Source organism: Herpailurus yagouaroundi, unplaced genomic scaffold, assembly GCF_014898765.1.
Source record: "Herpailurus yagouaroundi ecotype Mexico unplaced genomic scaffold, PumYag 251, whole genome shotgun sequence".
Taxonomy (NCBI): Eukaryota; Metazoa; Chordata; class Mammalia; order Carnivora; family Felidae; genus Herpailurus; species Herpailurus yagouaroundi.
In genome coordinates, this window is record NW_024412468.1 from 406,379 (window position 1) to 550,557 (window position 144,179).

At 40.8% G+C, this 144,179-nt stretch overlaps 1 protein-coding gene and 1 long non-coding RNA gene across 2 annotated transcripts in view; one reads left to right on the forward strand and one right to left on the reverse strand.

The window, feature by feature from the left end:
- Positions 1-71,672: 71,672 nt before the first annotated feature.
- LOC121020765 (uncharacterized) lies at positions 71,673-114,314 on the forward strand. The gene is made up of 3 exons (XR_005786272.1): positions 71,673-71,782; positions 98,656-98,829; positions 112,333-114,314. It is a non-coding gene; the product is annotated as an uncharacterized LOC121020765 (long non-coding RNA).
- Positions 114,315-137,721: 23,407 nt separating this feature from the next.
- ANGPTL5 (angiopoietin like 5) overlaps positions 137,722-144,179 on the reverse strand; it is a 15,761-nt gene continuing 9,303 nt past the window's right edge. The window contains exons 6-8 of the mRNA XM_040460770.1: positions 143,646-143,766; positions 141,358-141,543; positions 137,722-138,292 (exon numbers count right to left, since the gene is read on the reverse strand). Of these exons, the coding sequence (XP_040316704.1) occupies positions 137,973-138,292; positions 141,358-141,543; positions 143,646-143,766 (627 nt within the window). The 3' untranslated portion in view covers positions 137,722-137,972. The remainder of the gene's footprint in view (positions 138,293-141,357; positions 141,544-143,645; positions 143,767-144,179) is intronic.

Here is a 144,179-nt window from a genome sequence, read left to right on the forward strand (position 1 = left end):
TCAGAGAGAGAGGGAGACACAGAATCGGAAACAGGCTCCAGGCTCTGAGCCATCAGCCCAGAGCCTGACGCGGGGCTCGAACTCACGGACCGCGAGATCGTGACCTGGCTGAAGTCGGACGCTTAACCGACTGCGCCACCCAGGCGCCCCTGATAAAGTTCTTTTGAATAAGTGAACTATATTATAGGAATCTGAAGGGTATAGTCTGTGTCATGTAAGCCTTTGATTTCTTCAATGCTGACAACATAGATTATATAGAATCTGAAAATCAAAATTAAAAATGTTTAAATAAAAAACTGGAATAAAGTTTGAGCTGATGGTTTTGGCTCTCCAGAGATATTCAGGAAAATAGGAAACAGTCCTGGACTGAGAAGAGACGGGAGTCTGAGGCAGAGTCAAAGAACAGAGCGCACCCCTAAGTCAAAGTCAAGACTCACAAGGCTCGTGAAGCTGAAACTCCACCTCTCATTACCCACCTGCTGTGGTTTGTCACCTTGATCAATCCTGACAATGGCAGAAGAGCAGTGAAGGCAGAGACCTTCCCATCAAGGTCTTCACCAAGACACACGACACAAGAGACTCTGTGCCCAAGTGTGGTGCCTAAGCACGACACACAGTCTCCTGACCCCTGGACAGCGTTACCCAGCGTTCCTGACACTGCCTCAAGTCTCAGTACTCCACCTGCCTGAAACAAAGATTTTATCCAGACACAAGGACACAATTCACCTTGCTGCCTGATCAACAGATTAAATAGTGACAGACACAAGGAAGACTGTGATTCTCTTATAACCTACAAGTCACGATTGTTTAGGATATCCTTCATGTAGTCTTGGTGGTTTGGGCTAAATTTAAGAGGGCTGTTGTGAAAGCACGTTGGACTACTCACAATGAGGACAAAACAAGGGATGAAGAATGAAGCTGTGATGTCATGGTCATCGGCCCAGGAAGGGACTTCCCATCTTAGCAAAATCAGGGGAGTAGTTCATGTCACGCCACAGGTACAGAGAACTGGGGTGGACGCCCGGAGCTCTTGCCTCTTGGGCCACTGAGCAAACACTAATCAGAAGTTTGATTTTTTAAAAGTATTGTAGTAGCTAATAATTTTTAAATTTATGACCTAGTTTTTCTACTCAGTGTGGAAATCATACTGGTTTAAAATGAACATACCCAAATGACTCAAAAGATAAATTAGTCTCAGAAAGATGCACTGCCTAAAATGGACAAATGCTGAAAATGTTTACGTTTTATGCCTGTGTGATCCATTAGGTGTGCTGCACAGAGCAGCATTTTCCTTTTTCGTAGGACATAAAAGCAAAACATCTTGAAAACAAAGCAATGATAAATAGTTATTTGGCAAGACGATATTGAAAAAATAAATAACCAAGTCAGTGATTCAGATGTTTTTTGGACAAACCTAACTGCTCCCTTCCGTGATTCCAAGTTACTACTTGAAATATTTATATATTTATCAACTTGGATTTAGAGTTGAATCTAAGTTGGTAAATATAGTTTTAAGCCTCTATTTGCATACCAATATATGAAAGATGTAAATGTTTAAACAAAGAAGTATTACTTCCCTAAAATGGACTTCCCCCATAGATGTAAGGTGTCAGCAATATTATTAAATATAATTAATCAGAGTCTCTCATTTTAAGAGGAAATAGGACCATTCAAGTCATTAGTTTCTTTTTCACTTGAAATACAATAACCATTCTACATGTTGTAACTTATTTTGAAGAGAAGAGAATATACTATTTTTTGGGAAAAGACCATTTTGCTTTAGTTTCTTGGTTTGACAGCAATGGTGACCATCACCAAACATATTTCAACAAATTACACTGATGGGAATTCAAGAAAATGGAAAATAAGGCAAATTTATACATAAGTAGATTTAAATTATCAATATTTTTACTAAAGAATAATAGGAAAACTCAACTAAGAATACATAGCCCATTCTCTATTTTTTAATTATTTGGAATAGTAATATTAAAGAGGTTTTACTGTATACAGTATTTTATGAATAAAGATCAGATAGTTGAATGGGAATGCAAGCTGGTGCAGCCACTCTGGAAAACAGCATGGAGTTTCCTCAAAAAATTAAAAATAGAACTAGCCTATGACCCAGCAATTGCACTACTAGGTATTTATCCAAGGGATACATGTGTGCTGTTTCAAAGGGACACATGCACCCCAATGTTTATAGCAGCACTATCAACAGTCGCCAAAGTACGGAAAGAGCCCAAATGTCCTTTGATGGATGAGTAGATAAAGAAGATGTGGTACACACACACACACACACACACACACACACACACACACAATGGAGTATTACTCGGCAATCAAAAAGAACGAAATCTTGTCATTTGCAACTACACGGATGGAACTGGAGGGTATTATGCTAAATGAAATTAGTCAGAGAAAGACAAATATCATATGACTTCACTCATATGAGGACTTTAAGAGACAAAACAGATGAACAGAAAGGAAGGGAAATAAAAATAATATAAAAACAGGGAGGGGGAGAAAGCATAAGAGACTCATAAATATGGAGAACAAACAGGGGTTTACTGGAGGAAGTGTGGGAGGGGAGATTGGCTAAATGGGTAAGGGACATTAAGGAATCTACTCCTAAAATCATTGTTGCACTATATGTTAACTAATTTGGATGTAAATTTAAAAAAATAAAATTAAGTATTATGTTGAAAAAAAAGATCAGATGGTTGAAGACAACTCTTATGAATATCTTTGTTTGAAATAAACTCCTTATATAAGAAAAAGAGCAAAATATGAGATTTTATTTGATTTTTTCTTAAAAGAAGTTATTCTTTTGATAAATTTTCTATCCATTTTAATTAAAGCAGGTAGTTCTAAATTACTTTATATGATACTTGGCTAGATATTATCAGGCATTCATTAAAAATGAATTTGACATATCATTGATATCAAGATAAATATCTAGAAGGGAAAGGAGATTAACACAAGAAACTACAAGCAAAATGCTTAAATCCATAATGTAGATTCAATAATTAACATGGAAAACAAGAGAGAGATACTAGTGTGGCTGGTTTGATCACAAATAGCTTTCGTACAGATTAGTACCCAAATCACTAAGTTATTCTACCTCTGATCTGTTCTTTTTATAGATATGAATAATCTATTAAACCTACTTTAAGTTAAATTTCTCTTTCAAAGCTGACGGTATTCTGCATAGATCAAAGAGCCTCCTAACAACTCATGCCTCTGTATGGGAACCACCTAGTTAATCACCTGCTTAGTATGCGGAGCCGCTCTGGAGGTCCTAGACCACAGACGCCTCTCCAGCTGTTATTTGTCTCATTTGTTAATTTAAGCCTCAGTAGGACAAAGGAAATTCTGTACTTAATCATCCATTTTAATTTCCTGTATTCCCTTACTTTTGACTTGCTGATGGGAAGAACAATAAAGGACAACCTCTCTGGGTACCACACTGGCCTCCTCAGGCTCCTTATTCAGCTCCTCCCTGCACCTTCTGCTATTCTTACTTTCACACATTCCTTCTTTCCTCCCTCTCTTCCTTCCCTCCTTAATTCCTTTTTTTCTCCCAAATCAAATACACAGCTGAGCACTTTCAGAAATGTGAGTTTGGGAACTGGAAAGGCAACAAAAAAGTCTTGGGAAAAGGTCCAGGTTTGAAAATCACAAACAGTTACCATTGAGATTCTACTATTTACTACCTGTTCTACTCTGGCCTGGTCTTCTCTTTCATCTATAAAATGAAAATAATAATAAAAGTTTTTTATACACTTGATGTAAATATTAAATGATAAGACATATCTGAAAACACTCTTGAAACTTCAAAATCTTATACTGTTACGGAACCAGGCTGCAACGCTGGCAGAAAAACCAAGCGGCACTCAGAGATCTTGGTGGATCAGAGATTTACTTAACACCAGTGGGCTCAGAGGAGACCATTTCTCCAACGATCTGAGCCCAGAATGCAAGTGGGAAGGGTAATTTATAGCATCATCTTCTGCATTCGTGGAGGCTTTCGTGCCCGTGCAGCAAACAGAGCAGGAAGAACCCGGAAGAGGAGTCTGTAAGCTAGGAACTAGAGCTTGTTTTAGTCCCGTCAGCCATCTTACAGTGCAAAACTTTAATTTGTAATGTTGGGAAAATACGTAAAGAACTATTGTAAGTTGCATATGCCCTCAAAGTAGGTATTAATTGGCCCTCGATGCCTAGGATGTTTTTTAGGGTGCCCCATTTGCCTAAAAATGCCTGGAGTTGTCACTCTTGAAGTTTACTTTTAAGTGAAAGCTGGAAGGGAAAACACCTTTTAAGATTCATAAGTAAACTTAAAAATTTTCAACAGTGTTGTCAATGAAAAGGCAACCTATCTGCTTACTAACATATTAGGAGTGGTTTTTTTATCAATTCAGAATAAAGAGCAGACTCTGAAAACATAAAATGGAATTAGGTATTGATGTAAGAGCGAGAAGGGTGGCAGGTGGGAGAGATTAAACTTAGAAGAGAAGTTCAAAGACCACGAGAAGACTCAAGATTTAAACAAACCTGGGAAGGAAAGGGGGGGGGTGTCCCAAAGACTCGGGCTTTGATTACAAACCATCTCCCACAATATAGTGTAACTGCCTGTTCACATGTGTGTCTCCCTAAATGAAATGTAAGCACCCTGCCAGCAAGAATTACATTTCCTGACCTCGTGCTTCTGTATATAACTGGCAAGGAAAAACTGAGTAAGTTGGAAAAAAGTCTGTTTCTGTCTTCTGAGACCTGCCCTTCCATCCACCGGCCCACCGTCTCATCTTTCTTCCCTTGTCACCTTCCGAGCTCCCAAGCACGTTTGGAGTGAACAGCAGGAGGAGACAGTGCATGGAGTGCTGTCACCTAAGGGGAAGGGACGCAGGTCCTGTATAAATGGAAATTCACACAACTGAGCACCTAAATTCCACTGAAATTACTGATGTGGAGTACACTGAGGACTTGTTGCCCCTCGTGCAAAACTGAACTTGGGGCACAAAATAATCTGCTCCAACAAGATTTCAATCTATGAACGATTGTAGATGAGGATTAAAAATGGTCCGAGAGACCGTTCTTTTCCAGTGACTAGTTTCAGGAATGTCCGTCCCAGAGAGCTCAGGCTCAGACTGCTTCCCCAGGCCAGGGAGGTGGGTGTGTCACAGTTCGTTTCCTGGGTCAGAGGGGAGGGAGTTGGTATGTTTGCTGTCTAGTACCGTTGTGTGCATGGTTATTTGTTAAGTGTAATTAGCAGCGCTCCACAGTGAAACTCATTTCCAGCCACTGTGATATATGGGGAAAATGCCTGCAGCTTGGACAGATGCCATCCATGTGTCTTTCCTGAGGACAGCGATGAATGACTCTGGCTTTGAGCCAGGGTCACTGTCACTGGCATGCCTGGGAAAATGCTAGAACAAGTCATGATAAAGTCAACTTGTAAATGCATCTAGAAGAATGTGGCTCTGTGAAGAACACAGGTTGTAAAATTAATCTTGTATGCTGAAGTCCAGAGTGACAGGAGTTGGGTAGTTTAAGAAGATCTGTTGTAGTTAAGTCTGTAAGGCTTTGACCCTTCCTGCATGAAACCACCAACCCACTGGAAAACTAATGGAGATGAGCCAGGGAAACAGGAGTGTCCTCCTCTGCAGGGATCCAGTGAAATCATGCTGCAGACTCCACTTGCACTGTATGCGGGACATCTGGTCACAGAGGGAGATGGTACCAGTCAACCCTGCTCTCTGGTGCTACACAGGTACCTCCACACTGTCATAAGCAACATCTTAAGTTTAAAAACCCTCCTGTGACCACACTTCCTCCTCTGGCTCCATTTTTCTGATCATATGTATGAAAATTTCATTGAAAGCATTGTCCATAATCATTGTCTCCAATTCTTCTGTTGCAGAACAAGCCACATAATTAGCTGAGGCTGGTGTAAAATAAAAGTGTAGACCTTTTATTCAAATTTATTAAGAATTTCAAGACAGTGATAGCAGGGCATTAAGCCATGGGTAAAACTCTTCTGAAGAGTTTTCAGCATTCATTGTCTGGGGCACCTGGATATCTCAGTCAGTTGAGAGGATTCTCTCTCTCTCGCTCTCTCTCTCTCGCTCTCTCTCGTTCTTCCTCAAGGGAGAAAAAAAAGGTGGGACATTGTGTGACTGTATGGGTCGTCCATCCATGAAGCCGGCCTGCTCCATTGTCCTCTGAGCCTGCTCTAATCAGGCTTTCATCTGCCACCAATTCCACTAACAGAGTCTTGTCAATGTCAGCAGTGGTTTCCACTCATTTAAACCTAATAGTCACTTCTCATCTTTACCTTCCTGGATCAATGAATTTAGCACAGCGATTACTCCCTTCTTCTTGAAGCACTGTCTCTACCTCGTTCTTTATTTTGGACTTCTGACTTCCTTAACTACAAGACATGTTGCTTCAAGCCACTAAATCTGTGGTAATTTGTTGCAGCAGTAAAAGTAGCACACGGTCCTCATCAACACAGTCTCCATATGTTGGTCTGCCCCAGGCTCACACCTAGGACATCCTGCTCCTCTCTCTATATCCATATCCAAGTAGCCTTAAAATACCAGCTATCAAAATGAAAATCAAAACTACAATGAGTTATCACCTCATGTGTGTGAGAATCGCTAGAATCAAAGACAAGAAACAACAGGTGTTGGCAAGGAAACAAAGGGGAACCCTCTTGCGCTGCTGGTAGGAATGCAAACTGGTGCAGCCACTCTGGAAAACAGTATGGAGGTTCCTCATAAATTTAAAAATAGAACTAACATGATCCAGCAATACCACTTCTGGCAACATACCCACAGGAAACGAAAGCACTTTCTCAGAGAAATATCTCACTGCAGCGTTATTTGCAACAGCCAACGCACAGAAACAACGTTAAGTGTCCACTGATGGATGAGTGGGTAAAGAAGATGTGTGTATGTGTGGTGTACATACACACGATGGAATATTATTCATTTATTAACAAGGAGGAAATCCTGTCATTTGTGATAACATGGATGGACCCCGAAGGTGTCACATTGAGTGAAGTGAGTCAGACAGATACTGTATGATCTCACTTACATGTAGAATCCAGAAAAAAAAGCAGAACTCTGCATCAAAGGCCAGATTTAGTGGTTGCCAAAGGTGGGGAGTGGGTTGAGGGATATGGGTGAAAGTTGTCAAAAGGCACACACTTCTGGTTATAATACAAATCAGTTCTGGGTGTGAGGGACAGCATGGAGACCATAGCTAACGTTACTATACTATATATTTTAAAGTTGCTAATAGAGTAGATCTTAAAAGTTCTCATCACAAGAAAAGAAATTGTAACTGTGAAGTGATAGCTGTTAACTTCTCATGGTAATTATTTTTCAATATCTGCATATATCAAATCATTATGTTGTATACCTTAAACTAATATAATGTTACACATCAATTATATCTCAATAAAGCTGGAAAAGAAATAATAAAATAAAATACCAGCTAAGCATTGATGACTCCCAAATTCATCTCTCTGGATCAGACTTCTTCCCTAAATTCCAGATTATTATAGCCAATGGATCACTCGACATTTTTACGTAAGTGTCTAAAAGACATCTCAAGGGGTGCCTGGGTGGCGCAGTCGGTTAAGCGTCCGACTTCAGCCAGGTCACGATCTCGCGGTCCGTGAGTTTGAGCCCCGCGTCAGGCTCTGGGCGGATGGCTCAGAGCCTGGAGCCTGTTTCCGATTCTGTGTCTCCCTCTCTCTCTGCCCCTCCCCCGTTCATGCTCTGTCTCTCTCTGTCCCAAAAATAAATAAATGTTGAAAAAATAAATTAAAAAAATAAATAAATAAAAGACATCTCAAATTGAACATGTCCCCAGAAACAGTAAATGATAGCTCCAGCTCACTTCCTCCAGTTTCGTGGGCTAAAAACCTCAGTTGTATCCTTGGCTCCTCTCTTTTTCTCTCCCTCCACCTGTTTGGAAATCCTGGGTCTCCAAAATAAATCCAAAATATAGGACTCCTTACCACCTCCCCTGCTTCCACTTCTGGATGGAGCCACCATCATGGTCAGTTGCAATATTACAACAGCCTCCTAACTGGCCTCCCAGCCTCTAACTGTCCCCCACAATCTAGGGTCAACCCCGCAACCAAAGCGGTTCTCTTACAATATTTGCAATGCAGCCTCACTTCTTTGAAAAGCTTTTTTAATGGTCTTTCATTGCACTCAACAGGCGTAATCCCTACAATGATCCAGGGGCTCTATGTGATTTGGGGCTTTGCTGCCTCTTTCACCTGCTCCCCTGCCCCCCAACACTCCGACTCAACCACTGTTGCTTCTGCAGCCTCATTGCTCTTCCTGGAACATTCTCAAGCAAGCTCTTGCCTCAGTGCAATGAAATGGAAATTCCTTCTACCTGAAATGGAAATGCACACATTCTGTCTTACTTTCTTCTTTCTTTCAGGTCCTCTGATCAGCTGCCATTTTATTCCTGTCACTATCCCTGAACACTTTCCCCATTCAACTCCTTGTCTTTTGTATCCCGTTTTGTCTCCATAGCTCTTTGGCCACGTAACACCCTGTACGCATACTTACTTGTTTCTGTAATGTTTGGTACCTGCTACAAGAACATGGGCTCTATCACAGCAAGAGCACTGACTTGGTCTCTAATATGTTCCCAGTGCTGGAACAGCTACTAGCTGATGGAAAACACTTGAAAACACTTGTTGAATTAAATGAATGAATAATGGCACAAAGCTAGTAGTACTGGATTCACCATTTGCCAATTTATTTATTTTTCCTATTTGGCAATTTCTAACTAACTTATCAGTGGAGATCCATGAATAAACCATAGCCCATCCCACATTTTGAAATGAAAACGAGAAGACTATTACTAAATTCTGAAATGTCCATTAATTTCAAGATAGCCTGTGACCACTGTGACCCAGAGGCTGGCTTGATGAGAAAACTAGCTAGCCTTCTCTCTCTCCCCTAAAGGCACATGTCATGGCAGAGCTATCTTATAAATCAGGAATTTTCAACTGGAGGTGATTTTGCCCCCTGAGGGGACATTTGGCAACATCTGGAGACATTTTTATTTGTCACAACTGGGGGAAGGTCCTACTAGCATTTAGTGGGTAAAGGCCTAGGATGCCACCAAATATCCTATAATTCACAATCCTACAAGACAACCCCACAGGTAAGAATGCCATCTAAAATGCTGTAGTGCCAAGGTTGAGAATGTATATTCTGCTATTGTTTGGTAGAGTGTTTCTAAAATGTCAGTGCAGTCACACTGATCATAGTGTTGTTCTAGGCTTCTCTGTGTCTACTGATTGTCCTTGGACTTGTACCGACAGTTCAGTCATGGGTGGGGGCTCTTCAACTATCATTGGAGATTGATTCCTCCTTTTAATTCTATCACTTGGCTTTATGTATTTTGAATCTCTGTTATCAATATACAAACATTGCTATGTCCCCTGGATGAAGCTACCCTCTTATCATTATTGGATCACCCTATTTATTGTTGGAAAGATTCCCAAATCTACTTTATAATAAACATAGCTGCTCCAGCTTTCCTTTGATTAGTGTTAGGAAGTCCTGTTCTGTCCTTTTACTTTCAATCTGCTGGTGTCTTTATATTTAAAATGAGTTTCTTATAGACAGTACATAGTTGATCCTGTTTCTTTGTCCAGTCAAACAACCTCTACCAGTTAATTGTGCTGTTTAGATCATTTAAATTTAATGTGATTTTTGATATGGTTTGGTTTAAGTCTACCATCTTGCTAGCTGTTTTATTTCACCAATCTATTCTGTGTTCACTTTTTCTTTTTCTGCCTTCTTTTGTTTTCCTTGAGTCTTCTTTATAATTCCATGTGATAGGCACAGTTCTGCCCAAGATTGTTACCCCTGATGTCCACACCCTGTATATTCCTCTACCCTTGAGTGTGGACAGGACTTGCAAATATGATGGAATTTTACTCCCATTATTAGGGTATACTATGATAAAGATGAAGAGATTTTGCTACAATTAAGGTTCCTGGTGATTTGATTTTGAATTAATCAAAAATGAAATTATCCTTGGTTGCCCTGACCTAATCAGGTGAGTCTTTTAAAAAAGTATCCAGTTCTTCCTTGAAGAGGGAGATTAGAAGTAAGAAAGATTCTCTTGCTGACCCCCATGACATAACGATGTAAGTTCCTATGACGTGAGCGGTACTGAAAACAGCACAGTAGGAATGTAAGGGCAGCCCTGGGAGTTGAGAGTGGTCCCTAACTGAACAGTGGCAGAGGAGGAGGGGTGCTTGCAATGAATTCTGCAACCTGAACGAGCTTGGTAACAGCTCTTCCCTCTTCAGATCTCCAGATGAGAATGAAGCTAAACCAACCTCTCAGTTTTGGCCACATCAGATCCCAAGCAAAGGGCTGAGATAAGCTGTGCCTGGTTTCCTGACCCACAGAAACTGTGAGATACTCAATATGGTTGTTTAAGCTGCTAAATGTGTGGTAAGTTTTACGCAGCAATAGAAAATTAATACATTACATTTTACTTCCTTTATTGGCTTATTAGATACACCTTTTTTTTTTTTTTTTTTTTTTTGCCATCATTGCTTTAGGGGTAATAGTGTACACCTTTAACTGATTCCACTTTTAAGTGGTTTTATACCACATTATCCATAATATAGGGACTTAGAGCAGGCTACTTCCATTTCATCAATCCTGATCCTTGTGCCATTGTTCTACATTTGACTTCTATGTGATAGAAACCTACAATACACTGTTACTATTTTGCCTCAAGCAGTCAATTATCTTTGAGTTATTTTTTAAATAAGAGAAGTTCTCCCTCCCTTATCTGCACCTATTTTTACCATTCCCTGTGCTCTTCAATTACCATCTGGCATCATTTTTAAGTTGTCTGAAGGACTAATGTTCACATTTCTTGTAGTGCAGGTGTTAAATTCTTGTATGTTTTGTATATGTGAAAAAGTCTTTATTTACCTTCATTTTTAATGATTCTTTTGCTGAGTACAGAATTCTAAGTCAGCAGAGGTTCTTTTTTCCCCTCTCAGACCTTGACAGATAAGTTCACTGTGTTCTTGCGGGCAGGGATTTTGGTAAGTCAGATGTCACTCTCAGCTCTTCCCTTGTGGCTGTTTTTAGTTTCCTTGTATTACCCACTTCAGCAGTTTATTACAGTGTGGCTTGGTGTAGTTTTCTTCACGCTTCCTGTGTTTGTGCTTTGTTGAGTTTTGAGGATTCATAGATCATTTATAGTCTCCAAGAATTTTGAAGAATTTCAGCCATTGTTTTTTTTTTTTTTTTCTGCCATTCCCCAAAGTCTCCTCTCATTACACATATCTTAGGCAGCTTCTTAATGTTCTGTTCATTTATTTTCAGTCCTTTACTTAATTTGAGGCCATTTCTATTATTATGTCTTCAGTTGCTAATTTTCTCATCTGAACTGTCTGACCTGTGATTAATACCTTCTCAGATATTGAGTGTATCATGTCTAGAAGTTTGATTTTGATCTTTCTGGAAGGGAGCATCTTCTATTAGTATTTTCATGCCTTCCTCTCCACTTTTTGATATAATATTTTGGTAATAGCTGTTTTAATGTCCTTATCTAACAATTCTATCATTTTCATCATTTCAGAGTCTATTTTTATTAATTTCAGTTTCGTTCTGATATAGATTTTCCTGCTTCTTTTCATAACTGGTAGTTTTCACTGAATGGCAGACCTTGTAAATTTACATTATTAGGTGTGAAATTCTTTTTATTTCTTGAAGTACTATTTTAGCTTTTTTTCCTGGAATTCCAGGAAGAATTCCAGATGCCTTGTTCTCCCTGAATTCTCTGCTCTGTCTTCACAACTCGGGGAGATCATACACTCTGTTTCGATTACTCCTCTCTGCACTGTGACTTTGGAAATTCCCTCCAGACAGTAAACTGAGGCAATCATAGACTTCATTTCTCCATTTCCCTTCTCTCAGGGATCACTGTTCTATGCTGCCTGTGTCTAATGTGTAAAATCCATCATTTCATATAATTTCATTGTTTAAGGCAGGAGAGAACAACCAATCCCAATTACTCTGTCATGACTAGAAGCAGAAATCTGTATCTAAGTCAATTTTGTAGAACAGAATGGGCAACTGGCTTCACCATATATCAAGTTTTCTTATAAAAATATAGCAATGTAAAGAATATAATGTTAGTGGGGTGTCTGGGTGGCTCAGTCGATAAAGGGTCTGACTCTTGATTTCAGCTCAAGTCATGATCTCACAGTTTGTGAGTTTGACCTCCCATCAAGCTCTGCACTGATGGCACAGAGCCTGAGTGAGATTCTGTCTCCTCTTCTCTCTGCCCCACCCCCACTGGCACGCGTGCGCGCGCGCGCACACACACACACACACACACACACACACACACACATTCTCTCTCTCTCAAAACAAAAAATAACCTTAAAAATAATATATAAGCCTCTCTGTTCCTCAAAAACTTAAAACTAGAAGCACCCTATGATCCAGCAGCCCCAGTTCTAGGACTTCTTTCAGGAGAATTGAAATCGGGGTCATGAAGAGATATCTGCCCTCTCACGACAGCCGAGATATGGAAATAGTGTAAACACCCCTTGTGGATGACACATGAAGAAACTGGTGTACACGTGCATACAGTGGAGTGTTCATTCGGCCTTTCAAAAGAAGCGAATCCTGCAATATGCAGCAATACGGATGAACCCTGGGAACACAATGCTGAGTGAGATGAGTGGTTACAGAAGGACAGGGATGGTATGACTCCACTTCGAGTGGTCAGACAGGAGCAGAGTGTGGAGCGGTGGCTGCTGGGGGCGGGGGGACAGGAAGGTGGACTTGCTATTCAGCGAGTGTAAAGTTTCACTTACACAAGGGGATTAAATCCTGGAGATCCATGCACAACACTGTCTCTATAATTGTACTCTTACAAATTTGTCCAGAGGGTAGATCTCCTGTTCTGTTCTTACCATAACTGGTTTTAGGAAAGAGCTCCTCTCCTATTAAACCTTAACTCTATCAGAGTTTGATTGTGCCCCTTGTCTCAGACTTCTCTGATGTGCCTTCTGAAAGTCGGAGTCTAGAACAGCTCCCAGATCAGTATTCTTCAGAGCTGAATGGATATTGCCTTTATACAATCGTCAAGGCTTCTGTTATCTGTGTCACTGTCACGTGACAGAAATCCTGTGCTCCCCCTCTTTTTGCACTTGGTGCTTTAACTTTCAGGCTGAAGCCCAGATCCTCAAAAGGAGGAGCCACGTCTTTGTATCCACAGTGCTAGACACACCGTAGATGCTCACAAATGTGTGTCAAACGACTGGATCCGTGACTTTAAAAATCAGTTCTTTAGGAGTCAGCTCTGCTGCTCTCCACTGCCAATCTATTCTAGCTTAGGACAGCATCACCTTTATCTCCAGTACTGGGGGTGACTGTTCTCACGGACAACACAAAGGAGTTCTTTATGACACAGGTACATGGAAGACTCTTAACTTAAAGTATCCAGGCTCCAGATCATGAGTTGCTGATTCATTAGCAAAATATAACACACATTTGAACAACTTTTTTCCTTCCAATCACTGTACATTCGTACCAAAGAATGCTGACACAGATAAAATCATAGCTGGTTCAAGTAAGGATACTTATACTCAGAATACGGTACAGTTTTAATACCCAGATTTTCAGGCATCCACCCCTATATTCCCTGATGATAACAGGGAATTGCTGAAGGCATTTAGGTAGGACTTTGTCCTTACTACACACTCTAGTTTCATATCACTTTTGAAGATTAAATGAGAAAATATCTCCAAGGTTCTATAGAGACTACTTGCAGGGGAAATCAGTTCATTAGCATTTTACAGCTGAGGCTGTCTAGGCTTCCAGAAGGGGCGTGACCTGTCCAAGATCACATAGAAAATGGCAGAATATGAACTGGAACCTAGACCCACCAGCATTCCCAAGGTTTGCTGCATTTTAGTTCTGTCCAGTCTCCCCACCAAGACAATAGCAACATTGGAGCTGGGGCTGGGGTGTAGGGCTGTCCCCAGGGGAGCCTGGTGGGGCACAGTGACAGGATGTCTTTTCACGGCTCTGTGCCATGGCCAAGGCAGCATCTGAGAGCTGGGGTCGAATCAATAGATCATCATTAAGAGGACCTGAGATAGAAAGCCAGAGAGACTATCCAGCCAAGCTTTGGTCTACAAAGGGCTCAGCAAAGAGAAGAAACAGAGCACAGGCTGGAGAGGTGAGAACAGGGTGGAAGCACAGGCTGCAAGTCCACACCTGGAGGTCACTCTCAGCGGGAGGACACAGGTCTGTGCTGGGGGCAGTGGGCAGGTGGGTACCACGGACCAGATAACCTACAGATAAGCTGCTCCCATCTGCTGTAGCTGTCCTGCACAGGACAGTTAGGGGGAATCTTCCTCTTTACCGCTTTGAGAGCTCACATTCCCCAAAGCAGACAGACTGGAAAGCCACACTTTTGTTCTGTGTTTGGTTGCCCCAAAGTGCAAGGTAAAGTGTGCAAGCCTAACAAAGGAGAGGAGCAATTCCCTCAAGGCATATTTTCTAGAAAATTTTAAGTGAACAGTTAGTGAGCTCACTGACACAAGCCTTAGTCTCAGGTAGGTTTCCTGCCCTCGATCTACCCTCATAGCTTATCACAGATTGCATCCTTCCACTGATGAACTTGAAAATCAAATACATTTGCAGTGGGACACTGGAATGGGATTTTATTGCATGGCTACCGCTCAATTGCAATTTGAGTATTATTGGCCTGAAACCAGCTTTAATTCAAAACATTGTTTGAAACTAGGTCAGATGACATGTCACAGTAGTGGGCTTGGTCTCTACTTGTCTGCTTCAGGTTCTGTGACAAGTTGGCACATGTTTTATGTCCAGTGTATCTGTGTCACCTTCTACATAATTTGCAGTTTCCTCAGTCAGAACAACATGGCACTGTCTTTGTTCTAGGTTATGTAACCATTAATAATTTATTTTATAAATAAAAATTTCGCTGACATTCCAACTCAGCAAATACTTCCATCCTCAGTGGGAAGGAAACGAAGTGGATGCTCTATAGTAGGGTTGGAAGAGCTATGATATTGTGTTTCTCAGGCAAAATCTTGCCCACAAAGCAGTGAATTAAATTTATAGACTTCGAAGTGATTTTGCCAGGGGTGCGGAACTGATAGGTTTAAGGAACTGAAGAGTAAAAACTAAACTGAGAAGTTAGTGAGGCCAGAATTCTATAAATCTTTTTTGTTTTATAACAAAACAAAATTCTTATTTAATAATTTTGGTTATTCTTATTTAATAATTTCAATAACCCTAAAATATAGTTATATTTATATCTACTTTAAAAATGGAAACAAAAAACAAACAAAAAATCCCCAAGCTTCCTGAAAGTTAAGTAATTTGGTCAAGTTACCTGAAAGGACCAAGTTTTATTCAGGGCTTGATCTAGACCTGCCTGACTTCGTATGTGTGACAAAGCAGTGCAAGGTGACATGCCAGGCAGCATGGGCCACCCACCAGCACTCATCAATTCCCCTTCCTTGATAAAGCCCAGTGATGGTAAGGTGTCCACCATCCCCACATCAGTGTGCAGGTCGGGGCATCCTTGTCTGTTACTCAAGGGCACCTGAATGGGCAGTCCTCACCACTCCTCTTGAAATGGCAGGGTAGAGCAGGAATGCATCGCAGGTGTGGTGGTGACACATTAGGGGAAGTCGGGGGGGGTGGGGGTGAAAGGGCGGGGGGTGGGAAATGCTTTGGGGAAAATGTTTCCTCTTTCTTTACAGAGAATAAACAAGACACAATGGTCTTCATCTTTGGGATATAGAGTTGCTGGAGTTGCTGTCAACACCTGACACCAGCCTGGGGGAAAAGCCACTGCTGAAGAGGGCAGATCAGAGGAACGAGAGAATCTTGGAGCTGATCTATTAAGTAACCCTACAGTGCACTACCCCCCTACAATTCCCTTCATGAGATAACACATGCCTGCATTCACCCTTGTTTAAATCCTGGTTTCTGTGTCTAGGAGCCGGAACACCCTAACTGGATCTGAGACCACATGCCCGGGCTCAACCAAGCTACCCCTTGTGGATTTCATGGCAAATGGAACAGAAGGTCCCAGACTAAAGCACATTCATCCAAACAGGGCAGGTAAAAGGATCACTGTGGCCAGGACTTGTCACTGGTACTTGTAAGGCAAAAGGTTTAGGAAATCAGGGGCCAGCTGGTAGAGAGGAAGGAACATTTGTTGGAATAAAACCTGCAGCTCATAGCAAAGCAACCTGGCTCGTTTCCTACACAGAAGCAGAGCATGTAATGGGCACTCAGGACAGGTATCCCCGCCCATCAAGCTGGGTCATCTACAAGGGAAGTAGAAAGGAATTGCCTGGCACGGGCTATGCTCATGTAATCCATCTTCCAAGAGTTTCTTCTGGGCAGCTATTTTTTTTTATCTAAAAGAAAATTTTCAAAACCAATTATTCCCATGACCACTCTGCATTCATTGGCTTAGAGATGTACTTTAATGTATTAAACAGTGAATTAGTAGCAGTTTTAATATGTCTAATATCTCGGTGAAAATTCTGAGTTTTTAGTTCTGGTTACAATATTCGTGCTGATTACAGAGGGGTGGTGAGAGAGAGAGGGATTGAGAGAAGAAAGAGAGAAAGCCTAACAAATTCTAAAGCTCAGTCAGTTCTTGTCACTAGTCACATCCCTTCTTTTCTCCCAGGATTCATAACAGAGAAACACACTTGCAGCATCTTATGATTCTATTTGTTAGAAACAAGAGAAATGCTCACCAAAAAACCCTGTGCAAAGGCACTGGAACAGCTCTCCTGGGGAAACTGGGTCACCATTAAAGTATAGACTTATACAAACGAATCAACATCAAATTACCATTATCTTCTTCCATGTTCCTATGTTTTTCCATTGGGGTTGACCATGAAAACAGGCCAGCTTCACAGCAGGCTCAAGAAAAATGAAGAGGATAGTGCACCCTGACTTAAAAAGGCATCTGGCCAGATATGATTCCCTGTAATTTTTTAAAGACATAAAAAGAAATACAAATAAATATTTTTAGGTAAACATTACATTTCCTCAGGTAATGGAAATGGTAGGCATAGTTCCCATCTAATAGTGAAGATAAGGCTACCCTACGACTCAGCAATCACACTAACAGGCACGTATGCAAAGAATACAAAAATACTGATTCAAAAAAAAGATGAAGATAAGGTAAGAAGTTTTACTTATGCTTTCTAGTAATCTCTGATGAAATCAGGAATTGAACTCCTAGTGAAAAGCAAAACAAAGGAAGAGAGAAGAAACTTTTCAAATAAATAAAAGAGTTGGGCGGGGGGGGGGGGTTGGGGGGGTGGACAGGAGCCCTAAAGATGAGATTATAATACAAATACACTAACCAGTGGGCGGGATATTGTTTTTAACCCACATATAACTGAAAATTGTAATTCCTCGTACTAAGACAATTTAACTCAGAGGTGATGGAAGCCACTGTGACCTTGTCAAGTGGATCCCCAGGAGGAAGGATTCAATACCACGGCATGTATGCATTTATGTTTCCCACAGTTTTTCCCCAAGGTTTCCATAGCCTGTAGCTGTACTTCAAGACTATAAGACACAGGGCTCAAGTGGAGACTGATACCTAGACACCCAAAGCATCATTACAGTCTCACTGTTAGATGGCAGCATCAGGAAACCAGAAAATACAACAGTCCTGGCCAGGCTTAAAGCGGGTCCTCTAGGTCTACGGATCCATATGGTAGTAACTTCCCTGATCACCAACTATATAACTAAAATAGTCATAAACCCCATGTCGGTTTCTTCACCTGTGGGGTGAGAGGCACCAATGGGAAGCTTCTGAAACTACTACCCTCCCCCAGCCAAGATGAAGGCATTTGGAGGTAAGCAAGGGCATCTTTAGTGCTCTTTAGAGACTTAAAAGATGCAGAGGAGCTAGTCCTTATTATGCTTCTTCCTGGCAGGCATGCTGCAAGCTTAGAAGAACCAGGGGAGATTTGATCCTTCACATTAACAGTCTCTTCTGTTCTAAAAGATACATTTAAGATATAAATTTCCTTCTAAGGTGAATCGAGAATTCAAACTTAGAACAGCTTGAACACCATAAAATAAAACATTTATCTCAAGGAACACTGATTTAAGTCACCTCTCTGCTAAAAGACAGTAATTATTGCATGACATCCCATTCTCAGGTTCCATTTCAATAAATGTTCATTGATCGCCCACCAATCAATGGTAGGTACTAGGTGTGCAACAATAAACTATGTAAATCTGATTGAACTTTCAGAGTAAAGAGAAGCATGGAGAAGTAGTAAGGAATAGAGACCAGACAGCATACACCTATAATACAACAGACTGCGCTGTGCTGAGGTCCCAGGGAACGCCTAAGCCCGCGTCAGTGGATACGAGTGCGTGGTGATGAACCTGAGGAGAGGACAGGGGTACATGTTCCAGGAAAGGTGAGGAAACTGTCTCTGGCAGAAACGCCAACATAGGTAAAGACACGGAGGAAAGAAGCAGTGTGGTAGATGCCAGGGACAGTGAGAGGCAGCTGTTGTGGCCTCAAACTGCCAAGAGTAGCTTTCTCCTAGAGAAGTACTGCCGTGCATTTTGGGTTTCGCGTGGAAGAGGAAGACTCCGGTGAGGAACTTGGAGAGAAGCAAGCGTGCAAAGCTCAGATCTTAGCACCTCACCCTCCCTCTTTTCCTCTTTCCCTTGCCCTCACTCCTTCTCTCTCCTTCTTTCTCCATATCTACCTCCTTTCGGGAAAGGGTGATTTCCTTACCTTTGTGTGAGAAACAGATTAGAGCCCAGGCCAGCTTTTTTTTTTTTTTTTTTTTAATGTTTATTTATCTGTGAGAGAAAGCGGGGGAGGGGCAGAGAGAGAGGGAGACACAGAATCCGAAGGAGGCTCCAGGTTCCAAGCCTAGAACCATGAGATCGTGACCTGAGCCGAGGTCGGACACTTAACTGACTGAGCCACGCAGGCATCCCGAGCCCCGGCCAGCTTTTTAGAGGCATGTCCAAAGGCGTGTCTGTCTCTGGAAAGCATTATCTGCTGTGCTGGCCTAGTGCCCCATCCGACTGGTGGTCCCCAAATCAAGGCTTGTGGAGAGAAGGTTTTAGGAAGGCTGGCAGGGGCTTTGAAGACACAATATCTAACCTGGTCGTTTCCTAAAAGTAAAACAAAGACTTTGATTTCTCACACCTTTGTGTATTTTCTCACCTGAGCCTCCCTGAGGGTAAAAGAGAGTTGAAATCTGATTAACCAGGATTCCTCTGAACCCCATCAGGTATTAGTACTGGTAGGATGTGAGCTCCTAAAGGGGGTTTTGAGAGAGATACCGCCAAGGTCAGGTAGAAACTCACCTTCATGGACACTAACAGCCATTGTCATTCACTGCACTGTGGGAGGATTGACTTCAATCACAGTCCCGGCCCCTCATATCCTACCTGCTTCACTGATATTTAAACTATAAACCTTAAATCCCAACTGACACCAACTACTCCACCCTCATCCCTCACAGGACTCACTTGTCAGCATCTCAAATCCTCCTTATTTTGAGAGGCAGATGGCAAAGCAAACAGCAGCAAAATCTGACCAAAATGGTGATGCAGGAGAGCCCCTCCTGCCCTCCACAGGGACAAGCAATTAGAAAGCTGCCTGGGAACAAAACCAGCACCAGGAGACTCTGAAGTCCACAGAAGAAACTTCAGCCACAACAACAGGAAACAAACGAACAGACAAACCTGAAAATAACCACACAAGAAGCAAAGGAGTTTAGCTTCCTTGTGCCTACAGGTGCCATGAAGCTGGCACCGCTGGGCAGCAGGAGGGAACTCCCCAGTTAGACTCCCTAACCAGGGAAGGAAGCCGGCAGGCAGTGCAGAACAGTCGGCCTCAGCTCACCCAGATGAGCTAAGACAAAGCACAGGGAGAGCCAGGAGCACCGGAGGGAAGCAGGGGCTCCCAAGAGCAGCCACCCAGTGGGAGCAGTCTGGGCCCACCCAGCAGAAAGCCCAGTAGCTTTCACAGCTGAAAAAAAAAAGCAGTGGACAGCACAGTGGCTGCAGACCCATGACAGTATTGAAAGTCCAGCTAGATCAATCAGCAAGAAAAAGGAAAGGCATCCAAATCAGAAAAGAAGTAGTAAAGTTGTCTTTGTAGATGATGTGATCTTACATATAGAAAATCCTAAAAACTGTTGGAGCTAATCAATGAATTCAGTAGCTTCGGGAATCAAAATCAACATACAAAAACCAGCCGTATTTCTAAACACTAACAATAAAATATCTGAAAGAGAAATAAAGAAAACTATCCCATTTTCAACAGTATGAAAAACAATAAAATATGTGGGAATAAATTTAACCGGTAGGGAACGATACCTACAATGAAAACTACAAGACTTTGACAAAAGAAACCGAAGAAGACACAAAAAAGGAAAGATGCTTCATGTTCACAGATCAGAAAAATTAATATTGTTAAAATTTCCAAACTACCCAAAACCATCTTATAGACTCAATGCAATCCCTATCAAAATTCCCAGGACATTTTTCACAAAAATAGAACAAACAATTCTAAAATTTGTATGGGAAAAAAAGACTCCAAATAGCAAAAGCAATTTTGAGGAAAAAAACAAAAAAACAAAGCTTAAAGCATCTGACTTCCTGATCTCAAACTATACTACAAAGCTGTAGTAATCAAAATAGTATATTGATAAAAACAGACCCAAAGACCAAAAGAACAAAAATCGAGAGCCCAGAAATAAATATTCGTGTATGGTGTCAACTAACATTCAACAAGAGGGTCAAGGATAATGCGGGGGGGGGGGGGGGGGGTGAGGAGATTATTTTTTAATCTGACACCAAAAGCACAAGCAATGAAAGCAAAAGTCAACAGATAGGACCACCTCAAATTAAAAAGCTTCTGCAAGAGAAACTATCCACAAAAAGGCAGCCTATGTAATGGAAGAAAACACTGCAAACCATGTATCTGATAAGGAATTATCCAATATATATAACAAACAACTCAATAACAACATCAACAACAAATCTAATTAAATAATAGGTAGAGGACCTGAATAGACATTTTCTAAGGAAGGCATGCAAGTGGCCAACAGGCATGTAAAAAGGTACTGGACAGCACTCTTCATTGGGGAAATGCAAATCAGAACCATAATGAGACCAACATACACCTGTGAGAATGGCCGTCATCAAGAGGACAAGAAATAACCAGTGTTGAGAAGGACATCAAGAAAGGGACTCTTTGGGGTGCCTGGGTGGCGCAGTCGGTTAAGCGTCCGACTTCAGCCAGGTCACGATCTCGCGGTCCGTGAGTTCGAGCCCCGCGTCAGGCTCTGGGCTGATGGCTCGGAGCCTGGAGCCTGTTTCCGATTCTGTGTCTCCCTCTCTCTCTGCCCCTCCCCCGTTCATGCTCTGTCTCTCTCTGTCCCAAAAATAAATAAACGTTGAAAAAAAAAAAAAAAGAAAAAAAAAGAAAGGGACTCTTTGTGGGGTTCCTGGGTGGCTCAGTCGGTTAAGCTTCTGACTTTGACTCAGGTCATGATCTCATGGTCCGTGGGTTCGAGCCCCACGTCGGGCTCTGCGCTGACAGCTCAGAGCCTGGAGCCTGCTTTGGATCCTGCGTCTCCTTCTTTCTCTGCTCCTCCTCCATTTGCACTCTCTCTCTCTCAAAAGTAAATAAACATTAAAAACAATTAAAAAGAAAAGGGACTCCTCGTGCACTGTTGGTGGGAATGTAATTTGGTGCAGCCACTGTGGACAACAGTATGGAAATTCCTCAAAAATTTTAAATAGAACTAATATATCATCCAGCAATCCTACTTCTTGGTATATTTGCAATGGAAATGAAACAGGATCTCAAAGAGATATGTTTTCATTGCAGCTTTATTCACAATAGCCAAGATACAGACACAACCTAAGTGTCCTTCAGCAAATGCATGGATAAAGAAGGTGTGGTGTTCCCATCTACAACAGAGCATCACCCAGCCATGAGAAAGAAGGACATCCTGCCATTTGCAACAGCATGGAAGGAACCTGAGGGCTTTGTGCTAAGTGAAGTAAGGCCAAGAAAGACAGTTACTGAATGATAGCAGTTGTATGTGGAATCTAGAAAAGCCAAGGCCCTAGAAACAAAGGAGAGAGTAGTGGTTACCAGGCACAAGGGGGCAAGGAGAATGGGGAGACGTTGGTCAAAGGGTACAAGCTTCCTTTATACAATGAATAAAATATAGGGAATTACCATACAGCATGGTGATATAGTTAACACTGCACTATATACTTCAAAGTCAGGAAAAGAGTTCTTAAATATTCTCACCACAAAAAAAGAAAGGGCAATTATGTGATGTGATGCGAGTGTTAGCTAACAGTCTGATGGGAATCGTTCTGCAAGATAGAAATGTATCAAATCAGCCGTGTGCGCATTAAACGTATACAGTGTTGGGGCGTCTGGGTGGCGCAGTCGGTTAAGCGTCCGACTTCAGCCAGGTCGCGATCTCGCGGTCCATGAGTTCGAGCCCCGCGTCAGGCTCTGGGCTGATGGCTCGGAGCCTGGAGCCTGTTTCCGATTCTGTGTCTCCCTCTCTCTCTGCCCCTCCCCCGTTCATGCTCTGTCTCTCTCTGTCCCAAAAATAAATAAACGTTGAAAAAAAAAATTTAAAAAAAAATAAAAATAAAAAATAAAAAAAAAAAAATAAACGTATACAGTGTTACATGCAGTTGTACCTCATCACAGCTGAAAAAATAAATAAACCAGCCAGTAGCTAGGCAGGAATATTTATTCCCATGGTCCGTTCAACCTGTTTGAGTTTCAAGAGCTATTTGTCTCTATTTTTAGTAACAGCATATGTATCAGAAATCTATGAGAAATGATCCCTTTAATTTATATGACATACAATGAAGCAATCTCACTTCCTGGGAAATTTAATGGGTAAAATATTTTAATTTTGTTTCATCAAGTCTCCATAACCGACAAATTTACTACAAATGGGTTTCGTCTGTCACCAGTTAAGTTACCTTTGGAGAATTATTTTACCTTACTGTGCTTTGGTTTCTTCACGGGTAACAGAATAATATTACTTTCCTTCAGTGTTTTGTGAGGATTAATAAAAATATATGCAGAAAGTCTAGCACTTTTCTGGCAGACAATAGTTCTCATTTGCTGAACACCATTATTACTAAGGTCTGGGGATGCTGGAGATGTTGGAGAAAACAAAACAGCCAGGAGAGAGTCCCAGTAGGATTTATTACCCAAATGAACATAGCCTGTGGGTTCCAGAAGATTCACATAACTTGCATGTGTCAGGTTGGGTCACTGCATGGATGGTGGGATAATTCTCCAGGTAGAAGTGAGCTAGGTTTTGAAGACCTTCAGTCTGAATATCCCTCAGTTATGAGAATGGATGTCACACAGATTCTGAGCTCAAGAGAGGGGTCTGAGCTGGAGATGAGGATCCAGGAGTTATCGTGTGTAGGTGACCAAGGAAGACGTGTGCGTGGAGGAGTTGGGGCTGAGGGCTGAAGAGGGAGGCTTGGGGAACATGACATTTAGAAGATAAAAGAAGAAAGACAGCTTTGGACTCTTGCCCTGGAAAGAGTGTTAGACAACAGTCTGCTGGCCCACATGTGTGGGAAGCCCTAAAAAACTATCTTAAAGAAAAGGGAGAGAGGATCTGAAAGAAGCTGCTCAGATAAAACCACTTATTTCTCTGACTTCCAAAAACATAAACAAAAATCTAAATTGAGTCAACAGAACATACCATGTTCGAGAGAAGTGAGACAAACACACAAGCAAGTGAAACAGAGCTAGAAAGCACCACACACAAACCCACTCCCTCTTGTGTGCTTGGTCCTTGTCCTCCAACTGGGCACTGCAAGCCGGCAGGTTTGAGGTTCACGCTAGAAAAGGACTTTGCAAAGGTAAGATGTTGTGACACGGAATGGGCTGCCTTTAAAGGTCCTGAGCTGCCAGTCCCTGGAGAAGCTAGAGACTGAGGATACTTTGTCAGGGAGGTGCGTGAAGGTACTGTGTGATGGTTCATTTTGTGTGTCCATTTGACTGGGCCAAGGATGTGAAGGTGGGGGCACCTGGGGGGCTCACTCGGTTGAGTGTCCAACTTTGGTTCAGGTCATGATCTCATGGTTCATGGGTATGAGCCCCACGTTGGGCTCTGTGCTGACAGCTCAGAGCCTGGAGCCCGCCTCAGATTCTCTGTCTCCCTCTCTGCCCCTCCCTTGCTCACACTCTGACTCTCTCTCTCTCTCTCAAAAATAAACAAACATTAAAAAAAAAAAAAAAGGTCATGAATGCCACCTTCTAAACAGGAAGTGCAGGTGGCTGCTCACACAGCATCCCCAGGTGTTTCTGTGTGGGTGCTTCCAGAAGAACTTAGCATCTGTCTCAACACACCTCATAAAGAAGATCCGCCATCGCCAGCGTGGGCCCCAGGCCGCATCCAATCTACTGAGGGCCCAAACAGAGCAAAAAGGCAGGGACGGGAAATATTTGCTCCTCTGCCTAAGCTGAGACACCCACCTTCTATTGTCCTGGATTCCAGCATTCCCATTCTGCAGGCCTTTGGACTCAGACTGCGACTCAGCCCTTGGCTGCCCTGGTCTTCAGGCCCATTTTCTTGGTTCTGGAACTTGCAGATGCTACATTGTAGGACTTCCCAGCCTCTGTGAGCCTGTGAGCCAATCCCTTGTGGTGATGTCACTGCAGCCCACTGATCCTCTGTGGGAACGATGCTGCCTGTCGGGGGGTGGGGGCAGATGATTATGTGTGAATATGTGTGAGTGGTTGTGGACACCACAAAGATTGGAGGGGCACTCTTGATTTTTAGTGATCAGGCACCACGGATGTGAGAAGTTCCACACTGGCTCAGTTGATTGCAGAGAAGGTAAACTATGTGACTCTGAGGAAGAACTAATCATACAGCCTCATGAGAGATTGCTAATGCAACGATAGGAAGATTTCAATGAAATATCTACTCCATGTAACATTTCGAGAAGAATCAATGATTTAGTAAAAGTTCCCAAAAGCAACTGGGAGTGTGTTGCAATTCACTGAATTTTCCTTGCAGCAGGATGAACATATTCTGTGTAATAATAAAGCTTTTTTAATCACACATATTAGCTTTTATAAAGGATTAAAGAGTTTGCACGGTAATGTTAATTTTCAAAATTACTTGAAATAGATAAAAAAGAATCATCAAAATTTAGGTGCTTAAAATCTTTATAAGTACTTCATAGAAAAAAATACTTAATGCCTTTACATTAGAAAAACCAACGGAGCACCAGCAATCTTTAGCAATGTGAATGTGTAGCAAACTTTTGAAAAGCAGCACTGAGCATTTCGGAGATTCATTGCCTTGTTCATTTACCACATTTAGTCACCAAGATTGTAAATGGGACGCTCCACAAATCAGGGAGTACTATTCAGTGCTATTAATACAACTAAGAGCAGTGTTTTAGACTCTGCAGTGACGTTGAAGAAGAGTTTGAATGTCTTAAACATGGAAATAAGGGGATTCTCTAAAGAAAACTGTCTAAAAGATTTTATTTACTATTTGACACTGTTGTTCATATTTTCACTCAAACAATGAAAAAATAAATATTAAAAATCGAAATAGTGTGACATGATATACTTCTTTGATGTGTATTTGAAAAGTTAATGAGATTCTTACTTAAACGCAGAGAACCAAATCAACCTCAGCAAAGCAATGAGAATCATTTGGGGATTTAACCACAGACCATTTATTTATTACTTTAGTCACAGAGGATTTTCAAGTTTCATCTTTGTAGCAGTTAAGATAAGAATGAGCTCAAAGAAAATAAGGGGACAAATCAGTAATACTGTTCAAATAACTAGATTAGCCAAAGAGGACAACAACAACAAAGAACACTACTGCATTGAGATGCTATCACATAATGACAGGTACAGTCTCTCCTGCAGGGTCCCAGCTAGGACAAGTGGGTGGATGACACACCTGAACTGAGTGACACAAGGAACACGCAATGAATGATTCTCAAAGACACTGTTAGGAAAAATCACAAGAGGTACTTACTGACACCAGTAAAACTAAGGCATCAGCTAGCTAGCTCCACAATCAAAGTAATCATACTTGTTGACTTAACGAGTGGGAAAAAACAGAAAATATGTGTGTGGGTCTTGCCCCCAGTTCCTGCCACAGAGCTCTGAAGCCCTTGACATTTCCTGAGTGATAGGATTGATTTTCTTCTAATAAGATGCCTCTCGTTGGGCTACCTGATGACTTCAGAATGAAGGCTGAGTACCAGAAAGACCAAGCCATGATTAAAAGCCAGGAACTTTTGCTCCGACTTCCATCCTCCGGGAAGGGGGAAGGAATAATGCAAATCCAATCAATACCCAAAGTGTTATGGTTGGAAAAACTATATATATATATATATATATATATATATATATATATATATGTGTGTGTGTGTGTGTTTTATACCTATATTATTGTACTTCATATTTATATGTATATATATTTGTCACTAGTACTTTTAGGCATTTACACTATGTGCCATGTTCTATAATTAGTGGGTTTGATTATAATGTCCATGTTTTTATTCATTCTGGCATTACTTCTTTAAAATTACTGAAGGAAGGGCTTAGAAATAATTAAACATACTATAATATGCAATCAGGTAGGAAATTTATTGAAATCCTATGAAATCATTATAAATGTACATCTTGAAAAATGGTTAACGTAGGAAATACCCATACTATAAATCAATGATTAAAAAATACAAATGAAATTATATGTCCAATATGATCCCAAGTCTATAAATAAAAATGTACATGACCACAAAAAGACTGGAGGGAACTACAATGAATTATTAATGATGATATAATCTCAGAATGGCAACATTACTTTTCTTGATATTTTTAAAAACATGACCTAACAAAAGCAGGGATAAGGGACATACCTCACCATCACAGAGGCCATATATGAAAGGCCCACAGTTAATATTATCCTCAATGAGGAAAAACTGAGAGCCTTCCCCTATAGTCAGTAATATGACCAGGATGTCCACTCTCACCATTACTATTTAACACAGTACCGGAAGTCTGTGCTTCAGCAATCAGACAACGAAAAGAAATAAAAGGCATGCAAATCAGCAAGGAAGAAGTTAAACTTTCACTATTTGCAGATGACATGATACTCTATGTAGACTTCAGCAAAAAATTGCCAGAACTAATACATGAATTCAGCAAAGTCGCGAGATATAAAATCAACCAGCTGAAATCTGTTGCATTTCTATACACCAAAAACATAGCAGCAGAAAAAGAAATCAAGGAATTGATCCCATTTGCAATTGCACCAAAAACAATAAAATACCTACGAATAAGCCTAATTAAAGAGGTAAAAGATCTGTATTCTGAAAAATATAGATGGCTTATGAGAGAAATTAAGAAAGACACAAAGAAATGGAAAAGCATTCCATGCTCATGGACTGAAATAATAACCATTGTTAAAATATCTATCCTACCCAAAGCAATCTACACATTTACTGAAATCTCTATCAAAGAGGTTCTGTATTCTTCACAGAACCACAAAAGACCCAAAATAGCCAAAGGAATCCTGAAAAAGAAAAACAAAACTGGAGGCATCACAATTTCAGACTTCAAGCTATTTACAAAGCTGTAATCATCAAGACAGTATGGTACTGGCACAAAAACAGACACTCAGATCAATGGAACAGAACAGAAAACCTAGAAATTGACCCACAAATATATGGTCAACTAATCTTTGACAAAGCAGAAAAGAATATCCAATGGGAAAAAAAAGTCTCTTCAAAAAATGGTGTTGGGAAAACAGGATGGAGACATGCAGAAGAATGAACCTGGACCACTTTTCTACACCATACACAAAAATTAATTCAAAATGGATGAAAGACCTAACTATGAGACAGGAAACCATCAAAATCCTAGAAGAGAACACAGGCAGCAACCTCTTTGACCTCGGCCAGAGAAACTTCTTACTAGACACAACGCTGAAGGCAAGGGAAACAAAAGCAAAAATGAACTGTTGGGACTTCATCAAGATAAAAAGCTTCTGCAGAGATAAGGAAACAACCAACAAAACTAAAAGGCAACCGATGAATGGGAGAAGATATTTGCAAATGACATATCTGATAAAAGGCTAGTATCAAAAATATATAAAGAACTTATCAAACTCAACACCCAAAAAACAAACAACCCAGTGAAAAAATGGGCAGAAGACATGAATAGACATTTCTCCAAAGAAGACATCCAGATGGCTGACACATGAAAAGATGTTCAACATCACTCATCATCAGGGAAATACAAATTAAACCACAATGAGATACCACCACATACCTGTCAGAATGGCTAAAATTAACAACTCAGGATGTTAACAACAGATATTGACAAGGACGCGGAGAAAGGGGAGCCCTCTTGCATTGTTGATGGGAATGCACACTGGTACAGCCACTCTGGAGAACAGTACGGAGGTTCCACAAAAAATCAAAAATATAATCATCCTACAATCTGGCAATTGCACTACTAGGTATTTTTACAAAGGATACAAAAATGCAGACACAAAGGGGCATGTGCACCCCCCCCCAACGTTTATAGCATCACTATCGACAATAGCCAAAGTATGGAAAGAGCTCCAGTGTCCATCAACTGATAAATGGATAAAGAAGATGTGGTATATATCTGATGGAATATTACCCAGACATCAAAAAGAATGAAATCCTGCCATTTACTAGATGTGGATGGAGCTAGAAGAATGTATTATACTAAGCAAAATAAGTCAATCAGAGAAAGACAAATATATCATTTCACTCGTATGTGGAATTTAAGAAACAAAACAGATGATATAGTAAGGGGGTGGAAAGGGAGAGGGAAACAAACCACTGGAGAACAAACTGAAGGTTGATGGAGGGAGGAAGGTGGGGGATGCACTTAGATGGGTGTTGGGCATTAAGGACGGTGCTTGTGATGAGCGCTGGGTGTTGCATGTGAATGATGAATCACTGAATTCTACTTCTGAAACCAATAGTGCACTGTATGTTAACTAGAATTTAAGAAAACGTGTTATGTTACCATCAGAGAAAAATAAGCTATTTTAGTCATTATATAGGCACTATAATTATAATGTTCAGTAAAAGCTCTCTTAATGGGAGTCTCCGTTCCCTTGCTCCATATTCCCCTGATTCTTTCACATACTGAGCACTCAGAGTCAGCATGAAGCTCTCCAGGATGCTCCAGCATTAATGGTCCCAACAGTTAAGTAATGTTTACAAGGGTTGAGCATTGTTTCCCAAGTTTGTGCATGCCAGCTGCACTTATTATTGCTATGCTGTAATTTAATTAACTAGTATATAAATAGTTGAAATGGGAGCAGGGAAACAAAGAGAGCTGCTGTTTTTAAGAACCAAACTGAAGGTTTTGAAAGGACTCCATCAAGTCTAGTCAGTCGAAGGAAGGAAGGAAGGGAGGGAGGGAGGAGGGAGGAAGGGAGGTAGGCAAAATTTGCCTTACTGTGTGGGGCTAACAATATAAAAGAATGGGGTGGGAGGAGGAGAAAAGTCTGGAAAGATTCAGCACTCAGATGACTTTGTGTGTTTAAGTTCTCCAACACCCTAAAGAAATGGATGCTGGAAGAGTAAATGCTGTCTTATTGGTATGACTTATTCAAGAAAAATTGTGAATAATCCAGTTAATGAGCTTGTACCAAGAGTCCCGTATCTGGCTCCCATATCAAAAGATTGGAGAAAAATGCACATTTAGGGTTTTAATTTAAAATAAAATGTTTAACATCTATGTGTGTTTTCGTTTATCAATGCCCAGCCCAGGTTTTTCACCAATACTGACAGAATTATAGGACAGCAGCCACGTTGTGCTGTGAACGTCTTACATTTAGCCTGGATTAAGCTAGGGTGTGAAGAAGGCAGGATGGGGTCTGTGACCTCGGTTATAATCCTCTGTCTCTCACCCACTAGCTATGGACTTCTGTGCATTGGGCACATCTCTTAACCTCTCAACCTTAATTTCCTTACTTGTAAATGAGAACTTTTGGGTGGAACATGAATTCAAGTCATTTGCACTGAAATAACAATTCTACTACTTGTTAATAAACATTTATAAAGTAACCACTAAGCTTACAACAATAGAAAAACAATATATTTCAATCATTTATGGTATATAGTATCCAATTAAAAGTAGCTTTGCAGGGAGAATATATGAAAGGGGTATAAATTTAGCCATATCACTTTTTTTGCAAAGGAGAGAAGCAGAAAATCACATTTATAAACTTGAATACATACAATAAATTCATATATCCAGTATTAAAAATCATTGTTAAGACTTTAGGAAATGCATCGCCTTCTCTAAGTTAAATCTGGTGTGAAGCTATTTTATTGTTAAATAATTTAACACAACTGAACTACGAATGCAGATCTCTTTCTGAATTGCTCTGGTACCTAGAAAAGTCTCTCAATCATAACTTGCAAAGAAAAAAATCTATTTTGTCATTTACTCCCTGCCCAACCCTACCCTAAGGTGTATGAATAATTGAAGAGTTTGTGTGAACATGTTCCATAAATTAACAATTATTATAAACTTGGCAAGGAAGCCAAGTGCCTGGAGTGACCTCCATTCTTAGGCCCACTGACTGCAAGGGCCCCACTGACCACCAGGAGCCCACTAGCCACCAGTGGGCCCACTGACCACAATGGCCCCACTGACCACAAGGGCCCACAGGGCTGCTGTTAGGGTCTCTGAATCCTGCCAAATTGCCTATTCCCAACAGAGAAAGAAAAACACCCACCCTAAAGTAGTCCAAATGTCCTGGGGGGAAAAAATGCCCCCAAATATCCCCTTCACCAATTCATGTTTTATAATAAAGAGCCAATCAAAAGGCAGTCATCAAGCAGCTGATCATTCTGTTGACAGCAAAGTTCAGACTTAAAACTGAAGTGGCAGAAAAGCACGTTCCAAGTAAAATCCGTTACAAACATTTTCACTCGGGTTCAGCTCATCCAAATGCTTCAAGTATGAACCAGTGTAGGTATTGCATGCAGGGGGGCCCAAAATGATGTGTATTCCACTGTAACATTTCAGTTTTTGACTCTCACATAACATGTCTGTGTAATCATCTTTCACGCTCTGCATTTCGAGAGGTGGCAGCGACAGTGAAAAGAACCTGGAACTTACAGGGAGGGTTTGAGCCAAGTTCCTTGTTTTTTTGTTGCATTACTTTGGAGAAGTCACTTGACTTGTTAGAATCCCAATTGTGTACGAAGAAAGCTGAGACTCTAGTATGTATGTTGCTTGCATTCTAGTGATTAGAGGAATCTAAGAATATAGCAAGTGCTGTGTAAACTCTAGATTCTACCCATCATTTTCCATACTTAAACATTAGTAAGTATTCAGCTATAAATAATGTGTGCCTATTGCTTATTTCCTTTACAAATTATAACCTCCACAACATTTTACACAACTTGCTATAGTTCAGAGAAGAAACTTAGTTTCTTTTTGTGTATATGTGCTTGCTTATTTATTGATTGGTGTAATGAACACCAGCAATACCACCTCTTCCCCGCTCAAGTTTAACACTTCCCCCAAATAGCTGATACTCATTCTTTGTCTTTATTCTTAATAACATTTTATCATGCATATATTTTTTAGGGGTATGTTGTTTAAGCTGCCTTTAATTTTTTTTTTTTAAGAGACAGAGACAGGGTGAGTACATATGGCAGAGGAGGAGCAGAGAGAGAGGGAGAGAGAGAGAATCTCAAGCAGGATCCACACTGTCAGCACTGGATGTGGAGCACTAACTCACGAACCCTAAGATCATGGCCTGAGCTGAAACCAAGAGTCAGACGTTTAACCAGCTGAGCCACCCAGGTGCCCCAAAGCTGCTTTTAATTTTTAGCGTGTATCCTGCTATATATATGCAATCTGCTGGAATTTGCTCAAAAAGCTACAGGACTCACTTTGAATGCTATAGTAGTTAAAACAGCACAGGGACAGAGAAATTGACCAACAGGATGGAATAGAGAGTTTTCATCAGATCTATATAAAACTAACATTTAGTTTCTTCATTTATAAGAATTTTTAACTACAAGATCTCTGAGCTTCCAACAGATGAAGTGATTGGCCCAAGGTTACAGAAATACTGAATAGTCCATTTATAGGATTCATACTTTACATTTGCAGTTTTTATTATAAAAATATATTTGCCTTGCAGTCTATTTTCTTGTGGTGGTAATGGTTGTTTCAACATCTTTATCGAGCAGCTTACATACCAATAAGTTTATCTGTTGCAATTGTAGAGGTCAGCAATTTTTAGTAAATTCACAAAGCTGCGCACCCACCAGTGATCTCAGAACATTTCCTCACTCCCTCTGGCCCCCTTCCACAGTGTTGCAAGGTGCCCATTCCCAATCATTACTCCCATTTGTAGGTAACCACTGATTCACTTTCTATTGCTTATAGATGTGACTTTTCTGGAAATATGACATAAATAGAATCACACAATAGATAGTCTTTTCTGTCTGGCTTTTTGAATTAGCAATAGTATTCTTGAGGTTTTGCCATGTGGTAGCAGGTATCAGTAATTTGTTCCTTTTTACTGCTAAGTAGTATGCCCTTTATGGCTACATCACATGCCATTCAGCAGCTGATGGATATGTGGGTGTTTCCAGTTTGGGACAATGGTAAACAGTACTGCTATAGATATTGGCAAATAACTATTTGGGGGGGAGCATGTATTTTTATTTGTTTTGTGCAGATACCTAGGATTAGAATTGCTAAATCATATAGTAAAATTATGTTAACTTTTTAAAGAAACTGCAGACTGTTTTCAAAAGCAGGTGTACCATTCCATTCCTCAGGATTGTATGAGGGCTCCAGCTGTGAGTTTGGTCAGCATGATTGTAACCATTCCAGTGGATGTGAAGCTGTACCTTGTTGTAGTCTTAATTTGCATTTTCCAATGGCTAATGATATTTAACATCTTTAAATGAGCTTATTAGTTTGTATGTCTTCTTTGTAAACTGGCTGCTCAAATATTTTGCCAATACAAATTTCTAATTGACTTAATTAGATTGTGTGTGTTGCTATTCAATTGCAAGCATTCTTTATGTATGATGAATATAAACCCTTTATCAACTATATTATTTGTAAACATATTCAACAAGTTTTTAGCTTGTCTTTTCATTTTCTTAATTGTGTCTCTTAAAGACCGTAAGGTTTTCACTTTGATAAGATCCAGTTTATCGGTTGTTTCCTTTTGTATCATGCTTTTGGTGTTATACCTAAGAAATCTCTGCTTATCTCAAGGTGTCCTTACTTCTCCTATGTTTTCTTCTAGAAGTTTTATTGTTCTCATTTTTACTTTTGGGCGATGATCAGTTTGGAGTTAATTTTTGTATATGGCATAAAGCAAGAATAGAAGCTAGTTTTTTTTTCCTTTTTAAACACAAGATACCCAATTTTTTGAGTCACATTCATTGAAAAGACTATCCTCTTTCCATTGAATTTTCTTGACAGCTTTGTTGAAAATCAACTAACCATAAATATAAGTGCTAGTTCTGGACTTTCTGTTCCATTCCATTGACATAAATGTCTATCCTGATACCAATACCATCAGTCTTGATGACTGATATCATCATACATTGTATAGTGTATGGTGAGCGTAAGTCCTCCAACTTTTTACTTTTCTATATTGTTCTGGCTAATATAAGTTCTTTGAATTTCCACATAACTTTTAGGATCACCTCCTAAATTTCTATTTAAAAAGTCCAATGTGATTAGATGTGCCCTAAGTTCTCTCAGCCATATTTTGTAGTTTTTAGTACATAGGTCATCCACTTCGTTTTTATCCTAAATAATTTTTATTTATCCTAAATAATTTCTTTCTGATGATACTGTGCATGAAAATGTTTTTGTAATTTCCTTTCTGTATGGTTCCTTGCTAGTATATAAGAAATGCAATTTATTTTTGTATATTTACTTTGTATCCCCAAAGCTGTTTTTTTAGTTTTTATTTAAATTCCATTTAATATACAGTGTAATATTAGTTCCAGGTGTACAATATAGTGATTCAACACTTCCATACATCACCCAGTGCTCATCACAAGTGCACTCCTTAATGCCCATCCCAAGTGCACCTCCCTGTGGTGACCATTAGTGTGTTCTCTGTACTCAAGAGTGTATTTCCTGGCTTGTCTCTCCCTCTCTTTTTTTATTCCCTTTGCTTGTTCGTTTTGTTTCTTAAATTCCACATATGAATGACATAATAGAGTATTTGTCTTTCTCTGTGTTATTTAGCTCAGCATAATACTTCCTAGCTCCATCCATGTCATTGCAAATGCCAAGATTTCATCTTTTTTGATGACTGGGTAATAGTCCATCATATATATACCACATCTCCTTTATCCATTCATCAGTAGGTGGACACTTAAGCTATTTCCATAATTTGGCTGTTATTGATAGCACTGCTATACACATTGGAGTGCATGTTCCCTTCAAATCTGTATTTTTGCATTGTCTGGGTAAATACCTAGTAGTATGATTGCTGGATTGTAGAGTAGCTCTACTTTAAACTTTTTGACAAAACTCCATACTATTTCCCACGATGGCTGCACTAGTTGGCATTCCCATCAACAGTGGATGAGGTTTTTTTCTCCACATCCTCACCAACACCTGTTGTTTCTTGTGTTGTTCATTTTTGCCATTCTGAAGGTGTGAGGTGATATCCCATTGTAGTTTTAATTTATATTTCCCTGATGATGAATGATGTTGAGGATCTTTTCATGTGTCTGTTAGTCATGTGGATGTCTTCTTTGGAAAAATATGTATTCATGCCTTCTGCACATTTTTTAATTGCATTATTTTGTTTTTGGGTGCTAAGTCTGATAAGTTCTTTATAGATTTTGGATACTTTCCCTTTATCAGATATGTCATTTGCAAATATCTTTTTCTATTCAGATTGTTTCCTTCGCTGTGCATAAGATTGTTTTTTGTAGTCCCAATAGCTTATTTTTGCCTGTATTTCCCTCACCTCAGGAGACATATCTAGATGCTACAGCTGAAGTCAAAGAGGTTTACTGCCTATGTTCTCTTCTAGGATTTTTATCATTTCAAGTCTTATGTTTAGGTTTTTAATCCATTTTGAATTTATTTTTGTGTACGTTGTAAGAAAGTGGTCCATTTCATTCTTTTGCCTATGGGTGTCCAGTTTCCCAACACTATTTGTTGAAAAGACTGTCTTTTTCCCACTGGAGATTCTTTCCTGCTTTGTTGAAGATTAATTGATCATATAATTGCGCTTTATTTCAGGTTTTCTATTCTGTTTCATTGATTTATGTGTCTATTTTTGTACCAGTGCCATACTGTCTTCATGACTACAGCTTTGTAATATAACTTGAAGTCCGGAATTGTGATGATACCTCCAGTTTTGTTTTTCTTTTTCAAGACTGCTTTGGCTATTTGGGGTCTTTGTAGTTCCCTACAAACTTTAGGATTGTTCTAGCTCTGTGAAAAATGCTGTTGGTATTTTGATAGGGATTACTTCAAATGTATAGATTGCTTTGGGTAGTACAGACATTTCAATAATGTTTGTTCTTCCAATCCATAAGCATGGAATATCTTTCCATTTCTTTGTGTCCTCTTCAGTTTCTTTCATCAGTGTTTTATAGTTTTCAGAGTACAGATCTTTCACCTCTTTGATTAGGTTTATTCCTAGGTATCTTATTGGTTTTGATGCAATTGTAAATGGGACTGATTTCTTAATTCATCTTTCTGCTGCTTCATTATTGGCATATAGATCCAAAGTTGATTTTAATACATTGCTTGGTTCTATTTAAATTAGTTAACTTCAAGTTTATCTCATTCATTTCCTATTTATTTTGCTACCATTAGTTTTTGCTTCATATTTTTTCATATACCTACATTTCATTTTATTAGAATTGATTAAATTAACTCCATGCAATTGTACAATATTTTGTGCAAATATTCTGAATAAATGTGTGATTCTTAATAGCTTTTTTCCCTGGGTGTTATCCAAGAAGTTCATTCATATCAATTTAATTTATACAAATTAAAATCATGTGGGTAAAGGCATCAAATACTATTCTTCAATATCATTACAAATATAAATATGTACTTATTTTATTGTCAAAATTAAACTCAGTAAAGTATGCATTTTTTGAGTATCTAATTATTTGTGCTTCGGTTGTGAGTTCAGTCTCATAATTATTTGTGCTTCCTCTAGTGTTAAAATAAACTTATGTACAATTTGATAACTTAGTTTAACTTAGAAGTTATATTCAGAGATGCTGTGGTCTGTTGACACATATATGAATTTGTCATCATGTACTGAATAATATTCTAATGCAGCATTTTCCCAAACTGTTTGATAAGAATGTTTTTGGTTATGAATAAAGAACACCTTAAGCAAGTAAGTTTGGAAAATTACAGGATAGCAAAGTTAAATAGCTCTTGTTTCTGAGGGACTTCTCAAAGCATTTGTTAATATAGACCACACCTCTCAAGAGGAAAATGCATCATGTTTTTTCTTGCCACATACAATTTCAAATTCAGCAAAGGTTTTTAGGCAAAAAAGCAGCTATGCCTTAGTGGCCCCTCAGTCTTCAACTTTGTTCTCCAGCCCCATAAATCTAAACTAAAATATTCACTGATTTCTCTGCACCTAGTGCCTTCCTCTTCCCAGGCAAAGTCTGGGTTCCGTGTCTTGCCCCATCCCACCAGTCAGCACAAACCCAGAGGATGAAGTGACTCAGGAAAGAACATCAGCTCAGTTCACTGACTCTCCCTTCACCTGGATTTTGTCCCTTACAGCCCTCATTGGGTCAGCAGCCATCTAGTATTGAAATTTGTGTTTTATTTAAAAAAAATTTTTTTTTCCAACGTTTATTTATTTTGGGAACAGAGAGAGACAGAGCATGAATGGGGGAGGGGCAGAGAGAGAGGGAGACACAGAATCGGAAACAGGCTCCAGGCTCTGAGCCATCAGCCTAGAGCCCGACGCAGGGCTCGAACTCACGGACTGCGAGATCGTGACCTGGCTGAAGTCGGACGCTTAACCGACTGCGCCACCCAGGCGCCCCTTGAAATTTGTGTTTTAATTCATCTTTCCAAATTGTTTTTATCACGAAGACTGGATTATCACAAGCTGTTGCACACTATTCAAAATCTTGTCTATCCGAAGCAAATATGCGAGGAAAGTAAAATAGCACCTATAAATATTGAAAAGTAGGAGAAAACCCTTAATTTCTGATGATATTATTTTGAAAACACTAATGATCAAACTAAAAACCAACTAGAAATAAGGTGGCCAGTGAGAAAAGATGCAGGCATCTCTGTCTCCCACATGTTGTCCCTGGCTGCTCAGAAACCATAAGGGACCATTATGGGACCATAAGGTCCCCATAAGGGACCATTAATAACAGCAAAACAACAAAACTTCAGCAAGACCCACATAGATTCTTGAAGGAGAAAATTAAACTGCTGCACTAAAAGGAATAGGAAATGACTAAGAGAAGTTAGTAAACATTTGAATAGAAGAAATAACAAAGGGCAAACGGTCAACATGTTAAGATGCATTTGAATATGTGATTTAAACAGATATTTCTATGCCATGTCTAATACTTAGCACATTTATTTATTAAAGCATAGCTAGGTATGTGAGTTAAAGATGTGGAAAAGATGGTAAAATTAGTAAACACAGATTCTCCATAAATGTAGTGGGGCCCCTCTGTTTAGAGTGTAATGCCTCAGAATCCAAATGGGTTGAGACATGAACAGATGTTTCACACAAGAGAAAAAATAAATTTATAAAAAAGTATAGAGTGAAATATTTTCATTAGTTATCAAAATTTATAAATTGAATAAATAGGAAGATACTACTTATCATTTATCACATCAATTTAGCAAAAATTGATTTAATACATATAATACTGTACATACATGAGTGTATGTGTGAAATGATAAGAATTTGAAGAAATTAAGCATTATTATACACAGTAACTGTGTAAATTTTACAAACTATTTGGAAGCAATTTATATATCAAGAGTCATATAAAAAATAGTTCCCTTACTAATTATCTTGGGCAAAAGTCCAGTTTTTTTAAGTTTTTTAAATTTATTTTGAGAGAGAGATAGCAGCAGACAGGGGTGGGGGAGAGAGAGGGAGAAGGAGAGGGAGAGGGAGAGAGAGAGAGAGAGAGAGAGAGAGAGAGAGAGAATCCCAAGCAGGCTCCACACTGTCAGCGCAGGGCTTGAACTCACAAACCGCGAGAACATGATCTGAACCAATACCAAGAGTCAGCCACCTAATCAAATGAGCCACCCAGGCGCCCCAGGCTTACTATTATGAATAGTGTATTCAGTGTTTTTTCTTCATATTTATCACATTTAGAAAACAATATCTAAAAACTTCTTTAAAGTTTCTGATGGTAACAAAATGCCAGTTCAGGGCTACATTCTCAGTACCTAGTGCACAGCAAATTATAAGGACTTAAAAAATATTTTTGAATGAATAGAGTACCTGATTCACATCTTCTCAATAAAACATTATATATTTAGGATAACTGAAAAGCCTAAGTAGCAATATAAATATATGTTGCAATAAGTAAATAGGATATAAACTTTTATGTATCTTCTATGTATACTGTCATTAAACTAAGTAAATAATATATATATACACATATACAAATAATGGAAGAAACAATATTAAGGTAAGTTCAACTATGAAAGGGTGATACCAAGTTATTCATCATGAAATACTGCAAAGTCATAACTGAAATGAATCTGTTTCCTGATCTGTTACACATGAATGAATTTATAGTTACAGAGGCACATAGGAAGAGGTGAGTCAGATAATATATATAAAAACCATTTTACAAATTACAAAGATCTTCACAAATGATAAGCAGTAATTTTCATGATTCACCATGAGTTATGATCTCCACTGATTACTAGTATTTGTATGTTGTGAATGAGTGACTATTTCATCTGTGGCTTAATGACTTCCCTAGAAAAATAGGAACCAACATTTGAAAGAAGTAGAAAAGGAAGGAGGAGGAGGAGGAGGTGGAGAAGGGAGAGGAGGAAAAATAACAGATAATTAGATTTATCATCTAGTTTGTCATCTATTTTGCTCTTTTAAGAAATTAATAATAAATTAGGCATGCTGTATATGTCAATGAGTTTCAAATTTTCAAATCTGGGTCAAAGATTTAGTGTGTGTGTGTGTGTGTGTGTGTGTGTGTGTGTGTGTGTGTATGGAAATATAGGGAACTGTTTTAAGGAAAACCCAACAACTACTGAAGTGAAGAATCTTGTGTCTCATAGTTTTCATGTCATTAGATTCTCATAATTCTCATTTGCAAGATTATTTTAGGAATAATGAGCATGCCTTGAGTATGGCTATGATGAAGATATTATTAGATAAATTAAACTCTATTAGATAGACATTTTGGTTATTAAGCAATATTTTCAGATGGTTTAATTTTTCCCATTAATTCTGGGCACTAGATATTGAATACCATTGTACAGGTTTAATATATTTTATATTTTTTATAGTTATTATTTTAAATGGTGATAGTGCATAGTAACCAGGCAGTTACTGCATGCTAGACACTTTCATAAACAGTAAAGATAAGGTGTGAGCCAAAAAATGTTTCTACTAATTAGGAATCGACATCTGAACACATTAATATTAGCAAATCTAGCTATTCAGAACAAGAAACTACAAAATGAAAGGAATCTCTGGAGCTTCTATTTATATTTATAATATTTATAAATACAGACAGAAATAAGTTGTTCAACAGATGAGTCTCTCTTCCCCAAATTATTACAGTTTTCACTTGGCATTTAATAGAATTCATTATTTATTACAATATAAATTCCACTCTCTGCTCCATAGGGATTGGTCCAGCTGCATCCCCTGCCATTAGCATCCATAATATCTGGTGCATAACATGGCACACTGGTATGTGCTCAATAACACTATATGTATATATGTATATATATATTTATATATATATGTATATATATATGTATATATATGTATATACACACACACACACACACACACCACACACATACACACACACGCATATATAGTGCTTAATAACATTATTTTGCAGAATAGGTTTGTTGTCATTTGTTTAGCCCTCTTAACTTTTACAAATGATGAGAATATGAAATTCAGTGACAAATTTCAAACAAAAGACCAATAATTCGATCAATTCAGTAACATAGACACAACACTTGAGGGAGTAATCTCTGTGTACAAGCAGAGTGCTAATGGTTTCTTACATAGAAGGTCTGTTTTCTGGTAATATTTACACCATGTCATTTTTTTTCTGAATCTAAACACTACAGTCAATTTAAAAATCTGGATTACAATTAGAACCCATTGGGAAATAATCTACCAAATGGATCATAGTACTTTTAGTTCAGATGAAAACTGGATTAATATACAGATTCTCTAGTCAAAAATGTCCAATATGCAGCAGGTATGTCCAGTTGCCTGATAAAGACATGACCATATGTGTGTGATTAACTATATAAGTACTTTTTTCTCAGAGCATATGTGGATATTCTTTTAGAAGTCAATTTCACTAAACTGATATTTCTTTTCCAATTCTCACAATATAACTATAGACTAGTTTGGGGTGCCTGGGTGTTTCAGTTGGTTAAGCGTCCAACTTCAGCTCAGGTCATGATCACAGTTTGTGGGTTCAAGCCCTGTGTCAGGTTCTGTGCTGACAGCTCAGAGCCTGGAGCCTACTTCTGGTTCTGTCTCTCCCTCTCTGTCCCTTCCCCACTTGCAGTCTGCCCCTCTCTCTCCCTCAAAAATAAACAGTAAAAAATTTTATAACTATAGACTAGTCCACAATCTTGAGAACAGTAAATTATGGGTGAGGGAAGCCCTAGAAATAACTAAGGAGACACATTCAGTTTATTGTGTATCAAGGTGCTATTCACATTAGCAGGAGTGGAAATACTGTTGTCATTTTATTGCAGAATAATGCTTCTCTGTTCTCAGGGGATTTAGATGATGAGTAGCTCTTGGGAATTGAAGAGTCTTCAGGACTGTTCTAATTATAACATTCCGTATTTTTGCAACCACCACAGAGTTTAGACTTTAAGTTTACAAAGACATCACTCAATGACCTTACCTAGTAAGTTTCCTTTGTAGACCATATACCACCATCAGGACACTCAGTTCAGATTAGTAAAATGTTGTCTTTTGTTTTGTTTTGTTTTTCTTCATAAGTGTATTCTTTAATCCCCATCACCTATTTCCCCCATCCCCCCATCCTCCCACCCCCTGGTGATCATCATAGTGTTCTCTGTAGTTATTTCTATTTCTGTAGTCTATTTTTTGGTTTGCCTCCCTGTTTTTCCTTTGCTCATTTGTTTTGTTCCTCAAATTCCACGTGTGAGTGAGATCATACAGTATTTGTCTTTCTCTGACTGACTTATTTCATTCGGCATTATATTATACTCTTTAGCTACATCCATGTCATCGCTAATGGCAAGATTTCATTCTTTTTATGGCTGAATAATATTCCATCCACTTCTTCTTTATCCATTCATCTATCAATACACACTTGGGCTATTTCCATAATTTGGCTATTGTAAACAATGCTGCAATAAACACTGGAGTGCATATATCCCTCTGAATCAGTGTTTTTACTTGTGAGGTAAATACCCAGTAATGTGATTCCTGGATCATAGGGTGGTTCTATTTTTAATTTTTTACAAAACCTCTATACAGTTTTCCACAGTGGCTGTACCAATTTGCATTTCCACCAACAATGCAAGAGGGCTCCCCTTTCTCCGCGTTCTTGACAACACCTGTTGTTTCCTGTGTTGTTAATTTTAGCCATTCTGACAGGTGTGAGGTGATATCTCATTGTGGTTTTGATTTGCATATCCCTGATGATGAGTGATATTGAGCATCTTTTCATGTGTTTGTTGGCCATCTGGATGTCTTCTTTGGAGAAATGTCTGCTCATGTCTTCTGCCCATTTTTAATTGGATTATCTGCTTTTTGGGTGTTGAGTTGTGTAAGATCTTTATATATTATGCATACTAACCCTTTTAGAATTTACCATTTGCAAATATCTTCTCTCATTCAGTACGTTGCCTTTTAGTTTGTTAATTGTTTCCTTCACTGTGCAGAAGATTTTTATTTTGATGTTAGTCCCAACAGTTTATTTTTACTTTTATTTCCATCACCTCAGGAGACATATATGGAAAAAAGCTGCTACAAGTGATGTCAGTGAGTTTACTGCCTATGCTCTCTGCTAGGAATTTTATGGCTTCAGGTCTCACATTTAGGTCTATAATTCGTTTTGAATTTATATTTGCAAACAGTGTAAGAAAGTTGTCCAGTAGGGGCGCATGGGTGGCTCAGTCGGTTGAGCGTCCCGATTTCAGCTCAGGTCATGATCTCACAGCTTGTGGGTTCAAGCCTCGCATCAGGCTCTGTGCTGACAGCTCAGAGCCTGGAGCCTGCTTCAGATTCTGTATCTCCTTCTCTCTCTCTCTCCCCCTCCCTGCTCATGCTCTGTCTCTCTTTGTCTTTCAAGAATAAATAAACATTAAAAAAAAATTGGGTTTTTTTGTTTGTTTGTTTTTGTTTTTTTTTAACGTTTATTTATTTTTGAGACAGAGAGAGACAGAACATGAACGGGGGAGGGGCAGAGAGAGAGGGAGACACAGAATCGGAAGCAGGCTCCAGGCTCTGAGCCATCAGCCCAGAGCCCGACGCGGGGCTCGAACTCACGGACTGCGAGATCGTGACCTGAGCTGAAGTCGGACGCTTAACCGACTGCGCCACCCAGGCGCCCCCAAAAAAATTGTTTTAAAGAAAGTTGTCCAGTTTCATTCTTCTGCATATTGCTGTCCAGGTTTCCCAGCACAATTTGTTGAAGAACCTGTCTTTTACCTTTGGGTATTCATTCCTCCTTTGTCAGAGACTAACTAGCCATTATACTTGTGGGTTCATTTCTGGGTTTTCCGTTCCACCATGGATCTATGTGTATTTTTATGCCACTACCATACGCTTTGAATAACGACTGCTTTGCAATATAACCTGAAATCTGGAATTATGATACCTCCAGTTTTATTTTCCTTTTTCAAGTTTGATTTGGCTATTCAGAGATCTCTTGTGGCTCCATACATATTTTAGGATTTTTGTTCTAGTTTGTGAAAAATGCCATTGGTATTTTGATAGAGATTGCATTAAATCTGTAAAATACTTTGGGTAGTATTGACAGTTTAACAATATTTGCTCTTTCAATCCATAAGCATGGAAAGTCTTTACATTTCTTTGCATCCTTTTCAATATCTTTCATAAGTGTTATGTAGTGTTCAGAGTACAGGTATTTCACTTCTTTGGTTAAGTTTACTCCTAGATATTTTATTGGTTTGGGTACAACTGTAAGAGAGATTATTTTCTTAATTGCCCTTTCTGCTGCTTCATTATTAGTGTATAGAAATGCAACAGATTTTTTAATGAAAGTTTTCTCTTTAACAATATATACGGTTTCTGGGACAAAGTTCAGAATAGAAAACAAGGTAAGAACTTTGAATTAGATTAAGTTTGAATTCTTAGTTTTGGTTTACCCAAGGATATAAGGTGATCACCTTCTTAAGGCATTTGGTATTATCTTGTAATGTTGAAAAATCACATACACTTCTTCCTAGTAATTCTCATTATAGGTATATGCCTGAAGGAAATTCTAGCACATATGCGAGAAGACTTGTCCAAGAACATTGATAGTATTCTTCTTACTAGCAAAATAGTGAAAAACCAAACCCCAAAAGTCTGTTGATAGGAGAAGAAATAAGTAAGTTGTGGTTTATTTGCACAATGGAATAGTAAACAATAGTAAGAGTGAATGAATTACAGCTGCATGTAACAACATAGGGGAATCTTAGAAGCATGATGTGGAGTGAAAAACACCACACTTCTCCAGGCTTCATATAGTATGATACCACATTTTATAAAGCTCAAAAACAAATAAAGCTAAACAGTACATTATTTAAGCACATATATGCATGTAATAAAAATATAAGGAATGAAAGTGATAGAATTATAAACCAAAATTTCAGAAGTCATTACCCACAATGGGGGAGAGAGGAGGCTGGATGAGGGAAGAACATGTAAGTACATAAGAGTTATTGGTAATGATACAGGACCTGATTTGGACTGTTGATTGTGATTAACTGTTAATCACATGCTTTATTCTTTGTATTTATTCTTTAATATGAATCAAATACTATATTAAAAGAAAAAATATATACAAATAATTTTAAAATATGATTAAAAATTGACTAAACACTATGGATTATCCAGTAAATATTATTCTCCTCTAGTAATTTTAAATAAATATGTAGTCTTTTCATTTACTTATTTATTTATTCTCCCCTTACTGTAAAAATACACTGAGTCAGGCACTATGCTAGCTAGGTACTAGGGATTCAAAGACAGTCACCATCCTTAAGTACCTTATGATCTGGTAAAAGAAGTTTAACAACACGATTTCAATTCTCCATGAATAGGAAGGATAAATAAAATGTTGCATAAAAATGATTAGAACATAGTAACTACTTGAAAATATTAACTATTAATAATATCAATATTAATAATATTAACTAAAATTATTATTGCTATTACTGTTGCTATTTGAGTGGGGTGGGAGGAGTAGCCTTGAGGACACAGAGGCTGAGCACTTATATTCTTCAAGTAGTACACTTTTTCTCTTGCTAACCCAAAGTGTATACAATAATGGATGTTTCTGTTTCATACGGCGCCTCTGAGTAAGCAAAATGTGAAAGGTAAGAGAACAAAGCAAACCAAAGACTATTTAATCTAAGCTCTACACCACACTGCCTGTTCTTTTAATATTTACTCTCTTTATAAATGTTTGCTCTTCACGTTGCTCTGATAATTCTAAGAATGCAATTTCCTCACAGAGCTCTACTTATCTTTAGAAAAGCAAAACTAGACATAGTTTATAGGCCAAATGGGAGAACAAAAAAACAATACATATAACTGAGAGATTTTCAACTCTGCCTCCTGAGTCACACAGCTCTAATCCAACAGCCACCTCTTAAAGTCCTGGGGGTAAACTAAGGCCCCTCGTCAGATGAAGGAATCCACACACATCAACTGATGGTGTTTTAGCCTGGGATTAAAATTGGGAGTATAAATACAGTCTGCTAAGTAAAGAATATTAAAGCAAAAAAGAAATTAAACTTTTTAGAGAAAGTTATACACTTTTGTACATTCTTACACAGAACAATTGCCACCACTGTATAAAGTAGCTCATGGCCAAAACTATTTTACTCAGGTCTCAGTGGACAACATTACCCAAGGCCTGAACCATAAAAAACCAAGAGTTTAGATGCTAGATGCCCACACGAATCACACAGGTTTAAAATCAAGTCTTCAACCCAGTAATGCTGATCACTGGAAATTTCAAAACTATCTCCGCCCAATGACTAATTTAAACAGAGAAGCAAACATAGCCCTCGACAGAGGTTCCCCCATGAGCAGCCCTGTGGACACCCGCTGCTCCCGGCCACCTGCTGCTCCCTGACTCAAGTTAAAGACTGAAACGAGTGGCTGATTCCACTACAGGGAGCAGCTCCTCATACAAAGCTCCCTCACAGAGTGAAGTTCTAGCCAAAGCACGAGTGCTCAGATCCTCTGTTTTACTGGAGTCAGGGGCAAGAAAGGGCTCTCATTTCATCTTTCTTCTCTTTTCTTACCTTTCTACAAATAGCCCAAAACAAAGGGGAAATAATCCCTCTAGTGGTAAAATATATCAACAGCAAAGCACAGGCTGAGGTGGCCCAGCTAGAGTTGCCTGACTTTGATTGCAAAAGGTAGACAACATTCAGAACTGTGAGGCAGGCAGGCAGGACATGCATGCCAGTGATTTTCATCATCAGATAAAATACAGATGTCCAGTCAAATTTGAAATAGTGAATATTTTTTGTATAAGTATGATCCATGCAATATTTGGGATATACTCATGAAAATATTTGTTGTTGCTTATCTGAAATTCAAATTTAATTGGCCATCCTATACTTTATCTGCGAAATCTGGAAACGATACTAATAATGGATTTCAACAATTACAGCGGCAGTGTCTGACTGAGCTCCAAACAGAAATCCTGTGATTACCATATACTCAGCAAAAATGGTTCGATACACGCCCATAATGCATATGGCCTCCCCGACACAGTCCAAATTCACAGAATACTAGAATTAATTCAGTTAGAAAATATGTTGCACCTTTGAAGCTTATAGCGTAAAGTTGCATGTTAAAATATCTCATCATTTCTGTTGCTAATATATTCAGATGGCTTTTCTTTTTTGCTTAAAATTTTTATTTTGCAAAATTAACAGACAACTGCATTACATTACTTTGAAAGCTAGGAAAGACAAGCTAGAAAACAAAGCCTTATAACTATTCCCACCAACCTAGAGAAATATTGATACCAGATGACTTTTCGATATACAGGTATAAGTTCACGCCTTATTTATTTATTTATTTATTTATTTATTTATTTTAAAGGCGGGGGGGGGGAGATTGTGAGTAGGTAAAAGGGGCAGAGAGGGAGAATCCCAAGCAGGCTCCACGTAGACCCCGACTTGGGGCTCAAACCCACCAACCATGAGATCGTGGCCTGAGCTGAAATTGAGTCGGACGCTCGACTGAGTCCCCCAAGAGCCCTGCGTGCCATTAATGACTGCTTTTTCATTAATGTATTCATTCTTAAACAGGACTTTACCCACATGGAACTTACCTTCCCGTGGAAGGAGATGAAGTTACAAATAAAAATATGATCCATGAGAGAACCCATGAGGCGAAGGAAAATGAAGCCAAGCAGGAGAGAGTGTGTTGGGAGCCGGGGTGAAGCGCGGTGTTTATGTCAGATGGTGACGGCCTATACCCGCCCCCTCAAATAGGGACACAAGAGGAGGCCGGGAGTCAGCGCTGGAAGCAGTCCTCGCAGTGACCGGTTTTACCTCAGGGAACACACAAGCTTCCGGAAAGTAAGTCCTGCGCGTGCGCAGCTGGACGCAGCCCGGCCGCAGGGAGGCCCCAAGCCTTCGGGCGGGCGATGCCAGCGGCCAAGCTCGGGGGTGACACGCTCCGCAGAGCCAGCGAACAAGCAGGGGAAGGGACACACGACCCCAGCCCTCAAGGGCCTTCCTGCGGCGACAACCGAAGCTTGGTATTTGTGCGGGAGATTATACCGTCCCACCCCCAGGGCGAAGCAGTGCGCATGCCTGCCGCCGCCAGTCTTCCCAGCAGGCTGTGCGGGCCGGCGCGTGACCCGCCTATGACCCGGAGAGCCGAGTAGGCGGGCACCGTGCGGCGCCAGGGGAGGACTTGGACCCGCATCCGGAGCCGGAGCCGGCGTGCAGCTGGGTTCTCACCCTGGGCAGCCACGTCCGCGCTGGCAGGCAAGTACTCCGAGGGCGACAGTGCGAGAGTATGTCCTTTAAGTGCGGGGGTCGGGCACCTGGGGGCAGCTGTTAACCCTCTGGTTCAGCTCAGGTCATGACCTCTCGGTTGGTGGGTTCAAGTCCCGAGTCAGATGAGCCCCGCTCGCCTCTCTCTCTCTCTCTCCCTCCCTTCCTCTGTTCCTGATGGGATTCTCTTTCTCTGTCCCTCACTTACTTACGCCCTTTCTGTCTGTCTGTCTCTCTCTCTCACAAAATAAAAATTAGAAAAAACTTAAAGTGCCGGGTTTGCTTCTCAGCCTTTGCGCAAAGATGGAGCGGAAGGGACTTGGAGAAGGCATCGTGTGGGGCGTTTCCGGGACAGAGCCGTCCAACGTGGCTGAAACTAGGGGGCAGAAGTGGTACCCACAGGGGGTCCCTGGGGGACTCAGTGGGTTAAGCGTGGGACTTTGGCTGAGGTCATGATCTCCCAGTTCATGAGTTCAAGTCCTGCGCCGTGCTTTGTGCTGACGGCTCAGAGCCTGGAGCCTGCTTCAGATTCCGTCTCCCTCTCTCTCTGCCCCTCCCCTGCTGGCGCTCTTTCTCTCTTTCTCAAAAGTAAATAAACAACAACAAAAAGAAGTGGTACCCACACTACTGAAAACTTGCCCCATGGTAACCAGTTTTGTCTGATGATGTCTTTTAGGCAGAAATGACGTATAAACCAGATTGGCAGAGACCAAGCACACTGCTTCTGCACACCGCGCCTCGAGACCTTCTTGTGGAAAAGGAGGACACTGCATGCTGATTTGCAGGCAAGTGCATGTCATCTGACAGCCGCCGCTCCCGTGGGAGACCACTTTCCACTCCTGACAGTCCTGACCCATGCTGGTGGTGCTCACGTGACAGAATTCGCCCCCTAGATCTCAGAGGTACCACAGAAGCCACGGCTGGGGAGGGGATGGGGGCAGAGCATGGAAATGCCACTGATTAGAAACAAATCTCTCTTCCAGCCCAAAATGGTCTTTTGTTATTTTAAAGTGCCTTTGAGGAAAATATTCAGCTAATTCGGAGTTCATTCTGTCAGGACTGCCATTCTTCTCCCAGAAGGCTTGTCTTCCTCCTTCACAGGATGGATTCTGCACACAAAGGGGAAGTCCCACGTGCCTGGGGGTTGGGGGGCAGGGGGTCCAGGCCATCTTGGGCGGAGGTCCAGATGGAGAGGATGTGGAGGACACATCCCCGCAGCTGAGTCCGCTGGCCTGTGTCCTCACCACCCAACTCCCGGAGTGCTCGGCTGACATCACTGTGGCCTGTGCTGTCCTCATGTCACTTGGTTCTGGCTGTCACCCCCACCCCCGTCTGGGTCTCCCTGCTCTCTGCGCCTGGCCTGGCCCCAGCCGGCCGCACTGTGGCCTCTGCCGTGTGGCCCACACAGACCTCAGCAGAGGGTTCTCGCTCTGCTACTGTCAAGTCCTACACGAGAGCACTGGGGAATCTGCGTCTCCCCTGTGCTGGAGAGAGAAGCAATCTCCAGCATCCTCTCTGTCCAAACATGCCAGCTCACCATCTCTCTTCTGTTGTGTTCACTCCCCATGAAGGGGCCTCCTTCCTGAGAACCTTAACCTACCTAAGATTTCTCTATTTCTTTGATATCCACCCCACACTTCCTTCTTTACACAGCTTTAGTGCCGTATGATTCACTTGCCATGAAACTGATCCCTCGTAATGCCCAGATCAGTGCATTTTCATAAATGCATAGGGTATACAGCCATCACTGTGGTGCAGGCTCAGTGCACCTGCACCTAAATGTTCCCTCACACTCATCTGTAGTGGGTCTCATTCTCACTGAGTGCTCTCTGTGCTGGGCGGAAGCACTCCCAATGCCAGGCTGTTGGACTGGGTACTTAACCAGCTTTTCCACTGAGGACAGCTGAAAATCAGCACTAGGTGTGTGAGGTGTGATGTTCAGATGAACAATAATTTGTATGAAAATTACCAGGCCAAAATGTAGGATCAGGTGAGAACCCACCCAAAAAAGGTACGAATGGTTCCCCAAACTATTTTGGCCCTGAAAACACTTGCCCAAAGGAACAGACAGCCGTGAGCAGAACTGGGGTTTGAGTGGCTTCTTAGAACACAGCACCTAAGGCAGCCGGGGCCCACCTGTCAGGAAGCCTGAGGAACTCCACTGTCCCCTCTTTCCATAGGGACCCTCAGAGGAAGAGCTAACGTTTCTCCAGATTTGCAGCCCAAGTATTACAAGGAAGCTGAACACTTATACTTGGGTAATTGGTCATACAAGACCACCAATATGCAAGGGAATAGGACATGAGACATGAGCGGGAGAAGCCAGAAACAATGGACAGACTCATAAATACTTCATGTAGAAATTATCATACATTCTGTGAATTTTTTTAATCTTTAAGATAACTGAAAGGAATCAGACACTGAAAAGTGAGGAGGCAGATCATAAAAAGCATTAACTAGCAAGTCTTGAGCAGAAGATACAGTAACTGAAACTTAAGTCCCTATAATGCATTTTATCCAGTGTTTTTTGGCAAACTTCCCCAATTCTCATCCTTCCTTTTATTCTTCCTATTATTCTATCCTCCAGCCTCACTAAACTCTGGAATCTGGAAACAAAAGGAGCAGGGGGTATTGGCAGCTCATCAATTAATGTGTCTGCACATAGCTTCTTATTTGATGGTTTGTTAGTGCCCTTCCTAGAAATTGACATCCAAACTCTTTATTGGAAAAAAATAAAATAATCTATCTCAAAACTGGGCAGGGATTCTGCATTTATTAGGTTGTTCTGTTGGATTTCACAAAAACCCATCTTGAGCTTAAAACATAAAAGGAAATCATTCTAACAACACCATATTTTCATGGCATCCAACTACAGAATTGCTACATGACCTCAGAATAAAAGTTGGAAAATGGACTCAAATATTATTCCTTCTCTCACTCCCTTCCATGCCCCATACTTGTTTCTCTTAGTTTCTCAGCCTCCCTGTCCTCTGGAGAAAGAAAATGACCTCATACTCCCTTATCTCAGATCCATCACCCTGGTCCTCTGGCCAGGGTCTGTACTATCTCCAGAGAGAGAAGGAGATGGGAAAACAAAATATTAACCATCCACTATCATGACAGCACTCATAAGTGTTAAACTTCTAAGGTTCATCTGTAGTTTCTGTAGGTCTGACAAACTGTATCAATAAAACTGTAATCAGTCCTACAGGAATACATAAAACTTCCAAAAAGGAGGGGAGAGGAACAAGAGGCTTTTTCTTCTGGTTCCAGCCAACAAGTTTATTTCAATTAACCATTCTACCTCAGACAAGTAAAAAAGCAGGAATAAATAGTTTTTAATAGTAAAAACATGTTCTGACCTGTGTAGATACAGGGTTTTCTTTTAATAGTAACTTGGTATGAATTTTTCTGTGTGTTATGGTTCACAATAAAAAGGGGTTTAAAATATCTGAATGAATGAATTCCCTAATATATAAAGAAGTTTCATAAATAACTTTATTTATTTATTTATTTATTTATTTATTTATTTATTTATTTAGAGAGATAGAGAGAGAGAATCCCAAGCAAGCTCTGCACTGTCAGCACAGAGCCTGACTCGGGGCTTGATCCCATGAACTGTGAGATCATGCCCTGAGCTGAAATCAAGTCAGACAACTGACTGAGCCACCCAGGCGCCCCATAAATAACTTTAAAAATATAAGGAATAATAACAGGAACATCACAAAAAAGAAATAGAGTCAATCATCAGACAAAAATGTGCTCGCTTTCACTAATAATCAAAATATGGAGGTTTTAAAGAGGTTTTTTTTTTCCATCATCCAACTGTTAAAAATTAAGAAGACTTTATAGCCAGGGTTGATAAGAATGTGGGGAATCTCACACTCTGATAAGAATGTGGGGAATCTGACACTGCAATGCTAGTCTGCAGCACTCCGAAACAATGAACTGTATCTACATACACCATCATAAAAAGATCACCAAATCACACTGTTAGCTGTAAAACATAAATTGCCAAACAATTGAAAACCCAAACTGTGTTAAGACAGGATGAGCAGAAAGAAGGGACCTGTGGAATGTAGGTCATAACCATCTGGCCATGGGGAAGATGGTGAGGCCCTGGGGCAGTTACAAGGACCACAAATAGCTCAGTGGGCCAGGGGCAAAAGTCTGGAAGCAAGGAGAACAAGACCATACTCAGGCCATCAGCAGTTTACCAGCATTAAAAATATGTTGAAGGTCTAGGAACCCAGATAATACAAATAAGTGCCTGGAATTCACAAAATGCAATGTAGCTGAAACTGCATCAGAGACAGAAACAGATATGCAAAGGTAAGTCTGGTACAGAAATCCGCAGAAGTTATTCTAACTATGGGAAGTATGATTGTGCTTGTGCTCTGCTCCTGGAGAAGACAAGAAAGGAGGTGACAGTTCATGGGCTGCTCACACAGGAAAAAAACAAGAACTTTTATGCCAAGTATATTCATGGCAAAACAATGTGACTCAATCCATGGGGAAAAAGATGCGGCATTGTGCTATCTCTGCGACCTCTGACTCGAGACTAAACTCAGCTTTTGGCTACCTCCTTGCTAACCGCAGTTGTACATCAGAACAAAAAGTTCTATCAAACAAACGTCTGACATTCTAAACTTTGAGAAAAGCGAGTACTCTCAAAACACACTGAATTCAGAGGACACATGTCAACAAAAAGTGACCTAACGATTTCCCTGAAGCAGAGAGAGAAGGGATGGAGTTGCTGGCCCCAAGAATACTTTCATTTCACCATTACACTCTCGCCTGCAGCTGATTTAGCATTTGCTGCCAGCTCCTCACTGCCCACAACTTAACCTGTAGAATGGAATCTTTTTTTTTTTTAACGTGTATTTATTTTTGAGACAGCGAGAGAGCATGAACGGCGGAGGGTCAGAGAGAGAGGGAGACACAGAATCTGAAACAGGCTCTAGGCTCTGAGCTATCAGCACAGAGCCTGACGTGGGGCTTGAACTCACAGACCGCGAGATCATGACCTGAGCCAAAGTCAGACGCTTAACTGACTAAGCCACCCAGGCGCCCCTAGAATGGAATCTTTTAGATTACAGGAATGTAAAATATATCAGGATAAAAAATAGAGCCCTCTTTATTTATTTTTTTTAACTTATTGTCAGGTTAGCTAACAAGCAGTGTATACAGTGTGGAATGAGCCCTCGTTAAACAGTCATTGTATTTTTTTCTCCATTGCATTTCATTGCAGAAGTACAGCAAAAATAAAAGGTTCTTTGCATTTTTATTCAAAAAATAAGTCGTTTCTATCTAGGTATAGGTGATGCAGTGAGCCATCACAGATCTCAACAATCCATTTAAGTGGGTCTTCAAATCCACGTGATGAGATATTTTTCTTCTAGTTTCTTTTTCACTAACATCTTCTGCCTCTGGAATGTGAGCAGGGCCCGATAGGAAAAGTTTCCTTTGCGTCCTCTCTCATCTGTTCCTGCTGCACCTCCCTTCTCCTCCCCCTTCTCTCTAAAGTTAAAATCTGCCCAGGGCAGTTGAGAAGCATTCCTCATAAAATTCTTATATTAGTTATATTATTACAAAAACATGTAAATATATAAGTGAATGTGTTAAGTGTAGCCTAACCAACATTATGTTATAGAAAAAAATATAGATAAAATAAGTTCATCCATCATCTCAATACCTGAAAGTATTACTAGTTATATTTTGTGGTGTTTCCCTAATCTTTTATATAAGCATATAAAATGGAAGTGTATTGCATATATTTTTTGAACTTTGTATTCGTTCAAAATATGCCATGAATATTTTAATCTATTAAATTAGTTAAATACATGGCATAATATTCCATCATATAGATATATCATGATTAATCTTATACCTTCTTGTTAGATTCCAGGTTACTTAAATGATGTTATATTATAAATAATGCTGAAGTAAATAGCATCTTAACTAAATCTTGTATATATTCCAATTTCTTAAACACGGTTTCCTAAAAACGGAATTACTTGGTGAAAGGTATGAATATTTTTAAGATGTCTGCAGCTTGCCCCATATTGCCCTGCAGAAAGCAGGTACTGATATACACTGACCCAGGCAGTTCACAGAGTACAAACCTTACTTTACCTTCACGGCACTGGGCATCATAATTTTTTAAGCTTTATGCCAAATCCAAAAATAAAAATTTGGTAACATTATTTTGAATATTATTGTTTTGATTTTTAGTGAATTAGAATATTCTTATAGTGAAGTACTCAAAGATATTTTTCTTTACCTGTAAGGATACATTATATATTTGCGTTAGTTTTTGCTATAATTTGTCCTTTTCCAAATTGGTAGCTCACATTTTGATTGCCCGTATCGGGTTTTGTATACAGAGATATTTAATTTTATGTAGTTGAAATATCTTTTTTTTTATGTTTTCCTATTATCTCAAGAGGCCTTCCCCATCCCACATCAAATTAAAATACACTCCTATGCTCCCTGGATTATTTTATGTATACATGTAGCTTTCATCTCAAAACCGTAAGGAATATCTTTAGGTTAAAGGATTCTGCTCCAACAACTACTACTTAGACAAAGCCTAAATGTTTTAAATATCTCACTTTAGGGGCGCCTGGGTGGCTCAGTCAGTTGAGCGTCCAACTTTGGCTCAGGTCATGATCTCACAGCTCGTGGGTTTGAGCCCCACATCAGGCTCTGTGTTGACAACTTTGGATTCTGTGTCTCCCTCTCTCCCTGCCCCACCACTGCTCACGCTCTCTCTCCCTCTCGCTCAAAAAATAAACATTAAAACAGTTTTTTTAATATCCCATTTTATTTTTTAAATAAAAGTTGTCATTTATTTTGAATAACACATTTTCTAAAATCCAAAAAAGTACCATTTAGAAGACACAGGCATATCGTATCTCAGAAATTACACCAAGCCTGAAAGCTTTAGAAAACTCCAATAATCTCCAATTTGGTGGCATGGAATTGCATTTGTTTTGTCCTTACCAACTGCAACTGCCACTCCGTAAGAAGAAAGTGGCACAATCAAGCTAATGTGCAGACTGTGTTGTTGTCTTATCCTGGATGTGGGCAATGTCAAGTAAGGTGTCGGGAATGTTCTAACTGAGCAGCACAGAGGAGCCCTGGGAAGGAAGGTGTTAGAAAATACTGAAGAGGAGGCTGAAGCACACTGCAGAAACAGGTATTTTCGTTTACTGGAAGCAGTGTACTATATATTCTTTTATTTTTTAAGTTTATTTTTTGAGAGAAAGAGAGTGAGTGGGGAGGGGCAGAGATGGAGAGAGAGAGAATCCCAAGCAGGTTCCGAGCTGTCAGCACAGAGCCCCACATGAGACTCAGTCCCATGAACTGTGAGATCATGACCTTAGCTGCAGCCAAGGGTCAGAGGCTTAGCCTACTGAGCCACGGTGTCTTTTGGGTGTGTCTGAACTGGTTGAACTCCTTGGCTAACTTTCTTTGTCATTAAACTTTTTCGTGTTGCTTACTTTGTACACGGTCAGTCATGTTTTACCTGAGAGTGTCGTCCAGCCGTCATGTGGGAGCACACACACAGATCTGTTCTGTTTACCACGTAAGCTAGTTGTGTTGTGAATAAAACCCCGTGTTAAACAGCTACTGAAGATCACAAAACCATGATAATACTTCACTGTGCTCACTTTGGAAAACCAAACAAGTATTTATTTAGCATCAAAAATGAAGTGGCATGGTCAAAAAAAAAAAAACATTCAGATGAAGACTGAAATATTCAAGCATTGAAATTATGTCTTTACAAAGTAAAACATCTGCCTAGCTGATGTTGATGTATAATTTTATTCTGAACATTGAGCACTGCATAGAAGTAGCCACATTTCATATTGATATTCACTTCATACTTTCTGTGAGAGAAAACCTGTAGCAGTCTGTGGTTCAGTTTGGATATGCTCTTTTCATCAACTCCACTTCACCCGCTCCGTGGACTAATCGCAAGCTTACTTTCTTGCTGTAAAGCTCACGGGTGCTCTCTGAGGCGGTTAGACATCCCTCCCATGTGCCTGCTCTGCAGCCCCCTCAAGTCCTGTGCCAAATGAGAATGACTTATTTCTTTCCAAACGCATTTATGCAGGTTGTACTTATTGTGTAATTAACATATAATTTCATTAAATATTAGGTAAACGGTGAACTATCAGCGTAAAAAGAAAATCGTTTCTCTGAACAACTCCGTGAGTACTTTAGAAAAACTCAATAAAAAAAATTTTGAGGTGAGTCCTGGTGGCTCAGCTGATTGAGCACCTGACTGGCTTTCAGCCCAGGACATGATCTCACAGTTCATAAGTTCGAGCCTCACATCGGGTTCTGTGCTGACAGCGCCAAGCCTGCTTGAGATTCTCTCTTCTCTCTCTACCCCTCCCCACTCACATGCGTGCTCTCTCTCAAAATAAGTAAACTTAAAAAGATTTTTGAAGGTAAAATTGCTGTTGATTTGTCACGGGGAAGATGACTTAATAGAGAACAAGATCATAAAAATCTTTATTGTGTTGCAGTGCTGAATTCTTACTTGACTTTCAAGAAAGTAGGAATAGGAGATGCGGGCACTGCATGGTGGGGGAGATTTACATGAGAATTTGGAGAGCTGGCCCAACCCACGTGCTCTCTTCCCAGGACCTGGAAGAGACTACAGCCTCCCCATTACCCCTCTATCAGGACCACTAAACAGAAAGTTGCTCCCCATCCTGCACGCCTGTTGCCTGATAGAAGCCAATGCTAAGCCATCTCCAAAGGCCCACTCTTATTCTCTGTCTGAAGAACACCATCACATGTAGGGAGGGAAGAAGGCACAAGAGCCCACAACTAGCCAACCTGCAAACTACTAACTGGTTCGCATCTCTGATCCCACTCAATCCTCATGTAGGGCCAGCATGAGAGTGTCGTCCTCATTCTAGTGATAAAAAAAAAGGGGGGGAGGGGCCAGGAGCAGGTACACACAGCCATGGACCCCTGGCTGAGATGTGGTAGGGTCTGGGCTTCTGACTCTAGAGGCTGGTTCTCTCTGCTTCCCCATTTCTTTAGCAATCAAATACCAACTCCTATTACAAAATACCAAGTTATAGGAAATTTGATTTCTCTCAACTTCAACCTTTGAGTCTGGTATAATGAACTTTAAATGAGTCCACTAGTCAATAAAAGATAAGAAAGTGTTTATTTTTTTATTTTTTACTGGAGAGAGAGCAAGAGTGCAAGCAGGGCAGCAGCGGAGGGAGAGAAAAAGAGAGAATTTTAAGCAGGCTCCACACTCAGCACAGAGCCCAATACGGGGTTCAATCCCACAATTCTAGGATCATGACCTAAGCCAAAACCAATAGTTGGACACTCAACTGACTGAGATACCCAGGTGCCCTAATAAAGTATTTATAAATCAATTGAAAGAAACATACCTTCAAAACAGCTATCCCATAAATTTTCAAAATTCACAAGGGTAATCTTATAAAAGAATGTATTTACTTCTAAAGTTTTAAAGTAAAAATGCTTTAAATAATATAGACAAAACAATGACTTTATGGCTAAGAATTTTCCCAATATCCCATTCCAATAAAAAGACAGTTTTTTAAAATTCTGTATGCTATATAATATTGAATGCGTAACCTCATTATATTATCTGAAACTTTGTCCTCAAAAATGGTATATACTTAAGTGGATCCTCAAACTCTCTCATGTTCCTCTACATGACCAAAGAAGCATCTGCTCTAGAACTTTTGTCTTACTTCTAGTTAAACTTGTCAGCATTGATTTTAATATCACCAAGACCTCCATTGCTTACTACTTCTGCTTTGACATGATTTTTCCTACTGTACTGACATAGACTGATTGACTAATTCATTCATTCATTCACACACTCATCAACTCATTAAAACATTCACTTAGCAAATATTTCCATTTCTTCTAACACTTATCACTCTTCTGGACATTGAGGATGCAGTGTTAAGGAAGTCTCTGTTTCCTTGGGCAGTGTACTGTCTGTATTTTCCAGCCCCTGAAAACTGCAAGACAGAGGACAGGAACAAACACCTGGATCTGGCCAATTAAATAAGGACAAAATAAATGCAAATTATTTTTGAGCCTGGCATCAGAATCCTCTCAATGATCCTTAACATGCACCTTCTTCCTCATCTCCTGGATGGATACAGGGATCCAGCAAAGGACTTTGAGTTCCTAGGCATGGTGAAGCCACCAGGCAGAAAGAATCTGGGTTCCTAAAACACATGGAAGATCATTTATCCATCAACCATTACATGAGTGAAAAACACATGTATCCTAACTGGTGCTGCCATTATGGAACCCGGCACAGGGTCTCCTTAAAAAATTAAAAATAGGCCCACCATATGATCTAACAGTTCCACTTCTGGATGTATCAGTCTGGAGGATAATAAGACAAACATGTTTTTCAATTTAGTCTGGTTCCTCTTGAGTCCCTGAACAAAGCTGATTTGTAGAGATGGAATATTCCAGGCATAGGCTTTTTAAATTGTCAACTTAGACTTTGACATATTTCAATTTATTACTTTTCAACCATAAAGTTGGCATATTTGCTTTAGAATAACAGTCCTCCTTTTAATCTGTTTATTTATGAAATACACCACTTTCCTCTGGGCAAAGCTGCAGCATGGGCTCTGAAATCTAAGCAGTGATTTGACATAATGTAATTACCTGTAGTCAGCTTTAAGAGGAGACTAGGTAGTGGAGACAGACTCTTGCACCTGTGGGCAAGACACATAAACTCCGGAGGTTAGCTTTTAAAGAAAATTTTAGAAAGTATAATATGACAAAGTCATATCAGCTTAACATACAGACCTCACACAAATTCACACACACACACACACACACACACACACACACACACACACACACACAATGCTGGTGAACAATAGGGGTTATAAAACTACCCAGAATCTTAGAATAAAGTTTAAAGGTGATAATATGGTACTCCGTGTCTTGTTGAAGGCAAAGAGGAAATCAAAATGCTTAGGATTGGGGAGGTTTTCTAGAAACTACCCCTTTTATATATTATTGTTTAGAGTTTAAACTGGATTAACTTTTTTTAATAAAAATTTATTTTTCTTTATCTTTTTTATTTTTTAAGTAATCTCTATACCCAATCAGTGCTTAAATTGAGTATTCTGAGATCAAGAGTCACACACTCCACTGACTGAGCCAGCCAGGTGCCCCTTGGATTAACTTTATAAAGGCATATTGGGGTCTCCTGGGTGGTTCAGTCGGTTAATCGTACAGCTTCAGCTCAGGTCATGATCTCACGGTTCATGAGTCCAAGCCCCACGTCAGGCTCTGCTGACAGCTCAGAGCCTGGAACCTGCTCCAGATTCTGTGTCTCCCTCTCTCTCTGTCCCTCCCCTCCCCCCTCATGCTCTGTCTCTCTCTCTCTCTCTCTCTCTCTCTCTCTCTCACACACACACACACACACAAATAAGCATTAAGAATTTTTTTTTAATTAAAAAAATTTAAAGGCATTTTGACAGTATTTTTTATTTTTTTTTTTTAAACATTTTTTTTTTCAACGTTTATTTTTATTTTTGGGACAGAGAGAGACAGAGCATGAACGGGGGAGGGGCAGAGAGAGAGGGAGACACAGAATCGGAAACAGGCTCCAGGCTCCGAGCCATCAGCCCAGAGCCCGACGCGGGGCTCGAACTCACGGACCGCGAGATCGTGACCTGGCTGAAGTCGGACGCTTAACCGACTGCGCCACCCAGGCGCCCCTTGACAGTATTTTTTAAAAAGTATATGCCCTTTGACACAAAAACTCCACATCCAGAAATATAACTTGTATAGACACGTGCAAAATGTACATTTTCAGAGATCTTAGAGCACTCTTACTGAAACTGATAGTTCCAGGCCTACATGGTCGATGCTTTCCTAGTGTGCTTAGAGTTCATCACCTGTGTGTAGGGCCTCTGGTAGACCTCTCTCAAAAATAAATGAACATTAAAAATTTTTTTATTCAAAACACTGTTCTAATGGAATTTTTATAAGCATTACATTATAAATTAATATACGAGTTGTCTTTTATAACATTTAGCATTTCCATTCAGGAATGTGGTATACAGCATAATTTAATCACTTCTACCTTTTAGGGCCCATGGTATATTTTTTCAAATCCATCTTGCTAATATAATATTAAAGAATAGAGTAGGGGCACCTGGATGGCTTAGTTAACTGTCTGACTCTTGATTTCGGCTCAGGTCATGATTTCACAGTTCGTGGGATCAAGTCCTGTGTCAGGCTCTGTGCTAACAGCCCAAAGCCTGTGTGGGATTCTCTCTCCCTCTCTCTCTGCCTTTCCCCCACTCGCATGCACACCTACGCGCTCTCTCTCTCTCTCTCTCTGAAAATAAACATAAAGTTTTTAAAAAAGAGTGAAGTATAGAAAGGTAATGTAGAAAAGCAAATAGGTTCATGTAAACAGACATACATACATTGCACAGTATATGCCCACCTAAGTAACAATAAAGATTTGCATTAGCACCTGAGATGTTTTCTGTACTGCTTGCTAGTCATTGCTGACATATTGGAAACCCACTGGCTCATGTATGTTTATTTATTACCAGCTTCATTAGTTGGGGTCATGGCAGAAAAGTAAATGACACACTCAAATGGATAATTGATAAGAATTTTAAGAAAAGTCTCTTGATGAAGGCATGAGCAGGATTAAGAATGTAACAAGAGGTGATAAGACGCCAGGGACTGGCAATGATGGGAATCCGTTACCTTAAGCAGCCTGCAGGAGCAGAAGAGTTATGTCTCCATATGTTATGTCTCCAGTGCCCGGTGAGAGGCGTAGCCATGGGCAAGACCACCTGAACAAACCCATGGCCTCCCAGGGAATAAACAGCAAATACCATGATCTCATTCTGCTTCTACACACTGCTCTCCAGCTGACGCTTCCTATTTGCTGAATCCAACCAGACGACAAAGAGCAGAGGTGGTGTGTTTTGAAGAACTCAGCCTCCCTACCGGGGAGAAAGGTGCAGAAAAGGACACCGCGCTCTCAAGACCTAGAGAGAGCAAGGGAATGAACAAAGCATGGCTTTTTATTAGAATTGAGACCCACGCATCTGTAAAAAGAGTGAAGAAGATTTACACATCTTGACAAGATAAATACTGAAAATAGTGAATAAAATCAGGTTAGAAAATACAAGTTCAGTAGGCTACAAATCATGTGTGTTTATTCTAATGACTTATGAAGACCTAGAAAGCAACAATATTAATTTCATGTACATGAACCTTATTAAAAATAATACCAAAAAGTAAAAACATGGAGGGGGAAAATATATACTAACTTCAGGGTTGCCTCTGGGACTGGAGAGCGTGAACAGCATGGGAATGAGAAGGCTTTCACTTCTGTATCATTTCATTACATAGACATGTGATACTTTCTAAAATCTACGTGGTGGTCATGAATTTCTGTTAAACTTTCTCTTGACTTTTTCGTATGATTTTAGTACTTCATAATTAACTATAAAATTAAATGTTGGTGCAGGAAGGAGAGAGCGAAAGAGTAGTCACCTTAGAAAAGGCAGCAGCGGGGCGCCTGGGTGGCGCAGTCGGTTAAGCGTCTGACTTCAGCCAGGTCATGATCTCACGGTCCGTGAGTTCGAGCCCCGCGTCAGGCTCTGGGCTGATGGCTCAGAGCCTGGAGCCTGTTTCTGATTCTGTGTCTCCCTCTCTCTCTGCCCCTCGCCCGTTCATGCTCTGTCTCTCTCTGTCGCAAAAATAGAAAAGGCAGCAGCGTATATTTCTGCAGGTACAGATCAAGGTCTGAGTCAGGACGCCCAACTGCAGAGCAGAGAATGTCTTCCTGTGTTCCTCCAGCACATCTGGCCCATCGGCCCAGCCTGTGTGTCCTTCTCGGGCTGCTGTCATCTCCCTCAAAGTCAGAGGACTTGCAACCACATTCTGGTCTTAAGTTTTCCTAAGCCTTAGTTTTAAATGGTGCTGACACTTTTTCTCCTTTCCTGTGACTTGGTTCTAAGAAGTCATAGGGGCGCTTGGCTGGCTCACTTGGGGGAAGTGTGCAACTCTTGATCTCAGGGTCATGGTTTCAAGCCCCACATTGGGTGTAGGGAATACTTAAAAACAAAATCTTAAAAAAAAAAAAAAAAAAAAAAAGAATCCAAGATAACCTGCATTGGCTGCTGGTAATGATGGTTGGCACTGTTTTAGACTGAAGCTCGTAAGAATGAATCAGTGTAAATGAATGAGTTTGTGTTAAGGTTCTGAAGGCATTGTAGTTTATCTGTGTTCTGTTCTCTTCCTTCATAGTCTATAAATTCCTGTGGGGCACAAAACACTTTTCACTTATATGATTTATCTTTGTGTCTCAGCACCTGGCACAGTGCCTGACATCAATCAGAGAAACACTTGTGTTCAAGCTATAGTGAAAATTTAGGAGTGTGGAGCATTGCACAGTAAGAGCAAAATCAAAAGAAGGGGACTATAGGAAAATAATTTGGGGAAAGGCTGTATCTTACAATGAAACACACTTAATACTAATTAGGACAACATTCATAATACATTTATCCTGTGTGTGCCTTGGTTATGAGGTACAAATGCTATTCTATAATGGGTGCAGGTGTGGACTTTAGCTGTTGCCTTTTCCTTGATTTTGTTTTAGTTTCTTTACTTTCCTAAATTTGAAACTAATGGAAACTTGATAAAAATAATACAACAAGCACTTGTGTATCCTTTACCTAGAGAAGGGTCCTTTATACCTGTTTTCCCCATGGATTCAGCCAGTGGATTATGCATTTGGTTTGATGGTCATGCCCCCTTAGTCTTCTTTAATCTAGATGGGACACCCCCCCCCCCAAAACACACTTTCTAAATTCTTCATGACATTGGCATTTCTGAGGAGTTCTGGTAATTTGCCTTGCAAACGTATCTCCATCAGGATTTGTTTGATGGTTTCCTCACTTTTAGATGCAAGTTAAATATTTTTGGCAAAAAATGTCGTTTAGATGATTTTGTGTGTCTCAAAAGATGTTTACATCACTGCAGGGAAAATATAATGTCAGTTTTGTTCCAATATTAATGATGCTAAATCTGATCACTTGATGAGGTTAGCATTACCACAACACTCCTGTGAAGATAATTGCTTTCTGTTTGTAATTAAAAAGTAATCTGTGGGGTGATGTTTGACACTGTGCTGTTATTGCAGTGAATCTAGTGTCCATTGAAAAATCTAGTTTGAATTAATTATTACATAGGTTTTGCAAAATAATGATTTTCTAATTCTATCACTCATTCTACATTTAGTAGCTGCAAGAGTTTTCCCTGAACACACAGCTTTACTGCTGTAGTCACAGATTCTGGTTCTGCCTTCAGTGTGGGATAATCCATTACAGTTAGGATTTTGTTGCTCAGATTGCCTCACGTCTCACCAGGAGGAACTCCTTGGCCTCTGGATCATTTTAACGCACCGCCCTAGATTCTTGAGCACTTCTTTGCTTTCTGACCCAACAGTGTATTACAGGCTGTCGTTTTATGTTCTCTTCTCCACACCTGGAGGCGGCCTTTGCTCCGGGGACCCTGGTGCCTGTGCTGTTAGTAGGGCCATGATTCAGATCTCAGGGCCGCTGCAATAGACATGCTCACAGCGACATAGCAGGAGGCCAAGTGGGCCCCACCACCACTGCCTCCATGCGTCTCCACTGCAGTAACTCCAGTGCATCTTCTGACAAGCAATTCAGCTTCCCCTCAACAAATTCATCACACTGCGGTCAGAGTGACCTTTCCAAAAATCACACCCGTTCCTGTCATACCCGGGACAGAAGCGTGTGCGTGGATGCACCCAGGCACCGCATGATACACTTAAATCCATTTGATGGCTGCCTTTTGGGGTAGGATAGACACCAGAATCATTAGCATCATCGGAAAGACCCCGCATGGCCTGTCCTTCCTGACACTCCAGTGGCTTTGGGCTACTTTACCCCAGTGCCACATCAGTATGATTCATATCTTTATAAGAGGAGGAAATTTAGGGGTGCCTGGGTGGCGCAGTCGGTTAAGCGTCCGACTTCAGCCAGGTCACGATCACACGGTCCGTGAGTTCGAGCCCCGCGTCAGGCTCTGGTCTGATGGCTTGGAGCCTGGAGCCTGTTTCCGATTCTGTGTCTCCCTCTCTCTCTGCCCCTCCCCCGTTCATGCTCTGTCTCTGTCTGTCCCATAAATAAATAAAAATGTGGAAAAAAAATTTAAAAAAAAAAAAAAAGAAAAGAAAAAGAGGAGGAAATTTAGACAGACATGAACAGAGGGAAGATGGTGTGGAAAATAATGGAGAAAATTACCACGTGCAAGCCAAGGAGAGGGGCCTGGAACAGACCCTGCCTTCAGGCCCCAGGAGCCCTGCAAACACCTCGATCTCAGATCTCCAGCCTCCAGACTGTGGGAAAGTAATTTCTATCGCTTCAGCCCCCAGTCCATGGTCCTCTGTCATGACAGCCTTAGCAGATGAATCACTGCCTTTCCACCTTGTTAGCTCACAGCATTTAGCACAGGGCATCTCACACCACAGACACTTGATAAATGTTTTTTCGTGTGACTTGAATTAATCACCACGTTATAGTGTATGGCTTCCCAATTACAGTGTAGACACTGTGGCCTTCAGATCTGACTTCAGGGGCACCTAGGTGGCTCTGTAGGTTAAGTGGCTGACTTCGGTCCAGGTCATGATCTCAAGGTTCGTGAGTCTGAGCCTCCCCATTGGGCTCTGTGCTGACAGTGTGGAGTCTGCTTGGGATTCTCGCTCCTTCTCTTTGCCTGTTCCCCACTCGTGCTGTCTGTCCCCCCCCCTCTCTCTCTCTCTCTTTCAAAATAAAGACATATAAAAAATTTTTTTAAAAAAGGAAGCACCATCTACTTCTTAGCAAGTTTTAAGTGTCCAGTATTGTTAACAGTGGCCATCATGCTGTGCGTTAGATCTTCATAACTTATTCATCTTGCATTACCGAAATTGGTACCCTTCGATCATCTCCTCATCCCCTACCTACCCCCTCTGCCTCTACGAGCTTGACTATTTTAGATTCCACACATAAGTGAGATCATCTCAACAAAGTTGTTTAAAAAAAGAAGAAAAAGTGGCACGATCTGATCTGCCACCTAGGTTTGAGAAAGCAGACATTGGTAACTGATGATTTCTCTCACTTTTTTTAATCCTTTAAGGATAGACTAGGATGCTTCTGTGTCCCTGTGAGTCCGTGTGGCCCTAACAGGCCAAATTTTCCTATAATTATTCAAGAAAATGTTCTAAAGTCCATTGGGATAACATCAGTTGGCTTGCTGCTCTCACAACTTGCCTGGACGGATCCACTCCACTTGAAATATCGCAAATCAACACTGTTCTTACTTTTGGGAGAATGGCGTCTCCTGCACTCAGGCTAGGCTCCTGCTCTGTAGTCAGAGGTAAAGAATGTACAGGGGCTCCCCAGGTAACACACCCCAGCACACCCAAATGCCCTTTCCTGCCCACGTCCATGAGCATGCCGTATTCCAGATTACTTCACTTTCAGAGTTGCTAGATCGTATTCCACCCCCAATTCACCCCCATGATTTTTATCCCCAGCTGGGACAACTTCCCACCCGCTCCCATGAACCATGAGACATTTACCCCCACAGGAGAACCATCACTTCTTCTTCCCTTATGTCCAGTCATTTGGGAGGTAAAAAAAAAAAAAAAAAAAAAAAAAAAAAAAAAAGGACAACAGAGATCTTTAGGGGAGTTTTCTACGGCAAATTAATTACTTTCTACTTTTTATATTCAGGGAGAAGTACTCCGTGATTAAAAATAAGTGGGAAAAAGGCTCACGTTCAAAAATAGACACAGCTTTCCATCTGCACCGATATGCCCTTTGATAAAGACGTGTGTTCATTTTCTTTCAATAATCCCATGTCCTGTGACTGATTTCTGAGAGAATGTGGCATTACAAACTCCAGGTGGGTCACAGCCCAGTAATGATATCAGAGTATAAACCATCATAATCCTTCCATTAAACTTTGAGCAATCACAATACCACCACCAATGATAGTGAAAGAAAAGCCTTTTTCTCGAGAAGCACAGACCATTTATGGGAATGTTTGAGCTGCCTTTCAGTAAACACAGACACGTGAGTCAGCCATGAGCTTGAGTCTGGGGACGGGGGAGAAGGTGGCTGACAGCAGCAGGCTTCATGTCCCACGGGTACATGGTGCGTACATGTGGTGGCTCTCACCATGAATATTTCGACCCGTTGAGGCTGTGATCTTTTCTCTGAAAATGAACGCTGGCTTCTAGATATCTCACGGCTCAGTTCATAATAGCTATATTTGTGCATTTAATTTATGGTGTTTCCTTCGATCATCCTTTAAAAACTCTTCACTAAATTGAAAACTCTACCCATCAGGTATAGCAGATGCCACTGTCCTGTGTCTCGTCCCCACAGCTGCAGCTGGGATGACCGGTCTGGGCCAGTTGCCAGCACCCCATCTAAGGCATCTCATCTCCACTTGTGCACACCAAGTCCTCTTCAGAGGCAAAGAGCTTGCTCAGCCCTGCACAGCACAGCCCAGGAGCATGGGGCAGTGATGGCCAGAGCCACGCTAACCAGCGGGGCATGGGACCAGGCAGAGAAGTGCCCTTTAGATGCACAGTCCCAGGCAGCATTCCCTATGTTTCTCAGACGTTTTTGCAAAACTGCGCCGGCCTCGACTTCAGGGACTCCTCATGATGTGGGTCTTCCTCTCTGCCTAGCTCATGGGCCCCCTCCCAGTCAGAGTACCTGCTCCCAGCTTCTGGTCTCAGGCTCTGCTTTCGGGAGAGGCCAAAGACAACAAATACCTTCAAGTCTAGTGTCATCTAGATGTGAAATTTAGATACGAATCAAAGGCAGTGAGAGCAACTTGGAAAAAGTGTCATCTAACCATTAAGCACTTTGTCAGTTTAGCGCTTACCAGCTTACCACTGCTGAGCGCTGTTGTAGGCACTGGGGACCTGCTCCAGGAAGTGGCTATTAGAAATAGCAATTCACTGAGTTAATATTTGTAAAGCACTTAGCACTGTGCCTAATATATATTAAGTAGTATGTGCCAATTAAACAAATAGAAAGTAGATAAATGGACTATGTCCTGAGTATCTACTGATTATATCTCCAAGTATAAAACCATCTCTCAGCTTTTCAACAAACTCCAACAGTCTTTTTAATTAAACTTTTGAGATAATTAGACATTCAATAAAGTCGTAAGAAATAATAACAGAATGACCACATGTGCCCTTTATCTGAATAGCATAATTTTAATTACAGTGCTAATCAAAATAATTCAATTTCCCTATTTTCTTTTCTCATTTTGCCTGAAACACAGGGTCCAGTGCTTTTTTTATTGAGGTGAAATTTTCATAACATAAAATCCATTTTGAAATGGCATTTAGTGCATTCATAACATTGTGTGACTACCCATTCCAAGTTCCAAAACATTTCATCAGCCAAAAAGAAAACCCCGAACCCAGTAAGCAAGCACTCCTTGTTCTTCCCTTCCTCCAGCCCCTGGCAACCATCAACCTATTTATTGTCTCTGTGGATTTACCTGTTCTGGATAGTTCATGTAAATGGAGCCATGCATTCTAAGACCTGGCTTCTTTCACTTAAGCACGATGGTTCTGAGATTCACCTACATTATAACATATACAGATACTTCATTCTTTTTTATTGCCAAATAATAACCCCTTGTATATACTTACCACGTTGGTTATCCATTCATCCACTAATGGACATTTGATTATTTCCACCTCTTGGCTATTGTGAAAAGTACTGCTGTGAAGATTCCTGTACAAGATTTTGTTTGAGTACCTCTTTTCAATTTTGGGGTGGCGAATATGCCTAAGGGTGGCATTGCTGGGTCATATGGTAATTCTATGTTTAACTTTTTCAGGAACCACTAAATGATTTTCCATAGTGGCCACACCATTTTACATTCCTACTAGCAGTGTGCACAGGTTCCAATTTCTCCACATCCTTGTCAACATTTGTTAATTTCATCTTTTGTAGTAGTAGTAGTAGTAGTAGTAGTAGTAGTAGTAGTATAGCCAACCCAGTGGGTGTGAAGTGATATTTCATTGTGGTTTTAATTTGCATTTACCTAATGACTAATGATGTTAAGCATCCTGTCATATACTTGTTGGCCATTCATGTATTTTCTTTAGATATATGTCTATTCGGCTTCTTTGCCCAAAGTAATCTTTTCACTTTCTTGATAATGTCCTTTCATGCACAAAAGTTTTTAATTTTCATGGCATTTAGTTTATTTGCTTTTTCTTTTGTTGTTTATGCTTTTAAATTATCTAAGAATTCATTGCCAAATCCATGGTCATGAAGCTTACCTCTTCTAAGAGTTTTATAACATTAGCTCCTACATTTAGGTTGTTTATCCCTTTTGAGTTATTTTATATAGTATGAGGTAGGAGTGCAACTTCATTCCTCAACACATGACTACCCGGTTGTCCCAGCGTCATCTGTTGAGGAAACTATCCGTTTCCTTTACAGTGGTCTTGGCACTGCTGTTGCAAGTCAGTTAACTGTATGTGTGAAGATTTATCTCTGGGCTTTTTATCCTGTTCCATAGATCTTCATGTCTATCTTTATGTCAGTGCCACACCATTTTGATTACAGTAGCTTTTTATTAAGTTTTGAAATCAGGTAGTGGGAGTCCTCCAACTTTGTTCTTTTTCAAAATTGTTTTGGCTCCTTTCAATACCATATGAATTTGAAATTTGGCTTTCCTATTTCTTGAGAGAAAAAAAAAGGCTATTGGAATTCTGATAGAGATTACATTGAATCTGTAGATCACATTTGGTAATACTGCTATTCTAATAATATTAAGTCTTCCAATCCATTAACGTAAGTTGTCTCCATTTATTTAGGTCTTTAACCTTGATTATATTTATTTATACCTATTTATTTTGGATGCTATTGTAAGTGAAAGTTTTCTTAATTTTGTCTTTGGATAATTCGTTGCTAGTGTATGGAAATAAAACTGATTTTTATGTACTGGTCTGCAGTTTTTTAGAATTTATTAGCTGTAATTGTATTTTGTAGAGTATTTAGGATTTTATATATATAAGATCATGTCATCTGTGGAGAAAGGTAGCCTTACTTCTTCCTCTCCGATTTGTATGTCTTTTTTTCTTTTGCTTGCCTAACTGCTCTGGCTAGAATGTCCAGTATAATGCCATGCTGAAGTGGCAAACATGGGCATTCTTGTCTTCTTCCTCATCTTATGAGGACTGCTTTCAGACTCTAACCATTCAGTATGTTAGCTGTGGATTTTCCATAAATTCTCTTTGTGAGATTGAGGAATTTTCCTTCCTCCAAGTTGGTCAAGCTATCTTTATCATGGAATGCTGCTGAATTTTGTAAAATGTTTTCTTACATGAATTGAGGTGACCATGTGGTGTTTTTTTTTCTTAATTGTATTAATGTGGTATATTATATTGATTTTCATATATTGAGCCTCACTTGAATTTTGAATACATCTCATTTGGTCACAGTGTATAATGATTGTAACATGCTGTTTGATTCAACTTTATTGAGGATTTTTACCCATATGTTCACAAGGAATGTTGGTCTCTAGTTTTCTTTTCTAATGATACCATCATCTGGCTTTGGTATTAATGCTGGATCTAAGGCAGGATAGGATATAGCTGGATAATATTTTTAACCCATTCTGCCAATCTTTGACTTTTAATTGGAGTTAGTCCATTTACATTTAAAGTGGTTACTACCAAGGAAGGACTTCTGACATTTTTGTTTGTTTTCTATATTTCATCTTTTGTTCCTTAGTTCCTTCATTATTGCCTTCTTTTGTGTTTAGTTGTTTTTTATAATGTATCATTTTGATTATTTTATGTATAATTTCTAGTTATTTTCTTACTGGTTATCCTCTGCTGCTATAACTCTGACCCTATACAGCTCTATCCCACCCCTTTATGGCATTGTCATCATGAATTAATCTTTGTATGTCATGTAACCATTAGCATAGATGATAATTTATGTCTTATGCATTTGTCTTTTAAGTCATACGGGGGGAAAGCAGAGTTACAAACCAAAAATACAATAAAACAGTTATGCTGTCTCTTGTATTTACCTATGTATTTGATTTTACCAGTGTTCCTTATTTCTTTGTATGGCTTCAAGTTCATTTTCATCTGAAGAACTCACTTTAGTATTCCGATAGGGCAGGTCTACTAGTGATGAACCACTTCAGCTTTTGTTTATCGAGAAATGTCCTAGTTTCTCCTTCATTTTTCAAGTATAGTTTTGCTGGATATACAATTTTTGGTTGGCAGGTTTTTTTTTTCTTTCAGCACTTTATATATGTCATTCCATGCCTTCAGATTCCATGGATTGTGCTGAGAAATCAGCTGTTAATCTTGAGAATCACTCATATGTAATGCCTTTCTTATCGCATGCTCTCAAGACTCTCTGCCTTTGACTTTCAGCAGTTTGATTTTAATGTGTCTCAGTATGGTTATCCTTGTGTTTGTTCTCCTCGGAGTTTGTTGAGCTTCTTGGATATGCAGATTTTTGTTCAAATTGGGGGAGTTAGGGACCATTATACTTCAGATATTCTTTCTGTCCCCTTCTCTATGTCCTGTCTCTTGGGACTCCTATGATGAGTTTGTTTGCATGCTTGATGATATCCAAAAGGCCTATCTTTTTCCATTCCTTCTTTCTTCTCCCCACCCTGCATAATTTTAGTTGATCTGTCTTCAAGTTTGTTGGTTCTTTCTTCTACCTACTCAAATATGCTATTGAAACCTACTATTGAATTCTTCAGGGATGAGCACTGGGTGTTGTATGGAAACCAATTTGACAATAAATTTCATATATTAAAAAAAAAAAAGAATTCTTCATTTATGTTTCTGTACTTTTTAGGTCCAGAATTTCTGTTGGGGTCCTTTTTATATTTTCTGTATCTTTATTGATATTCTCTATTTGTTGAGACATCATTTTACTGGTTTCCTCTATCTCTTTGCCCATGGTTTCCTTTAACTCTTTTAGCCTAATAAGTCAGTTGGTTTAAAATCTTTGCTTCATATGTCCACTGTCTGTGCTTCCTAAAGGACAGTCTCTGTTGATTTCCTCAATGAATAGGCTATACTTTTCTACTTTTCTCTGCATACCACATATTTTTGTGAAAAACTGGATATTTGAATATTATGATAACTAAAAATCAGATTCTTCCCCCTCCTCAGGTAATTTATTTTATTTTATTTTTGCTTGTTGTGGTTGTAGTGGTTTGTTTCTTTTATTATTTTTCTAAACTATTTTTGTAAAGTCTGTATTCTTTGTTGGGTGTAGTCTCTGAAGTCTCTCTGTTCTTTTGGCTTGTAGTCAGCTAGTGTTGTGGAGGTTGTCTCGAATACCTAAATGAGAGGAAGGAAAGGGAAAGGCTGAACGAGATAGGAAAGGAAATGAAAGAAAAAAGAACCTCTCCCAACGTTTGCAGATTAGTTGTCTAAGTTTAGTGTGTAGCCAGGCTATTTACAGCTCTGCATTAGCCTGCACTTTGTGAGAGGTGAAAGCTCCAGGTGTTCTCTGGTCTTTCTGGGCATGCATTCTGCCCTGGGCATGCACATGGCTTTCTAGATTCCCTGGTGTATGCAGACACTTTGCAATACCCTAATCTCCCAAAGAAACTCTCTCCCCAGTTTCTCTTTCTAGACTGTTGGAGTGTCAGGTGTTTTGTGTTGGTTGGTTGGTTTGTTTGTTTTGCCTCAAATTCAGTCTCTGCCCCAGAAGTAGCACATTTGTTCATTTGCGTTACAGTGTTTCCAAGGAATGCCCTCTTACATAGCCACTCTTTCACTGTGACAGAGCTCGAAGTCAGGTGGAACAGAAGCAACCACCCTACACCAGCCCTTCAGATAGTCTCCAGATGGGTCAAAACAGACAAAACACAGTTCTTTGAGGATATTATCTTTTCTGCTCCTTCCAGAACCAGAGACTGGGGTCTACCCTGGGAACTCAGGCTGCTATCTTCAAGATCATCACTAGGCCAGGAAGGGAAGTGAGGCAAGAGCAAGCAAAATTCCACAAAGTTTTCCTTATGTGTAAGTTGCACTCCCCACCACCACCTTTTTTGTACCACATTTGCTTGCTTTCTGTCAACCTTTGGCTGTTTTCCAGAGTTCTGACAGAATTGCTTTTGAGAGGTTTTGCTATATTTTTTGTTGTTTCCATGAGGGATGGGCTTTTGGAGTTACCCACTCCATCTTGTTTGCTGACATCACTTTCCCTGGTAGTTTTTAAAAATTTCATCCTTAATTTATAGAAACTTTCAGAGAGGTAAAAAACTGGTAAGAAGTATTATCACCAGCCACCAGATAATAACTTTCATCACAATGTCTTGACCATATCTATTTATACAAAATATATTTAAATATGTATTTAGAAATGTTTGTAATAGATGTCAGCATCATTTGTGAAAATGCACATACCCGAAGAGCAAAAGCAATTTCAATGGCATGGGCTTCCACCTCTTTAACACTATTCCATTTATATATAGGCTTATGTCAATTCCACACTCAAAATCCCACCACTTTCTTGGAACAAAAACCCACAGTCAGGGCTTGGGATGATGGCAGAAAAACACTCTGCCCACGTTAACATGACAGGACATCGACCAGCTGCCCATGGTCGGCAGCAATGGGTGAGAGAGGAGCAGTGAGTCAGCAGAGTCTGTTTTCAGCCTGTGTGCCCTGCCTCCCTCTCACCAATGCGTCTACTCATCCCTCTGGAATCTAGATCCAAGTGAAGATAAGCCACCGTAATGAAGTTTGAGAAACACTCTCATATGCACTGATCTCTCTTTCCTCAACTTCCAGAGAACTTAGTTCTAAAATTTATTTTTGTTTTTTATAAAATAATGTATGTACCTAAAACTCTCAAATGATAGTAGGGTAGTACTCTTTAAAGATTGAGTCATTGAAGGCAGAAAGAAAGGAAAAGAAAGGGAAGGGGAGGGGAGGGAAGGGAAGGAAAAAAAAAACCTATTATAACCCTATTATAACCTTTTACTTCTGTACCCTTCGTGAAGCTAGACAAGTGGGATGCATTCCCAAAGTACCCCGATATCATCTTCCTTGATAGGCCCACAGACCACCACCTTAGTCGTGAGTCTCCATATTCTTAATAGTTTTCCAGCTCCTGTTGTTTTCTAAAAATAACATAAATGACAAAATTATAAATGTGTCATCAAGGCAAAAAAGTCATCAATTTCTTAAAAAGGCAAGTTCATACTACATATCTATGCTTTTCCTCCATTCCAGCCAGTCCAAGCACCTTAGACTCACATACCTATATTTGAGAAAACAACATGTTTTCTAATTTTGCTTCAAATGGTTGAAGTATTTTCAAAATATATAATAAAACATATAGTTGGAAAAATGTATGTACCAAGAAAACGTTATTTAGGGAAAAGTATCAAGCATCACAAACATCTTTTGGTTTTTGTTTTGTTTCTGAGTCATGCACAATTAATAACCTGTCCAATTGTCTTTTTTCCATCTGAGAGAGATGTTGGGGTCATAGTGATATGGAGGTCAGAATACTCCCTAGTATGGCCAGGGGAATAAATCTGCACAGTGCATATGATAATAAAATATGGATTATGAAAAAATGAGTAAAATGCGCTCACTTATAAAAGTGTTCTTGGTCTTTTTTAAACAAGAAAAGGACAAGAAGCAATTAGTATATCTTCAAAGCAAGAGTCAAAGAGGTAATGAAATCCTGTAGTTGAGGTTCTTAGCTTGTTATCAAGGGTTTTTTTAACCCAAAGAGATGAAAACATGTTAATCAAATTAATAAATTAAAGTTTTCCACACTTTGAAGAGTGGAATCGAAAAACTCATCAGTCTGTGCCTTGTAACAAAATTCCTATGTGTTGATGCACTTTAAAAATTATACATTAGTGTTTTTTTTAATCTGACAGTTTGATTTGCCATGAAAAACATTATTCCTGGTTTCGTGTGATTTACATGATGAACAAAGGATCTGCGGAGCTCTCCTTCAGAACCACTATGTCCACAAAGTGGTTTTCTCCCTTGAGAACACATACAGAAACTTAAAATAATATCCAGAAAAATTGAGGCAATGGTAGGCATGAAATGGTTAACTAGTATTATGTATTATTTGCGGTGTTTTTGTTTTTTTTTCTGGCAAAGATTTGTAATGTATTCATCTTCTCTATAGTTTTTGTTTATGGTTCTTCAGTAGGCCGTTAGTCTCTTTGGATGTTCGTGCATTTTATGACTGAACAAAACAGTATGTGCGGAAGGTATATTTATTTTAATGAAGATAGGCTGCAGATTTAAGTGACTCTAAATGGAGCCTTACAGTCATCTTTTACATAAAATTGCTCTACCTAAGATCACTGAAGTCTTCCTACTTATCCAATAAAAGCATTTTCAGTAGCAGTCCTGGCAGTATTGACCAGCTGAAATTTTTTCCTTAGCTTCTCCAGTGACACTCTCTACCAGTTCTTTACCTGCTTCTGCTCTCTTAACCTCCCTGTTGTCTTCAGAGGCTCCCCTTCCTCCGCCTGTTCCTTACATATTATTGCCCACACTCCATATGGAGTTAAATATCAAAAAAAATCTTTCAATGTAGGGGGAAAGTACTAGAAGAAAATGCTAGAAGCTACTTAAAAATTTTTTAATGTTATTTATTTTTGAGAGAGAAAGAGACAGAGCATGAGTGGGGGAGGGGGAAGGGCACAGAGAGAGACACACACACACAGAATCTGAAGCAGGCTCAAGGCTCTGAGCTGTCAGCACAGAGACCGACATGGGGCTCAAACCCAGGAACTGCGAGATCATGACCTGAGCTAAAGTGAGACACTTAACCTACTGAGCCACCCAGGTGCCCCTATACAAAGCCACGTTAAAATGGTTGCGTTTGAAGTTGTAGATATATAGGTAATTTTTCCTACCTTCTGCTATTTTCCAAATTTTCTTCACTGAAAAAAAAATACGATTTTTTTTTAAGTTTAAAGAATAAAGGGGAATTCCCCAAGTTCCATTTCTTAATGTTTTTCTCTTCCTACTATATGTGTACTCCTCTGATAAATGCACTTTTCCTCTGTTTTCTGTCAAATTTGCAGCAACAAATTCTAAGTCTACATAAGTTGTCTCCTTTCCAAAAAGTGTGCCCAAAAACTTAATGTGTGAAAGGAAAGTAAAAGATATATGTACATTTAGGGAAATTTACACTTCCAAAGAGCTCAAATTTGCTAAGCAAAGTCAAGCCAGGTGTCTGTCCTACTCCTACATGGATCTACACATGGGTCATAGGGATCCGAGCAGGATATCTCCAGCTTAACATCCTTTGAGCACCTGAAAGAACCAAAAGTGAATACATCTTCATTTTGTCAGTCTTTTCAAAGAACAGTTTCCTGCTCTCATTGATATGTTGTATTTTTTTTAAGTTTCTGTTCCATTTATTTCTGCTCTAATTTTTTAATATTTCCCTCCTTCTGCTGGTTTTACATTTTGTTCTTTTTTCTAGCCTCTTTAGGTGTAAGGTTATGTTGTTTATTTGAGACTTTTCTTGCTTTTTCAGCTAGGTCCGTATTCCTATATGCTTCCCTCTTAGAACTACTTCTGCATCCCAAAGGTTTTAGATTATTGTATTTTCATTTTCATTTGTCTCCATGTAAGCTTCTATTTCTTCTTTGATTTCCTCGTTGAACCATTCACTGTTCAATAGTATGCTGTTTATAACCTCCATGTATTTGTGCTCTTTCCATATTTTTCTTGTGGTTGATTTCTAGTTTCACATCATCATGGTCAGAAAAGATGTATGGTATAACTTTGATCTTTTTCAATTTGTTGAGATTTGTTTTGAGGCCTAGTATGTGATCTTTCTAGAGAATGTTCCACGTGCACTTGAAAAGAATGTGTATTCTGCTGTCTTATGATGAAATGTTCTGAATATATCTGTTAAATCCATCTGGTCCAGAGTGTCTTTCGAATCTGTTGTTTCTTGGTTGATTTTCTGTTCAGATGATCTGTCCATTGATGTAAATGGGGTGGTAAATCCTCTACTGTAGTGGCATAACTATCAAGTATTTCATTTATGTTTGTTATTGACTGTGTATTTGGGTGCTTCTGTTAGGTGCATAAATATTTACATATATTAGATCTTCTTGTTGGATTGTCCCCTTCATTAAAATATAATGTCCTTCTTTGTCTCTTGTTACAGTCTTTGTTTTAATATCTAGCTTGCCCAATATAAGTGTTGCTACCCTGGCTTTCTTTTCGTTTCCATTTGCATGGTAGATGTTTTTTCCATCCCCTCACTTTCAATCTGCAGGCGTCTTTAGGTCTGAAGTGAATCTCTTGCAGGCAGCATATAGATGGGTGTTATTTTTTTTTTATCCACTCTGTCACCCTGTGTCTTTTGAGTGTTTAGCCCATTTACATTCAAAGTAATTGTTGACAGCTATATTTATTGCCGTTTTGTTATATATTCATGGTTGTTTTTGTAGTTTTTCTCTGACCCTGTCTTGTCTTGCTCTCTTTCATGGTTTGTTGGCTTCCTTTAGTGGTATACTTGGATTCCTTTTTCTTTATTCTTTGCATATCTATTACTGGTTTTTGGTTTGTGGTTACCATTAGATTTGTATATAACTTCTTCTACATATAGCAATCTGTATTTGATGGTCACTTAAGTTTAACCCACTTATTATTCCCCACCCCCACCCCACAATTTAGGTATATGGTGTCATATTTTACATCCTTTTATTTTATGGATCCTTTGATTTTTTTCAGGAATACTTATTTTTATACTTTTGCGTTTCTACTTTTCATACTCTCACTTATGGTCTTTCTTTTCCACTCAAAGAATCCCCTTTCATATTTCTTGTAGGGCTAGTTAGTGGTCATAAACTCCTCTAGTATTTGTTCGTCTGGGAAACTCTTTATCTCTCCTTCTATTCTGAATGATAGCCTTGCTGGACAGAGTACTCTTGGCTGTAGATTTTTCCCTTTCAGCACTTTGAATATATCCTGCCACTCCCTTCTGGCCTATGAAATTTCTACTGAAAAATCCACTGATAGCATGGTGGAGTTTCCCTTATATGTATCTGTCTTCTTGTCTCTTGCTGCTGTTAAATTCTTTTCTTTATCACTACTTTTTGCCATTTTAATTACTGTGTGTCTTGCTGTGGACTTCCTTGGGTTGATTTGGTTGGGGATATCTCTGTGCCTCCTGGATCTGGATGTCTGTTTCCTTCCCTAGATTACAGAAGTTTCCGGCTATTATTTCTTCAAATACATTTTCTGCCCCCTTTTCTCTCTCTTCTTTTCCTGGGATCCCTGTAATGTGGGTGTTATTGTGCTTGATGGAGTCGCTGAGTTCCCTGAAACTGTTCTCAGTTTGCATATTTTTTTCTTTCTCACCTGCTGAGCTTGAATACCTGCCATTACTGTCTCCTAGGTCATTAATACATTTCCTCTGCTTCTTCTAGCCTGCTATTTATTCCATCAAGTGTTTTTAATTTCATGTGTTGTGTTCTTCATCTCTGATTGGTTCTTTTTTAACTCTCTGTTAAGGGTCTCACTGATGTCCTCCCCTTTTTTCTCCAGTCCAGTGAGTATATTTATGATCATTATTTTAAATTCTATCAGGCACGTTACTTATATCTGTTACGCTTAGGTCTCTTGCTATGGTTTTGTCCTGTTCTTTCATTTGGGACATAGTCCTCTGTTTCCTCATTTTGTGTAACTTTCTGTATCTGTTTCTGTGTGTTAAGGTCAGCTACATTTCCTGCTCTTGAAAGTAATGGTCTTAGGAAAAGAAGGCCCGTAGTGCCCTGCAGTGCAGTGTCCCCTGTTCCCCAGAACCTGGAGCTTCAGGTAGTGTCTCCTATATGTGTTGCGTGTGTTCTGCGGTTGAGTCCTGGCCTCTTTTTTCCTTCAGGCTAGCTGTCTTTAGAGGCTTTCTTTGCCTTTTGTGGGCAGTGTTTGGTCCCCAGCTGGGCGCGATGTGTTTTAACAAGGTGTGTTCTGGTCTGCTTGTGCAATGAGACCTGCCACCACAGCTACTGCCAGAACCGAGGCCCTGCAAAAGGCACCAGTCGGGAGATGTGCTTTGGCCAGGTTTATGCAGGTCTTCTGGAGGATAGGACCTGCAGCCCTGGGACCGAGACAAGCCTGACTGAAAGGGCAGATGCACCGAAGCACAGAGGTTGGGGCTTGGTGTTACCAAGTTAGGTAGTGAGCGTTGGCGCTGCTGGTTCCTGCAGGTAGCTGCATGTTTATGATGGGAGGTGGGGGGGGGGTGGGGGGAATGGCACCTGCCAGCTCCTTTGCTCCCAGAGGGTCTCTCCTAGACATGCTCTCTCCCTCTCATCTGCCTCAGGCATTTTTCAAACTGATGCTTCTATGCTGTATCTCCAGAGACTGTTTGTTGTGCTGTCTCTAAGGATGGGGGATCAGCTTCCTAAGACCCTCTGGGTTCTCCCAGAGCCAAACCTACTGAGTTTTTTAAGTTCCAGATGTTAAGTCCTGCTGGTGTAAGAACTCACAAAATTCATCCCCCCTCACTTTCAAAACCAAACATTCTCTACCTTTAGTTGTAGAATTTGCTCTGCCAGGTCTTTGGTTATTGTCCAGGTTATTCACCCTGATGTGCGTGTCATCTGGTCATATCCATAGGACGAGGTGAACTTAGGGTCCTCCTACTGCACCCTCTTCCAAGTGTCTATTTTGTTTTAGGGTGATATTTCTATATTATAAATTTGATGAATAATTGGCTTTCACTAAGTATTTGCTGAGTGCTTGAATTTGAAATTGGTGAAAATCACTATCCCTGATCTCAAAATGCTTAAAATATACCTGGAGAAACAGAGACTGACAAACTAATCTAATTTTTCCACTTAAGCCATTGTACATTTATACTTTTTATTACTTTCTAAAGTGATCTTGTTGCATTAAGATACTTTGTATTGAAAATCATTTTAACTAAACTCCTTAATAAGTTGATATTTTAACAGGAAATAGTCATGGTGTGTCATAGTAATATATTTAATTTTTTTGTTTGTTTATTTTGAGAGAGAGAGTGTGTACATGCAAGTGGGCGTGGGGCAGAGAGAGAGAGGGAGAGAGAATCCCAAGTAGGCTCCACACGGTCAGTGAGGAGCCTGACGTGGGGCTCGAATTCACAAACCGTGAGATCATGACCTGAGCCGAAATCGGAAGTCAGACACATAACCAACTGAGCCACCCAGGTGCCCCATAGTAATTTATCTAATTATTAGGATCTAATGAGGGAAAAACCTTGGCACACTCAGTATGTTATTCATGAATAGGTACCAGTCATGTTACAGGGTATGGACAAGGGTTTTACTGTGATACAGTTGAAAGTCTTGGACTCAGTCTGCCACATGGCTTGTGGTAGTAGAGATTTCTGAACACAAATATACCTGCTCTATAGCACTGAGTGGCATAATCTCTTAAAGCAGCTGCTTGGGAAGATCCTGACTTGTTCTAAATAACTGATGGTTAAATATGCAGAAAAAATGTTCTGTAAATGGTTATTAATTTTTTTTAATTTTCTTCTTACTTACTTGGTTTTTATATGTATATAATATTCCGTTGATTGGCCCAACAGAATAATGTATCAGGAGCCAGAGCCTTGCTAAAAAGGATATTAATGTCACCGGCAATGGTGATAATAAAAGAATGGTCCGTTGAGGCTCAAAAAATGAATAAATACATATATACATAGAGAGATTCCAGCAAGTACATCTTTCTACTATTAAGCTTAAAGTAGCAATTTACTTTTACAATGACCACCTACTGCTTAAATTCCTCTCATTAATTTAACTTTTATAAAACTTGTAGTTTTGTTTTAATTTGTAAATTTGTGTTTGATAGTCCTAAAAAAGCTCAAGTAAGAAGGGATTATAATTTCATGTGTGTACATATTTAAGAAATACCATATTATTTAAATCAACAGTGGAAGTCATTGAAAAATATTTCCCTATAAATGAATTTCTATATTACTCAAGATTGAGAAACACAGTTAAAAATGATGGACAAACACTGAGTTTTAATTAGGAAAAAGTAAACGTGTTTGGCATGGCATAAATGATTACAGAATCTACTCCAACTTTATTTCTCCCATTTCCCCAAATTAGATAGACTCCTGCCCAGAGCTCCTTGTTGTCCTCTAAACGTGTCCATCCGCTCACTGGTCCAGCCTCCACGAAAGAATGGCAGTAACCTCCTAAGCCTCCCACACTGCTCAGTGCTCACCTATGCCTCTGACCTGTTGCAAACACCTGCTGGGAAGCACCCAGTCATTCTTACAGACTCAGGCAAGAAGTGACATACTCATTCACAGCCCCTGCCCCCAAGAGTGGCTACTCTCATGGGAGAAGGAAACGCTAATCAAGTGATGAAGGAAGGGTATTCTAGATTTAGGAAACACCATTTTGTAAAGAATGATGTTGACAGCAAAGACTGAAAGAATAGTGAGAGAAGCAAGGCAGGGAAGGGGCCAGTGTTCAGTAGGAGATGGACCTCTAAGTTTTGGTGATGGTTGGGTGAGCCTGGTGAAGGCTCCACAGGAGTTCCAAAGGACTAAGTGGACAGCAGGGTCTTTGAGTCAGGAGCAGGATGCCACCAGAGAAGGCCAAATTCTGTTTTGCCCCTGCTTCCTCATAACCTGAGCTTAATTTCTCTGCCTTGACATTCTCCTCAGTACAAGTGACAAGGAAAAGAGGAGGGGGTGAGGATAGGTCAGAGGCAGGAATGCAAAAGACATGCAGGTTTTACAGAATTATTACATCTTTTGCTTGGCTATTTGGTGACCAGATCTACCTACAGTAGTTAGCCTGGAGTATTAAAATACATTCTCATCAATGTTTTGAGTAACTCTGAAGCTGTGTCTGGCTGTGGGCACGCTGAAAACCTAGAATTACTGCCATTGTGGTTTGCATTTCTGTGTCACCTCCCGTGAGTATTTTTACACATGGAAGGTTTTTATCCCTACAATTTTCTGAAGATAACTCATGATGGCTTCTGGAGACTAAGGGATTTAGAAAGGGACCACAGTGACAGTCGGTGACAGGCCATTAGCTGCTCCTGGTAAGAACACCATGAGTGAAAACACTTAGCAATAAAAGATTTGGGGCTGACCCTCTAACAGAAACATTATCTTTACAAAGGTCACAATCACCAATTATTATTTTTATCTGAAAGAGTAGGGAAACCATTACCAGACCTATCATAGAAAGGTCATCCCTGATCCAGGCCACACTCCCTGACCTTGGGATTCAGATGGGAGCAAGAAAGGGGGAAAGAAAGTCATGCTGGACAGAAAATAGATAGTCTCACAAGATGGCATGTGGCCTTTAGAATGACCAACCCGTGAGGGCCTGGAGAGTCTGAGTTGGCTGACCCACAAACAAAGTACAGAATTTACATTTCAGCCTCAAGCCTTTGCCAGAAGCTTGAGAACCAGATGCCTTTTGACTCTTCACACTTACTTCTCTAAATAAAACATCATGAAACATGAAAAAAATAATGGCAGTACCAAGGAAAAAGTAGAAATGAATTGACATCCTGGAGTATAAGGATTACAGGAGGCTCCTCGGGTAGTTAAGTCTTGCCATGTTTCAGACCTGATGGGAGCACTGTGTCCTTGGCTTGGGAGCCAATTCTTAAATATCTATTTGCATTTATTGTAGCAAATAGGAGAAGCTGAGTATGATGGAGAATTATCAGTTTGCAGATTTCCTGAAAAGCCAACAGAAGAAAGTGAACAAATAGGAGTTCCCAGAGCTAAAAGGACAGACTCTGGAAAATAAGGTGAATGACCCAACCGGCAGGGACAGTTGGCATTTGTAGATGGAGAGGTGAGAGGGAACCATTTACAAGATAAGTGCTCTGCTATAAATAACTTCTAGACTTTAAGATAAGGATGTCAAGCACACAATGATTATCATATCGCTGAGACAGGAATCATTGTGTAATCTTTTTGTAGCCCCTACCACATGTAGCCTTCTTGTGAGTTTATATTAACTGAATTTAAAACATCATAATTCTCTTTGTCCCTTTTTTCCACATCCAGATTTGTGTTGCCTTCATCTATCCCAATTCAGTTGCATTACTAGTCTGCTTTTAAATAATTAGCAAACACCTAAAATAGCACACATCACTGGCCATATAGTCTATCTCCTCTGACACCTAGCAACAGGAAATATATTTTATATGGCACAAGTCAGGCAATCAGCAACCATTTTTTTTAAGGTCCTATTCATCCACTTTACGGAAAATCACCATTATTATCTATTCAAGAGCTTTGATGCATCTGAGTACATGAGGCTGTATACTGCAATTACTTTTAGTAAATATAAAAATAAAATATGTTGCCACTCATCCTTTATTCTGAGTTTGTAGTTTTTAATCACATAAATTTTTGTGAGAATCACACAGGCATTCAGTGACACTGGTTCCACCACTTTTCCTTCATCATCTTGTCACAGGGAACCCTCCCCCCACCCTCCATATATAAATTTAGGCTGAAAAAAAGCATCAGGGGGCGCCTGGGTGGCTCAGTCGGTTAAGCAGCCGACTTCGGCTCAGGTCATGATCTCGCGGTCCGTGAGTTCGAGCCCCGCGTCGGGCTCTGTGCTGACAGCTCAGAGCCTGGAGCCTCTTTCAGATTCTGTGTCTCCCTCTCTCTGACCCTCCCCCGTTCATGCTCTGTCTTTCTCTGTCTCAAAAATAAATAAGCGTTAAAAAAAAAATTTTTTTTAAAGAAAAAAAAAAAAAAAGCATCAGTAGTGGTACGTGATCAGTGTCCGGGCCACTTGTTCATCTAAGCCTACCTGTGTCTTGTGCACAGGCCCTAAGATGTACCACTGCCATCATACCACAGAAGGCTTCTCATTCCCCTGATCTTATGACTTGGTGTATCTGGCAGCATCCAAATCATGATGGGCACTGCTGGACTCATGGCCACTTAGGCCCCAGGTGCGATGCTCAGTTTGTTTTAGAGCCCAGGAGCCAGGAGCTGTTTGAATGGTGTGTGGTAGTTGTGAGCTATATAAGGCTTGTCCTTACTCCAGAACTGTATAGGTCTGCATGTGTTTCTCTATTTGGTCTTCCAGAAACTCCAAACACCATCTTTCTTTACCAGATACCTCTGGAAGTGTGGGATCTGCTGTGTCATGTAGCCCAAGTAGCAGAACTGCTCGTCCTGCAAACTAGACCAGCTACAGTGTCCTTTCTTGACCTTGACCTGAGTCCCTCTCAGGGAGAGAATCCTTTCATTTCACTAAATACATTGAGCATTAAAGTAACACCTAGTGGAGAATGTGTTGACTACAAAATCCAAAGAGCCCTACCAAACTTTGTGGGAGTAGGAAGTACAAGGTGACATAACTGTCCCATATTCTGGAAGGCACATGAAGGTAAACCTGGACCACTAGATCCCTAAAAACTCTACTAATGTGTCATGTCCCTGAATTTCTCTAGAAAAACATGTGTGGTTTTTCCTGCCTTCTGGAGCAGAAATATTTTTCCAGAGCTTTCAGAATACTTGCCAATTCTTGTTCATCTGATCCCATTAACATAACATTATTAATATAGGGAAGCAGTGGTCTTCTGCAGAATGTTCAGATAATCCATGTCTCTTTGGACTAAATTATGACTAATAGTAGAATTAATGTAGCCTTGGATAAGATATTGTATACTGCTAACCCTCTCTTGTGATGTCATCCGTTTCTAATCTTGCTTCTTGATGAATAAGCAACAGAATGCATTTACTGTATCAATGGCTCACACACCATGTAGGCAGAGCAGTGAATCTACTCTAGCAAAGATACCACGTTCAGCACAGCAGCTGCCTAAGGTTATCTTACTTGGTTAGGTTTCTGGTGGTCCATTGTCAATCATGTCACAGACGAGACTTTAGCTAATCTGACAGGTTGTTCTGAACCTAGAAGGGCTTTTCAGAACTGTCCTAAAATGAGACCAAGAGGTCAAACCTTTAAACACCACCACCCCCCACCAGCCAATCACTGGCAGAATATTGTTTCCTGGGCAGGATAGTACAACCCTGAATGATCCGTTCCCTGAAGTATCTGGTAGGGAATTAACAAATGTATGCTTAGATGTAAATGACTAGGAATGATAACATCACGAAAATATGCATTTATATATGATTATTAGGATGTAGGCACGACACTCTACTAAATGCTTTACATGCATTATTTACTTGATTCTCACAACAGATCAAACTATAAGGTAAATACCAAAAAAGACGTTGAAACCCAAGCAGGCTGACCTCAGAGTCCATGCTTTTCATCTGAAGCTATAACCAGTAAGTCCATAAAATGGAAGTAAACCATTCTGAATGACGAATTTTTAAAGGAAAACTCTTATTTTTTTTTAATTAACCTCAATTCTCTCGTTTTTCCCAAACATATTCAAGTTCTTAGAGTGATACTCTAGAGTCTATAGCATACATTTCCATCCTATAAATATTTTCATGCACTCTTCGATCTTTTGGCATCATTTCAAGGTACCACAATAAATACTAAATGCTGATGTCTAAAAGTACAAGGGAGGCCACTGCAGGTCAACATGATATGGCAGGAGGCCATGGGAAGAGAATGTTGCTAATGAGTCACCCAACTTTTTAGAGACTATTTTAGACGTCTTCTTAAAGCATGAGTATCGTTATTTACAGGTTTTCCAGCAACAACGCTTAGTTCTAGTCTGCCTTCTCTTTAAGAAAAGTTAGCTGCAGTATAAGCTTGAAAGTCATCCGTAATGTAAGAGAGAACTGCACCCAGATGTGGGATATTAATCAATGTAAATTGACGGGATCAAGCCATAACTTCCCTTTTAGGAAAATAAACGTTTATTTTTAGAGCTCCATGATCATCATTCCCCCGCTCCCCTCCGTTAGGATGTTTCACATCAGGATGGTGGAGAGACTTCTGGTTTCAGTCCCTAGGCGCTTCTGTAGAGCAGCTGCTCATGGGTCCTGGGGTGTACCTGCTACCACCAGTGAGTTGTCCACTGACACCAGCTCTGGGGAGAGTACCTTCCCCCAGCTACTTCTGAGAAGTTTTATTATCTGTGATAGGGATTTTCATCCTTCTCACCTTCACCTGAATCCCTCTGTCTAAATAGTGGCTGTCACGAAGTAGGCATTCAATCAACTGTTTTGAATAAGATAAATAAAGGAATAGATCTTAGCAACTGCTACCCCTCCCTTTGGCAGAAACCACTAATGACATCTGCTTCAACATCCACTTTACCACTTTACCGCTCTAAATTTTAGGTATTTCTTGCCTCTGGACAGCTCTTAGATTTCTGGCAGCTGGTATCTCAGAGGGAATTTCTAAGTGCTACTTCTGTTGAGCAATTCAGGAAAGAGTCCCTGCCGATTCCTCCAGCCTCAACAGCTCTTTCAAACAACAGCTCTCTTCGGCCGTGGACCCAAAGCTCTGTAGACTCGTAATCTGAGTACAAATCCAATAGCGATCACCAAGTCACAGGGCTAACTGTTAGTTTCCTATTCCTGTGTGCCAGGTCGGCACACCACTCCCTCCGCTCTCTAAGGGAACCCCTTCGGGTAATTGAGGTTAACAGTAATTCAGTTCAGCAAATGTGTCCTGAGCACATACTATGAGGCAGACATTCTTCCATACACTTAACGTACATACAGCTCATTAATTTCTCCTGAGGACTGCAAACTAAGTTAAATGTGAGAATTAGCTTTTAAAAACCCCAGATTCCCCTGCAAATATGGTTTGGTTTCTTACATTTAGCGCTTTGGAATTCACAAAACACCTTTACGTATATTTCATAACTTAGAGCCTCTCATCAGTTCTGTGAGATGGACGTATTCTCATTTTACAGATGAAAACACTTAGAATGAGCAGTTACCTAAAGTCACCACCTCATAGCCTCCTCAGTAGACAGAAGACAGCAGAGTTGGGTGTTTTACTCAACTCAGGAATGTTTTCCACTGGATCTCTGTCTACTTTTAGGGACTATGGATTTTGTTGTTGTTGTTACTCAAAGTAGATATTTATTGATTTATTTATATATTCTATTTTCTTAAGTACCCATTCAAGATACTAGAAATGCAATCTGTAAAGCACCTTTTCTCAAGGCTGTTTTACATTCTAATAGGAAAAATAAAACACATTTAGGTATCTATGAGCTAAAACAGGAAGTGAAACATGCCAAAAATAAAAGTATATGAGAGATATCACTTCCAGCTGGGGAAAGAACACTTAAGATTTTCTGCAAAAAAAGGACATTAGAAATATGTGACTAAAACCAAAAAAATTCTATTTCATGATCTTTGCAAAACATCCTACTATTTTAGTAAATTACAAGGTAAGGGGGAAAAAAAGCAGAAGAAAACCGTGACCCATTTAAAGTTCATGACATTCTTCCTGCATCAAAAAAATTGAACATGAAATACATATGCGTAAGTTTCTGCACAGGCAAGTTGTGGATGCTAAGTTAGAGGGTCTCCAGCCACCCCAAACTCATTTCTCATGGAAGAAGAGTGTAAATTGATACAAAATTCTTAGCTTCCCACTTTAGCTGATTGAAAACCCGTTAGAGATAAATCTTAGTGCTGGCAGAATCATCTTCCTCCTGGTTAAACTGCATGTGTTAAGTGGATTTCATATTCTTCCTTGTTCATTCACTTGATTATGCATAACACAAAAAAGTGGCAGTCATGTACAATCCAGATTTGAGCCAACCATAAGCACATCCTTAGAGCCAACGCAATTACAGTCGGCTTAGACACCAGGTGGGAACTCATCAGCCACTATTGTCCTCTTACAGCCAGTGTGCTCATCAAAAATGTTCTTGCATCAACAACTAGCCTGTCTTACTTTTCATGCCAATTTTTCTTCCAACTTTAAAGTATTCTGCTAGAACCGAGAAGGGACATAGTTTTGTTTTTGCTTAAAGAGGCGACACTTGCAGCTCCTGGCTGTTTTGTTGTTGTTACGTATGTCTCCAAGGACAGTTACTGTTTGTTTTGATATTCCTTTCAATGTGCCATTAAGATAGGAGGTAAAATCATTTTATCTGAAAAGTTTTGAAACTTGACATGAAAGACCCCAAAACCATTGGAATACAGTTGGGCAATCACAGACTTGAAACCGGGAGTGCAGATGGTGGGAGGACCTGAAGCCCGACAGCACATAAGCTCATTTTATGACAATAACCACAATTTACATCACTGAAACACTGAGGAAGATTGTAAATAAAGCAGTTTGACTACATTTCACATCTGCAGAGTGCTTCCTAAATGTGTACTCTACAAATTTTTGCCATTCATACTTTTGGATGTTTTTATATACATATTAAACTGTAAGCAGATATTTTCCTTTTTCAATTGTAGAAACTAAAGTTCAGAGGGCTAGGTTTTGAGCAAAGCCACATGATGAGCAGGTGGAGGAGTCAGGACATGAGTGAATCTCGGGCTTCTGGTTCCCAGCCCCGGGGCTGTCACCACCTGCACTCACGCTCACACTGAGTGGTTTCAAAATGTGAAAATGCAGAAAATGCTTCACTGGGCACAAGGGGTCCTGAGCAAGTGACGTACAGACTACCAGTAAAAAATGGGCTCACAGTACTTAAATCCTTTTTAAAAGGTTAATTGAAGCTACTCAAAGAGAAAAATTAAAATTAAAAACAAAAGGTTGGGAAGGCTTGGGGTCATCAGATGACAAGTAGAAAGTTAAAGTTGGTGTAGGGTCATTTTATGACAAAATTGAATAGTAAGATTTGTTATTAACAGACAATAATAATTGGAACTTATTACTTCCGAGCACTGGACTAAGTTCCTCAAGCACATACATCATTGAACCCTAACAGTTTTATGAAGGAAGTACTACTGTGGTCTCCATCTTACAAATGAGGAAATGAACAGAGAGCTCATGGAATTTTCCCAAAGTCACAAAGCTGGAAAGTACACAGACAGGATTTGAACATAGGAAGTCTGAGTCCAGAGTCTGAATCCCCACCACTCACATTACCTTTACCACAACTAGTCGCTGAATCCAAACTGTGTCAAAATGCTCTGCTGTGTACGTCCCACACAATCACTACTGGGGACCCTGGAATAAATGTAATCCTCATATTATACATTTTATGCATAGAAAAAGCAAATTTTAAAGACTAAATGGGAAATGAAGGGGTCTGAGGAGGGACTTCCACAGAGTCAGAAGAGCAACAGGAGAAAGTGGTCTCACAGAAGCCAAGGGAAGGAGGCTCTCAGGGGAGAGGAGGCCTGAGGATGAGAGAATGAGGCTCGAGGAAAACAGGATGCCAGGTGTCCATCTCACAGGTCATCGGTGACGGTGACAAGGCAAGAGTCCTTTCAGGGAAGCCATTTTGGGGAGGGGTGGAAGTCAGCACCAGGGTCTAGTGGAGGCAGCGAGGGAGGGCGTGTCAGGACAGCAAGACAGCCTCAGGGAGGGAGGGAGCAGGACATCACTATAAAGACATTTGAGCTCAAGTGGGGACAGCAAGAGTCTCTATGTGGGGAGATATTTGACATAAAAGAAGGGGACAAGACAAATCCCTGAAGGGGGGAAGCACCCGTGAGGGGTCGCCCTCAGTAGGGGGAGGGCTGGCCGGTTCAGGATGTCTCTATGTCAACAGGGGACTGAGGAATTGGAAGGAGATGCTAAAATCTTGGTTTATTTTGATGGGTGGAGAGGAGGAGAGACGGCTGGTGGAGAGCCATCTGAGCGCACAGGGTCATGGGAAGACTTTGTTCAAAGGATGAGAAAATCGCTATCAACAAAAAGCAGATCAAAGCCTAACGTTGAGAACACAAGGCCTGTGGGACAAGATTAGTAACAGTCTGTCACTGGGGACAGTACCGTACCCCACAGAACACTCATGTGTTTCGGGAAATGAATTTATTAATCTTCACCATGCTTATCTTAGGACAGGCGAAATCACTGTGAGTCACTGGTTATGTGAAACTGCTCCCACCATGGAATTTTGATAATTGTTTCCAAATTAATTCTTCCTCAAAGATGCCCTGCTGCCTTTGCCTGTGCAGCATGCCACCCAGAGCCTGCTGGCCCGCAGCCCACCCACCTGCCCCCCTGGCTGCCCCCAGAGGCTGCTGGCCCCCAGCCCTCCCTCAGCTGTCCCATGTTCCCCAGAGCCTGCCAGTACCCCCCCCCCCGCCCGGCTGCCCCAGAGGCTATGGCCCCCAGCCCTCTCCCCTCCTCCCCAGCTATCCCCTGTCCCCATGTGCTGTCTGCTCAGACCCTTCCTGCTGGGATTAGTGTCTCTCCTGGGCCTCACTACTGCAAGGGGGGTCTGCAGACCCGAAGCCTGGACAGCTGGGAAAGGCTCCAGCCTCCCAGACAGACTCATCAGGATCCATATTGTGCCCACACCCCCAGGCCAGCTGTGCACACAGTATAGTTTGAGAAACACTGGTGTGGACTTCGGTGCATAATCGTCTTACTTTTAATGAAGTCAGCTTGCTTCTGTCTCTTCCAGTTTCCAATTGAGATTTCCAAAAGAAAAGCGGTCATCTCTCATTCATATTCCCTACAGCTCATTTGCTTCTGGAATAAAGTTCCAAAGTCCCTCAGCTTAGTGTAGACCTCTCCTCCCTTCATCTTCACTCTCAGCTTAGTGTAGACGGCTCCTCCGTTCGTCTTCACACTCAGCTTCTACTGTTACAACCGCCCAACCCAAACTGCTTGGCTCTGCCCGCAGTCACACTCGGCCATGCCACCTCCTAGTTCCTCTTGATCGTACAGGTGCACTGTCACCTGTGCACAAGACCTCATGCACACACCCCACACACAGACGGGCTCTTCCGGCCACTATTATTTCTCTGCGTTAGAGTTCTGTTTTGTCAGTGTAAACCCTATAATACGTATTTCTTTATCTGCTTCACCACGTAAAATATTATGTTGATGATGGCAGGAACTGTATTTTATTCTTCTTACAAACCTAGCATGAATTCTAGCACCTGGTCAACACGGTTATAATGGAGCTATTGATACAGGTATGGATATGAGTGTAGAGATTGCTTTAGGTAGCTTACTATGATGTTATATATTTGGTTTATTTAGGGTATATTAGAGTTTATACATATAATACTATTTAATTAGTGTATATATTAGTGTATACTTAATTTGTATATATCCAGTTTATGTATGCAATTCATAAATATATTTGGTTATGTGTTTCTGTTTGCGTGTCTTTAGTATATGTGGATTAGCTGAGTTTCTCAGTAGAAAATATGAAGAGAAGATCGTGAGACTGTATTAAAGATGGGGGGGTGGAGAAGGCACTTTATTCTCACAATGACTAATACAACTGCATAAATACCATGAGCTTATGGCGTTAGTTTTTGGCCAAGGCTTCAGATGCTAAATAGTTCTGCGAATATCTAAACCATCTCAGTTGTCAGACTACACTTGGCAATCATTTTACATCAGGCCCTGCGTGACTTCAAGTTCTTCCAATTCCTAATGAACACTTGCAATGAAAAACTTGTTAAAACATATTTTCAATAATCAATAAATGAACAAGTGTTCATAGAAAACTTGTACAAAAGTGGAGTCGGAGAAGGAGTGGTACGTGCCCCCAGGGCAAAGGAAAGAGGGGTCTCTGCCCCCAGAGCAAAGAAAAGGAAAGAATTCTTGGAGCCCTACTGTATGCCAGACGTTACCCTGGACATATGACCTCACCCTCTCTCACTCTTTCCCTCATGACAGCCCCCAAAGGTAACAGCTGTGTTATCCTCCAGGAATATTTTTAAGTCTATGTATTCATAAATTATTAATTATTTCATAGAAAGGGTCACATATTGAAATCGCTAGAATAAAAATGATCATCTTAGCACTCATCTCTCAGGAGGAATAACAGTGCCCATCTTACTGTAGACGGTCTCACAACTTCAGTGCAATCTCTTAGGCAACTTCCTGCATCACAAGTAAACATTGACCTAATACTGCTTTAAGAGCTGAATGTGGTGAGAACCTTACTGGGAAGCTTTTTTGGTCAATAAATACTAGTTTCCTTTCCCTTTACCCCAGGTCTGCCAAGCCGCAGTAGATAATTACCAAATCAATCCTAGAGTTTTATATAACTATTACAGATTGCTATTCAGAGACAGTAATGTAAAAGAAGCTCAGTCTGCATATTTTCACACAAAAAATATGAAAAAAAAAATGTTTTTAATGTACCTGGGTGGCTCATTTGGTTGTGGCCAGGCTCATTTGGTTGATTTCGGCTCAGGTCATGATCCCAGGGTCATGGGATCGAGCCCCAAGTTGGGCTGTGCTCTGAGCATGGAGCCTGCTTGGGATTCTTTCTCTCTCTCTCTCTCTCTCTCTCTCTCTCTCTCTCTCTCTCAAATAAAAATAATTTTTAAAAAAAAAATATGAGTGAGTAGGGGCACCTGGGTGGCTCAGTTGGTTAAGTGTCGGTTAAGTGTTGGTTAAGTGTGGTCATTATCCCACAGTTTGTTGGTTCAAGACCCACATCAGGTTCTGTGCTGTCAACTCAGAGCCTGGAGCCTGCTTTGGATTCTGTGTCTCCCTCTCTCTCTGCCACTCCCCTGCTTGAGCTTTGTCTCTCTCTCTCTCAAAAATAAAACAAACAGGGGCGCCTGGGTGGCTCAGTCGGTTAAGTCGCCGACTTTGGCTCAGGTCATGATTTCACGGTCTGTGAGTTCGAGCCCTGCGTGGGGCTCTGTGCTGACAGCTCAGAGCCTGGAGCCTGTTTCGGATTCTGTGTCTCGCTCTCTCTGACCCTCCCCTGGTCATGCTCTGTCTCTCTCTGTCTCAGAAATAAATAAACGTTAAAAAAAATTTTTTTTAAGAAATAAATAAATAATAAAACAGACATTAAAACACTTTCTTTTAAATATGAGTGAGCAGTTCTTCAGCAAATAGAGACTCTTTAATACTAATGGGGAATTTCTAATTTGATACCACCCAGTAGGTCCCAGTATCAGTGTATCAAGACCTGTTTTAAATGGTGTCATTAATGTAGTCTCAGAATATGAGTTTCTCTCAACATTATTTTCAGCTGTGGTTTCCTATCCCTGTAAGTGTAATGCTTTATGTACCCCTGGCATCATATGATTTCTGTGAGATCATATCAATCATTTTACACAATGTATATTATGTTTACAATGAAATCAGTGTTGCCCACAAGCAAAGCACTGTTACCAGACCTGTGCTGTCTCTGCATACCCGCTGCCAGCGCCGGTGTCTTGTACCATTTGGGTTCAGTCCTTCCCTGACTGGTGAAATCGACTCCAAGTCTGAGAATCATAACTAAGGAAACAATAAATTCTTCTCTTTTTTCAGTAAAACAATAGGTATTGTAAATGGATTCTTAGTTTCAAATTCACTTCTTTCTCTCTGTACATCCATACTTGTTAAATTTTTGTTGAATGCATGACTTCACACTCTAATCTGATTACAAAAACCAGCCCTAATAATGGAATCCATGTTTGTCTATGATAAATAAAGTACAATACATAGGTGCACCTGGGTGGCTCAGTTGGTTAAGCGTCCAACTTTGGCTCAGGTCATGATCTCATAGTGTGCGGTTCAAGCCCCACGTCAGGCTCTGTGCTGACAGCTCAGAGCTTGGAGCCTGGTTCAGTTTCTGTGTCTCCCTCTCTGTCTGTCCCTCCCCTGCTTGAGCTCTGTCTCTCTGTCTCTCTCTCAAAAATAAATAAGTTTGTTCCTCTTATTTAAACCTCTTATTAAACCTTTTGTATAGTTTAATTCACCCTTTAGTAGACTTAGACCAATTTTAGGCTGATAGTGTGTGATCATGGGTAAATTTAGCTCGATAATGTGCACATTTATGAAGAGACAATATGCTCCCCCATGAGAAAAGTAAAATGATAGTGTGTTAAATGAAACAGCATGATTTTGTACTCTGTTTTATTTCATTCACCTTGAGTTGTTAATCTCATTTATAAACAACAGAGAAACAACATGTCGTGGGAAGGCATGAGCAGTAAACCATCTTTTCTGCGTCTCTCGCTTTTCTTCGCGTTTTCCCATTTCTGCCCCTCTGGCAACCACAGCCCCACTGCCCGGTGCTCAGGTCCAGGTGTAGGAAGAGCAGCTCTGACCACACAGCTGGAAAGAACGAGGTCAGCGTCAGAACACCCCCAATACCCAGAGACGTTCAGGCAACAAGCGGGGTCTGGGACCTGCCTCACATAACCGGCCTTCATGTTTCTGCTGCCCAAAGCCTATGCCTTCTATGTTTTCCTCTGTGATCACCAGAAGAGTCCTACTTAGGAAAATCGGCTGATAGAAAAGGCCTTGTTCTCTTGGGTAGTTGAGTTTTCCTGGGACCCTTTCTCCTGATTCAGGAGTAAAGAGCAGCATCCAAATACACCTTATGTCTCACACACATTGACTTTTGTTCCCTTACAGTCTGTGAGCTACACAGCACCTTATAAATGTTAGCAGCAACTTCACTTTTCCAAGAGGTATTTAACCTTGTTTTTTAACACAAGCAAAGATTCTCTCATAAATCAAAAACTCATTCCACTGACAACTGGATAGCACTTACGAGAAAACACTAACGGAGGAAGTTTCTCATGGTACTGTATGTTGTTGCAAGTGAAAAATTTGAATGAGTGAGGATGTCAGACTTGTACTCAGAGCAACCAGAAATCTGGTGGAGGGGATACATTGAGCCCCTGGGGAAAACGGAGAGAAGTAACAGAAAACATCCTCTCAGCAGCCCTCAGCTCAGTGAGGAGCACAACATCACAATGTTCCTAAGAAACATGACTTTTCCAGTAATTTTAGAAGTAGTAATGTTCCTATTATGTTCCAGGGAGAAAAGGTTGATCCCACACATATTTTAGTGAGCAGTGAGGCTTTGGGTATCACAACTAATTCAAATACGTGGAGAGATGAGGAAGAAGTCTTCCCTACTACTAAATTACATTCTTCCAAATTCATTCTGACTTCACTTCAGAGTATTGTATTTGCTAGGTGGCTCTCCCACGTCAGCCTGCATCATCAGGGTTATCTGGAGGGCTTGTTCCAACAGAGCAATGAACCCTAAGCCCAGAGTTTCTGATTCACTAGGAGTGGGATGGGGCCTGAGAATTTACATTCCTAGCAGGTGCCCAGGAGATGCTGCTGCTGATGGTCCAGGGACCTTGCTTTGGGAATTTCAGGAGGCTTAAATAAGACTACTGTATTTATGACATCACTCTCTAAAATTGATGATTTGTTTGTGATGAGAAGTTACCAGTTAAATGGAAAAGAAAAATGTCTCCTCTGATGGCCTGACGATGGTAAGAGAAATTTATATTAGGCGATTTAAAAATTCATTCTTTCAAAATACAAGATGCTGTCGGGAATCCTGTAATTGGTCAGCTGCTGGGACAGTGGTAAAATGCCTAGTGCTAACCCCAGGTACCAGGTCAGCTTACAGTGTCATGAGCTTCACATTGGAAAGACCCTGAGTGGGTAACCAGCCAGTGTCACTTGTGCCATTCCCAAAGCAGAGACTATCTGAATAGGAGCGACGAGGAGTATGAAGTGAAGAAGATGAACTGAAGGAGCCTGAACTGAAGAACTGAAGATGAGGGAGAAGCAGGGCTGTGAGAGAATCTTGGAAAAGCAACGTCTCACCTGTGGTCCACCAACACCACCCTCCACCCCCACCTGCTCCAGACCACGAGAGAAATCTTGGCTTACTTCTGAAAATAACCTTTCCACTCTTGGGTTTGTGGCGGTTGTCTTTCCTTTCCTAACAGTGGAAACTTCCTGCTGCTGTTTTTGACTAAACAACAACACCATCAGAGCCACATAAAAGTGATATGTTTCATCTGGTTTTATTTAAAGAGGATTCGTGTTATAACATTCCTGGAGGGGAGTTTGACCGTATAAGTCAAAAGCTTTCTAAAAAGCATATTCTTTTTGACCCAGAAAATCCATTCTTGGAATTTATTCTGAGGAAATCAACATGAATGTATCTTCAAACATGTAGCAACTTGGATATTTGTCAGAGAAGTGTTTACTTTTAAAACAATGGAGAAACCTAAGTGTCTAATGATTTAATCTTTAAAGATTGCTGGTACATTAATATTGGCATTTAAATATTGTAGAAGAATTTTTAATTAGAAAAATATTTAAGAGAGAGTGTTACATTTTAAAACACAAATTTAAATAGTATGCTCTAAATTATTAATTTTTTAAAAATGTGATAGGGACATGTGAAAGTCCATAAGCATCCAGTCTCTACTTAGACACTAAAAATTTTTTAACACTTTTTTTACTTGTCCACATTTTTAACACTTACTTGCATTAAGTTTTACGTGAAGAAAAACAAAAATTTTTTTTTGCAGTGCCAAATTTAAAAATTTATTATAAAGTCACAGACTCAAGAGTCTGTGGAATTTGCCTAAAGATAAATATGCAAATCAACAAAGCAGAATTCAGAATCTAGGAAAAATTGTTACCGGGTCATGATCTTATGGTTGGTGGGCTCGAGCCCTGCATTGGACTCTGTGCTGACAGCTCAGAGCCTGGAGCCTGCTTTGGATTCTGTGTCTCCCTCTCTCTCTGCCCCTCTCCCATTCATGCTCTGTCACTCTCTCTCTCAAAAATAAATAAACATTTAAAAAAACTTTAATAAATAAAGAAATAAAGAAAGAAATAAATAAAGTTAATTTTATTTTCACATATAAATTAATTATTTGGGCCAGGTTAATGTCAGGATGGTAACTCTGTTCACAAACAACAGGAAAAAAAAACCCAAATTGATCAGTGGAAATACTCAACAAGACAATTTAACTCCATTTAACAAACAAAAGCTTTTTTTTTTCCCCGTGAAAATATCCAGGGGTGAATAGGAGGTGACCAATCTTTAAAGAGAGTCACATCAGGGGCACCTGGGTGGCTCAGTTGGTTGAGCGTCTGACTCTTGGCTTCAGCTCAGTCATGATCTCGCAGTTCGGTTCGTGGGATCGAGCCCCTTGTGGGGCTCTGCGCCGACATTGCAGAGCCTGCTTGGGATACCCTCTCCCTCTCTCTGCCCCTCCCCTGCTCGTGCATGTGCGCTTTCTCTCTCTCTCTCTCTCAAAATAAATAAATAAATAATAAAACATTTAAAATAAAAAGATAAAGACAGTCACATCACTTTATTGAACGAAACTCTTGACTATTAGGATTCTGCCAGATACGTTTTCTTCTCACTAAAAATAAATGAACAAAATATGTGGGATTGTGTTTATTTGGTGTCCAGTGGACAATGCTTCTGCTCATAAGAAGGCAAATATTCCAATACCTACAAATTAAAGAATATAAACCTAATTTCCTTTCATTGCCGTGTCCTCAAACGTTGTACATGAAGGCCTGGCTGGCACCACCGTTTGCAGCATGGGAATAGAACCCGCCCAGGAGCATGGAGGCATGTCCCCTCTGGCTTGGAGCGTCAGGGCTGGCCCAAGGCTCTGACCAGGACACAGAGCTTAAACTACTGCAAATTCTTCGTGATTTAAGATGACCTCAGAACTGGATCCTACCATCTGAGTTCTGTTTACAGTTTCCGTAACTGCTCTGTGGTTGTGTGATTACTCAGACAGCCCAAGATTCTCAGACACCTCAACTATAATTGTTTCAGAGAGATGATTCGAAAAGTTTGAAAAAGGTGATCTCTAAAGCGAAAGATTACCTCTGGCTCTGCCATCTTTATTCTAGGCACTCCTTGGTGCTCGCTAAGTATTCTTCACTTTACAAAAACGCCACAGACATGAAATAATTACACAAATAATGCACATTATTCTAGTAGGCCTTTTTAAAAATATAAACTGGAAACAATTATAAAGCTATTTATAAAAACTCACTATTGGAAATGGAATTTTCTGTTTGTTCTGAACTAAGCATTGAAAGACAACTTCCTATTAAGAAATCAAAGACTAAGGAAATGCCTACAAGCATTAATGACAGTTTTCCATCTATTTTTAAATTAAGTTCATTAGTGACTTATTTTAAATATTTCATTGTAGACTATATTTAATTTTTATGTTTGTATGTAACTGAGTTTAATCCTCATTTTTGAGCACTCAAATGAATTCATATCCTTGATTTAGTTTTAAAAAAAAAGAGCATCACTTCTGAAGTTTCGGGGTCCTGTTTGCTTAACTATTACCTTGAGTACCACTCAAGTATTCATGAAGCTTTTACATTTCCACAATCCATTCACATAATTTATTCTTGTGAGCGTCAAATCACATAATTTTGCACAGGCAAAAAACATAATTATTTTTATTTTTTGAAGTCGAGGAATGTAAAAGAAAACTAATTATAGTTTACCACTTAGTCACTGAGTTGTTTTTTTAAGTAAAAGTTCTCATTTAAACCTCACTGATACTGGCATTCTCTAGATGAGGAACATTCTCTAGATGAGGAAACAGAAACCCAAGAATTCTGAAATAAACAATAATAATGGGTTTGGGGTAATAATTGGTTAAATATATAAAAACATCTATATTTTATGACTTCATTTATTTGGGTATTTCTAAATTTCAATTTAAAAGATATTATAACTCCTTTAGATATTTGAAAGTTTTCCACTTAATATTCTGAAAACAAATATCCTTATCTTCAAGGCAATTCAAGCATGTCTTTGTACCTTGCAATCTAAGGATTCTTAAATCATTTATTAAAATAGTCAACATGAGAAATTGCAGTATTCAAGGCACCACGTATTTGCAAACATCGATAAAATAAGGTTCTCCAAAAGTCAATTTTGTTAGGCAGATTAATTCTTCCTTCTCACCCTTCATTTCTCTTATTCATTTACCCATCCATCCATTCGCCCATCCATCTGTCCATCCCTCCCTCCCTCCCTCCCTCCCTATTATGGGCAGTGACTGCACCATGGGTTGAGATGACAGAGAACCCCCTGCCTCCCAGGAGCAGGGGAGAATCAGAGAAAAGTGACATAATTTGAAAAAAAAAAAAAATGACATTATAGAATGTGACCAAAGAGCTTAGGGCCTACAGAAAGAAGAGACTATAAATATTTATATTTTTAGTGTACCTTTGCCAGTCCTTTGTCATTTTTTAGTTTGACATTTGAATAATGTCTAAAATACCTGATAAAAGCATCAATAGTCCCATTGTGAATTTTAGCTGCACAAAGCAGCGGTTTTTAGTGTTTTCCACAAGTGAGTTCCATGTAATGTGAAACTGTTCGATATGAAGCCAGAAAAAGAAATGGAATTGGTATTTTACTTTTTTTAATGTTTATTTTTGAGAGAAAGAGTGTGAACTGGGGAGGGGCAGAGAGAGAGGGAGACCCAGAACCCGAAGCAGGCGGCAGGCTCCAGGCTCTAAGCTGTCAGCCCAGAGCCTGGCGCTGGGCTTGAACTCATGAACCATAAGATCATGACCTGAGCTGAAGTTGGACGCTCAACCCCCTGAGACACCCAGGTGCCCCTGGAATTGATATTTTTAAAGAACATATGCAAAATTTACCCAAATAGGAAACCCACAGTGATGGAAGTTTTCACAACCAATGATAGGACCAGGACACAAGAATGTAATGTTTGCCTCAAAAATTCAAAACCTGCGCTATCTTAATTTTTCTGTGGTGTATATAAAGAATAGGATACAGAGGGGCACCTGGGTGGCTCAGTCCGTGAAGCGTCCCACTCTTGATTTTGGCCGAGGTCATGATATCACGGTTTGTGAGTTCAAGCGCCACGCCAGGCTCTGTGCTGACAGGGTGGAGCCTGCTTGGGATTCTCTGTCTCCCTCTCTGCCCCTCCCCTGCTCATGTGCACGGTCTCTCTCTCTCAAAATAAATAAACTTAAAAAAAAGAATTTAAAAAAATAAAATAAAGACAATAAAGGACTTATTGTGGACCCTGTAATTTCCAGGTGTATATGCTTGTGGTGCTTCTGACCTGGAAGAGATCCCAATGACACGATCCTCCTGCACTAATTCCTGAACAAAACTGGGGCCTTGGGTGAAACAGAAGCGGCAGTTTTGAGACGTTAGTTGCTATGATCGGCCTGCAGAAAGAGCAGAGGCCAGCAGTCTTTGGAATTCAGGTAAGTCCTGGGGAACTGGACTCCAGGAGGAAGACGGTGCCACCCGTCAGTGCACCTACATCTCCGCCCGTGGGCGCGCCCTCCTTGCGGGACCCTCCCCACTCCTGGGACACCTGACTCTCCACCTTCGAGGGTCCGCTGGATCCACAGCCCCTGCTGCCCCCGCGTCAGCTGATCTGGAGGGTCAGGGTGGGGGTCGGGGTGATGGTGAAGAGCAGATCCTGCACCCACCCGCCTGCATCTGCGTCCACACCTGCCGCTCACTCGGGAGGTGCAGGAATTTAGGTGAGGAAACAGTCTGCCCTGATGAGAATTCCAAGGCACACACAGCATGACAGATCGGTTCCACACACGCTTCAACGGTTCATTTGGTTGTCTGAGCTGTGGATAGATTTCGTGTCCGGCAACCCTGTGGGGCAGAGGAGGGACGTTGTTAGAGACTACCGACAGCTCCATGTGTAAATTCAGATGCGGGTTTGGGGTGATGCTCCCATATGACGATGATGAGGCCCCCAGGGTGACTTGAAGGATCAGCTGATTCTGACTCATATTACTGCATTCTTTCTCTTATAACATATTGGTAAAGAAGGAGAGAAGTTATTTGGCTTTGGTTGTTTCGTGGGGGTTTTTTGAGTATAGTTGCCACAATGTCATGGCAGTTTCAGGTGCATGACGCAACGACCTGGCCAGTCCGTCCACCATGCTGTGCTTGCTACACATGTCCCCACCTGTGACCATCCCAACTCTTACCATATGAAATGTGTCCCCCGTGCTGTGCCTCTTATTCCTATGATCTACTTCCATAACTGGAAGCCTGTGTCCCCCACCCGAAACCCTTCACCATTTTGCCCACCCCGCACCCCCTCTGCTCCAGCAGCCACCAGTTTGTTCTCTGTATTTATAGTCTAAAAGTTATTTGAATGGTTTAAGGACAGCCCCCCCCATATGTCAATAAATTGCTTCTCAAAAGCCTTTCAAATACTATTTTAAAAAATCATGAATGTGTCAGATATTCTTAGAAGCAAAGGGAGAGATCTATGAATAAGTTCAGCTGTCCCTAAGGTGAGTAAAATAGACAGACTTGCACATACACTGTAAAAATGTGAACATATCGCCTGGAGAATAGAATCCAAAAGTATAAGGTATACAGCGTGACCCATAATCCTAAAAGCATAAGAGCCCCTGACACAAATGATCTATGGAGTCTCTTCTACTCAAAAATTCTGCTCTTCTATTATTAAATTTCCTAGTAGTAGATAGCTAGATCCTTGTGGCCAAGTGTTTCTTAATTAGCATGGATTGGACTGTAATTACATACTATTTTAAGCTTCAAAAAAAGAATGAAATTAACTTCTATTTTAAGACAATACTAAAATGTTTTTGTCCTTTCTGTCTTTGGATCACTGCATTTTGGAACTGAGAGGACACATGAACTTTATACTACAACAGAGGACTAGCCACAAATGCACTCGTATCGGGAAGGTCATGTTACCCCTTCATCACAGTAAAGCACTTCTCCAACCACAGATATCTGAAGCTGTGCACCAACATTTAGAGAAATGTTCTTCCTCCAGCTTCTCATTCCCATTTATATATGCATACATATATATTATATATTATCATATATGTATATGTACATGTATATGTACATATATGTATATGTACATGTATATGTACATATATGTATATATTATGCCTATATGTATATGTACATATACATATAGGCATCTGGGTGGCTCAGTCAGTTGAGTGTCCAGCTTCAGCTCAGGTCACGATCTCACAGTTTGTGGGTTTGAGCCCCATGTCAGGCTCTGTGCTGACAGCTCAGAGCCTGGAGCCCGCTTCGGATTCTGTGTCTCCCCCTCTCTCTGCCCCTCCCCCACTCACATTCTGTGTGTGTCTCTTTCTCTCACCAAAATAAATAAACATTAAAAAAATTTTTAAATATAGATATATATCAGTTAGAACCCAAACAGAATAAATTCAGTATAGGAACAAGACACAAAACAGGAGAAATCAGAAAGTATCTTCATCTTCTTTGAGCAAACTTCTTAACCTCCCCCAGGGCCTAGGTTTCCTTTGTTACAAAAATTAAAAGGTAGGGAATCCAATCTCCTCCCTTTCCCCCCATCTGCCAAAACCTCACTCAGCCTGGACGTGCCTCCCTCGAATTACTTCTGCCTGCTTGAAAAGACGGTGGAAGAAGACCTGGAAAGGGTGGAATGAGTCCTTTAGAACGCTGTGTTGACTCACGGAGCCACGATTCTCAGATCAGACACAACGATTTTGCCTGTATTCAGAAATGGGAGGTTGAAAGATGCCATGAACATGTGATTTGAAGACCCACAGCTGTTTGGGAGAAAATAGCAACAAGAGACCTTTAGGGATAGATTTAGTGAGATTATTCATTCGTACCCCGTTGTGTACAGAATCAGCATACGAGGTAAAAGGCGGGCTGTCCTGCTCCCCAGAGAGCGGGTGAGTGAAGCACCAGAGCTACAGGGAGAGATTTAAGGGAAATAGTTATGTTGCTGTTTACATAGTTTTTTCTATGTTGTGTGTCAATTAAAATTGTTCAAAGAGGAAAAATAAAACCAACATATTATAACTTAGATTTGAAGATTAATATTTAACTTTTTAATCAAATCTATGTGTTGCCTGCAGCCAGGCTCAACAAACTATAGTTTGTGAGCCAGTAGCTATTTTTGTAAAACGAGTATTTATTGGGGGTGTGGGGAGGGACGTGAGCATCACGCAACATCGACATCCTTCCTCGTCTGGCCTCATCCTGACAATTAAATGTTGTATCAGTAGCTTATGGAAAGGGAGTGTGTTCTACCCCAACCTTTGTACCATTTGACCTTCACCCATCTCGCCCACCCCAGCCCATCTCCAGCAACTCCCAGTCTGTTCTCTTTGTCTCTGAGTTAGAGGCCACACATAAGTAAGATCACGTGGTATTTGTCTTTCTCTATCTGACTTATTTCACTCAGTATGATGCCCTCAAGGTCCATCCAGGTTTTGCCAAATGACAAGATTTTCTTCTTTTTTATGGCTGAATACTATTCCATTGTGTGTATGTATCACATTTACCCAAGAGAAATGAAAACATCTGTCCACAAAAACACAAATCTCAAGTCTATTTATAACTGTTTTCTCCATAAGAGTCAAACAAAATAAAACAGAACAAAGCCAGGAAACAACTCACATATTGTACCAGATGTAGAGTTGGACAGATTTTAATGCATTCATTCCATGGAAAATGGCCCAGCAACAATAATGAACAAACTACGAAAACATAGATGTGTATGAACTTCAAAAACAGCCTATTGGGGCGCCTGTCTAGTTCAGTTGATTGAATGTCCAGCTCTTGGTTTCAGCTCAGGTCATGATCCCAGGGTCATGGGATTGAGCCCTTCCTCGGGCTCTGTGCTGAGTGTGGAGCCTGCTTGGGATTCTCTCTTTCTGTATGCCCTTCCCCTGCTCACATACACTCTCTCTCGCTCTCTCAATCTCTAAAATCACACACACACACACACACACACACACACACACACACACACACACACCCCCCGTATCCAACTAAAGACACAGTGCACAAGAGAGACAAGAGGGACCAGGAAGAGGAAAAGAGGGAATTTTATATTGGGTGATGACGTGTCCTCTGCCTTAATTGGAACAGTTTTATTACATGGTTGCTTACATATATCAAAGCACATTAAATTGCACGCTTACAGTTTACATACAATAAGACAACAGATTTTACTTTAAAAAAAAAAAAAAGGAGAAGAAGAGGCCCTCTACACACCAGGTGCTGCAGCCACAAAGAAAGCCCACCCAGCCTCCCTTCCAGAAAGGACTTGCTCCCCACCTGTGAGGAGTGGTCTGCAGACAGGCTCCCAGCTCTCCGCAGCCCAGGCAGGGCCTGAAAGACTGGCTTGCCCCAAGTCCTGTCCCTCCCGGGCATCCTGCAGCCCATGGCTGAGTGGGCCACACTGACAACGGTACTGGTTCCAGCAGTGCCCACGCCCCGCCAGCCTGGGCCTTGCACACGTGTGATGCAAGCCTCACTTCTCCCCAGGCCCAGCGTGGCCTTCTCTCTTGTTCCCTTTCAGGGCATGACCCCTGGCACGTGTCGTCCGCCCTAAACTCCAGCTCCATGCCCACTTCCAGAGAACCCACATGTGACGCCACAGCATCCCGTTCCCACCGAGCTTCCCCGAAGTTTCTTTGGCACATGCCTCAGAACCCTGCCACCAGGACATGCCACCTTAGCTCACTAACAGCCGGCACACTGGAATGTTCCGATCAGCAGGAAGTCATGTGCAGGCAGCAGAACATGGTCGGCATGCTGGAAGTAGGGACCTGGGGGGCAGGAGGCTGCTTGCAAAGGCCGCACAGGCTGCCGGGAGCTCAGTGAGGCCACTTTGGTACCCTGGGTCCCACGCTAACAGGAAGTCATAGGAAACCCCAATGGGGCCTGAAAATATGCCAAAGAGGTGGTAATTGGAACCAGAGACCACAGATTTGTGTGCAAAGGGCTGCTCAGAGAATTATGCCAAGAATTACCATGCTTTTTAATAATAGTTTATAATTATTACATAACTTCACTAAAATAATTAAAATAACGTCAATCAATTCTACACTAACACTTCTAAACAACTGTTCAGCTAGTAGATGTATACCAGTCATTTTATCCCTTCATTCGTTCAGCAAATATGTACTGAACACCTACCATCCAGGCACATACAGCCCACGATTTATAAGTACATTCAAGCTGCAGGTCAAGTTTCCACAGCGTGCTCTGCAGTTACTGGATATTTCTACCACCTGACACATCTGTGCGGAGAAAAACTCCAGGTGTGCATTATGGTGTGACAACCTGCTGGTGCCCGAGTCTGGACATCCATGACCGCTGAGCTGAGGGTTCCTGCCACCGGTCCCTGCTTTGTTTTCCCGGGCCTTTTTCAGTTTCTTTCTTTGTCTTCCTGAGGCACAGTCGGGTTATGTCACACGAGTTTCAGGCACACACAGCTCCACACGTTGTGCCCTGCTCACACGGCCTGTCACTGACATAAGGCTACTCGGACCACTACCACACAGCACTGGTGTCCTCCCCGTGAGGTCACGTTTCATCCCCGTGACTTGTTCTCCCATCACTGGCAGCCTGTGTCTCCCCCTTCCCTCCACCCATTCTGCCCATCCCCCTACCTCTCCCCTCTGGCTACCATCAGTTTGTTCTCTGTATTTATGGGTCTGTTTCTGTTTATTTGTTTGCTTGTTCATTTTCTGTTTTTTACATTCCACATGTAAGTGAAATAATATGATATTTGCCTTTCTCTGACTTGGCTCACTTAGCATAATACCTTCCAAGTCCATCCATGTTGTCACTAATGGCAAGACCTCATTCTTTTTTGTGGCTGAGTAGTGTTCCTGTGTGTGTGTGTGCCATATCTTCTTCATCCGTTCATCTATCAGTGGGCACTTAGGTTTCTTCCATGTCTTGGCTGTTGTAAATAATGCTGCAATGAACATAAGGGTGCATGCATCTTTTTGAATTAATGTTTTCATATTCTTTGGGTAAATGCACAGTGGTGGAATTACTGGATAATATGGTACTTCTCTTTTTAATTTTTTAAGGAAACTACATACTGTTTTCCACAGTGGCTCTGCCAGTTTACACTCCCACCAACAGTGCACAGGTTCCTTTTTCTCCACATCCTTGCCAGCACTCATTGTTTCTTGTCTTTTGGGCTGTAGCCTTTCTGACAGATATTCAGGTACTATCTCATTGTGATTTTGATTTGCATTTCCCTGATGATGAGTGATGTTGAGCATATTTTCATGTGTCTGTTGGCCATCTGTGTATTTTGTTTAGAAAAATGTCTATTCAGGTCCTCTGCCCAGTTTTTAATAAGATTGTCTGGGTTTTTTTGATGTTGAGTTGTAGAAGTTCTTTATATATTTTGGATATTAACCCCTTATTAGATATATCATTTGCAAATATTTTCTCCCATTCAATAGGTTGCTTTTTTGTTTTGTGGATGATTTCCTGCACTGTACAAAGGGTTTTTATATTCATGTCATCCCAATAGATTATTTTTGCTTTTGTTTCTCTTGCAGTAAGAGACATATTTAGGGGCGCCTGGGTGGCTCGGTCAGTTAAGCATCCGACTTCAGCTCAGGTCGTGATCTCACAGCTCATGGGTTCCAGTCCCACATCAGGCTCTGTACTGACAGCTCAGAGCCTGGAGCCTGCTTCAGATGCTGTGTCTCCCTCACACTCTGCCCTTCCCCCACTCGAGCTCTGTCTCTGTCTCTCTCTGTCAAAAATAAAATAAAACATTAAAAATTTTTAAAAAGGAGACATACCTAGAAATATGTTTCTTTGGCCAATGTCAAAGAAATTATTGCCTGTGTTCTTGTCTGGGATATTTATGGTCTCAGGTCTAACTTTAGGTCTTTAATCCATTTTGAGTTTATTTTTGTGTATGGTGTAAGAAGGTGGTCCAGTTTCGTTCTTTTGCATGCTGCTGTCCAGTTTTCCCACACATTTTGTTGAAGAGACTGTCTTTTCCCCATTAGATATTCTTGCCTTCTTTTTCATAGATTAATTGACCATCTAAGCATGGGTTTATTTCTGGGCTATCTATCTTGTTCCATTGATCTATATATCTGTGTTTGTGCCAGCACTGTACTATAGCTTTTCATAGCTTGAAATTTGGGACTGAGATACCTCCCAAGATTTTTCTCAAGATTACCTTGGCTATTCAAAGTCTTTTATGGTTCCTTACAAATTTTAGTATTATTTTTTCTAGCTCTGTGAAAAATGCTATTGGTATTTTGACAGGGATTGCATTGAATCTGTAGATTGCTTGGGGTAATATGGACATTTTGACAATATTAATTTTTCCACTCCATGGGCATGGCAATGGTATATGTCTCCATTTTTTTCATCTTTAATTTCTTTCATTAAAGTTTTATACTTTTCAGAATACAGACCATTTACCTTCTTGGTTAAATTTATTCCTAGGTATTTTATTCTTTTTGGTACAATTATGGGATTGTATTCTTAATTTCTCTTTCTGCTACTTTGTTATTATTATATTGAAACATGGGGCGCCTGGGTGGCGCAGTCGGTTAAGCGTCCGACTTCAGCCAGGTCACAATCTTGTACTCCGTGAGTTCGAGCCCCGCGTCAGGCTCTGGGCTGTTGGCTCAGAGCCTGGAGCCTGTTTCCGATTCTGTGTCTCCCTCTCTCTCTGCCCCTCCCCTGTTCATGCTCTGTCTCTCTCTGTCCCAAAAATAAATAAATGTTGAAAAAAAAATTAAAAAAAAAAAAGGAAAAAAAAAAAAAAGAAACTCAACATATTTCTGTATGTTAATTTTGTATCCTGCAAGTTTAGTGCATTATTCATTAGTTCTAATAGTTTTTTAGTGTGTTTTTTAGGTTTTCTATGTGTTTTATCATGTCATCTGCCAATAGTGACAGTTTAAATTCTTCCTAACCAATTTTGTTGCCTTTTATTTCTTTTGCTTGCCTGATTGCTGAGACTAGGACTTCAATACAGGTGGTGAGAGCAGACATCCTTGTCTTAATCGTGGTATCAGAGGAAAAGCTCTCAGCTTTTTCCCACTAAGTATGATGTTAGTTGTGGGTTTGTGATATATGGCCTTTATTATGTTGAGATCTGTTTCCTCTAAGCCCACTTTGTTGAGAACTTCTTTCATAAATGGATGTTGAATTTTGTCAAATGCTTTTCCTGGATCTATCAAAATGATCATATGGTTTTTATCCTTCATTTTGTTAATGTGATGTATCACGTTGATTGGTTTGCAAATATTGAACCATCTTGTACCCTGGAACAACTCCCTCTTGATTGAGATGACTGATTCTTTTAATGTATTGTTGGATTCAGTTTGCTAATATTTTGTTGAGGAGTTTCGCATTTATGCTCATCAGGGATATTGGCCTATAGTTTTCTTTTTTATGTAATGTCTATCTGATTTTGAAGTCAGGGTATTACTGGCCTTGTAGAATGAATTTGAAAGCTTTCCTCCCTCTTCTACTTTCTAGAAGAGTTTGAGAAGAATAGGTATTAACTTCTTTAAATGTTTAGTAAAATCTATCTGGTCCTAGACTTTTGTTTGTTGGAAGAGTTTTTTGATTACTGATTTCAGGGCACCTTTTGAAATAACTGCTTAGCACTGAGCCTGTGAAAAGGTAGTGTCCTCTGCCCAACCACCTTATAAGTAAGAGGTACTTGCTACCCTGCTTTCTACCATCTCCTGACCCATGGCCTGGAACAGAGGACTGCTGTCCCCCAGATCATTCCCGAAGTTCCCCTCCCCCATATCTAAGATCTATAAATAACAAATCTTGTGACTTTATTTCTTTGGTGTGGGAGTATTGCTTCTCAACAGATCTGTCTGTACTACCTATGCTATACATCATGGAATGGAGGCACATTTAACTAGTACAGATTATATCATTAGCCACTCCTTTGTGGAATTGTTATACTAAGACCTTATTCTTGACACACTAAAATATATCTTTGTGAATGATTTGTGTGAGCACTCAAGTACATTCAGGTGAGATGAGTACCACGTAATAAACTATTCAACACCAAGAAGCAAACAGCAGGGAAAAGAATTATTCAAACACATACTTTGAAAATTAAAGGTACATTCATTATTACAACAAAGGAGAGCAGAAATGCCTCTGCATCTGTTGGGTCCTCTAGGAAGCAGATGCCCAGAAGGAGGTGGAGGAGGAGGTGGTGGAGGCGTCTACGAAAAATAAATGGAAAAGGGAGCAGGAGCAGACTGTGATGCTAGCATTTGGACTCGTGAAAAGAAAGGGAGAAGCCAGGCGGATTGAGCAGAGAGGCCCTAGCCGGAGGTGCACCTATGCAAAACTCTCACTTGGCCCCCTTTGAGCTCTGGAGCAAAGATGGCTGGTAGAAGAGTCCCGTGTTGGGCAGAAAGGGTACTGTTATTCCCGCGGGGCTCAGCCAGTGCCTGAGCTGCCTGGGAAGAGGGGGTGGTTGCCATCCAGATGCTGTGATGCATCCAGAAGGTGCTGCCAGTGAAGACCGTCAGCTACCTGCACTCCTCACAGCTGGTCAGCAGGTTTCTTCTTAAAGGAATATCTAAGCCACGGAACTCCGTGGCTGCCACCATTTGCTCTATTCATGGGGCAACTGATAAATGGGAGTCACGCCATCCATCCCTGTCCCCATGACCACTCCACTCCAGTACAGAGGGACCAATGGCAAGGCGAGCTAATGTCGACTGATCAAAACATTTTATCTGTGTTGTTATTCAGTGTCTTTTCCACGGTGGGCACTTGTTTTCTGGGGGACATTACCCGTGATGTAAAACCCTTCACACTTCAGCTCTACTCCCACACGTCCCTTCACAAGCCTCTCACAAGCTTTCTTGTGTTCAGTCTTTCAGCTGTTTCCCTTTCTGGCTTCTGACCAACCAGCCAGACCACTCACCACTACCTGAGAGGATGTATGTGTTTTTATGCATGTGTGCATGCACACACATACACACACACACACTTGCACTCATACACACCCTCCTTTTCTCACCTCAGGCCCCTTATTCTACACAATAGCAACAATCAAGTCCAGTACTCAAAACTCCACGATTAGGAAAATTTTCCCTACCACGGTCTTGCAGATCCACACTTAAGTAAGGCTACAGTGTACCAGGTATTCATTTTTGGATCTCACTCATATACCAACCCAAGCAGTCCATAAACCAGCTCTTTTAGCTTGCGTATGTGACTCCCCTGGTGGCCATAGGTGCAAGCTGACGAATGATGCTAATACCAACCTTGAAAGTGGCAAGGGGGTCTGGGATACTGTTGGTTTGCAAACTGGCCCCCATGCTTGGAGGGCAAGGAGAGACCAAAGAAAGAGGCAGGCCACTCCAGATTGATAAGCGGCAGTTTTAACAACCAAGGGAGCTTGCATACAAGCCTTGTCTTGGGCAGCTGCAAAATGAGTAACTCTCCACACCTACACATCTTAATGGTTTGTATAGAGGTCTTGAATGAGTTCAGTCATGTATTCAGTCCCAGAAATCTCAACACATTGCTATCTCAAATCTGAGTCCTTGAAAATGGCTCCCACTGTGGAAACAGTGGGCAGGATGTACATTCCAAGGATAGGAGCAGGGGTGAGGATCCTCTGATTGCCAGGTTCAGCTTCCAGGTCAACCGGTGGTCATGTCCTCTCGGTGACCTCCAAAAACTACTTGCTCTTGCAACTGACTCATGTGCTCTGGTTCAGCTGAGGCTCAATCCCAGACGTGCCATTTCCATCTTAGGATGGAAATCAATCTTATGACTTGCTGCATCTAAGAGAATCAGATTATAATGGCTACTTCTGGAAGTATGGTCATTTGGTGAAAACAGGCAAGTGTTTCTACTTTGCCAAGGTCTAGTAACACAACACACCAGGATCTGTCTCTTGGAAGGCATAAACATCTCTGCTACAGAAGGCATGGTTCTGCCATGGAAACCCAGGGGCTTGCATTTAATTCTCCCACTGGGGTTTGCCATAAACTGCACACTACCTCTCTCCCCACAGCTGGCATCTCCACATCATCCCGTCAGCCAAATAGCCTGGAAGCGCGAATTGCACTACAGCCCAGTCCTTATGCAGAAACTCTTCCTGCCTGGGCGCTACTCAAATCTGTCAGCCTTCTGGACGATGCAGCATATGGTCTAGAATACAAGTCTTAGGTACAGAATGTGCTGCTTTCAAAGCCCAGAGAGACCTAAGAGATACTGTGCTTCTTTCTTTGTAGTAGAGGATGCAAGATGGAGCAAATTATCTTTCACTCGAGTAGCTGTCCCAGCCTGACTCTGACCACTGGACCTCTAAGAGATTTCCCTGCCTGGCAGGTTCCTGAGTCTTTGAAAGGTTTGTCTCCCATGCTCTGGAATGAAAGTGTCTTACCATGGTCTCCTGCTAGCCACGTCTTGTTTGTCTGACTTAATCAAGATGTCATCAATGTGATGTTCTGTGGGATGTTCAGATGGTTCAGATCTCTTCTGACTGTATTTTGACAGAGAGCCCTAGAGCAAAACTGTCATGTGCATTTCTGCCTGTTCCATGGGAATGCCAATAGTTTCTAATACTTTTTTTTTTTCTGCTTGGAGCAGCAAAGAAAGCATTAGCCAAGGGTCATCTGGGAGCTCAGTTGGTTGAGCGTCCGACTTCGGCTCAGGTCATGATCTCATGGTTCATGAGTTTGAGCCCCACGTTGGGCTCTGTGCTGACAGCTCAGAGCCTGAAGCCTGCTTCAGATTCTGTGTCTCTCTCTCTGCCACTTCCCTGTTCACACTCTGTCTCTCTCTGTCTCTCAAAAATAAATAAAAACATTAAAAAAAGAAAAAGAAAGGAAGAAAAGAAAGTATTTGCCAAATCACTGTGTGTATACCATGTGCCCGAGATCTTATTAACATGCTCTACCAATGAATCCATACCCAGCACAGCAGCCTCAATAGAGGCTAATACTTAGGAGAGCTTGTGTAATCTCTCTGCAGGACAGAGACAGGTGAAATAAACAGATGGGTGATGGGGACCACCACCCATGCTTCCTTATGATCCTTAAGGGTGGGGCTAATGTCTGTCCCATCTCTTGAGATGTGAGATATAACACTTTTTTTTAATTCATTACTATCTTGGCAGAACATAGAGGGTAGGAAGGAATGCATGCCCTTTTAGAGGCCTCCCCCACCACAGGCCGAGGCCTACTATGCTAGCTACTCCAACTGCTACGTATGTCAATCCCTTTCGTGTGTTCCTGAGCCAAAGAAATGATCACCAGTCCCCCAAGTCCTGGGCTCAGTAGACCCACTCTAAGCTGAAACCTGGCTACTACTTCACTCATTACCCAGTAGGAAGCCACAGAGAAACTTCTGGTCTATGAGTATAAACGTCAACTCTCAACTCCTATGTCGAATAGTCCTCAGAACATCCGTGCACCAGCACCCAAGTAAATAGACATAGGTCCCTTTGAGGAAAGATCAGAAGAATCATCATAGTGTAAATTCCTTATGGCATCAGGATCCTTTCTCCAGAACTAGGATTGCCATATTAAGTAATAAAAATATAAGGACCTAATTAAACTTGAGTTTTAGATAAACAATTAAAAAAAAAACTTAGCATAAGTATGTCCCAAGTATTGCCTGGGATATACTTACATTAAAACATCATTCGTTGTTTATCTGAAATTCGAACTTAACTGGGTATCCAGTATTTTAGCTGGCAATGGTTCACTGCCCACCTCGTCAGTGTACAGGTTCCAGGTGTGAGAACCGGATTGAGTCCAAATGCAGAGGAAGATACTGTTATTGGTGGTAGTGGGGTGGGGGCAGACCTCAGTCTCCTGCCCGTGTATTCTTGCCTTTCTCTGCATTTAGCATATGGGGCACAACTCTATGCCCCTGGGGACCACAGTTCCCTCAAGGCCAAGCCGTGTTGGTGATTGCCTTTGCAACCTTGCTGACCTCACAAGTAATCGTGGCCCCTGGCTTCTGGAAGTTCAACATCATCGACAGCTAGTGGTCATACGACCTCATCCCTGCTGCCATGAGCAGGCCCAGCTCTCCGGCCCTACTGTCAGTCCTGGCTTGGAGGGGGGCCACGTCAACACCCTGACTGGCCCACCACTGATGGCAAACCCATCCCTCAGGCCCTCCCAGTGAAACGATACAATTACCTATTGGCTCATCTGGCCTCACATAGCACACCCTTCAGCATGCCCCTTTTCCTGCATCTCTTAATACTTTCCTACAGTCTGACCACGAAAGACTGGACTTGATGTCCTCTCATAAAGTTGAGTGAGTGCATGCATATATTTGCACTCCAGAGTTAGAGCAGGTTACCAGCGGCTGGCACCGAGTGATGAGATTATAGGAGACTTTTTTCTTTATGCTTTTACATATTTTCTAAGCTCTTTTTTTCAGAATAACGAAAACAATTTTTAAAAATAAAAGTGATGACAAAATCAAGCACATTGGAAAGGATCCAGAATCTCCTGGAGCAGCAGTAACCATTTCCTTCCAATTTAGGTTTTGGGCTGTGCGGAGACTGGGGCACTGCCATGTCCGGGGCCGTTTGATGGGCCTAAGTAAGGTAGATGTCAAAAAAAACAACACAATCATTTGTGCCACTGTTGCATAGGAGCTTAAAAAACTAAAAGCCCACCGACTGAGGTAATATTTTTTAAATTAGAGCCAGATTATAGTTTTCAGAAAATTCAATCCACTTTCATTCGTATCTGGAATTATGTCATGCCTTCTCCCGCTGTGATAGAACTGAATGGATTTGGACCGTGTGGGTATTAAGTAGAGCTTTTTCAGTTTTTCGCATTCTGAACAAATTCTCTATTATTGATTGATCTTAAGAGCAGCTCTAATTTCATGATTTGAAAATGTACTGGTGGGCACAAGTATTTACTACGCTTTTCTTAAAACAGGGCATTTAATGGACTCACAAAACTGAGCCACAAAAGATGACATCTGCACCCACCTCCCACACCAAACATCAGCAGAAAGTCTTTTCCTGGCCACTCACCTTTATTTTATAATGTGCCCAAGCTACCAGAAAATTGCACTTCAAGAGCCAGAAGGAAAGGAGGGGATGTGGGCCAGAATTATAGGTAACCAGGGGATTCTGTGTGCTTCTCCTGAGACATTCCTCCTAAGAGTTTGCAACGAAGATGCTGAGTACGCAGACCATCACTTCAGCCTTCACCACATAATGACATGGCGTGATCAGGTGTATCATTAGGGCATGCTACAAAATGTTGTTTCTTCCTGCCTCATTCTGGTTTCCCCAAACCTGAATCAGTAATTCCAGTGGGTCAGTTCTCCCCAGAATAGAAGTATCTCCAGAACCTGCTGGAGATTACTGCGATTCCCGCCACATCACTGCGATTACTGCAGTAAGATTTTGGAGCGGGACCGTCTTGGGTTCAAGTCTTGGCTCCCATGTGTGACTTTTGACAAGAGGCTTAATGTCTTTGAGCCTAGATTTCATTATTTATAAAGTGAGAATATCTACCACATGGCACATTTATAAAGATAAAAGATCATGTATGTACTTCGCATTATAAGTAATACAAAGTAAATGCTCAACAAAATGATGATTAGCCTGTGTTTTATACCTTAATATCTGCTCCAACCTCGATTATATGACATCCTCCTGATGGGACTGTCTCCTCCCTTCCCTCTTCAGGCCAGCATCTCCTTGCTTTTGCCACAGCCCCTGTGTTAAAAATCTTCATCATCATCACACATTTTCCCTGCTGAAAAGTTGCATCACGATGCTTACTGAACAACTCTCAAATCCTTGTCTCGCCATGAAAGTTCTCTGTGCCTTGACTCTTGTTCCCTTTCACTTGTGTCTTTCACTGACAGCAACATATGGACACGTGCCGCGTGCCGGGTGTGGTGGACGTAGTGTGAGCAAGACCGCATCCCTGCATCCATGTGGCACATGTAACCAGCTGCAGTCACTACCCAGAGCTCACTGCCCCCCGGGAACACCTCACTCACTTACCTCATTAATGAAGGCATGAATACTCGTGCCTCGAGTAACAAATAAGGGCTGCAACGTAGGCAAAGGTGAGGACAGAGATCCATCTCATTGAAGGGAGCGTTCAGAGGAAAGGAAGACAAATACAAAAATGGGAAATCCAGTCTCTGGTTTTAGCTTTAACACTAATGGGAGTGTGGGGCGAGGTGCTACAGGAGCCAGTGCAGGTATTTACAGCCATGCAAGACTCCCAATCCAGTAGAGGTGGTTAGAGACGCTTCGCAAACAAATTGTCATGAGTGTAGGCCCTGAAAGATGGGTAGGATTTCTACAGCATTCCAACCAGTGGGAAAAGCATCAAACCAGGCCAGTCACCTTGGCAACCAGGTGTCACATTACCATCAGAGAAACTGTGCATGTAATGATCTTAGGATTGCTCAGCTGCAGGCATTCTGGTCATCGAAAAACAGCCGTTCTCAAATGTTGGTGTCCGTCGGCCTCATCTAGACAGCTAATGAATGGCCCAGACTTACTGAAGTAGACCAGTCTTTAGTAAACTTCAGTAAAAATGGGCCTGAGCCTGTTTTTACCAACTTTCCCAGGTGATTTTTGAAACACGTTACATTTGGAGAACCACCGCCTTAAAAACTAAGCCAGTGTTTTTCCAAGTCTGGTCCGTGACCAGCAGCAGCAGCAGCTGGGAGCTGCTTACAAATGCGGGAGCTCAGAATCCACCCCAGACCTACTGAATGAGTATGTGTGTATTAATATTATATCTGGGTGATTCATGTGGACACTTAACTGTGACAGCAACTGATTCAAACAAGTGGCTCTTAACCAGAGTTTCACACTGGAATCACACTGGAAGTTTTAAAATTTACTGATACCTGATGATACCCTCAGATTCTTACCATATTTGTATGGGCGTGGCCTGGACATGGGTGAGTCCAATGGGAAGCAGAGTCTATAACTCACAGCTCGAAGGAATTTCCAGGTGTTCATGATTCTTTGTAAATACACCAAAGTAATATGGGCTCCTTGATATTTTTTCCTTGATAGTTTTTGTTTTTTTGTGTGCATATGTGTATCCAAAAATTGGATTGTACTGCTCACTAATGGAATTTTTTTTCACTTACAATTATATCTGGTTAACTTACATGATGTAATAGTTCATTTATATCTCTGTAAACCTGAAGAAAAATCTGATTCGAGAGAATGATAAAGCAATTATGGTAAAAAATGGCAAGATTTGGAGAAGTTAGTGAAAGGTAAAAGGAAATTCCTTGTACTAATTTTTACACTTATCCCTTGAGTTTGAAACTATTTCAAAATAAAGAAAAAAATCACATATGTAGGACCTCTCTCCTCATTCTTTTTTCTAGCTGCATAGTATTCCTTTTACAGATTATACTGTATTTATTTCATTTAACCAGTATTCTATTGATAGACATTTGTTTTTTTTCCTGTCCCCTATATTACAAAAAATTCTCAAAGTTAACATCCTTTTATTTTTTTTTTTTTACAATATTATTCCATCTATTTAAACTGAAAAAAAAAAACTTTACCCATTTCTCCCAACACCCCTCCCCACCCCCCAGCCTCCTACAAGCACCAATCTGTTCTCTGTATCTATAAGTTTGGTATTTTTCTTTGTCGGTTGGTTTTAGAGTCCACATGTAAGAGAGATTATACAGTATGTCTTTCTCTCTCTGACTTACTTCATTTAGCATAATGCCTCAAGTTCCACTCATGTTATCACAGATGGCAAGATTTCATGTTTTATGGCTGAATAATATTCCACTGTGTCTGCATACCACATCTGTTTTATCTATTCATCCACCAGTGGACACTTAGGTTGTTTCTGTATCTTGGCTCTTGTAGGTAATGCTGCAGTGAACTTAGGGGTGTATATATCTTTTCAAATTAGTTTTTGTTTTCTTTGGACAAATAAATAAGCAAAGGTGGAATTGCTGGATCATATGGTATTTCTATTTTTAAATTTTTGAGGAAACTCCATCCTGTTTTCCACACGTCTGCCCCCAGCAACAATGCAAGAGGGTTCTCTTTTCTCCATATTCTCGCCAACACTTGTTATTTCTTGTCTTTTTGATGATAGCAGTTCTAGCAGGTGTGATGTGTTATTCATTGTTATCTCATGGTTTTTATTTGCATTTCCCTGATTATCAGTGATGTTGAGCATCTTCTCATGTACATATTGGCCATCTGTATATCTTTGGGAAAATGTCTATTCAGGACTTCTGCTTATTTTTTAAACAGATTGTTGGGGGGGGTTGTTTTGTTTGATATTGAGTGGAGTTCTACATATATTTTGGATATTGGCCCCATTGTCTCATACGTGATTTGCATTTATTTTCTCCCATACAGATTACCTTTTTACGATTTTTATTGTTGTTGTGCAGAAGCTTTTTAATTTGATATAGTCCCAAGTGCTTATTTTTGCTTTCATTGCTTTTGCTTTTAGTGTCAGATTCAAAAAACCATCACCAAGACTTAGGTCAGGGAGCTTACCTCCTATGTTTTCTTCTAGGAGTTTTATGGTTTCAGGTTTTACATTCAAATATTACAGGTATTTATCTTCATTCAGGTATTACATTATTTAATCCATTTTGAGTTAGTGTTTGTGTGTGGGGTAAGATTGTGGTCCAGTTTTATTGCTTTGCATGTGGCTGTCCAGTTTTTTAACACCAAATATTTAAGACACTGTCCTTTCTCCATTGTATATTCATGGCTCCTTTGTCATAAATTAATTGACCATGTATGTGTGGGTTTATTTCTAGGCTCTGTATTCTGTTCCACTGATCTGTGTGTCTGTTTTTATGCCAATACCTTACTGTTTTAATTGTTATAGCTGTGTAATGTAATTTGAAATCAGGGACTATGACGCCTCCAGCTTTTTTTTTTTTTTTTTTTTTTCCTGTCTCAAGATTGCATTGACTATTCTGGGTCTTTTGTGGTTCCATACAAATTATAGGATTGTGTGTTCTCCTTCTGTGAAAAATGCCATTGGAATTTTGATGGGGATTGCATTGAATCTGTATATGGCATTTAGTAGTATGGGCATTTTAACAATATTAATTCTTCCAATTCATGAGCATGGAGTATCTTTCCATTTATTTGTGTCATCTTCAATTTTTTTCATTAATGTCTTGGAACTTTCAATGTACAGAACTTTCACCTCCCTGATTAAATTTGTGCCTAGGTATTTTATTCTTTCCTATGCATCTTTAAATGGGACTATTTTCTCAATTTCTCTTTCTGATAGTTCATTATTAATGTAAATGCAACAGATTTTTGCATATGAGTTTGTATCTCCAACTTTGCTGAATTTGTTACTTTTAATGTCTTTAGGGTTTTCAATATATGGCAGTATGGAATCTGCAAGCAGTGACTGTTTTATTTCTTCCTTTCCAATTTGAATGCTTTTTCTTTCTTCTTGCCTAGTAATTCTGGGTGGGACTTCCAATTGTCCTATAAATTAAAAAGAAATCTAACTGAGGAAATTCAAGGTAAATTCCAGAATATTATAGTAAGCTAACTTTTGGCTAACTAACTACATTCTGTATTTATGTACACGTTTAGTTTATCATATGTTGTGGAAAAATGTGACAGACTCTGTGTGTCACATATGTAAGCACTTTAAGTTATAAAAGGGCCCAGAGCCAACAATTACAGCAGGCAAAAGTGTCTAAGAATTGTTTAATTGGTTGGGAAAAGCAGATGATTTTAAGATTCTCCTAACAAGTCAGGACCTGACATTTAAGAGAGTATTCTGTGGGGCATCTGGGTCGCTCAGTTGGTTAGGCGACTAACTTTGGCTCAGGTCATGATCTCACAGTTCAGGGGGCTGGTTCGTGGGTTTGAGCCCCACATCGGGCTCTGTGCTGACAGCTTGGAGCCTGGAGCCTGCTACGAATTCTGTCTCTTCCTCTCTCTCAAAGAAAATAAATAAAAATAAAAGAGAGTATTTTGAATCTTAGAAATCAATAATACTTGCATATAGACCATGTCAGAATTATCATAAATTCAGAACGAGCATATAATTTTGTTTTACAATTAAGGTTGCATTCTAATGATAATATATATTTTATAGTCATAAAATTAATGACTTTTTCAGTCAGAGAAGACAAATACTGTATGATTTTACTCATATTGGAATTTAAGAAAGAAAACAAACAAGGAAAGGGGAAAAAAAAGTGAGCGAGAAAACCACAGAACAGACTCTTAACTGCAGGCAGAGAGAGCACTGAGAGCTGCCAGAGGGGAGAGGAGTGTGGAGGGGAGGGGGGCGGTGGGGGAGGAGCTGGGGAATAAGAGCACACTTACCTTGATGAGCACCAAGTAATGATGTACGCAGTTGTCGAATCACCATATTGTACACCTAAAACTAACAACACTGCAACTTTACTGGAACTCTAAAACTTAACTTAAAAAAATTAATGACTTTTTGTGGCATTCAAATAGACATTTTAAAAAGAAAAAAATCTTGGTGCAGGAGAACCATGCATCTTTATTTTCATTAATTAATTAGTTAAATTTATTTATTTTAATAAATTAATCTCCTATTACCAGTAATATTTAAGATTATATTGCCATCTGCTGGTGGATATTTTAAGGTTAGTTTTAAACATTAATGATATAATGCTTATTTTGTTTTAAATTAAGGCTAACATGGGGCGCCTGGGTGGCGCAGTCGGTTAAGCGTCCGACTTCAGCCAGGTCACGATCTCGCGGTCCGATCTCGCGGTCCGTGAGTTCGAGCCCCGCGTCGGGCTCTGGGCTGATGGCTCAGAGCCTGGAGCCTGTTTCCGATTCTGTGTCTCCCTCTCTCTCTGCCCCTCCCCCGTTCATGCTCTGTCTCTCTCTGTCCCAAAAATAAAATACAAACGTTGAAAAAAAAAATTTAAAATAAATAAATAAATAAATTAAGGCTAACATTTTTGCTGTTGTTTTCAATGAATGTATATTTCCTATTAAAATTTTAAAACTCATAGGAGAACACCATTGAACCATCATATAAATCTGGAACATAGTTAAAGTATATTCTAAAATATGCTCTGGGAACAGAGGATTTATGAGAGTACTGATGTGCATGCAGGGGTGTGGCTCGTTGTCACTCTCAGTTCCAGACTAGAGGATACTTTGCTGTGTCACTACAGCTGAATTTGTCGGCAGCCGGGGTAGAGATGTATTCTCTGGCAAAGGCACGGACACTAAGAAAGCAGACAAGGGGCACCTGGGTGGCTCAGTCGGTTAAGCGTCCAACCTCGGCTCAGGTGATGATCTCACAGTTCGTCAGTTCAAGCCCCACATCGGGCTCTGTGCTGACAGCTCGGAGCCTGGAGCCTGCTTCGGATTCTGTGTCTCCCTCTCTCTCTGCCCCTCCCCCACTCACACTCTGTCTCTCTCTCTCAGAAATAAATTTTAAAACATTTTTTTTAAAAAGTAAAAAAAAAAGAAGAGGGGACACATGTCACTCTGCAGGAGGAATGTCTATGCTCTATTGTCTTTCCACACAAGGAACCACTAGCTGTTAACAGGAAGCATGGACCATTTCTGCACATTCAGGGAATGCTGAGGAGCCAAAATTTAGGGTCATCTACCCAGATATCCCCATCTTTGGTGCTAGGGGCCCAGATTCTCCCAACCAGGGCCCTAGATGTGACACAATGGATCTGTCTTGTTTGGGCATTTTAACCATTTTTGACATGCTGTCAACTCCAGCAGTTGGATGCTGGCCTTCATCATCTTTCTCTGCCTTCCTGGTGTCAGGAAATAAACATTTCTTTTTTTCTTTCTTTTTGTAGTTTCAAGTTTTTACTCAAATTCCAGTAGTTAACATACAGTGTAATATTAGTTTCAGGTGTACAACATAGTGACTTAGCACTTCCACACCTCACCCAGTGCCCATCACAGCAGGTGCAATCCTTAATCCCCAACACCTGTGTCCCCCATCCGCCTACCCACCTCCCCTCCAGCAACCCTCAGTTTGTTCTCTATCGCTAAGAGTCTCTTTTATGATTTGCCTTTCTTTTTCTCCCCTATGTTCATGTGTTTTGTTTCTTAAATTCCACATGTGAGTGAGATCATATGGCATATGGGATTTGTCTTTCTCTGATTTCACTTAGCATAATACTGTCTAGTTCCATCCATGTCACTGAAAATGGCAAGATTTCATTCTTCATGATGGCTGAGTAGTATTCCATTTGGGCTCTTTGCATAGTTTGGCTCTTGTTGATAGTGCTGCTATGAACATCAGGTTAACATTTCTTTATATACAATTAAATAGGCCTCTGGCTTTCATACCCAATTTCAGTTGCCTATTTATTACCTTTCTGAATCATGAAGATGTGTGGCAATAGCAATCCAATTCGTTCATGCCTATTGCTTCTACGTCCTCCATATCTCACTTGGAGGTAATGCTTGCACTTGCTGGTGCTTCCTTTCCCATGACAGACCACCACAGGGGGCCACCAAAGGAAAGATAGACCACCACAGGAGGCTACCAGGGAAAGTTTCTATGTGTTTCTCCTACCAGCAGTGATGGGGTTCTCATCACCAGTGCAGCAGGGAGTGTCCCAGCTCCAAAACCCCTTCTTATCACCTAATTTTGAGACTGCGTTTTTTAGGAATTAGCCCTTACAAAGGGAGCGAAAGGAAGCAGAACTGGGCAGAAGGAGAAGTGAAACTGCAGTGCAAGCCCAACAATTGCAGAGTGCACATCGCACACCACAGTTGTCCCACCTTGGGCTGCAACACCAAGCCCTTTTGCCTTGTGCTACTTATCAGTGGATGTGAGCTTCCCCAACCAGCAGTGACCTTGCTGAGCAAGGTGATTCTGAGCTCCCAAGGGAGCTGGCAACGGGAAGCTGTCTGCGCACTGCTGTCCCCACAATGGGGCTGAGTCCCCACTGGAAGAGGGATCTGGGCAGCACATCTGGACACCCATCATGTGGCAGCAGCAGAGGGAGACCCAGGCGGAGATGGGAAACATTTGCAGGATGCTGCTGCCTGGAGCTGGCAAACGGGGGGAGAAGGTATGGGACTGGACAGGGAATGTGGATGCCTGGAGCTGGCAAACGGAGCAGTTTCGGAACTAGACAGGGAATGTGGAGCTGCTGGGTCAAACAGGCACCAGACTCACCTTGGGCTTCTTCAGTGATGCAAATGTGATTCCAGATTAAGGATTCAACTGTCCAAACAGAAGCGGCCAGGAGTTGCTTTCTTGATTCTCAACTAATGGATAGAAATTTGAACTCAGAGGCGGCCCCAGGTAGGTTCTGACTTCCGTATTGTAATTTCTGTCACTTGAGGACTTCACAGCATAGAAATCCTGAGTGCATTTAGAACATGTGAATTGGACAATCACTGTCTACCCTCACTTGCATCCTGTCCGGGATGCAGAAGGCTCGCCCTGCATCGAGATGCAGGGCAGACACAGGCCAACATCTGCAAATTCCTGGAGGCGTGGTTCTCCACAGGGCAGATATGCTGGCCAGAGACACTGGGAACCAAATGGCTTCCCGCATTTCAGGGACACGAAATTCCACAAAATCAATAACAGCTCTTCATCAGAGAGCTCTACAGCTCAAGCCTTTTCTGACTCTGCTCATCGTTATTTGAACACGAGATCACTTAGATCAAGACAGGTGAGCAGGCCAGTAATGTTCAACTCTGTTTGTGTAACAGAAATTCTGAGTCTTGAAAACAAGGGTCTAATTAAGCCTCCAATGCAGACAGCCATGACCTTCACCCAATTCCTAGAACTGTGTTAGCTCACAGACCAATCCTTTGAATAGGATGGAGGCCGGCAGGAACAGCACGCATAGGTAGCCAAATTGTGCAGTGTGTAACTTTAGAAGACACCATTCACTACAAGGATTGTTTAGCAGCGTAAGACAGTAAGGTATGTTGAGGACCAGGTGCTGTTTTCCAATCTATCCAAAGTCAACACTGAAAGAGAGGTTTGCCTGGTGGTGAATCCTACCTTAACATCATGAGTAGGCATGGTGGTCCAGCCTCCTAGCTTTCTCTGGTGGGGGCGCTGAAAGTCTCAAAGAAGAAAGTATTGAAGAAAGTAAAATACCCAAACCTCTCAGGGATTGTTGGCTGTTAGTCTTGGTGGTTAATTCCTGGAAAAATAAAATGCTATGTGGTCTTCTTATCACTATGGAGACTTGCAGGGTCAATTGTAAGTGGATGTTTGACCCAAGGCTGCTCTACCATAAGCCCACCTGGTTATTTCCCCAGTTCCTCAGTATTTAATGGAGTAGATATCCTTAGCCACTGACAGAATCTGCACAATATATGGTAGAAAAATCCAAACCCAAGCCCCTTTGGCTCTCCAGTTCTATCACGAGTCAATCAAAAGCAACGCCTCAACCATGTAAGCATCTCTAAAGTCTTGGAGAAATTCAGGGTAAGGATTTATACTACACCTCCACTTAGTTTCCTGGTTTGGCCACGGATGAATGTAGATAAGTCTTAGAAAATAAGAGAAATATTTTAAGTTTAATCAGGTGGAGACTGCCTTTACCCTTCTTGTGTGTGAAACCCTGACAGTAACTAACAGTGTCTAACGGCATCTGCGACCCCACCCCAACTGGTGAATAGCTCTCCCTCAGAGAGTGAAGACATATTAAGCCTAGAAAAGTGTTAGAAACAACCCTACGATCTCACACTCTCTCTAAGGCTGTAAACTCAGGCTCCGTTGTATTGCCTAACCCAGTTCCTGGGGAAGCATGGGGACAAGGAAGGACATGAGACAAGCCGAGGCTGCAGGAGGAGAGGAAACAACTATCCTGCAGCCTGCCAAGCAATCCCAGGCCGGAGCACCTACGGACAGGAGCCACGGAACAGGCTCTGGAGAAACAGACGGTCAGGTCCGCTGCGGCCCCACTAGAGGGAGCAGGAGCCAAGCTGTGGCTGACGTCGAGAAGCGAAGTTTGTGCTAAGTGTGTTCTGACGTCCTGCCAGGGGAGGAAGAGGGAGTGGCCCTTGGAGAACAAAGGCGGCAGGCTTGCACAATGGGGCTGGTCCTTGGCAAGCCGGGAAGCAGCCTCAAACAGCAGGATGATTCCGTAAGATTTCCATTGACATTTCCAATCTGCTGTGACCCTTTCAGAAAAAATCCATGCAGAATTTGGGACCAAATGTTTCAGGCTTTACAGAGATTTAGGGCAATCCATTCTTCGTTTCTCAGCAAAGAGAATCAACCCTTAAATATAGTGGACAATATTTTTGGGACAGAGGGAGACAGAGCATGAACGGGGGAGGAGCAGAGAGAGAGGGAGACACAGAATCGGAAACAGGCTCCAGGCTCTGAGCCATCAGCCCAGAGCCCGACGCGGGGCTCGAACTCACGGACCGCGAGATCGTGACCTGGCTGAAGTCGGACGCTTAACCGACTGCGCCACCCAGGCGCCCCACCACATTTCTGACATTAACATCCCCTACCTGTAAATTCTGGAGACGTGGCCTCTAGGATGCAAACCTTCACTAGGGAGTTCTAAGCAAGGTTTGCAAATTTAGTTGCCTCCCTTACCTCCCAAGGTTCCCAGTTTCTACAGCTATGATTACTTGTCAGGATCCCTGTTGACAATCCCCCACATAAGTTGATCTTCCACCTGTGCCTACGATGTCACAAGAGGCTTAACTCACAGCTTCTCCCCGACTTCAAGGAAAAGGTCATTTGGAAGCCCTAGGATTTTATACCCCTCACCAATAGCACTCCACTACAGCTTATCCCTAAACAATTTAAATTCCTAAAGTTGTAAACACTGCATATTCAAAGAGGAATCATCCATCATTGCAGCAGCCAAATGAGGGGTGTGTGGAAGTCTAGAGAGAGCCCTTTCTCTAGCAAGAAATAAAATGGTTCTTTCCAGGGGCACCTGGGTGGCTCAGTCACTTAAGCATCTGACTGTGGATCTCAGCTCAGGTCTTGAATTCAAGGTCGTGAGTTCAAACCTTGTGTTGGGTCCTGTGCTGGGCATGAAGCCTACTTTTAAAAAAAGAAATGGTTCAGGGGCACCTGGGTGGCTCAGTTGGTTGACTCTTGGTTTCAGCTCAGATCATGATCTAATGGTTTCATGGGTTCAAACCCCACACCAAGCTCCATGCTGACCGTGTGGGGCCTGCTTGGGATTCTCTGTCTCCCTCTCTCTCTGCCCCTCTCCCTCTCATGCTATATCTGTCTCAAAATAAATAAGTAATTTTAAAAAATGGTTCTTTCCATTTAAAACAGAAACATTTTGCTAGTCACAAAAAAGTAACCATTTCTAAATTCAGGCAGATTAACATTCTTGTTTGGAATAAAAGCCCCAACTCCAAGCCTTCCCTGGATAGGACCCTGCACTCTATTAGCTACTGTGGACCCACTGGAACACCACCTATGCAAACTATGAACCATAGCCACCAGAAGACCCTTCTGCATTCCCCACCATACCCTGTCAAGAAGTCATAAAGGGAGCTCTGCCAGGTCTGGTACTATGAACCAGACAGGGAAGGGTTAAGACCACAAACACCCAGTTTGTGTAAGTTCCACTCAAGACTCCCTCAACTGCTTACACATGCCTCTCCCACAGCCAGGCACTCTCTTGCATGGGCAGAATCTCAGGTCTAGCATCATGCCTGGCAAACAGTATGGATAAATCCCTCTGAAAAAGATTCTCCAGATCCCACGTTGGAGTAAAAGGAAGTACATCGTCCCCTATCCCTGCTGGAGAAGCTGCCTGCCCGCAAAGTTTAAGTCCTGGAAAGGATTAGAACAACAGGGCATCTGGCAGCTCAGAAAAGCCTGACTGCTGACCCCACCCCCAGGATGAGCCCCTCCCTTAGAACGAGAGGCAGATGTCTCAGAAGGTCATGTAGGAAGTCTCCTCCCAGCCTGAAGGGAGCTGACGCCAACGTGTATTTAGCGTCCGGGAAAAGAGTGCATGTCCAGAGCCAATGTAATAGAATCCCAGAAAGAATAACAAAGACAGAAAGGAAGAGGAACTCAAGGAAGCCTGGAAAAACTAGGAATTAGAACTATTTCCTCCACATCCTACTAGAGTGGCTATTTCTTCAGCATAATGAGGCACAGGCTCCAGGGCTCACAACTGCTTAATGCCTTGTTTAGAAGATTGGATTGAGGAAATGAGACATGTGCCACCAATGATGGAGGACCAGGGATTTTGTCTGCAAGTCCCAGGAATGTTTAATCTCAAGAATCAATGGCTAAGAATGGCTATTATCAACAAGACAAAAAGTAACAGATACTGGTGAGGATGTAGAGAAAAGGGAACCTTCTTGCACTGTTGGTGGGAATGTAACTTGGTGAAGCCACGATAGAAAACAATATGGAGGTTCCTCAAAAAATTAAAAATAGAAATACCCTATGATCCAGGAATTCCACTTCTGAGTTCCTATCTGGAGGAAGTGAAATCATTGTCTTAAAGACACATCTGTACTCCTGTGCTCATTGCAGCAACTTAAGTGTCCATCAACAGATGAGTGGCTAAAAAAAATATGGTATATGCATACAAGGGAATATTATCCAGCCATTTAAAAAAAGAAGGAAATCCGGGGCACCTGGGTGGCTCCGTCGGTTGAGCATCTGACTTCAGCTCAGGTCATGATCTCACAGTTTGTGGGTTTGAGCCACATGTCAGGCTCTGTGCTGACAGCTCTGAGCCTGGGGCCTGTTTCTGATTCTGTGTCTCCCTCTCTCTCTGCCCCTCCCCTGCTTGCGCTCTGTCTCTCTCAAAAATAAGTAAAACGTTTTTAAAAATTAAATTAAAAAAAGAAGGAAATGCTGCCAATTTGCAGGAACAGGAGTAAATTTGGAGGGCTTTATGCTAACTGCAATAAGTCAGAGAAAGACAAACACTGTATGATCTCACTTATATATGGAATCTTCAAAAAAAAAACAAATTCATAGAAACAGATTGTAGATTAATGGTTTGCCAGGTGGGGGAAATGAGGAATTGGTCAAATGGTACGCACTTCCAGTTATAAGATGAATACATTCTGGGATCTAATACACAGCATGGTGACCATAGTTAACAATACTGTATTATATGCTTGAAAGTTGCTAAGAGACTAGATCTTAAATGTTCTCACCACCACCACAACAAAAAAGTGAGGTAAAGGATGTGTTAGTGTTATGGTGGTGATAATTTCACAATACATGTGTGTACCGGGGCGCCTGGGTGGCTCAGTCGGTTGAGTGTCCGACTTTAGCTCAGGTCATGATCTCGTGGTCTGTGAATTCGAACCCCACGTCAGGCTGTGTGCTGACAGCTCTGAGCCTGGAACCTGCTTCGGATTCTGTGTCTCCCTCTCTCTCTGCCCCTCCCCCACTCATGCTATGTCTCTCTCTCTCTCTCTCTCTGTCAAAAATCAATAAACATTAAAAAAAATTTACAACACATGTGTGTATCAAATCATCACACTGTACACCTTAAATTTATAGTGTTATATGTCAATTTTTTCTCAAAGGCGGAGGAGGAATCAATCACTACAGTGACATCAGAAAAATGGTTCAGTAATAAACCAAGAAAAAGAAGATGAAATTGAATTATTACAGAGGTTCAAGTAGTCCAAAAACAGGAAGGTAGAAAAATAAAGAACATATGAGACAAATAGAAACAAAGAGTAAGGTAGTTGACTTCAACTAAATCATATCAATAATTACATTAAAAGTTTATGGTTTAAAATCCCCAGTTTAAAGGCAGAAATTTTTAAGACTGGCTAAGAAAACAAAACTAAACTATATGCTGCCTACAGTTAAATACACATTTTTTTTCAATTAAATACACTTTAAACATAAAAACACAAATATATATTTTTAGGCATGGCATGTCTTTGTCCATTCCAACACTAGTCATGGAAAAGCTGGAATGACTACCTTAATCCAACAAAGTACCCTTCAGAGAAAAGAGTATTTTTGAAAATAAAGAGGGTCATTTCCTTTTAATAAAGTGGCTAATTTATTGAAATGAAAGCAGATGGAAGCAGAAATAGTTTAAGGAAAGTGTCCTGGAATCTTGGCAGTGGAAGCACATGGAAGTAAAGTAAAGATTTGTGAACCCCCTGGCTTATCGGAGTTCATGGAGAGTATAATTTCAGTTTTCATAGATTCTCTCTAATGGTCAAGGCATCATAAATAACCAAAAACTAGATGTACACAATTTTGCAGTTAGTCAGAATAGGAAGTCTATAAAACTTGATTAGGATTTTAACATGTAGGAAAAGTTGACCGTTACTTAAAGATTAAGCCCACTGAGATCTCACATCAGCATAACCTTTAGTATGAAGCATAGCATTTGTGTTTTCCCACAAGATTTTTAATCCAGAATTAAATGAGACGACCCTTGATTTATTCTCCAGTCCATGACAAGATTATGTATATAGGCACAGGACACTTTTAGTAAGAAAGTACTAGTATAATTTTGACTAGTTAATTTTGTAATGATTTTACTTTAATTTATAATGTAACCACTATATGGTTTAAAATTAATTTGATTTTTAACATAGTTTATGATACTACCAATATCAACAATAAAATGTAGCGGGAGATTTAGTGAAAGACATCTATAAGATATTCTTCTGTTTGAACCTGAGTCCTACAAATAATCTCCAAAATTAGTCCTCTCTATAATCCTCCAAGAATCTTTAAAAGCAATGAGAACGGGCGCCTGGGTGGCGCAGTCGGTTAAGCGTCCGACTTCAGCCAGGTCATGATCTCGCGGTCCGTGAGTTCGAGCCCCGCGTCGGGCTCTGGGCTGATGGCTGGGAGCCTGGAGCCTGTTTCTGATTCTGTGTCTCCCTGTCTCTCTGCCCCTCCCCCGTTCATGCTCTGTCTCTCTCTGTCCCAAAAATAAATAAAAAACGTTGAAAATAAAAATTAAAAAAAAAAAAGCAATGAGAACAATGGGGGGAAATGGTCAGAACCAATTGTTACAGAACCTTAGAAATTAACCAAAGGCTTGCAACAATCTAGGAGTAATTTATTCAAGACAAATGGCTCAATCTTGGTAAGAACAGTCAGATTTGTGGTTTTAAAATTTGATCTATTTCCATTCTTCTCCTCAGATCAGCCATAGTTTTGAAAAACAGTAATCTGTAATCACAGTAAAAATCAGCATCCTAAAATACACTGGACAGGGTAGAATGGGGTCAGAGCTCCTTCAAAGCACATTCACAGAGAATTATCATGATTTTATCTACCTGATGGTTCCCCAGAAGAAGCCACTCATAATACTGTCTTTATTTTACCTTACTTGGAACCCTTCCACTGCTAAGAAGTCTTTTCCCCAGGGGCCTTTGCTGCAAACAATTAGAGGCAATTACCTAACGTGGCAGCTGCCTAAAGCAATGGATAAGAGTTGGCCAAACAATAGACTAACCAAAAAACTTAAAAGGAAAAGCTGGCAAATAAAATGTCCATAGGGGCTCCAAAAAGTTGTATAACTTTTAGTATGAAGCTTAGGGATACTCCTGGGATTCTTCTAGATTAATGGAAATCTGGAAGGCTGTTTGCATATACAGAGCTGTTCTGCCCCCACAAGACTCTGCACATTCTCAGGAAAGACCTAAGAAGGCCCTAAACTCGCACCTCTGGCTCACTTTGAGGTTCCACACAAGGAGAAAGTGAAGGCTAAACCAGAGTTGTCAGCTTCCTGATGGAATCTTGAAGGCATGTCCCCAAAACACACACAGAGCCACATAACAGACTGGGAGGCATATTGGTTCTGGACATTTAAGGAAATCTCCACCAAATCATTAATTGACCACTAAGCTAACCAAGCAAACCCTTCAGTGGGGACACATGAAGAGGAATAAGGACTTTACAAAATCAATTTTGAATATTCACTAAACAAATAACAACAAAAGCAGCAAAAACAAAAAGCCCTAGGGAGTGAAAAAGAATCTGAATTCCAGAGTTGCCACATTAGATTATTTTAAATGTTCAATTCCCAACAAAATTTATAAGACACACAAAGAAAAGAAAACACAGCCAACATCCTGGACAAAAAACAAAAACAAAAACAAAAACAGTCAAAGGAAGCTGTCCCTGAGAAAGTCCAGATACTGGACTTCGTAGGCAAAGACTTTAAACCTGTTGTTTAAGTATATTCAAAGAACTAAAAGTGACCATATATATATGCTTACAGGAAAGTGTAAGAATGATATATCATCAAATAGAGAGTATCAACAAGGTATAAGAATGATACACCATCAAATAGAGAATGTCAACAAAGAAATAGAAATTCGTTTTTTAAAAAAGAACCCAATATAAACACGGAGACTGAGAAGTACAATAAGTGAAGTGAAGGAGCCCAGGAGCAGATCTGAGCAGGCAGAAGAAGCGATTGAAGAACTAAATACAGGTCCATTGAGATACCCAGTTTGAGGACAGAAAGGAAAAGGAATGAAGAAAAATGAATAGAGCCTCAGAGTCTCATAGGGCATCATCAACTCTACCAATGTATGCAAAATGGCAGTCCAGGGAGAGGGGAGAGAGAAAGAAGCTTCGACAACATGTGAATAAACAGTGGCTGAAAACTTACCAAATCTGATGGAAATCATTAATCTAGACATCCAAGAAGCTCAGGAAACTCCAAATAGAAGACACTCAAAGATAAGGTAAAAATACTCTAAAATCGTAGCGAGGGTCGACAACTCTGAATATACCAAAGGTCATTGAATTGTACTCTGTAAATAGAGAATGTTGGGTGTGTAAATTGTGTAGATGTGAAATTATGACTCGGAAAAAGAAGAGCATGAGGTGCTGACACCTGCTACAACAGGGATGAAACTTGAAAACATGACGCCACGTGAAAGAAGCCAGTCACAAAAAGTCACATAGTGTATGAGTGCATTCACATGAAATGTTCATGCTAGTTCCACAGAGACAGACCGTAAATCTGTAGTTGCTGGGGGAGGTGGGGAGCACGGGGAGGAGCCAAATGGGGTGGGTGATTGTTAATGGGTATGGGATTTCTTTTGGGGAGATACAGATTTTGTGCAATAACATAGTGGTAATATTTATAAAATCTCGTGAATATACTAAAAATCACCAAACTGTAGACTTTTAATTTTTTTTTTTCAACGTTTATTTATTTTTTGGGACAGAGAGAGACAGAGCATGAACGGGGGAGGGGCAGAGAGAGAGGGAGACACAGAATCGGAAGCAGGCTCCAGGCTCCAGGCTCTGAGCCATCAGCCCAGAGCCCGACGCCGGGCTCGAACTCACGGACCGCGAGATCATGACCTGGCTGAAGTCGGACGCTTAACCGACTGCGCCACCCAGGCGCCCCCAAACTGTAGACTTTTAAAGAGTGGCTTATGGTTTATAAATTATATCTCAGTTCTTCAAAAAGCAATCCCGTCTTCCCAAAATATTTTCAGTGCTGGAAGGAGGTAAAACTATTGTTAAACTTGTACACGATTATGGGCATTCTTGCGCTGGAAATTTGGTGAACTGAAATGTTCAAAACAATACCGACTTAGAACAATATTCATTGGGAGACAGTTCTTACTTTGGAAAATGGGTTTTTCCCTATTCTATAGATAGCCAAGGTTTGGGGGGAAAGAATAACACATAATATATAATTTGAAAGGCATGACTTCGTTCAGAGGTTTATCTCTGCAGGTGCTGGGATCCTGGCACCGACATTTATTAGAGATAAGGGCAGTGAGCTAATGATCTATGATGTGCCGTTTAAAGTTCGCAGTCTGCTGATGTGGGGCAGGACCAGTTTGTTTATTGATGGCTTATACCCGGTGTAACCAGTCGAACAGCCTGACTTGGCTATGTGACCGAGAGAGACATAAAAGACCCTGATGGAAACGTCTGAGTGCCTCTCCCAGAACAGAGATCCATCATCACACAGCTCTTGCCAGTTCAGTCTGGAGACATAGTACATCCTGGCACAAATAACAAGGGCACTGGGGAGCTACGTGGGGATGTTTCTTGGGCTCCTAATGCTTGCTTAGACTCTTTCTCCTTCCATGCTAACTATAACCTTTGCCCTCGCTGATCCTGCGCTGAGAGGCCTGCTAAGTCTTCTGGTTTCTGATCTAACACACTCGTACCAGCGATCATTCCAGGCTGCAGACTGTTCTTTTTATCAAAGGGAAAGGAGGAGCAGCGTCAGAAACTGTATTTCAGTGAGGCTCTCAAAATCCTGTTAACAACTGTGAGCAGAGAGTAGTCACCCCCCCCCCCCACCCCGCGCAAGGCAGAGCCAGCATACCCAGCAGGGGTGCCGGAGAAGAAATGCCCAAGGGAATGTTGCCTCAGGAGCACCTGGAAACTCAAGCCAGTTGCCCAATTCAAGCAACCACAACTGGTGCATTCTACACGCAAGGGTGCAGAAGTTGTATTGGTGAAGGAGAGGCTTTATGTGGCTCAAGAACTTTCTTGGTGCGTCTGGAAGTAAGGGCCAGGCCACCAGGCTCTGAATCTAAGTACCCAGCCCACATCATCTATCACCTAGACCATTGGTCTAAGTTGGAGAATCTCACAACCTTCCAAGACATTGCTGCAAAGTTATGAAAAACATCCTCCCATCACATCTGGGTAGAGAAAGCTTTGAGGCTCTGGTGTCAGTCCTGGTCCCCAGGAGGATGTCTGCACCTACCTGGGCGAATGGAAAAGCAGTGAGTTTAACGCACACACACGACACACACAATACACGTGTGCACGCATACAACACAAACAGTCATGCACACACAACACACACACAATACACATGCACACATGTGCATACATATGCGCATGCACACACAACACACACACAATAGACGTGCACGCATACAACACACGTGCACACAACACACGTGTGTGCACACAGCACACACACACACACACACAGAACACATACACAATACACATGCGCACACTAAACAGAGCTGACTTAATTCTTCCTCATACTTTTGTTTAGGACACAAATCGTTTTTCTGCCCAAACTTCTTCCGTTGTATGCTCAGGGACGGCTGTGTCAGGCCGGTGCACCTGCAGCTGAGCCCCTGGGAACTGCATGCAGCCCCAGCCATGGTGTCATCTGGCTGCTCGTCATCTGCAGCCGAGCCCAGAGCACCCGGGACACCCGGGGGGGGGGGGGCAGCACCGCCTGGCCGGGGTTCATAAGCCAACTGAGACAAGACGGTGGTTCATGTGCACGGCAGCTGCAGTACAAGGAAATATGTGTCTGTTTCAGAGCACAGGTTTAATTCACATGTTGTGTCCAGATGATAGAACACTGAATAAAGTAGTCGATTCTCAGATTATCAGCTGCTTTCACACTTTTGGTTTATGACAGTAAGTCTGTTTACTTCTTGAATATCTAGCAGGTTTTAAGAGTCTTAATCTAAGATATTTATGGAGTTTTATGTAACAAAACTTCCATCCAAGTGTGAAATTACAGTATTGTTAAAGATGTAAATTAAAGACGTTTCCAAATATGCTTCTCAGAAATTTGTCTAACTTACAAAAATCAAAGTTCTCATTACACCATTTCTTTTGGTTTCAGAAGACTAGCTTTGCTGAGGTACAAACTGCTTCAGGCAGTAATGGAAAACAAAATGCCTCAAGTTCTATTCCCAGCTGTTTAATGCATTAAATTCTGAAGTGCCACGTAGCAAGCATTTGGCTTCTTAATTTCTGCTTTTACAGCAAACAAAAAGAATGAACGTATTAAATGTATTAAACGTATTAAACGTATTAAATAATACTAGGAGCCATGAAATGAAAATAGCCTTTTATATGCTTCAGTGTTACCAATTTTTCTCATTTCTGGTTCTCAGAGCTTTTCTAGTTATGCTTGTTTATCTGACATGAAGGCGCAGGTCCTGTGAAAATCTGAAGTCCTTCAGACAGTGAGCAACCGTTATAAGCCCCATGGCAAACCTAGTTTGGGCAGATCTCAGTGGACTACAGAGCTTTGTTTTTGTTTTCTCTTTCCTACCTCCATATCTCCACTTACATCAGCATACGGCTCTCTAGGCTCATTCTTGACAATAGCATGATAACACGCTGGGTACAACAAGCGGACGGGGGCAGGGCCAGACATACGTCAGCCTCCACGGTATGCACCACCCCTGGCTGTTTTAGCACGGTGGACGGTACAGAAGATCCGTGTTCCAGTGCGATTCACCTACACATAAGGAGTATAGCTGTGGGTGTATGTTGGAGTCAGTTGTCTTTATCAGTAAGCCGAGAATAATACCAGGATTGTTCTGAAGACTAAACCAGATCAGTGAGTAAATACTCAATGTCCGCTATGACTGAATATTCCTAATTAATATGTGGATTTGTTACGTAAAACGGGATAAGCGGTTTCCTTCTGACCATTCATCAGCTCTGGACCAGTATTACCAAATTAGCCTTCAGCAAGCTTATGCCATTTTTACGTTACAACAAAGAGCACGGGGTAGCCCATTTCCCAGCCTCCATACAAACACTGAACTGTGTTACCTCATATAAACACTGACTCCACAGGTCCAGTATTAGGTCCTACATTTCATGATGATTCATGACATAATTTCATGTTTATTGACCATTTCTATTTTGTGAATTGCTTTTTACGGTATTTGTCTATTCTACAGGGATGTTCTCTTCTTCTGTTTTAGGATGCATCATGCGTGGGGAGGAGAATTTGCTAAAGTAGTTGTTTGTCAGGGCACCTGGGTGTCTCAGTCGGTTCAGCGTCCAACCTCGGCTCAGGTCATGCTCTCACGGTTCCTGTACTGCCAATGCAGAGCCTGCTTTGGATCCTCTGTCTCCCTGTCTCTCTGCCCCTCCCTGCTGGTTCTCGTTCCGTCTCTCTCAAAAGTAAAGAAACATTTAAAAACAATTTTCTAAGTGGTCATGTGTCAAAATACTTTTTCTAGTTTTTCACTTGTCGCTAATTTTACTTGTGGTGTTTGGGATACGTGGAAGCCTCGAATATTCAAGTAATCAAGTGAAATCTTTCTGCCTTTGAAATAAAAAAGATTTACTGGTATGTTTGCCTAATACCTAATGATTTTTGTTTTTTTATGTACATATTTAATCAACCTCAAATTCATTTTTATACAGTATGATGTTCCTTTTTATTTTCAAATTGTTACCCATTTCTCTCCATTATCATTTATCAATCTGTCTCTTCCCACACTGATAGGAAACTCTTCTTTTCCCATGCCCTTCATTATATATATTTTTAATAATCATAGAATTCCTATTCTGGTGACCTTTTGGTTTCCTTGTTGTACCTGTTTTACTTCTGTCACTTTATTGTGGAGGCAGAATTCAAAGACAGCCCTCGAGATTCCCCGCCTTTCTGACCTATACCTTCTCCCAAGTTTCAATTAAACACTCATTTATGGACCCCTTGGAGAAGATGAAGGCTCAAAATCAGTTAACCTTAAGATAGGTAGATTATTCAGGTGGGCCTGACCTAGTCACCTGAGCCCTTTAAAAGCAGAGAGTTTTCTCTGACTGGACTGGCTGACTGCACGGGAGGAGTTAGACAGATGTGTTCTGGTCGGCCTGGAAGGAAACAGGTGTGCATCCTGCAAGCTATCCTGGGGCCACATGGCGAGGAATAGCAGGCAGCCTCTGGAAGCTGACAGTGGTCCCAGCTCCCAGCTAGATGGACCGCGGGGACCCCAACCCTACAACCTAAGGAAATGAATTCTGCCAACAACCGATGAGCTTGGAGAAGGTCCCTGAACCCAGATGAGCCCTCAGCCTGGATGGTATCTTGATTTCTGCTCATGAGACCCTGAGTAGAAAACCAACCCACTTCTTGCCAGACATCTGATGCACAGAACTGAGAGCTAATCAGTGTCATTTAAAGCCACTAAGTTTGTGGTAATTTGTCACATGGTAATAAAGTAACTAATATATTTATTTTTTTTAAGTTTATTTTATTTATTTTAAGAGAGAGAGAGAGAATGGGGGAGGGGCAGAGAGAGAGAGGGAGACAGAATCCCAAGCAGGTTCCGTGCTGTCAGTGCAGAGCCTGATGCGGGGCTTGAACTCACAAACTGTGAGATCGTGACCTGAGCTGGAACAAGAGTCGGACCCTAACTGATGAGCCACCCAGGCATCTCAATAACTAATATATTTATAATGCCCTTTCACAATCAGTACATCAAAGCCCATCAAATTCTTTTTCAAACTTAGCTGTTCTCATTCATCATCTTCCCAGAAGCACTTCAGATTTTCTTTAAAACAAAACAAAACATGGAGCGCCTGGGTGGCGCAGTCGGTTGAGCGTCCGACTTCAGCCAGGTCACGATCTCGCGGTCCGTGAGTTCGAGCCCCGCGTCAGGCTCTGGGCTGATGGCTCAGAGCCTGGAGCCTGTTTCCGATTCTGTGTCTCCCTCTCTCTCTGCCCCTCCCCCGTTCATGCTCTGTCTCTCTCTGTCCCAAAAATAAATAAATAAAAACGTTGGAAAAAAAAAATTTTTTTTAATAAAAAATAAAAACAAAACAAAACAAATCCCATTGACCTCTCCTGGTGTCCTTCTTTCAAATGTATGGATTACTTGGGAGACAGATGTGAATGGCCCAGGGGCTCACCGCCTCCCTCCTTAGGCGGCCTGCCAAGGAGCAGGCGGCTCAGCAGAAGGAGCGGGTAGCTGGCACATGCACTGAGCTTCAGAGTCTCCCCTTTCCCAAAGGTCCCTTTCTCAACCATGAAGCTTGCACTGTTACGAGACTGCCCTCCCAGAGCACTGCTCACTGGGATCCACAGGCTCTCCTCCAGCCCGCACACTCTTCCCAGTAAATTCGCCTCCACCAGGAGGCAGCACGCATCAGTGACCCCCTGACCTACGAGCTCCACACCTACTGTTCCCGGCTGCTCTTGGTTCCCACACCCACCACCCCGTCCATACCCATTGCATTCAGTCTTCCAGTCAAAGACCAAGACTGTGTTCCTGTTTAGAGGCATTTATGTTCCTCAGGGATGATTTGTAATTATTTTTAAACAGATTATAATTTGTTTTTAGACTGCTTCTAAGTACTGTAGTTCTCAAAGTCATTATGACTGCCAAGCTTTTTCTATTTATAACTAATATATGCTGGGATAAAGAGAAGTGTGCAGGGTCTCTATATTTTTCTTTTGATTTTTAACCGGACACTGTTTCAGTGTTTACTAATAAGTAAGGTGTAAGTTGACAAAAAATAATGTATTTTTATTTTTATTCCTTTTTTTTAAGTATTTGTATTTTTACATGGGACCATTTATCTGGGCCAGTTGTCAGACCCAGGAAGAATGAATCTATAATGATGCCATCCAGACCCTGGGCACATGACTGCAACCTTTCCTGCCCACTTGCTCACACTTGTGCATGTGCTCTGGGGATAGTAGATAGCAAAAAAAGGAACGTTTATCTTTTTTTTTTTTAAGTTTATTTATTTTGAGAGAGAGAGAAAACGAGCAGGGGAAGGGAGGAGAGAGGGAGACACAGAATCCAAAACAGGTTTTGCAAGCACGGAGCCTGATGTGGGGCTCAAACCCACAAACTGTGAGATCACGACCTGAGCGGAAACCAAGAGTCAGATGCTCAACCTACTGAGCCACCAGGTGCCCCAAGAACAGTTGTCTTCATCGCTTAACTGCTCTCACAGGTCAGGTTGCTTCATTTCTGGGAACCTTAAACTCAGGATTATTAACCAAAGTATACCTTCTCCTTTGCAATGGCGTATGAGGCCTCTTGATAGAACGTCTCACAAGGCACCCTGGTGGCCACTGTCCCTCAGCTATTCAAAGTCAATTGTATCTCACTACTCTCCAATCCAAACAGATTAAAACTTCTTGCTGCTCTCTGGATCTCTTTCCCTCAACATCTCAACATTTATTTCCGTTCTGCTTTTACCAGCAATGTTCCCACTATCTCCATAGCCTTCACGGTGGGAAAAAAAATGTGCAGCCCTTAGACTTTGCTGTGCAGTAATGGAGACTGCCCCTCCATTGGCAAGAACTCCAAGGTCCAGAGTCCACACTAAAGACATGGCTTGCTAAGTAGCAAAATTAGTTCCTGAATTTGTAGATAAATTTGTTTCTGATGCTCATATCACTGCAGGTATAAAAAAACACAGTTCTGGGCTCCTCCACGTAGTAGACACCTGACTCCACTGCCAGGACACAGACTTAGCGGGGCCTCCATGAAATGTGTGAGAAGCCATGGGGACCAATGTCCACCCATCCGTGACTTTGTCCCGTGTGTATCTGGGCATGATTTATTCACAGCTTTGAGAGGAGATCAAAGTGAAAGCGATCTTGAGTGGTGATCACGTCATTTTTGCCGGTCCCTGAACTCAGCTCGGATTCTCTGTTCTGAACAAGCTTAGCCCCATTCTGGGCTGATATCTCACCTAGATAGCTAGATCCTCACATGTATTTTTACTCCAGTCCCCTTCCCAGCTCACCATGCCACCCTAACTCTTGACAAAGTACTTTTCTGTCCAATACTAATTCTTAATTGTTTCCCTCGTCTTTTTTGTCAATAACTGAACTTGGCCCAGATGTTCGCTGCTGTGTTTTCCCACGGAATACTTAGGCCTCCAACTCTTTCCAGCTTAGTGGAAAAAGCAGAGGGGACAAGCTTGTTCCAAGAGCTACCTCTAGACCACTGAGTCATGGCTCTTTTCTCTGCTGTCCTTCGCTTAATCAAGGTCCTACCATTCCTACTGGCTTAAGAAAGTTAAGATATAAATGTGTTTTAGAATGCAACTGATCAGGATATGAATGTACAGTAAATTTATTACAAACAAGAATAAAATTATTAACAATGATAAATTGTGGGGGGAAAAGGACTTTATTTGTGCAGGAAACTCTTATTACCTGTAAAATATTGTGGAACTACCCGGAAATAGTAAAGTTTTTAAACTATGTGTATAGTAATGTGCACAAAGTTATTCCTTGTCATTGTCTTTAATAGAAGTTATGTATAGATTACATAGTTAGCCATTTCCAATGAATATGGAAACAAGCATAATGCTCTCTTCAGTTTTCCTAACCATCTACTATAGTACGTATGCTTTAAAGAAAAGGACAATTCTTGGGTCCCTGGGTGGCTCAGTCTGTTGATCATCCGACTTCAGCTCAGGTCATGATCTCCTGGTTCATGAGTCAAGCCCCGCATTGGGCTCTGTGCTGACCGCTCAGAGCTGGGAGCCTGGAGCCTGCTTTGGATTCTGTCTCTTCCTCTCTCTGCCCCTCCCCAACTTGCACTCTGTCTCTCTCTCAAAAATAAACATAAAAAAAGAAGAAGAAGAAGAAAAGGACAGTTCTTGGAGAAGACAACAAATTCCAGGAAGACAAGGTGCAGTTCACTTAAACTTTATTACATATTGTTAATATAGTTAGTAGTAAGAGCATACACTAAGTCAGGTTTTCTTCTATAAAACTGTATAAAATTAAAGATTTCAAACTGAACTCTTAACACCTAGATGCCATCTATAGTTAAATTTTGGCTAAAATGTTTGAAACACTCAGTAAAAAGAGAAACTATAGAAAATCTTTTATATGTTACCAAAAAAAACCTGTGGACCACACATTACAATTTAGAAGGAGATTACTTAAAATATGGATTGTACGCTCTTCTAATTTTCATTGAAACAGATTTAATCCTGACAGGGGAATTGTTTCTGGTCCATGTGCCCCACTGAATCCCGGTCGAGACCAATTTTCCAGGGAAGCGATGAATGCCGTTTAGATTTGCCAGACCACACTGGCTGAACCACCAGCCAGTGTTGTTACTGAGGCGACTACAGCTTTTCACAGACTGACCACTGACCAGGCATGCAGGGTGACATCCGTCATTATCGACATCCGATGTGCTGAAAGGCATTGCATTTTGGTTATCTTCTTTTCTGAAGCCCCGGAATCCATCACCTGGGCAAAACAGGTTTTTTAAATGACCAAATTTAAAGGTACTTTTTGTCATTTTAACTGGCCTTTACCAGACTATCTTAACAAAGCATGGCATCTAGAACTAAGGTTTACATTATTTTCTACTAGCTATCATATTAAAGTCTCCCCTCCAGTTAGGCTGAGCACTGGGTGTTGTATGGAAGTGATGAATCACTAAATTCTACTCCTAAAGCCATTACCAGCTTGGATTTAAATAAAATTTTTAAAAAGTAAAAAATATGAAAACAAACAAAATCTCTCCCCCAGATTGCAATATACCAAAATCTGGTAATGAATTCCTCAACATGATAGGCATCTTTAAGTGGCTATTTGGTACCAAATCACAATCCACAATGGAAGTTTGGCTCTGTAGACGGAATCAGATAATTTAGGCCAAAAATGGTGCTGTACAAACCTGTCATACTTTGGGGAAGGGTAATGTGGTAATTGGTAATTTAGGGAAAAGAATAATTTCTACGTAATAATAATACATAGTAAGTTTTCATGCCACCTCCATCCTCCATCACTTTAAATAAAGAGGCATGGATGAAAGGGAATCTGCTACATTAAGAGGCTTACATTTGTAGCTGCACAAGTTGTTTGGTTTTATTTAGGGGTCCCCAGGTTTATATCACATACGCAGTTACCTCAAGCATATAATCAGCTACCTTCCTGAGGTGAGCCCAGAATGGCTCTCCACACGACACATGGAGAGTAGCTCAAGTACTACCATTCCTAAAAGGTCCACACTGGGTTCTGCGTGTATGGTTTCCCTGATACTCGCCAAAACCTGAAAGAGTAAGTATCTTGGTCAAGGCAGCCCATGTAAGTAAGTAGCAGGGGCAGAAGCCATGTTTTGTTTGAATCAAACTATATAAACAGAAGGTTCTAATTAGTCCCATGACACCTAGATTTCATTTGCAGTAAACTGTGCTCATCTTTTGGAAACACTAACTTAAAGTAGAGCTGTGCTAAATCTTTGAAGAATCCAAAGCCCACATTTGTTTCATCATGTTCCAAATGTTTGGCATCTCTTGAGATAGGTCTTTGAGGAGCCTGGAGAACTTGATACGTGGTAGTGGCCCATCCTGTTCGCCAGCTGTGCTGAATATTAAAGCCTCTTACTCCACACCTCACAGGAAACAAAATGCCCACATTGCAGGTATTTGCAGGAAGAGTGTGATTTTCAACACCCACACAGTGCAATGCCTCTCAGATTTCAGATGAGACAGCATTGAAGGAGCATTGCCTAAGTTGTACGGTCGCTCCACAGACACTTTCCCTGAACAAAGTCCACCCATCAGAAGGGAAATGTGATAGGAGCTCCCCACTGGATTATATTTATAAACAGTTTTTAAAATATAATGCATAGAGCTGTTTTTAAGAAATAGCCCATTAAAACTCAGTATCATGTTTTCTGTGAAAGTGTAGTTACAGAACATGCCCTTTGTTTTCTCTGGGAACCCAAATAAATCTTTGCCAGTTTTAGAATCAGGAATATTTGTCCTTCTCCTGGGAGAACTGTTTGCTCAAATGTTAGAATTTCATATTTATGGTTTTTCTTTGAGCTAAAAATCAAATTTGTAGCTCATCTCTACCATGCACCTGATCACACTTAACCCCTGGTTTCATCTGTGTTTCTATCTCCATGTCCCATTGGCATCTTTTTCTTTATTTTGATTGTATTGTGTGATCAACTGTTGAAAGTTAGTTTACAACCTCATTGGGAAAATTCAGAGTAGGGCATAGCAAAATTTGAGGATTCTGTAATGAAACACTTGTGTAATGACACACTGAGTCTTCTAACTAGATCTCAGTCCAATAGAGAAACCCCCCACACACTTTTACTAACACAGTAGCTTCCATATTTAGATAGTTCTTTACACTTTTAGAGAGGCAGCATTAAAAATTGCATATTGTAACTCTTGAAAGTTTTCCTTATCTATCAAGATTTGAATTTCAGACTTTTTACCTAACATCCCAAGGTGGACAACTGTACCAGACAACTCTTCACTCTCAGAAATTTTCCTCCCACTGTGCCTTGACTCAGCTGCTTTCTTTGCCAACATTCATTTGCCAAAAGCCTATCCCTTCCTGCAAGCACACATTAGTGGTTCTCAACTATAAGGTTGCCAATACGTCCATCTTTGAATACAAATACCTGGGCCCAAACTTACTGAATTGGATTCTGCAGTAGTTTGTACTTTTAAAAACCTTCCCACATTGGATCTAACATTAACTCCTTGTCGGAAACCACCCTTCCATAAAGATTTTCCAGATGCAATCAGTGGAGATCATTCTCTCCCTCTCCTAAATGTCCAAAGCTCTATCAGTATTCAGTATTCCACATTTCTGGGTTTATCTCCCTTCTATATTATAATCAGTTAAAGAAGTGGGAACATATCTCACTCACTTTTGGATTTCTAACACTAAATATACATAATTAACAAGTACCATGATGAGCAACAACAGGAGAGTTGAATTTAGTATTAACTCAAATTTAAAATTTCAGCATCAAATTATAAATTTAACATGAAGTATTTTGAAGTTCTTAAAAATTAAATTTATTTGGAAATGAGTAACGCACCAAGGTATAGTGGGGGGAAAAGCCCACCAAACTAGTGGCTCTATCAACCTGGCTTCTTGCCCTGGCTCAGGTGTGATGAGCTGGGGCAAGTCCCTAATGTTTCAGGTTCCTTACCTGTACACTGAAGGAGATCGGCTCTAACATTCTGTGATTCCTAAATGCCAGCCTCTCAGAACATGAAAACGTCAATAATTCCTTCCCAGCCTGCCCCACTGACTCTCCTTCTAAAGAATCAGCTGCCATGATACATGGAAAATAGTTTTAAAGAATATAAGCTCTTCAAAGACACAAGGTGGGTCGATGATCGTAGCAGGGTTTCAAAACTCAGTTTTCTCATCCCGAATCTACTCTGTTATCAGTTATCTGGCATAGACCAAGCGAAATAACATTACTTTTATCTTCACCTAATATCAAGTCAGCTATATTTATCCTGCATCACTGGGGGGGAGAAAAAACTTACCAGCATTTCCTGAATACCGTCCTAAGTGCATCTTAAAAAAACTTGTTTCATCTTCTAGCCAAAAGTTGTCATATGATGCGTAAGCAAATGTGTCGTCTTCAGATTCCAATGCAACATGCAGCATAAAACTGGTGTTTTTCTGATTTACTATATAAAAAATCTTTTTTAGTCCTAGCCAAAATTCACCTGTTTAAAAAGAAATGTTTTTTTAATATATTTTAATACAACTTATAATAACTCCTTATTATTGAGGGTTTGGTGTTAGTTTTTAATACTGAAATGGCTCACATAAATTATTTGAGAGACTAGATAGCCCTAGCTCAAATTCAAATTATCAGTGTTTGTCTAATTTACAAAAAAGAAAAAAAATACACACACAAATACATTATATAAATAAATATAAATATATATATATATGTATATATATAATCTTCCTATTTCACTAGACTGGGAATAACTAGACTGTTTCATTTTTATCTCACCAAATTAAATTCAAAAAGTCATTTAACAATTGACCAAAAATTCAAGATCTACCTTAAGGCATGTCAACAAAAAGCTGTTGAAATACTGTGGCAGGTAACAAAATGATGTGTACTCAAAAATGCTAAGAGTTTTAACCTCCAAAGTGGCAGGTTCTAAAGAAACATTTCCTGAAAATGCTCACTTGCAATTATTTTTTCTGTCTTTTAGAATGATGCTCTGTGAATATTTCTTCATTACAATGCACTTTGTCTGTTACCCAGGTATAAAAATGTAATGTAATGTAATGAATGAAAATGAAATGGTGTTTGTAGATCCAGGATGAATTAGTAAATGTAGTGTTTGGACGGCATTCTTCTTGCTGTTCTAGCTAATGGTTTTCGACCCCACTCCCACCCCCCATCCCACCCTCACCCAGCCTGGCATAGCCTCTATTCTGGAATATATTCCTGTACCTGAATCATTAAATTCCTGAAGGAAGGAAGGGTCTAGTCCAAAAAAACTTGAGAGAGTTGGGGGACAGTGTGACAGCATTCACATTGTTAAAATTCTAGCTAAGATACCATGTCCCTCTCCAGGGCTCACGAGAGGCACTAACTGCACCCCACTTGGAACTGAAAAATACCGTAAGGAAGCGCAGGAAGAAAGGAGGTATATAGAAAGAAAGGTGGGTCTGTTTAGTGTCCCCAGCCCAAGACACTCCAATGTAAGTGTCCTTGCCATCCTGCCCCTCTACCCAGCCCCTAATTTGGCTTAACAGTATATTTTCCTTAATCCCAAATTTTTTTTGGAAATATACAAAGTACAAGGCAGTCTGTTCCCATGAACTGTACCTGCCTGAAGACATTTTTCTCAAAATTCAGTTAATTTCCCCATAGAAATAAGCATAAAGTGAGGAAGATGACAATTTGGAGCCTGTAGATCTAGGACTACTTGAATCAGGAGGTAGCACTTACCAGAAAATTAGGGGTCATGCTAAGAAAACACAATATATTAGCTGCACTCCATAACATGGCAGCTATTCAGCTTTATTCATAATACATAACACATAATTACATTTCACATCCTTTCTACAATCACTAGCCTGCAGTGGGGTTTTTGGCAACACAATACCACCACTTACTGAATCTTTAGATGACCTTATTATGGGATGTTAAGGCTTTTAAATTAAAACAGCAACTTAAAATAACAGCATAAAAGTGATCAAAATCATCTGCAAAAATTCCAACATAGGTAAAATTCTGCAGTGTTCACAAATACTAGAATTTCTGTTTGCTGGCAAAAGAAATACTGTCATGCAGCAATAATGTAAACAGATTTTACAATTCTCTTGAGGTTTACAGTTTTCAAATTTTGAGGCATTGATTCTTACTGATATTTTTATACACTCCTCCCAAGTCATATAATTTGAATCCGTACACCATGTACCTCGATTCTCCATTGGTGTAGACCCAGCACACACCTCAAGAATTTCAAGGTTCATGACAACCCTGCCTGCCATTCAGTGTTCCTTTCTACAAAAGGTTGTTGAGTATCTACCAGAATTCTGCTGGGTGCACAGTAAATACCTAATAGATACCCATTTTAGAATTTTCACTCAACCCCATTTCAGCAGGTATCCAAAGGTAATGATTTCCATCACCCAACCGAAAACCCACATGTTCTAAAATAATACGACATGAAGAGAAAGTCCTATTTTGATATTCACAAGGATTTGCTATTTTTACTAATGATTTTGACCAACAGATAAACTATCAGTGTCATGCCAAAAAAAAAAAGAAAAAGAAAAAGGAGAAATAAAATATGACCTAAAAGGTCACCAAATCCGTCCAGATAATCACACCACAGCCTCTGGAAATCAGTGATCCCGTCAACCCTTTTCTGTATCACAGTCCATCCACCTCCTCTATAATCCATGTCACACATCACCTAAAACGGGCCCAGAAAAGACAAAAATCACATACTATCATTTTCACTCATTGATGGAAAATTTATGCTTCACCCTCAAGCCTAGAGAAAGAGAAGACCGTTGCACTAAAAGTTTCAATGCAATTGTATGCTATTAATATATTCAGACATTTTTAAATCCATAGAAAGGACACTTTATTAAAAGGCAAACTTGAGGCCAACCTAATTACAGTCTCCTGTGTCAGTCATTCCATTACAGATGCAGTGTTGGTAGCATTTGAGGTCACCCTCTTATTCCTCACGTCCACAGATAGTTTTCAGTTGAGTGGTGACCCTGCCAACCTGTAGCAGAATGAGGAATCTGCTAACTCCTTCATCTTAAAACAGTGATGTTTTTTAAGTTTTAACCACATATGCGTGTGGGCCTGTCTTTG